The sequence below is a fragment of the Scomber scombrus genome, chromosome 23 (assembly GCF_963691925.1).
Source record: "Scomber scombrus chromosome 23, fScoSco1.1, whole genome shotgun sequence".
NCBI lineage: Eukaryota > Metazoa > Chordata > Actinopteri > Scombriformes > Scombridae > Scomber > Scomber scombrus.
The window spans coordinates 8292378-8436556 of NC_084992.1; the positions used below are offsets into that span (position 1 = coordinate 8292378).

At 38.7% G+C, this 144179-nt stretch overlaps 10 protein-coding genes across 15 annotated transcripts in view; 3 read left to right on the forward strand and 7 right to left on the reverse strand.

Annotated features, from left to right (window-relative positions):
- Nucleotides 1–16361, reverse strand: part of ndrg2 (NDRG family member 2) — a 35314-nt gene extending 18953 nt beyond the window's left edge. The window contains exon 1 of the mRNA XM_062444651.1: nucleotides 16206–16361. The gene's annotated coding sequence lies outside the window, so the exon portion shown is untranslated. The remainder of the gene's footprint in view (nucleotides 1–16205) is intronic.
- A 19176-nt stretch (nucleotides 16362–35537) lies between these two features.
- hnrnpc (heterogeneous nuclear ribonucleoprotein C) lies at nucleotides 35538–46416 on the reverse strand. 5 transcript variants are annotated; one of them, XM_062444595.1, is made up of 10 exons: nucleotides 46358–46416; nucleotides 44133–44166; nucleotides 40207–40285; nucleotides 39006–39280; nucleotides 38207–38279; nucleotides 37987–38034; nucleotides 37555–37718; nucleotides 37363–37476; nucleotides 36488–36645; nucleotides 35538–36381 (listed from the first exon to the last, which is right to left on the reverse strand). In XM_062444595.1, the coding sequence occupies exons 3-10, from the start codon at nucleotides 40209–40211 to the stop codon at nucleotides 36286–36288; spliced, it is 933 nt and encodes a 310-aa protein (XP_062300579.1). In that variant the 5' UTR covers nucleotides 40212–40285; nucleotides 44133–44166; nucleotides 46358–46416; the 3' UTR covers nucleotides 35538–36285. The 5 variants fall into 5 exon arrangements, with proteins under 5 accessions (XP_062300579.1, XP_062300574.1, XP_062300575.1 ...); XM_062444590.1 differs by having other exon boundaries at nucleotides 37363–37718; nucleotides 46312–46416; XM_062444591.1 differs by having other exon boundaries at nucleotides 37363–37718; nucleotides 40207–40256; nucleotides 44129–44166; nucleotides 46312–46410.
- Nucleotides 46417–67743: 21327 nt separating this feature from the next.
- Nucleotides 67744–71051, forward strand: LOC134005632 (kelch-like protein 33). The gene is made up of 4 exons (XM_062444565.1): nucleotides 67744–68400; nucleotides 68907–69846; nucleotides 69963–70130; nucleotides 70481–71051. Exons 1-4 carry the CDS (start codon nucleotides 67800–67802, stop codon nucleotides 71001–71003), a joined length of 2232 nt encoding a protein of 743 aa, XP_062300549.1. The 5' UTR covers nucleotides 67744–67799; the 3' UTR covers nucleotides 71004–71051.
- Nucleotides 71052–72822: 1771 nt separating this feature from the next.
- LOC134005494 (complement C1q-like protein 2) lies at nucleotides 72823–74363 on the reverse strand. Its single transcript, XM_062444419.1, has 5 exons — nucleotides 74333–74363; nucleotides 74034–74066; nucleotides 73877–73942; nucleotides 73487–73621; nucleotides 72823–73103 (listed from the first exon to the last, which is right to left on the reverse strand). The coding sequence occupies exons 1-5, from the start codon at nucleotides 74361–74363 to the stop codon at nucleotides 72823–72825; spliced, it is 546 nt and encodes a 181-aa protein (XP_062300403.1).
- A 5440-nt stretch (nucleotides 74364–79803) lies between these two features.
- On the forward strand, nucleotides 79804–81639 carry LOC134005495 (uncharacterized). The gene is made up of 5 exons (XM_062444420.1): nucleotides 79804–80188; nucleotides 80341–80499; nucleotides 80642–80728; nucleotides 80838–80978; nucleotides 81368–81639. Exons 1-5 carry the CDS (start codon nucleotides 79804–79806, stop codon nucleotides 81637–81639), a joined length of 1044 nt encoding a protein of 347 aa, XP_062300404.1.
- Nucleotides 81640–82948: 1309 nt separating this feature from the next.
- On the reverse strand, nucleotides 82949–85981 carry si:ch211-63p21.8 (kelch-like protein 33). The gene is made up of 4 exons (XM_062444563.1): nucleotides 85023–85981; nucleotides 83976–84924; nucleotides 83674–83844; nucleotides 82949–83499 (listed from the first exon to the last, which is right to left on the reverse strand). Exons 1-4 carry the CDS (start codon nucleotides 85858–85860, stop codon nucleotides 82980–82982), a joined length of 2478 nt encoding a protein of 825 aa, XP_062300547.1. The 5' UTR covers nucleotides 85861–85981; the 3' UTR covers nucleotides 82949–82979.
- A 3313-nt stretch (nucleotides 85982–89294) lies between these two features.
- LOC134005619 (protein mono-ADP-ribosyltransferase PARP14-like) lies at nucleotides 89295–99102 on the reverse strand. 2 transcript variants are annotated; one of them, XM_062444545.1, is made up of 15 exons: nucleotides 98854–99102; nucleotides 98090–98214; nucleotides 95551–97689; nucleotides 95170–95406; nucleotides 94829–95053; nucleotides 94425–94491; nucleotides 93877–94023; nucleotides 93713–93772; nucleotides 93022–93198; nucleotides 92370–92508; nucleotides 92188–92243; nucleotides 90857–91552; nucleotides 90570–90697; nucleotides 90308–90485; nucleotides 89295–90164 (listed from the first exon to the last, which is right to left on the reverse strand). In XM_062444545.1, exons 1-15 carry the CDS (start codon nucleotides 99023–99025, stop codon nucleotides 89878–89880), a joined length of 4833 nt encoding a protein of 1610 aa, XP_062300529.1. In that variant the 5' UTR covers nucleotides 99026–99102; the 3' UTR covers nucleotides 89295–89877. The 2 variants fall into 2 exon arrangements, with proteins under 2 accessions (XP_062300529.1, XP_062300528.1); XM_062444544.1 differs by having other exon boundaries at nucleotides 98084–98214.
- An 18073-nt stretch (nucleotides 99103–117175) lies between these two features.
- LOC134005629 (solute carrier family 12 member 3-like) lies at nucleotides 117176–129327 on the reverse strand. Its single transcript, XM_062444561.1, has 27 exons — nucleotides 129158–129327; nucleotides 128372–128528; nucleotides 127867–127992; nucleotides 127637–127712; nucleotides 127048–127143; nucleotides 126766–126905; nucleotides 126292–126402; nucleotides 126042–126153; nucleotides 125453–125580; nucleotides 125280–125364; nucleotides 124379–124536; nucleotides 124122–124229; nucleotides 123489–123612; nucleotides 123210–123311; nucleotides 122216–122371; nucleotides 121984–122083; nucleotides 121367–121478; nucleotides 121121–121255; nucleotides 120922–121028; nucleotides 120426–120508; nucleotides 120220–120288; nucleotides 119840–119944; nucleotides 119425–119536; nucleotides 118935–119021; nucleotides 118365–118500; nucleotides 118102–118169; nucleotides 117176–117314 (listed from the first exon to the last, which is right to left on the reverse strand). Exons 1-27 carry the CDS (start codon nucleotides 129325–129327, stop codon nucleotides 117176–117178), a joined length of 3102 nt encoding a protein of 1033 aa, XP_062300545.1.
- A 3206-nt stretch (nucleotides 129328–132533) lies between these two features.
- Nucleotides 132534–138363, forward strand: LOC134005496 (kelch-like protein 33). Its single transcript, XM_062444421.1, has 6 exons — nucleotides 132534–133344; nucleotides 134363–134805; nucleotides 135549–135791; nucleotides 135950–136200; nucleotides 137367–137537; nucleotides 137841–138363. The coding sequence occupies exons 1-6, from the start codon at nucleotides 132534–132536 to the stop codon at nucleotides 138361–138363; spliced, it is 2442 nt and encodes an 813-aa protein (XP_062300405.1).
- Nucleotides 138364–143306: 4943 nt separating this feature from the next.
- Nucleotides 143307–144179, reverse strand: part of LOC134005648 (leukotriene B4 receptor 1-like) — a 2483-nt gene continuing 1610 nt past the window's right edge. The window contains exon 3 of the mRNA XM_062444589.1: nucleotides 143307–143896. Within this exon, the coding sequence (XP_062300573.1) occupies nucleotides 143528–143896 (369 nt within the window). The 3' untranslated portion in view covers nucleotides 143307–143527. The remainder of the gene's footprint in view (nucleotides 143897–144179) is intronic.

Consider the following 144179-nt stretch of genomic DNA (forward strand, 5'->3'; position numbering starts at 1 on the left):
GTGACATTCTGTAAAGACTCAAGGCAGAGAACTACTGAACAAATGCACCGCTGCATGAGCTGAAGTTGTTATTCCTTAAAAAGTATATTTAGATGATGCTGACCATCTGCACAAGTTCCAACCAGGCTGCTACAGCAACTAAACCTGCAGAATTTCAGTTGCATGCACATTTATACCAGCTCAGCCAACATCACTGTATTTCTATAAAGAAAGCAACTGGCCATCCAAGAGGAAAAACTATCCTCAGCTCGTAAGGTTTGTGCCAGCAGACTCGCTTGCCAGGATAGCAGGAGATAGAGTATCAGAGCTTGTATTCCTGCCATCATGAAAAATCATTTGTTGCCATTTATTTTTGAACAATAGGAAAAATATCTTTCAGACTGGAAAATTGCAAGAAAATTTTCGAGATAGCCAGAAGTAAAAGGGTTTTAACCTCAAATTGCACCTGTATTTGTCTTTAAATTGACCACTAGATTGTTACATTAGCCCTGCGAACAACAAACTGCCGTCAAACAAGAAAACTCCCTCTCGCTCCGTCTCCATTTGCCCTCTCCCTCTTTTATTTTAATCTCTTTCTCACAACTCTGCACTCCTCTCTGTCTCTCTCTTTCCATCTTTTGTCACGCTGCTGACTTTCAATTCGCCTCTCTCAATTTCTCCCGGTCATCGCTCTTCGTTCTGTGTCTCACTGCAGGTCTTTGTCTAATTTCTGCCAGCCTCTTTCTGTATCTCCCTCTTTCATTTTCTCCACATAACAGCAAGTGAAAAGGAAAGGGCAAATAGTTCTGCTAGCAGACTCCAGTCTTTTTATTTGGTCTCTCTTTCTGCTGCCTCCAGTATTTGCAGCAGTGAACAAAAAGGCTTGCCCCAGACACACAGATAAACACACCCAGACGCATGCAAAAGTAGGGCACTGAGCATTAGGGTCACCCATATTGAGAATGTAGGCTGAAGGCTGAAATGCTGAAAGGTTAAACCAGTGGCATTCTGGGCATATGTATGTGATGATGTTGAGGTGTAATAGGAACAGCTTGAGAGAGTGGTGAGAAGTAATACGACCTACGAGGTGAAATACATAGTCTAGACTTGATATTTCATTATTATTCAGTTTTAAAGCCCCTTTAAAGCCCATGGGATCATTTACAAAAAGGCCTCAGTGGACTACTGTGTACAGTAAATGTCACAGGTTAAAACTTGACCCAATATACCTCCATTCGTAGAGTATCTTGATAACATTACACAGCATATTTGTGTCACAATTAGTGATTACTAGCAAAGTGTGATTAAAAATATACATAAAAATATATATAAATTTAGTTTTACATATGTGACCATACCAGCTAGCCCAACTGTTAACTGGTTTTCCCCCCGATTCAACCCTGCAATAATGTATTATGGCCACTTGGGGGCAGTGTAACAAGCTGCAAACAAGAAAACACGGTGAAGGTGTTAGCACGCTATTGCATGTTTTCTCATCTAGCAGATGTGGTGTGATATTATCATTCATTTGGAGTCATATATCTGGTCATCTGATGAATATTAAACATTTTACTCCAAAATTAGCACATGAAGGGTTTTTTTTTTTTTATGTGGGTAAACCAGCTAAAAATAAATGATTGACTCCCATTGCCAGCAGATGAGTTTGCCTTCTGTTATTTTCTCTGGCGTGGTCGACGTCCGACGTGACACACCAGAGGGTTAGGAAAGATTAGAAAGCAGTGACAATGCGAAACGAAAGCCAGTGACAATGCGTTGGTTACTTTTTTTTATCTTTTACTGCAGTCTTTTCAGTCTGGCTTTCAACCGCAATGTCAATTGAACAATTACAATTTTTTCATTGAACTACTTGAACGGAGGCGGATTACAGAGGTGACAAACCTTCATTGCCTCCATGATAGCTATTGTTGACAGTGGTCTAATATTTGTTCTCTTATTTGGAAATATCTAACAAAGAAAGTTGAACAGAGAAAGTCCGTTGTTTTTGCAATCCCAGAACAAAGTCTCTTGAGATTTCTGGTCTTTACTTGACAATAGCGAAATGTGCAAGCATGCATTTGCCTTCGAGACACAAATTCATAACCCTGTTGACACACAAACACGCACACACATTTACATAGGGACGGTGAGGAGACCCAGGTGTTGAGGACATAAACACTCTCAGGACCTTATCTATTCTCTGTCCTGAAGCAAATCATGTTTTTCTACAGTACTTCCTTGCTGTCACACCTGGGTACCACTATGTCAGTGTCATTGGAAGCAAAAGTAATGTGCAGCACTACATATAGACTGTCATATAGGCTGCATTTATTTTTGTAGATGCAGATATTTCTAGTGTTTTGCCTTCAGTACTTGTCTTAACAGTATATCCCCAAAATGTATAACTTTTGCTTTTGACTAGTGTCCGTCTTTATTAGTTGTATTGTCTTCATTAAACTTAAATCTTAAACTGTAAATTATGAAAAACACTGCAATGACTTTGTGTTGTTGTCTCTTATCTCAAAGTCATCCAAGGTTCTTGAGGTGCTGTGGAAAACAGGAATGTGCTATTTTGGATTTTAAGTTCCTGATTTAGTACCTAAGTTCAGCTCCCAGGACTCCTTTGTTCATGGGACAATTTGGTCAAAAGTGGCATTAACTTGCTTTCAGTTCTCAACATCCTGAGCTGTTTAACAATGTAGATGGTTAATTTGAGTGAAATTCACTGCAAAGTTGGAATCTGAAAAAGCTTCATAAGGTGCACGTAATGAAAGAGTTAAGAGGCCTCCACACATTAGTCCCTTGAGAAAAACACAACTCATAAAAATCTCATTAATCAAAAGCCGTATCCAGGAGTGCCAGACGGGTAAACAAAGATTAATCAGTGATAAAAACATTAGCATAAATCACACCTCTGCTCTGATTATCCTAACTATGCTTTTTCCCCCTTCTTCTGTAGTTTATTCTAAACAACAGTAAACTTTCACATATACAAAATGTCTAGAAAAACCTCTAGAATATGAGCTGAACAACAGCCATTTCTGTAATTAACAACTGTAAACAACCGTAATCTGTTCTACTTACGTGCTGTAGACTTTTTGTCTGCATGTTCATATGATTACTCATCCCACAATTAGTTTATATTCTGTTATTGATTCTATTGTCGCATGTAACTCCATTTCATACTTCATTTGTTTCTCATAAAAATCTCTGTAAGGCATCATTTCTACATGGAGGACAATCATCAGATCATCTTATGTATGGCAGAGTTGGTCAATAGATGCTACGGTGAGATGCAGTATAAATACCACAAGCTTTAAAAGGAAGAAGTATTTCACGAATATTAACTAGCTACAGTGTTTGGAAGTAAATTAGGTTTGTGGTTCATGTGGACAATAAACAGACCTCCCAAAATACTACAGCTTACAACTACTATTCTAAACACATCCACAGTCCTGCAGTCAGTGTGAAAATTAGGGTTTATTTGGGTGGGGGCCTGTTGCTAGGTCTGCTGGACAAAACAGAGTCAGAGAGCGGAAAATGAGAGAGAGAAATGAGCGACAAATGTCTGGTGACAAAGCGAGCAAAACAGCAGCCACCATGGAGACCCACAGAGGAGCCAAAGCTCCCCTTGTCTCTTCTCTGCGCCAAGCCTTTGCTCACCCCCACTCCCATCCCCTCAAATCTCCCATACTGCTTCCCACGCCGTTAGATGGGCATACACAGATCACCTTGGCTCTCCAAAAGACATACACAAATAAAAGAGCAGCTTAGTAAAGCCTTTTTTCTCTCTCCATCTCTCAGCAGATCATTTCAGCCTCTTGTCTCCTCAAATCCTCTGTCGTCCATCACTCAGCGGCTCAGCCTGCTCTTCTTTTCATTTTCAGCCCGGCTGTTATTTTCTCCATCATGACCTCACCTCCACTCAAACATCCAGTCTCTTTGTCCGTCTTGAAAGGTGAGACTTTGAAAGAGGCTATTCGCCAGAGGAGCAGATGATCCAAAGCATCCTCTGGGAGAAAATTTTTACTTTTGTCATTTAATCAATTGACAGAAAACAAACCTGCAGTAGTCTTTATAATCTACGAATTGTTCAAGTTATTTATTAGGAAAAAAACAGCCTTTTAAATTGGAAGTTTTGACAATATTCTCCTTTTAGTCCTTTAAACTTGAGTATATTTGAGACACACAGTTTGAAGACCTTACCGTTGGTTCTGGTGACTTCTAATGTGGATTTTTCATTATTTTTAAGCTTTAAAGACAGTGTCATAAAATAGTCAATGCCAGTAAAATTAGTAATTTTCTGTAATTATTTTCATTCATTAACCACTTTTCGCAAGATTGGCGGTTTGAGTGTGTCCTTGGCCAAGATACAGAGCCCAAAAATGCTCCTGAAGGCTGTGCCATCAGTGTATGACTGTGTGTGAATGATAACAAACTCCTGATGAACAGGTTGGCACCTTGCATAGCAGCCTCTGCCATCATGAAAGCATGTGAGAATGGGTGAATGTTGACATGTAGAGTAAAAGTGCTTCGAGTGGTCAGAAAACTAGAAAGGCGCTATGTAAATGCAGCCCATTAAGAATTCCATTTAATTGAATTTCTTATATGTTTTAAGTGGTAAAAACATGATCTTCCAGGAAGTCTAATGTACAGAACAAATGAAGAAATGGCTTGGATGATGATAAACAATCATCACAATCAGCATTTACGCCTCAATATCTAATGGCAGACCCACAGATAGGCTTTTAGTTTGTTCGCTCGATAGCTGTGAGAATGTGTCAAAGTAAAGCAGTAATTACCCTGGCTAATTATTTTGTTCAGGTCAGACCGGTGAGCTTTGTTCAGCCGCAGTAAAATAGGAAAAAAAAAAAAAGAAAGAGAGAGAGACTCAGACGGTTGAATCGATTGTTTCGATTCAGGTCATGGGCGAACAGACGAGCACATGATAACAAACACACAGGACGTCATGCAATTGTACACACACACACACACATATGCACTAATTGACCTTCAAGCCAGGGTAAATTGATATGTTGGAGCCATTGGCTTAGAGCTGATAGAGATAAATCGCCCATGATGACGCGCTATGCTGCTGTAGTCAAACAAAGAACAGCAACTCCCAAAACACACCAGTTCAATAATACACAGCAACCATGACATGCACATGGTTGAGTGCATTAAGGTGCATTATTTACCCAATAAAGGTTCCCTTGTTCGTATACTCTTATCAGCAGGCCGCCTGATCATTGCAGCTAGGGCTTTAGTGCCTTCTCTTAAGGGCTTCTTTAAGGGTATTCACTTGTTTTCTTGCCCTGTCTTGTTTTTTGTCATTTCATTTTTTTTACCTTTAAAATATCAAACAATTGTGAAAACCGCCCGTTACAAATAGCTTATTTTGTCCAACTAGTAGTCAAGATCCCAAATTTACTATAGGCTGCATGGTCAAAAGTATGTGAGCACACAAATGTTAAACCTATTTAGGACTGTTGGACATCTCATTCCAAAACCATGAATATTAGGGGATGACCTCACAATATTACAAATCTGTGTCCATATGAATATTAAACCTCTTGTTCATACTGACCATCAGAATATCTCCTCATAATGCACTTATAATGTAAGTGATGGGAGACGAATTAAGGTAAAGTAATCTGAATTGGCCAAATCAAGTGGATATCTTGCAAAGTTATTTTCTTTTTAGTATAAAATGACATCTTTGCATTTCCTCTGACAGTGTTTTCCTGAGCAGTAAGGGGAGGATTGGAACAAACAGAGAAAGTATTGCACTGAGAAAGCTCAAAGACTCATTTTGACAGCTGAAGCTTGGGTAATTAGTTTCAGAAATACTTTTACATACATTTTTGTATGGAAGGAGACTTGTGGATTTTGTGCAGTTTTTCCACACCAAACTGGGAGAAACCAATGCTTCATGGACCTCACACTGTTGCCATTAAGTTAGAAACACATGATTTGTCAACAACATCAAAATTGGAACCATGAGAAACAGCCGCAGACGAACAGTGCACAAACTAAAACCAGATCATTTGGGCACATTTTGCTTGATATATGACTTTAAACACCTAATCAATTGCCAACATAGTTAGCAATACTCATAGAAATCATGAAATTTGCAATACCTCATTCTTATGTGACATTTGGCCTTTAATATTCTAAAAGTTTATGTATCCGGGCTTTATCAGCCATCAATGAGTCACACTGCATTAAATGAGTCATATAAAGATAGCCGCCCGCTACCGCACCATTAAGGTGTCGATCCTGAAATGAAATGCGTTCTCTGTTTACAACATCTCTATAATAAAACTGATAATAGCTATGGGAGAAAAGGTCCTGCTGCTTCAGTGCTTCATAAAATCATCTTCAGAACAGTTACTCCATTATTGCAGTAGCTGTTGCTGAAACGTCACTAAATGCTGTCAAATATTTGATGTTAGGGACTCGGCTAATGAGGGGATTAGGATATCGGTGGCTGAATATGCAGATGATTAAATATGTATGAGTGAATACTAGACTGGAGGTCCAGAATCAAAGTCTAGAGAGACACTAAATATTTCCTCCTCACTAGTCTGACTGATCCTGAGCTCATGGGCAGATTAAAAAAAGAAGCGACATGGGGTGAATTATTATGAGCTATTATAGCTGGCTCCAATTACATTGATTACTGTTTTCTCTAAACAATCACTGATGACTAAACTTTCAAAGTGGAAAATTCACAAGCAAAAATAGTTAAATGTCTCTAGTTATTGAAATGCTAATCATTGAAGTTGTGTGTGATGTAGAAAACATGTTAGACCTATTTTTGCTTACTCTATTTGTTTAACCTGATGTGCATATGTCCTGATGTTTAGTTATAAAATCATTCATTTCTTTAGTCTTTAAGCAGTGTGGTGATACTGATGCTCACAATTTCAAAACATAATATAGACAAAAGGCCAAAACACTCACAAATCATACAGTTCCCATTCTTTTCCTGGCGACTCAGCAGGAAATAAGGACGACTGAGTGACATTCCTATCAATCATGTACTTGTACTTTTGTTGGTCTTTAGTTTGATGTCTTATGTGAGGCAGTGTGTGATATAGTTTTAGGAAAATGTTTAACAAATAAATATTTGGGCTGAGTATCGGTACTCTACACCTTCAAGGTATTGAGGGAAAGAACCCAGTACCAAGGAGCATCTAAACTTCTCCTGTCAAACGATACCTGCATTCGATCCTTTTTGTACCCAGATCTAGAAAAAAAACAATGTATGGTTTTGCTTGCAACCAATCACTGCAAGCTTTCTTTGATTCAATGCGACTTGTGATTAGTCCACAACTGCAGCAGCTACAACCCGTACAGTCTGTGATAGTGAAATTGAGCGCGGTGTATTTAAAGGAGTTGGCTGTTCAGCGTGCCGAGATGCCACAATTGAATGCTTCCGTTCATACGATGGGTATCAAATGAAGTACTTTATATTGGTATCTGTATCATTTTAGAGGAATTGTTACTGGTAACGATACACAGATCTATCATGATAGCTTTTATTCTTTTTAACATTGATTACAATATTGATAAGTATATCATTTGTCAGGAAAATCCTTCAAATTGGAGAAGCTAAAACCGGTGAATTTTTGGCCTTTTAAAAACCATGAATCAATTATCAGTAGCTTCCAATTAATTTTCTGTCAATCATCTAATCAAGTAATTTACTAATCATTGCAGCTCCAACGGATTAATGGTTGATAAAAAAAAAAAGATTTACAGATTATCAATACCAAACTGAACTCTACACCTGCACACTCTGTTTCAGGTAGCCGTCCCTTTTTCTATTTATCCAATACTGGCCCAAAACCAGTGGATTTCTCCAGTAGACATGGCACCAGTGCTTGTTGCTAGGAGATTAGTGAAACATAATTGCAGAAGATCTGTAAACCAGAAACAGCAGAGGATAGATGTTTTCTCTGCTAACAGGTTTCAAAAAAATGTCTTTTTATGGCATTTTTGCCTTTATTCAATAGTTCAATGTTGCCATTATGTGTCTTAACCAATAGTCTACCAGAGCACCGCTGCTAACATGTTTATGCTGTTTATTTTCTGCTCCGCTCAGCTCTTCCTCTGCCTGTGGATCTATTGACAAACATTCTTGATTATGTAACTGTGCACTGTGAAATGCTCACTTGGTGAACCACACACACTTACACCACACACACACTGTATATTATGAGCCACTGGCGTTGACAGCACCAGACTGGATGCGCATTTGGTCCCATTTAAGTCGCTTCTATTTCAAAGCACAGTGACAGAGTGTAAATTATCCCCTGCGCAGTACATCATTTCAGAAAATAGAGATGCATCCACGCACTTTACTCCGCACATCAAATCTGAGAAATATGAATGGAGTTTGGGCGGAGGATTTGTCTATAAATAGGGTGTTGTGAAGGGCTGTTTGGACTCGTGGGAACAGACAGGGCATTGTGCTGCTTGGCCTATCTGTATCTGGCCTTTAGCCATCAGGCAAAGGACTGAGCAGTCCCCCTGCATACACACACACACACGTCCACACACACACACACACACTGGCCTAGATGCTAGGCTATGAAGACTGCTATAATCTCATACACCTACACAGTATAAAATCCATACGCACTGACCCAGAGGATGGTACTGTTACGCTCACAAACGCCTACACAAAGTATATATAAAAAAATGAATCCATATTTCTACACAAACACTAGACTAATATCCACTAGACACTACCTCTGGCCAAGATCGTGATGATAAAAAATCAGATGAAAATAAAAACACACAAATACAACCAAAAACGTTACCCACATGGTCAGATTTTATTCAGACTAGACTGATCTCAAACACCTACGCAGTGAGTCTCAGTCATCAGCTAATGCGTTCTTCTTCACTGCACAGAAAGTGAAAATACTGAGCTCATGTTTCAAAAACCCATTCTAGTGTGCACTAATGCCAACTAGCAACAGCAGGAGCCATATCTAAATAAATGACCTATCTTCAGTAACACAGGCAGTGTTTAAACGCAGATGGTTTTTTTATACACCCCCCCGGCTGTGTTTAATTTTAAAATAAATCTGATCTAGAAGACATGAGCCGCAAACAAAACAATCGCTGTCCATGGTGCTGTAACATGCAAAAAATCGCCTTTCCACAGCCGAAGATGAAGGTCTGAGTGGGGGAAAAAAAGCATTTCAGCTGTTTTCAGTGTGCTTTGGTTCCCATCCAAACAATCAATTTTTAGTAGCCCGTGAGCATGAATTTCAAATGTTCGTTTTGCATTTTGATGGTTTTATATGTCATGTTGGCCAGGTTTTAACACTAAGCTTAATCTACTGTCAACAGAGAGAAAATCAATGTTTCTCCTGGTGCCAACAAGCAGAAGTGCAATGTTAGTTACAGTAGCTGCACTCGGAAGGGTGATAAAGGATACAACTGGAGCGTGTACATAAAGAGCCGGTCAATATTGTAACATATAGCCAACAGTACATTTTTAAGCTGTTTTCACTACAGATATGAATACCTTTTTTGGCAGTCTACAAAGAATAATGTACATCTGCTACAGCTGAATACTTTATTGGCTAATTTAATCACTAAATTTAAAGCTGCAGTGCGGGACCTTTGTCTCCCCCTTCTGGCATTGATAGTAAGTACAAAAACACTGTTGACACATCCTTACATCACAGGCTCCACCATAGTCTACTCTGTCACTAGTGTTGCAGCTGTAAATTGGTGGATAAATTGTTTTGAATGTCGCAAATCAGAATTTCATCTATTCAATCTGATATTTTATTGGAAAGTGGAAGTTAGCTGGATTGGTCAGTGCAAGTCTCTGGTACGCATGCTCTGCCCATAGAGCATGTACAGTATGCATTCATTCGGCCAGCTCAGGAAAGTCACCAACAACAGATTTAAAACTCTACATACTGTGAAATACAGAGAGACTTATCTGGCAGGTATAGACTTTAATCAGCCTTTGTGAACTTGTTTGATAAGGGCTTAAATATAACAGATGTCCATTTATAAGTAAACTGCAGGTTGAATTTAGTAATTTAATGTTTACTTTATATGTAAGATTTCTACAAAAACAAATAGTAAGAAAAACACTTGATGAAAACCTTGAGAAGCGGTTAAAAGCTCAGAAGGAAAAGGAAAAAAAAAGGTTTTGAAATGCCATTAAAATCTCTGGAAAAATAAGTGGACCTTGAGTGTGTGTAGCAGGCACAACCTTTTATTCTGACTTTCCTTGCATAGCATTTTAATCAGGTAAGGCTTAAAGTGCCATTTATTGATTATATGGCCATTTACAACCAGTGAAAGTCTTCTATTACTCTCCTTTTAGTTTTTTTTTTGTCTCTACCAGCTCCTGAGGGGAACATCTGGCTTTTTAGCAGCAAACTGCTCTAATATGTTCACGAGCTATATGCTAACTCTGTCTATCTGCCATTTGGTGTTGGGCAGGTAGCCTGCTGCTGCTGCTAATAAAAAAAGTTTGGATGAGAGTGGGGTTGCAAGTCATAAAACCAAAACAATGAGCTAAAAGATGCTAAAACGCTCTGTAGAGCTGATAAACTACAGAGTCAGGTAATCATCCTCTGTGGCGTCACATGTACACATTACATATAGTGACTTAAATCCATTGTTAATATAGAAATATTGATAAGTCCATGTTTGTTCCACTGGCAAACAAATTAAACTGTCCATCAGCTGTCCAACACTTAGCACCGCTGCTATAAATGAGCAGGGATCCTCAAACAGAGCAGCAAACAAAAGTCTGACTCTGAAGAGGCAATTACGCCCACAGACAACATGAACATCAGCTCCATGGAACCATCAACATAGAAACACCATCATCACCATAATGCAGTCCACTTAATAGAAAAATACTTCACATTTAATCAGTGGCTTGGTGTCACGGCTACACTGAGTCACAGCGCTCATGTTACAACACTGACAGGACTGTATACACCCAACAGAGGAGATCATTTCAGTGTCGCCAACACCTCGACATGAGGATGAAAACTATTTCCCAGCAGCAATTGGTTCTGTGATATTCTGGGACCTGAATTCAACTCTGAAGCAATACTTGTCCAATTATAGCTGTTTACTGGCCTCGTTTGCATCATCCATCTATCTTTCAACACTATTAAGAGTGTCTTCCATTTCATAGCAGCTATCAGCCCTCTCTGACAACCAATCGAAGTTCATCAAACTTTCAGAATATGTGACCAGAGTGTTTTATAAGTGGTGCCTTATAATTAGAAAAATAAAATCATAATATGCTTTAATTTTATATCAATAGGCGTCAGTTTCAGCTTGAAGGCTCCAGTTGTGAATCCAAAACATTGAAAGTCAGACATAAAAGTATGAATTTAATAACACCTCACTACTGCACAACCGTGACCGCTCTGAACAGGTCAAGCATATCGTCTTTCCCCACAGTCAACACTGATGGATTAGCAAACAATGTGGGAGTAAATGTTAATATTGGTAGAGTCAACAGGCAAGGTGACAGACTGAATACGCTTGAGTAAGTTCCCCTCCACACACCAATAGCCGTGGAAGTGCATTTGTACTTTGGCAAATGGAGCAAATAGGAAAAAATATCAAGAAAATGTGGAAATAGTGGTGAAGTCTTCAGATGTGTTTTTCTGTGCGACCAATAATCAAGAACCCAAAGATGCTCAGTTAACAATGATGTAAAACAGAGAAAAGCAGCAAACCTGAAAGTTGAAGATGAAAATGTTGATCACCCAGAAGGTTTGAAGTCAAGAAAGTGTGTCATCTTTGTTGTATTTTAAAGAATGGACAAAAGATGTTTTATTTGATGCTGCTGGGAGTGCAAAAAGTCAAACTCTCACTGACAATCCAAATGAACACAGGCAATGTCTCATGTTGTTACAACTGGCCTGTAATGAGGTCAGGTTGGTCAATAGCCACCATAGCAACAGATTCAGTGGTGCAGAGACAATGAAACATGGCCGCCTGGAAAATGGTCATCGTCTACTGCTTCTACAACTTCCTTTTATCAAAATAAGTCAAGTGTAGAATACAAATACAAGACCTTTGCCCTCATGTTATCACTTACAGATGTTTCCTCTCAAAAGGTTCGATGTCAGTGAGCTCAGAAAATGTCTCACAGCGAGCTTCAACAGAGGACTCAGCCAAACTGCTCCCATCAGTTTAACGATGTCAACATGTTGATCTGCTTGGATTATTAGTCTGGCCAGAGCACAAGCACTCGGGGATGTAGCATCGGACTAAAAGGGCAACTGTTCCAGCTGAACAGTGTATTTTCGGCCCTCACAGATGTGTATGACACGACTCCAGAAAAACTCCACAAATCACTGCTACAGTATCTGACACGTCAACAGCCCCGCTTATTTAAAAGTAGCGTTGTACACACCGCAACCGGAAGATAAACAGTTGCTCTGGCGGTCACCAAGATGGCATATAGTACAAAAAGTAATGCTAGTAACTGTTCAGATTTTCTGCTGAGCTTTAGCACCTGATATTCATAAGACAAAAAGTAAGAAATCTGGCAATAAAGTGAAGACATTTCATTTTTATCAGTGCCGTTTACATGGAAACTTTGGTAACACCATAACCCTAACCCTATTCCTAACAATATGCGTTACTTACTCCTATTATCGGCAGGGTTTTAGTTTTGCCTGAAAATAACAAATAGCTACAATTCATCTATGACTTATTTGATGATTATTCAATAAATAAGGGTATAAAATATCAATCAATGATGACAATATCCATCAGAATCCAAGGTGATGTCTTCAAATTGCTTATTTCATTGGACATATGTCACTTGGATATTAAAGACACCACTTGAAAATGAAGTGAGAAAATAAGATACATCTGATAGATTTCAATGATAAACTAATAACTGAATAACAGCTTCAAAACAACAGTGGACTCTCAGGATTTTACTCATTACTATTCTTCCATTTATGTAAAAAAGACATCTATATTAGGCTCTGCTGGGAACAAAAGATATTACACAAGATTAGCTCCGCAGCTCAGCGTCGTGTAACCTAATCAAATTAAAATAGAAAATGCACATCAGAACAATTTGTACTTGTGACCTCTATAAATACACCATGATTTGTAATTTCTTAATGCTGGAAGAGATTATAGGGACAAAAAGCCTTTGAAGTCGACAAACATGTCGTCCCACCAACATGATCGGCTCGCAAACACACAGTGAGCCGACAGTGTGAAGATGTACATGTTTGGCCACTTCGGGGACGTAGCTGAGCGTTAACAAATAGGGAGTAAACGTGGCAAAACCATGATGTGAAAATATCCAATTAAAAGTAATTGAGCTGTATGTTCAAAGTTGTACTCGAGAGCACATGTTTTAAAATGTACTCTGTTCAGTGTCAAAATGACTGATTTAATAATCCCTGAGTAGTTTACAATAGTTCATATTTTATGAGTCTATTGTTGAATGAAACAGAATACCTAATGCAGGCTTTAGATATACTGAGTGGAGTAAAATGTACAATATTTCTCTCTGAAATGTGCTGAGGTAAAAAATACAAATTAACAAAACACAGGAAGTGCCACTACCTCAAAAAGTGCAACATTTGAGTAAATGTGCTCTTTCGCTGTCCATGTTTAGGGTTTATCCACCTGAGCTAACCTAACACTTTATTAGCAAAATTCTGACTATTTCATTTTGACCCTGTGGTTTGAATTCATACTTTGCTCACCACTCATGGATAAACTGATCACTCGTGCAGGATGAAGAACTTTGTAGTGAAGGCCTTAAAGGAAAATTCAGGTATTTTTAAACAGTGTTTTGTTGGAGTTGTGTGTCTGAAATCTCTACAATGAAGCTGGTGAGTCCAACTTTAGCATGATCCATATAGTAGTTAGAGCGGCCACAATTATATGGTCAAAAAATACTAGAATTTCCCTTTAAGCCAAGCCTCATATAGCATTTAACTGTCAGCTCTCCTGAATGTCAAAAACACTATTTTTGTACTTGAAAAAACACATGAAATATCTGTTTATCTGTTGAGGTTTTCAGATATCTGACTCTGAGATTTCTACCTTTATGCCCCAAAACGATGGAGGTGAATGGAATTTTATTTGCGCTTGCCAGAGTTGTGAAAAGTGGCGTGGAACTGACAAGTTTACATATACTGTCTACTTCCTCTGAAGAAACAGCGCCAAAGATATCCATCAAACAGCGTTGCATTATCTACAGCTGTCTACAGTAACCGTGAGAGTCTCTAGAAATACATGTTGCTGTCAAGTTTTTTTAATAGATTTAATTCCAAATGATGAAGATGAAATTCTACTCCCCCTTCATTGTTTTGGGGATGGAGACATATCTCCAAACCAAATCTATGCATTATACTGAACTGAGATTTAAGTGAACTAACCCTTTAAAACCTCAACCACAGCTACAGTGCTTTACCACCACGATTCAAGTTAGTCGATATCTTATATCATGATCTGATATAACTGCTGCTGATATAAACTTCAGGAATATGGACAGGAACACCACACCCACCACCAATTCCAACCGTGACAGACAAACAATGCATTCAGTGTGTGTGTGGCTGCATTTCTACATACCCACAGTCTATAATATCTGGCAGGGCTCGCGGAGAGGCTGTGTGCGCGTGCGTGATGGCGCGTGTAGCAACATTTCAATGCACAATCCTGGTGTGTGCGTGTGCGTGTGCGTGCGTTATCAGCAGGGGCCCCACTTCACTCAAAGAGCGGTGTGAGGCCGCGAGTCTCCAAATGCGGTATGACTCACAAAATGTGCGCACGAGCTTGCTTGCAGCATAGTGCAAACCTGTCTGTGGAGCTGTGTCTGAGACTGTGTGTGTGTGTGTGTGTGTGTGTGTGTGTGTGTGTGTGTGTGTGTGTGTGTGTGTGTGTGTGTGTGTGTGTGTGTGTGTGTGTGTGTGTCTGAGACTGTGTGTGTGCGTGTGTGTGTCTGAGACTGTGTTTGTGTGTGTGTATGTGTGTGTGTGTGTCCTTGGTCTGGCACGACACACCGAAGCAAAACACCCCCCCCCCCCCTCGCGCACAATATAGGCTTTAAGATCCATAAGGAGATTCAAGAAGAACAAAATGCATTTTTTCGGGGAATCGCGTGTTGTTTTTTATTAAAATGTTATCCCACCCAGCAGAGGACCAGTGAAAGCGCACACAGGGGACACACCTCCATTTGACATTGACACACACTGGATACCCTCCTCTGGCGCGCCAAGAGCCACAACACTCTCATCGACCCCCCTTCCCCCCCTTGAGCAGCCCCAAAACCCAAACTAACCCCCCCTGCCTCCGTCTAATAGAAAAATAGCGACATCTCTATCACGAAAATAAAGATAAAGTGTTAAACATAAATTTGCCAATGCGGAGCTTATGTGTGTGCGTGGGGGGGCGGGACGGTCAACAGTTTTAAAGACCACAAAGGGAAGAGCAGTGATGCGCCTGTTGGCTGAAAGACAAGACATGGAAGGAGGAAGGAGGAGGAGGTGTGTGTGTGTTTGTGTAGGCGGTCAGGATCATGTATGATTCAAGTTCATACACATGGTAATGTCAATACTGGCCTATATTCTGCCTGCATGCCATTGAGCTGTCATGCATGGGTCGTTTTTTTATAGAGGGGGGAGGAGGGGAGGGAGAGAGGAACAAAGACCCGCTGGCGATGCCACATGTGCGCGTCAATAAACACGCACTCTATCAGACACACACACACACACACACACATACACACACAGACATAGACACACGCACACTTATCATGCCAAAAAATAAATCAGATTGTATTGTTTTTCTGTTGGTGCTTGCAAGCGGATATTTAAATATCAATTGCTTGCAGAGTTGGATGTTTTTTGTTTTTTTTTTGTTGATAGGCGCGCCGTGCAGCGTGTTTCTGGATTCAATCACAGAGGAAAACACGGCAGGGCACTGATTACTTTGACATCGGTTTGCATTATGCAGTATTAAACATTAGGGACTTTGCAATCCTGGATTTTCTCCCACCCCCCCCAAGACAAAGAGGTTTTCCTCTCGTTTTATTGCCTTGTTGCATCAATGTTGGATGAACAATGACAAATCTACACTGGCGAACCCCCCTGACAGCTAAAATACTATTAAAATGATAAATGAACCCACAGCTCGATCATGCAATTAGAGAGAGAAAAAAATCTGGATAAACTCACCTTTTAATCAGAAGATTTGACAGGGGGGGAAAAAAATCTTCACACAAAAGCAGGGAAAATAGTATATATTGCAACTCTTTTTCTCCACTTGTCTTCTTAATTGTTCTTTCCCAACCTGTCCCTCCAATCTTCCCGCTTATCTTCTTGTTATTTCACTTTTCCTCCACCCCCTTTTTTTATTTTTCTGCTGTGCCTTGTTCCTCACAGTTCCCCAGTGTTGTTTTTTTTCTTCTCCTAACTCCAGCAGGAGGAAAAAATCTGCACAGAAAAAAAAAGAAAAAAAATGGAGCGGTCAATCAAAAAGGCAAGACGGGTGGATGGAGTTTATAGGGGAGATAAGAGAAAGTTATCAAGGGATAAATCAATAAATAATGCAGGGAAAGCAGTTCAATTTAACTGAGGTGGATGAGAAAGTATGTTAAATGTACTAGATGGCAGCTCCGGTTTGGACTAGACTAAATGCTCGTGCAATATCACGCGAAAGTAGTGTGTTGTTGTTTTGGCTCCCCCTCTTCCAGGTTGCACAGTGGTACAGTCCAGCCTTGTTGAGCTTGTGGACCTGAGCCGAACGCGCCAGCACTGCCGCCTGGGTCTGATCCAGTAGGTAAATAAACACACCTGGAGCCAAAAGGCAGGTCAGGAAGAGGAAGAAGGAGGGGTACGTGTAGGAATGACATAGTCCAGCAATTAAACTTCCGTTCTGCAGCGTTGTGGTGCTCCAAACTTGGGCTCCAAGGGATCTGAGGGGGGTTTCAGTTCCCCTTTTCCCCTGAAGGAATAATAGTTTCATTTCACTTTCAAGTTTAATTCCTGTAAGACAAACAGTACATGTGGTTAGTCAGGTGGAAAATAATTAATAGAAAATGTCAGCATTAATAGTGTAAAAGCAAATAAAGCAAATAATTGTTTTCAACACATAGTACTGTAACAACAAGGAGTGAAAATAGATTTTAAGTCCAAAACATACATACATTTATCAAATATGACACATAATTTAAGGTTAAACTACCAAAAAACAATTAGACTTAGTTCCAGTACTTCCAATTACAACAATTTAAGTACTATATACATATTAATAATGATCCAGTAATATAATTTCATGATTGATAGACTGTTCTGCAGTATTTTCTTGGCTTTAGTAACCTTTTGAATGCAGGACTTTTATTCATAATTGATTATTTTTATATTACATTGTGACTGAATACATCTGATTGATGTTAGGAACAGTGCAGATTCAAACAGGCATTTATAGATATGAAATGGGACACCTGTGTTATTATTTTCATATATATATATATGAATAAATAAATGATCAACCGTGTTGTTACTGATTATTTTTGATCAGTTTTTAGGTGAATTTGACTGTGATTTAAATGTAATCGTACAGTAATCCATCCCGAGACATCTCCAAGTAAATGAACAAATGTCTCTCTGGTTACCATATGAGCTGTAGTGTTATTAGTAAATCAGAAATACTTTAAACACAAGAACAACCATTCAGTAAACTGAGATTGTGGATATACGTCGCTGTCTAGCTCAACGTCCCACTTTGGCAAAAGTTAAAAGTTTTTTGAGCTTGATTTATACATTTGTTATTTGCATGTCTGGAATGCTTACTTAAATGTCACTAACAGGTATGTAAAAACAATTTATGTGATGCAATGTTTATATACAATAAGTTAATAGTGTATAATGGGACATATTAGAGTGCCTCCACGTCTCTTCCATACATGCAGTAGAATTTATACTTCAAGGAAATACTCTCCAGTGATCCCAGGCTGTCATGACACCATATTCTTTTTCTTAAACCATGAAGTAGTGAACTCATATAATCCTGCGTGGAATACATAATGAGCTCTTTCATACAGAACCAGGGCGGAAAAAAGTAACACGACACATGTAATCCTGGCTAAAACTGTACTGCACTGTACTCCAAACCCAGAGCAGAGCCGCTGAGAACCAGAATATCACTCATCAGCGCCGAGGTTACGTAAGTCAGGTCATAGTTTCCCCGAGTGACTTGCACTTGTGTTGCTCTTGGATGACCAAACAGTTTCCTGTATGCACGAACCAGTTTAGAAAGGAGGAAGAAATGAAAAAAGTTATTCCTCTGAGGATTTATAATGAATCTTAATTATAGGGCCCTTATTTGGATTTTTTGTCATTTTTTGGTCTCTAAATGGAAAAAGATTTCTTTTAGTTGATACCTGATATTTTATCCAACTGAACACTAATAAGTGCTTTCTAAATGCAACAAAAATAACGACTTTCAGAATTTTCTGGCCAGCAAACTGCTTTTTGTGGAGAATTATCCAGTTTTTGCAGTGTTTGGATGCCTGATTTTGGCATGAAACTCACCTAATGTGCTTTCTGCATCTTACTTGGCAGTTTAAAATCTCTCTGCTGCACTGAATTTACAGCCTTACATAGAGATCCTCTAGCTCCAGTTTTGTTCTGGTGAGCCAAGTGTTGATTCTACCCGAGCACACCGACGCACATTGAAACAAGTTGCTTGCATTTTACAAATCGACTCACACAATGCAAACACCATTCACTGAATTAATGCTTAAACTTTCTGCATGCATTGGAGGAGAAGGAATGAGGTCAGCGGTTGAATAAAAATAACTCTTTCCGTTCAGCCGCCTCCAGTTAAAGTGATTTCTTCAAGTGTTTCTTTCATTAAAAGCAGACATGCAGTGTGCAGTGAACTGCCCACACACATGCATTGCATCGACTGCTGCAACAATAACAAATATCTGTGTGGTCATCGCTTATCTTGGCCCACCAGCTGTGCAGCCTGGCTGGATTAATGGGATTTCAGGTGACGTAACGCACCCTCTGGTGGCCATACCGGAGGTCCGACATAAACTTTTCCACGTTTGATTGCTGTTGTAGACAAGACGTGACTCAACATCGTCAACAGTTATGACTTTAGTGACGATTTTGACTGGAAACCAATCATTTCACTGAGCAGAAATCTGTTTTTTTTACCCAGTTTATTTATATTTTAAGCATATAACAATGTAGATAAATACAACAAATATATGATCAGAGTTTGACACTAGAGGCTGTTTTCATATTAATCTGCTGACGTGAGAAAGATATGCACTTACAAGAATGCTTTTGTGACAAAAAAAAATCCACAAAAAATCTTGTTTGCTTAAAAATCTACTTAACCTCTGTCTCCTCTAACCATCGCTGTCTCAACTCCTCACCTTGCTGCAGTGGTTTGAAGTGTACTTCAGGGTGTGTCAGCACACTGTGACATCACTGCTGGGTGGGGTTACAAGTGAAACAAACTTAAACTTCTAGCCAGAAAGGGCATGGGACACTCCTTTTCATACTGGTGTTAAAGGAAAACTGTGACGTTTTGAGAAATAATCTTAGTAAGGTAAAAAGACTGCGGCTCAGGAGGTAGAGCAGGTCATCTACTAATTGGAAAATTGGCGCTTTGATTCCTGGCTTCTCCAGTCCACATGTCGAAGTGTCCTTGGGCAAGATACTGAACCCCAAATTGCCCCAGATGGCTGCACCAGCACCCTGCCTGGTAGCATGCTGTGATCAGTGTGTGCATTCATCAATGAGGCTTGTGGTGTAAACGTACTGTGAGTGGTTGGAAAACTAGAAAGCCATATAAGTGAATTTCTTTTACCATTTATACCCCACACACATCTGTACGCTAATTATGAAGCCACCAACAGCAGCTTACAAATCTGTAGCACATAATTCATTGAGGAACCTCTAAATTAGCACACAGGTTTAAAACTTAACACCTCATGCTATATCGCAATATAAGATGTTACATTTTCTTTTACTCAAAGAAATAGTTAAATTTTTTGGAAATTATGCTTATTCAGTTTCTTGGCAATAGATAAACAAGGAGACACCATTCCCCTATCTGTTCAGTAAATATGAAGCAATAAAGCTAGAAGTCAGTTAGCTCACTAAGGGGAAACATCTAGTAAGGCTCTGTCTGAAGGTAAAAATATAAGACTCCCAGCACACCTCTAAAGTTCACCAATTAACACGTTATGTCTCAATTCTTTAATTTGTACAAAAAACCCTGGTGTGTTAATGTCGGTTTGCACTTTTACAGCCGACATTAATTTCCCGGAGTCTCTACTGGTTGCTTGGCAAATGCTCCCAGCCAGTAAATAGTCTGACACATAACCGCCTGTAAATGGCTGATGGCATCGAACTCTGCACAAGAACATCAGGAAGCGTATTTCCTGAATTACTGAATTTACATTGGAAACAAGGGATGTGTTGCTCATTCCTTTCAGCTGAATAAATACACTGTATAGTATACAAACACAGTGTTTTTCCCCCCTGCTTAGTATCTTCATGTATATACAGTTCCATCAACAGTCAGGTCCAGCCACATTTCTCAAAGGGCCTCCCTATCATCACCAAGGCAGCTGAGGCTCATTTGACAAGTTATGTGTGAGAGTTTACTACCATGTGTCCTGACCTGTATGTGACCTGAAACAACCTCAAACCTTAAATGAGTCCCGGGCCAAGGCTTCTGTGTAAGCAATCACTCTGACACCGCTGGGGACAGTGATAGAGCGCCTGTACTCAACCAAACAATAAGTCTGCCTGTGAGGTCATACCAGGTTGGACACTTGAAGAAAAGTTTATTTTGCCCTAACATCTGTTATATCTAAAGTAGCAGACCTGTGTGTGTATGTGGGGATTTTTGGCACGCTTCGAGTCAGTGGAACAAACAGACAAACACCTTCGAGGGTAAACATGTCGCACAGTCAAGCAGGGGACTTTGTTTTGTATTGTTGCCAATAAAAAGATTAGTGAAAGGAATAAATGAAGCCCTCAACTGAAATACCATACATAAACAAAATGTTTGACACACAATGGATCACGTGACACACTGAGAACAATCAATCTGGAAATGCTTCTGTTTGTTTTCTGATAAAATACTGGCTGTTGAGCTACACAGACGAGCCAACAGCTACAATTGGAGCAGGATGTAGCACTACAGAAGTCTTATTCAAACAAAATCAAGCAGTCAATATTATACTGTGGCACCTTGTACTCACCCAACCTTTAAAAAAAAAAATTCTGAGCAGGTTTTGCGTGTTGAAAATTGTTATCTCATTTGGACTGTTGTGCAGGATGCCGCCTCCACCCAGCCTTCCATTATAATCATCTTCACCCACTGTCGCAATCAAATAGGCCACCAGTCAGTGTGGTGTAATTCACTATAGTGCTATTAAAATGATGAGATTTGAGCTTAATCATAATTGAACCCTGGGGGAACGAACCATTGGAGGTTCAGGTAGCCAGTCATGTAATCAACCACAGGGCAGGAAAAAAGTATCCATCATATTTTAAGTATCGGCACAAATCCAGCAGTGGGTGTGTTGGATAATTTTGAAGTTTGAACAATTTTATCATCTCGTTTACTACTCAGTCAGACTCGTGATATTTTCATTTCCAGGGCTTTAACCGGGATTTTAGAAACACTCAGGTCTAGAGCAAGCCTAAGACACCAAAAAATAAATTTAATTCATCAATATAATTGTTTAATCCTTCATTAACTGATTATTTTAGCAACTTGAGAGCAGCAGACATAAGTTAATATGTTCTCAAACTCGAAATTCCAGCAGATACAGGGCAACACTAGCATGTATTTGGAGTTGTGTTTCTGGCCACCTGATGAATGTAAATACAATATTCACTCTCATTTTTGCTCTGCTTTTGGTCTCCACCTACCTCTAAATGCTCCACTGTGTTCACCAGATTGTCGCTAACTTAATTGTTAGCCATCTGGTGCTGGGCATGTTTTCTGAGTATAGCTGCCTGATGCTGCTGGAAATGACAATGATCATCACAGCAAAACTAAATGAAAATAATAAACCCATAATGAGCTGAAACATGTTAAAATGCACTGTAAAGTTGGAAATAATGATTATAGCAGATTTAAGAAGTGGCAGACAACATTGGTAAAAATGGAAACTGCACTATATAGAGGAAATTATTGATTATTAAATACACTGAATGGCTATAAATAGCATCAAAAATTGGGTTTGAAATACTGAAAATCTTAATTCTGTTCTGTCATTTTTTGTTTCCGTATAAAATGACCTAAATTCTGTTTCAACGCCTACTCCATACTGCCACATTGATGCAAAAGTCCAATTAAAAAACACAGGGAGGGGGAAAAAAAGAAGACTGAATCAGTTTTAAAATGTGTAATTTATATGATGTAATATCCTCCTCATAATTCCCAAAAACAATAACGAGGAATGAGCTGCTCAATATCCTCAGTAGTACGTCCTCATCTGCGTCTCTATGTTGGGTCCTGATTGTGCTTCCAAGCTTTCATCCAGGAGGAATAATCCAAGGATCTGAAGCAGCCATTTCCAAATACGTGTACGTGTTATCTGCAGCTCCTTATTTGAAAAGAACCCACAAATAGTTTAGCCCTAATTAAATTTTGTGCTGTGATCAAGAAATATATATATGGAGTAAATCCTTTTGATTAATGGACATCTCAGTTCTCTCACCTTTGCTGTACGGCTGGCTGTTGATTGACAGGATGAAGTTCGGGTCATTTTGGACCTTGGCTTGGCCATAGACAAAGTCCACAAAAAATGAAAAAGGAGGAAAAGTTGTCCTGTGCTGTTCCTTGTACTTCGAGTCAATGTTGAGCCATTTTTCCTGCAGGCCTGTAGGCAACTTCTCCACTATGGGCTTTACCCCGCGAGGAGTGTTGAGGTAGGCCAGACCAGGGAGTTATCCATCATTTTTGGCTGCTAGCAGAGCCATGAGAAGATCACTGAGCTCTCTTACTTTGTGTTGTCTCTAGTAGACAGACGGTAGATGGACTCAGTCACCACGTCGCTGTTGTGCGTGATGTACTCGACCATCTCGTTGAGTCCGGCTCTCTTCACATCTTTGTACTTGAGGTATAAACAATTTTGTTGCCTTCAAAAATAAAATTCCAGATCGCTGTACAACTATAACTGAGTGTGTGTGTGTGTGTGTGTGTGTGTGTGTGTGTGTGTGTGTGTGTGTGTGTGTGTGTGTGTGTGTGTGTGTGTGTTTTTTATGCAGAATTTCTTACCATAAATGTAATCTAATACATTCATTAAATCATTTCAAGAACCTTAAATCATGAAAATTATTCTGAGAGCAGAACAATCACTGCTAATTCAAAAATTGGTGAACTCTGTGTTCCTGCTCCACACCACAATCAGCAGGACCCCTAGGCCTGAGGGTCAACCTTCATAATCATCATCTCCTATATTTCTTTCAGACCAACAGGAAGAACAGTCAGGCATTACGCATGGAGGCCTTTGATCCTCTGGTTCAGTCCAATCAATATCTGTATTTTTCCCTGTTTTGTCCAAAAATATAGCTGGCTGTAAACCTTTGTCTCCTCCATCCTGGCTGGTATGAGGATTTTGAAGCAGCCCTATGCGGCCTGCAGTATAACGTCGCCTGTACCTCCTCCACTTCAGCTCCACTTCAGCATTTTTGTTGCTTTTGTCCTTCTTCTGGTTTTCTTCAACAAAAAAAAGGGGGGGGGAAAGCTCTTTGTGAATAAATGCTTTGATCTGCCCGCCTCTCTGTTCCTTCTCGCTCAATGATTTCAAGTCTGACTGGATAACTTGCTCCGACTCAGGTTTGTCACTGTTGCCCCTGGACGGCTAAACCAGGCTCCTTTTAATCACTGCTGTTGACCCCATGAACCCATCTGCCCTTTTTACACACGCAGACGCGCTCACATACACCCTCCCCTCTTTTTTTAACCCTCCACAGCCAACCTCCCGCTGGCTGCAGTCCACCAGGGTTAATGCTGATGGAAGGAGAAGGGGAAAAAAGAGTGGGAAATACGTCCATGCTAATGACCTAAAGCCTGTCTGGCTTTCGTTCTTTTTTTTTTCCAAAGAATGATTTAACTGAATGCTTATAACACCTTACATATTGCCATGACATGTATTGTGCATCACAGGGAATACTGAAATAGTGTAGACATCAAGGTATTCTTTTCTGTCTCAAAATGTTGAAGATTGAAGTTCATGTGGAAGTGCCTTAAAGGGCTACTAAATGCTCCAGTTGACTCCCATTCAAAAATCATAAAACATCTGTCTAGAAATCTTTTTTTTCATTTAATCTCAATCGATAAATTCAGTCCCAGTGTGTAAATTATTGCTCCATTAATAAGATTTGAAGGCTTATAATAGCTTTAATGTCTGCCATTGACTGATTTACAACAGTTTCATGTTACTTAAATGTGATAATTGATCTGTTAGCACAATCCAGCTAAAGTAGCTAATGTTAGCCCACGGCGTTCTGCTCGGTGTTCCCAGTAAGCTAACGCCTGCGATGTAGCAGGGCGTTTCCAGAGCGTGAATGCCACTCCTTTTTTTAACTTCTCATGATATCTGGCAATATATGCAACATTTAGCTACCAATGTCACCGTTGAGGTAATAATTTGGCCAAAAAGACACATTATTAGAAGTTTTTCAAGCAGCTTAACATCTTCAGAATGAGTTACAAAACATGCACACATTTAGAAAGTCTCTAACTAATTATTGTCTTAATCTATAATCCTTTTTGGATTAGTTTTACAGTATGACGGGGTTTTTTGCACATCCATCCCAAAATACTCTTTAGTTGCACATCAGTGTAACTCCATCATCCTCTCATACAGACACATTAGTCCACAATAACATTTGCTCTATCAGGCTGTTCAGATGACGCTCTTATCCAGAGCGATTAACAGCGTCCACATTTACAGGCCCATATTTAAGCGAGGCTGTAACCATACTGACACCATACTGTGATTATGTTGGTGAGATTATGCTCTTTTAGGGAGGGAGAGTGTTATTGCAGCAACATATTGTCGCTGTCTGGTGAAAACCTCGTATTTTTGAGCTTCAGCTTAAAAGGAACATTCAGTTATAGGACGAGAAACGCTTTGGCGCATGAAGTCTTCTCAAATCTCCATACAGTCAAGAAAGTTAATGCATTAAAGGAAATGGGAAAAAATAGAACAAGAATTACTCTGTTTTTAATGAATCAGTCTTTTATGCTCTGTTTCAAAGCCTTATACAATGGTAGATATTATATTAGAAAGAGCCTTGTAATTGGACTGGAAACAGACACAGAAGCAGCCAATGAGAAGGAAGCCAATCAGTGTCTTTCTCAAAGGCATTTGACTTGGTGTATGGACATCTTGTTCTGCCCTCTGATTGATCTTGTAACCTAACAGCAGTAAAATGAGAACACTGAGTACACTATCTTCAGATTTCTGTCACTCTTTTATTACTCCAGATTGTTGAACAAACCATCTGGTCTCCATTTATTGCTCAAATATCAGGTGGAAGTCTCTCCTCTCAACTTTATCTAATACAAATTAAATTCAACAAAAACTACAGATGCAGTAATTGTGCAGCTTAAAGGTATACTATGCAGGTTTTTCCTAAAAAGCAATTTGCAGACTCCTACAAAAATCCTTGCAAATGTCACTCATGATCCACTAGAAGTGTTCAGCAATATTTATCTTGAGCAGAGACCCAGCCCTCTGCCTGTATTTTCTCATTTTCTTATTATTTTGTTGTGTTTGAGAGGTTTCTGGGCGTCAGCCTTTGGGGAGTGGGTGTGTAGGCTCCAGCCATTAACAGCACTCATGGTGTGAGGGTGTGTCTCTGTCTCTCTTTTCCGCTCTCTGTCTGTGTGCGCTCTCTCTCTGGTATCGAAGGAGGAGCCACATTGACGTTTGTGTTTACGAACAACAACTGAGAAATCCTGCATAGTGTGCCTTTAAAAAGTACAAGAGGATTCCTGGTGTTAATAGAGGAACTACAAATGCTTTAACTGCATCCTTATGTAACAGCGTGAGTTCGCAGTGAATCACGCATGTGGCCTTAATATTGACTATGAGCTAATATGAGCTGTGTTGTTTTGTCCTTGTGATTTGCATGACTAATTTTGACTCATAAAAATGTGCACACATAGTAGCCTATATGTCCAGCCTTATTATACAGTCTGTATAATTGACGTTTTCTAGCACAGTAACCGAACCCACAAGTTGGAGCTGACTATTTGACCTTGTTCAACTTGCTGAAAACTTTATATGTTCAGATATCTATTTCAAATACCTACGGGGATAATACATTTGGATTTGGACTTGTTGACACTACATCACTACCTCTCTGCTGTCCCTGGTGCAGGCCAGTTGTTTTATCTTGTGTAATATTTCTTGCAAAGCAAATACACATTTTCGGATAGTATTAAACCATTAAGTAAAATGTTCTTGTGCAAGACTAAAGTACTGCAGGAACATGTCCTTTAGAGACTGGAAACAAGGTTTGTAGGAAATGTGGTTTTAAGAAGCACTGATACAAAGACAGAAATGATCAATCAATCAATGTCTCATATATATATATATATATGTCATATATATGACATATATATGTCATGGCACTGTATATACATATATATACATATACATATATATATATATGTATATACAGTGCCATGACAACTATGCTTTGATTAGTGCATATTCCAGTATCGTGTTAGGTCATAATTCTGATTAATTTGCAGTTCGAGCATATGAGGTAAATATGTGAACATACTTTCTCAACAAAAACAAATCAACTCAGCTAGAGCAATATTTAAGTTCACATTAAATGTCAGTGTCTCATTATTTCCTCTTTCATCATCTGAGACCAGACCGTTTTCCTGCTAATTCGATCCCTGTTGGAGTCATGTTGTTATCTTTTACCGCGTGTGAATCCGGTTGATAGCTGTCCAAATAGAAATTTATTTTTTCCCCATCTTTTCGCTCCTTGCACTGTTCCAAACTCATAAATTGGTATAAATATTAATAGAAATATAAATGTTGTGTAATGTTAACCTTTTACACAGATAAGTTTTCTCTACATGATTCTCATGTCAAAACCCCCTCGCCTCAACTTCGGGGGTCTGCACAAATCTGCCTGCCACTGCTCAGACTCACACACACACTCCTATACACAAATCCAGACTTGAATGCACCACTATCAAATCTTCATGAAGGACAAGCATATTTGTTTTGTGAGGGAAATTACACATTCTACACATATAATCAAGTTTGAAGATATTTGGTTAATGCACATGTAATCATGTTTAATTTCTACTATGTTGGATCATCTTGAATATTGCCATGTAACCTTTAACTGAGAGAACTTTAGCCTGATTTCATAGAGTACTATCAAGTTTCAGGGAATGTGCATGAACAAAGATATATTTGTCTCTGCAGAATTGAGTGTGAGTGTTTACAATTTCGAAAGTGGTTTATCAGAGGGTTGCAAGATTTCTACAGAACCTTATCTTCCAGATAATGAATTTTACTGGAAAAAGCAGCCTTGACAAGAGGGAAGAGATCCAAGGTATAAAAGGTGTAACAGTTTTTCACCTGTGTGCATACTACAAACTAACTTTGTGCCGTATACCATCATCTGATCCTTAATAAAATGTGACAATTCTGTAAGAGCTTTTTGCCTCGTTTCTTCTTTGTCAGAGTGGAATCGCAAAATTGCCACAACAGTTTGCTGCTACAAATCAAAAGAACATCAGAAATAGCTCCACTCTAGTGAGCGAGGCAGACATCCTCTTTAGCACCGTCTGAGAGAGTAAGAGGCTTTAGTGAGAGTTGACGTTTGTGAGGGGAGAGCAGGGGAGGGGGAGGGAAGAGGAGGGGGAAGAAGAAGAGAGGGGGAAAACAAGTAAAAGTTACTGCATCTCCTCAGGGGTAAGAGTACTGTTACTGAGTGTAACTGTTTATAGGAGCAGGAATGTACGCATGTGTTTGCGACAGGGTGTGTGCATGTGTGTGTGTGATTGAGACAGCTGCAGAAAAGGGGGGTAGGGGGCTTGGAACTAAAGAGTCGCAGTTTGTTTTCCTATGGTAGTTGGAAAAGGGGGTGTGTCCCTGCATGCGATTGGACCGGTGGGCCGCTTCCAATGTAAGTGACATCATAACTTCGTGCCTGACCTACTTAAAGTGCCCATGACGTCACAGCTGCCCCTATCATTATGTCTCATTTCCCTCCATCCCCTTCCTCGCTCTCTTATACAATTCCTTTCGTCCTGTCTCTTGCTGTCTTCTCTCCCCTTTTTTCCCCCAATCCCAATCCTTTTTTCTCTTTTTTTCCTGACTTTATCTTCTCCCTTTTTCCTCATCTTTTTTCTATCACACAGATGCAAACACACAGGGATAGAGTCAAATTGGAGAAAGAGGCAGAGAGAGAGAGGAAAGAGAGCAAAGAGGCAGAACCACCAACCATTGCCAATAACCCAATTTCTAAAGATTAAAGCTATATTGATGAATATTAATGTGTTGGAAAGCAGTGCTGGCCCTAATGACATGACAAAACGAAGAGGCAAGCTTCCACCATATGGACAGAAAGGCTCTGTGGGACTAAAATAACAGAGAGATTTAGTGCTGATCTCTCTGTGTTGGTGTGTTGTTTTTTTTCCCAGAGGTGACGTTCCACAAATAAGCAAAAAATATGGAACATGTTGCTGGTAGTAAAATGACCAAATAAAACACATTAGTCAGAATATGTGTATTGTTTGCAAATCCATGATATATTTTTGGAACTTTACTTGTATGCTGAGCTCATATAGTGAATGTATGTGGAACCTTTCATCATGCCATGAAAACATAAAGAAAATTGATATTATGGCCCTAGCGAGCACTTATATGGTGACTTACAGGTCAGTTGTATTTCAAGTTAGAAATGTTATTTGATAAAGTAGCTCTATTGAAAGCACATGGCACTAATAGAAATAATTACAAGGCTCATAAAAAACATCAGATAATAAACTCGAAGAGATATGAAGGAATGTCACTGGAGAGCTGTTTGCAGCCATTCATAATGAGCATGGTGGCTGAATCCAGTCCGGGATGCAAGTTATACTTTAAATGAGAGAAGAGACGTGAAGTATCTTTTAAGCTTTAACAGTCGAAGCTTTATAGATTATTAACTAATTAGATTATTTAACCAAGACATCTAAAGACTTCATTTTCTAAAAAATCAAACTCAGCCCAGCTTAAACGGCGAAGTCTAGACAAAGAAAGTATTTTGACCTGTTTTATCTACTAATCTTTTGCAACTATTGCTGTTGCCAATAAGTATTACATACATTTATGGAAACATAATTTATAGAATGGACTTTGGACTGTGCATGTAGACACACTTGTCCAGTGCAAAATCATATACATCAGTGTCATTAAGGGATGGAAAGTCTCTAAATGCATTTACTGAAGTGCTCGGTACAATTTTGGTGTATTTCCCCAGTATTTTATGCTTTTACTTCACTACATTTCATAAGGAAGTGTTCATACTCCACTGCAGCATTTAACAAAAAGCTACTTAGCAGATTGAGACTGTGCTGCTTTGTAAAATATGATGTTGCCATAAATGAAAACTACATATAAAGTACATAGAATTAGCCTTGTCTTGACCACCTACATTAAAAGCTCTGCTTACATGTAGTTATCAGTAACTTCATATTACAATGTATATAATTATACACAGCTCTGAAAGAGAGCTGGTACTTTGGTTGACTAAACTTTTCCTTAAGTACATTTTTGAATGCAGTTTAGAGTATTTTTCATATTGTGGTACCTTTAAGTAAGTGACATATGTGAATTGTTTGACCGCTGATGTCACTGTAGTATATCACACAGTGTTGTCAGCCACCACCAGCAGCAGCAGCATCAGCATCAGCATGGTGTATAAATGTATTACAGTGGAAAACAGATGTATTGGCAGATTTTTGTGTTTCGTGAACACAAGCAGATTATCTACGAGGAGCAGGGATGCTGAGGGCTGATAACAGCCGTGGGGTTGGATCTAATCTCAGACTACAGTGGGATCAGTCACCAATCGCTCTGGAAATGAGAGTGATGGAAGGAGGGAAAAGAAAGAGATAGTGTTTAATGGGTAAAGAAAGGATGGAGAGATATACAGGAGAGGAGTTCTGGAGCAAGAGAGATGGCTAGAGAGAAACGGAGGAAAGGGAGAGAGCAGAAAAATGTTTCAAATTTGCATAAATAGACTTAAGGACAATTGAAGTGAACTAAGTGAGATAGAAAGAGGAAGCAGGATGGAAAGAGGAGTGAATGTGATAAGAGATGGAGGGAGGTAGGGCAAGACAAAAGAAACAGATTAACATAGATAAAGGAAAAGAAAGAGAGAGAGAAAAAGGGAGAGAGAAAAGAGAGAGAGAGAGATTATCCAACTTTCCCTCTCCTTGCTGAACATGGCCGAAGGGAGAAAACGAGGCAGGGCGCAAAACTGCCTAAAGCAACAATTCCTCCTCTCGTCCTCCTCCTCTTCTTCTCCTCTTCTCCCCTTTGTGTGCAGTGGAAACCCTCTTTCTCTCTCATTTATATTCACACCAGCTATGGGGCTAGTCACAGGGCAACCACTGCACAATAATGTTCAAGACACACACACACACACACACACACACACACACACACACACACACACACACACACACACACACACACACACTGGTACAGTCGGGCTTTTCTTTGTAAGGCTGAATTAAATGCAGCCACAACAAGCTGACTCAAAACAGAGTAACTCTCCTTTCATTACAAACATATTTGTGTTAAATGCTTTGAAGTTATAATTTTTTTGTGTATTCAGCCGCCACAAACGGTATTGGCTCGTTGTTTGGTTCGATAAAACAAACAATTTAAAGGTGTCACCTCTGTAGTCTAAAAATGTGTGATTTTAATTTTCATATATAAATTAGTTGTTGATACTTCACACTTTGCAGTTAACATGACTTCCACAGCTGTGGCTGAGAAAATATACAAGCTTCAGCTGGAATACAGGTACGCACAGTTAAATATGAATAAAATATACAGAGGTGACGTCTTTATTTCAAATCACTGATGGATGCCGAATATGTTCAACTTTTGCCAATCAACATCTCTGGACTAACCAGTGTTTGTACTAGTTGCACATTGAAACAAGCACTAACAATATATATATAACAATACTGTACTATATCAGTTTGTTTTCAACATACATTCCATATTATTGTAAAGTAATAGTGTATTTAACCTATAATAGCTATGCTGCACATACAGCATATAACCTATTTACTTCAATATATCTCTATGTGTACTGTTGTTATTCATACTTTTATTGTGGACTGTACCTGCTGGGCACTATTTCTGCACACTGTACATATGTATTTGACCAAATATTGTACAGTCTAATGTATTGTAAGCTGTATGTAGTCAAAAAAACGGTCCAAAAGTAAGGTGACTGCCTGTAAGTGTTACATCAATGTGGAAAAATAAGTGAGTTACTGCATCCATGTTGGTATTTTTACTGTTAAAAATGAAAAACACTACATGCAAACAGCATAAGTATCCATAAAAATTATCATTTGTATACTAGAGAGAGAGAGAGAGAGAGAGAGAGAGAGAGAGAGAGAGAGAGAGAGAGAGAGAGGGAAGGAAGCAGGTCACTATGTGGCTGTGTTTTTCCCTTGTTTTAAATACCACAAATACATGCACCTCCAAACCAAAACAAAGTTTTTATTAGGATTTTATAGTGCAGACACTCCATGACGCAGTGTCAGAGTAGTTAGGGATTAATAGTTAGTGAACAGTGAGGTGTAAATTGACATAGAACAGGTATAAATTTCCTTCCTGCTATTGTTGCTTCTTTTACACACGTAGGCACACACACACACACACACACAACCACACACACACACACACACACACACACGCGCGCACACACACACACACACACACACACACACACACACACACACACATACACACAGTGCAGTTGGCTGTTGTGTTTAAAACAGAGATGAAACGCACCCTCGGGCAGAAAACATTTCTCCTCTTGATGTTTATCATATTTCATTCTGTGTTTTCCTAACTCTATCACTCTTTTCACACGTACACACACACACATAGACCCAGCTACTTTTACGGCTCTCTTTCATCGTGTTTTTCGTTTCATTCTCTCTCTCTCTCTCTCTCTCTCTCTCTCTCTCTCTCTCTCACACACACACACACACACACACACTCACACAAAGACCTCCCAGTGACACTGATAAATCACCCTGGAGGCTTACAGCTCCATCCCTCCATCTCTCCTCCTCACCTCTTCCCCCCTTTCTCCTCTCAACCTCTCTGTAGCCCTGTAAGACATGTCGCTTTCATCTCCCACCTCCTCTTCTCTTTCACACTCTTCTCATCCCTCGCTTTCTGTTCCTCACTCTCTATCTCGACCATGACCTCTCTGCGACTGAGATCATTGGGTGGCTTTTGCATCTTCACCTACCTGCAAGTCTTTATGATTACTGACAGTTAAAAACATTTTAACATCTAGACATTATTTCAAATGTAAAACATCAAATGAATACGTAGAATTAAAGTTTAGGCATGACAGACACACAAAGTTAGTTAGACTAGCTGGTGAACATAGTGGAGGAGGAGGAGTCCAAAACAGAGCTACAAGGAGAGTGAATATTGGACTTACATTCGTTGGCTGGTGTGAAGCATGCATCCAAATGAATAATAATGCTGCTCGGTATCTGCTGGATGTGTAAATAGTAAAGTGTTTGCTAAAGTTTAGGATATTAACTTTTTAATGTGATAATATGCGGACGATATACTGTCACAGCTTTTTTGGGATGTGTTTTAGCGAATTAAGGCTCATAACGAGAAATGTCTTCACAAATTAGGTACTGAACCCAAGATGTTAAGAGTTACCAGTAAACCTCAACACATTTACTTTCCACTGAGTTACTTTCATGTCAAATTACATCAACAAATGTTTCTCATGGGGAACATTTTGAATTGTCACAGCAGGGATAGATGTAACTATTAACACCTTTGCCATCCTATGATTAAAAACAGAGTCGGTAATGTTATTAGTTGCACAGGTGTGACTAACAACATGATTAATAGCTCGGATACATGTACTGTAGTTGTAGCAGCTGAGCCAGCATGCACACAGAGGGCTCAGCTGGCAAACCTAAATGGGAAGCAGCTCTTATTAATCCTTCCTGTTTTTAATATTTGGTCTACCTAGTGTACTTAAATAGGGGGAACCAAATATGAGAAACAGCTTTAAATATAATGCAGTCAATTAAAACACCACCACTGTTATGACTTCAGTAGTAAGCATAGTGAGTGGCCAGTGAGTGCATATGTGTATAAGTGTGTCAGCATGTGTGAGAAAGCCAGACATTGAGGGACAGTTCATGCATTTGGTCATAATGAAGCTCCTCTGTGCCACTGAACCATCGATCATGCAGCAAATGTTCCCCATCTAGCTGTGATCACCCCACTGTGACCCATTAACCTCCCTCTGTGACACTTTAATTTCATTAATGTTTATTTAGCCACAGTTGTACACACATTTGCACCATTTGGTATAACATATAAGATGTGATTGAATGCACTGATTTTATGCTTTAGATGTGATTTGATGCAAGTTTTCAGCAGCATGTTGCTTGACATATTACACAGGACTGCTTCATTTGAGCAGTTAGAAGTTAAGTATTAATTTTCTAAGTTAAGTATTAATTTTCTATATCATTCAATCCTATTATCTTCTGACTACAAGCTCCCCCATGGAGTCATGTGGCTTTCATTTTAAAACTTGTAATTGATTTGAAGAAGGGACATCATCACGCCTGTACATATAACATCTGTACATCGCACAGCCATGTGAACGAAGGGTTTCGAATAAAAAAAAAAAAATAAAAAAAAAAGAAGAATGCAAACAAGCAACTCATTGTCCCAGCTGCTTGCAGAGAGATTTACAGCTTCCTTGAAAACGCTGTCATTCATCACAAAGACAAAAAAAAAAGAGCTGCTGTGTATCAGGCTTGTTGTGGAATGTGACTCGGGTGGTATAGTTTGGTCATTTGATCGTGAGGATTTGATGTCGATAAAACAGATTTAAACAAAGATTCAAACAAATTCTACTGAATTTTTTGTGTTTTTTTAAGAAAAGACAATTGATAAAAATATCTTCTCTCCAAGGAGACAAAAGGCGCCACCAGTGTTCAGGCGAAGTTTTAACAAAAGGTACCGCTCTGCAATCACTCACATTAACTGTTACACTATTTCCACATTCTTTACCCCCCCCCCCCCCAGAGCAAAATCTTTTCCGCTCGTCCTGTCATCTCTCCATCTGTCAGCTACTCTTCCATCTGTCTCCACTCTTCTGTGGCCTGTTCATCCATCCATCCGCTCTCCTTCCACCATTTTCATCACACCCCCTGCCTGCCTGTCTGTCGCTCCCTCGTTAATCACAATTCACCATGCAACACTGGCTGCTTATTGATTAGTCATCCCTCTTTCCTTTTTGCATTCCTCTTCATTCCTGCCAGCTCTCTGTTCTTGTATTCATTACTGAGCTTCGGGGCTTCAGCAGACTCCCGGCAGGATAATGTACACTAATAAGGAAGCTGTTTATCGATGCTGTTTGGTCAATAATAATGAAGTTGTGGACAAACAAGCTTGGTTGCTGAAATATTTATTTTAATTCTGTCTTTCAATGTCTGGTCTGTAGACTGAATTGAAATAGTTCCTCTTACAAAGTTTATAAGTAAGAAAAATGTTTTAGTTCAACCAAATTATTTAAAAAAAGTTCCATATTGTATCACTTACTTCTAGTGGTATCTGGTAATGCAGATAGTTTTGGTTTTACTAGACAAATATCTCAGAACTTCAGCCAATTAAAAGCAAATCTATACCTGCATGGCTGGAATTGAAGATATGTGAGGAAATACCGACCCATCTTTTTTAATGAGGTAATAAAACACTTCAAGCTTGCTCCAGCCTCGACCTGCTCTGCACTTAAAACCTCCACCCACTCAACATATATTTTAATCACACTCTCGCTGTCTGGCACAACCCATCATTTTTCTGGGTTCTTTCACCTTCTATAAACCTCCACCTTCATGTCACACGAGCGACTCACGCTGAACATCGAACGTGTGGATTGCACCAAAAGCTCGTACAGGATCCAACTTGGAAAACATGTTTATTCACTTTCACCAGTGCAGATGAATTGACAAACAGAACGTCAACAAAAACAGACAAAACACTGCATTACACAAGTCAAGATCAGTTAAGGTTGCAACACCTCGGTAACAAACAAAACTATTTTCAGAACGATGAAGGTTTTTTTTTTTTTTTGTGTTTGCCCAACTTGGGATGAAGTTTTGCACACGTACGTTGTTATCTGACAAGCAGAAGGTGAAGATTTTCTGTGAACAACAGAAATAAATCCCTGTGAGCATCTGTGAACAACAGAAATAAATCCCTGTGAGCATCTGTGTGGCCATTTCACAGGATACACTGCCACCTGCTGGTTAAAAGGTAGAAGTGCAGCAGCTCAGTCATATTAAAAAAAAATATTCATCTTGAAATTCTTTAGGACTGGGATTGTGATACCATGTCTGGTATTATACGCTAGACTGACCTTAAATTCCAACCGTTGCACCTGAGCACACTTTCATTCCAGTTCTGTTTCGATGTCAGCCTCTGCCCAGTGATAATTACTTAATGCAGTAATTTAACAGAAAAAAGTAAGTTTGTTTTTTTGGCATCAAGTCAACACATTCATCGAAAGGAAAATGAGGGCTAAGAATACTTTCTTTCCATTTTTAGACTGGAGTGGCTCATAGCCCTTAGTTCAAATATACAATATGTAACATTTGTCCTTAACTTGTATTTTTTCTCACTGAATGTGACACATCAGAGTTTTGCTTTTAACCAATGTCAGTAAATAACTATAAAATGGTCAAATAAAATAAAATGAAAAAAATGAGTAAAATCAAATTGACAACATAAAAGAAAATCGGATAAAGTAACATATTTATACTTTTGAGAATGTGTGTGAGAGAATTATCTACAATACATTTTATAGAAACGTCCAGTCAGTTCAGCAGATAATGAGCATATGACCACTGTGTACAAGTCTGGTGTGGAGATACAATCACACACATCATTTTGTGCGTGTGTATGTGTGTGTCTTTCTGCCTGCGTAGTGTTTAGGACTCGTCTCCATTGGCGCTATCGCCGTCGTCCTCTCCTTCCTCCTGCTCGCCGTCCTCCTCCTCGTCCTCATCTCTCCCTCTGCTTTTCATCTGTGCGGAAGGAAAAGTGCACAAATATCGCTTTATTTATTGCATATTAGTTAAAATCCTCTTTTACAAAAAAAAGACTTACAAACCAATAGTGTCCAATGCTCACCTCGTCTTCATCCTCCAGGAGATCTCCTTCCTCCTCAGAGTCATTCAGCTCCTGGCTCTCCCTCTCTCTTTCTCGTTTCAGGCTGTCGTCCTTCTTGCTGGAGGTGGAGGAATGGAGGGGGGAAACCTCACCTGGCTCTGGTTTAGAGCTCTTCAGGTCTGAGTGGATGATGAAAGAGAAGGAGAGGTGGAGTTCAAAAGAGTAGAAAGGACCGAGGACTGCAGGACAGACACTCATCACCATCATTGACCTGTTCAATTACCCCAACTTATGGAGGATGTAAAAGAGGAGAAAGTTTGGTTTTATTCAGAGCATCACGCTACAGAGGAATATGGCAGTGGAGAAAAACCTAAACTGCTTCTAATGCTACTTAGCTTAACAAATAAGAAGGTTTTATATGACTGGATTAATTACATTTAAATATTCCCCCTCATGACTCACGCCAGTGCTGAATGAGTCACAGAGAACATTTCGTCATTCAGAGGACAAGAAAATGGTGAGATTTTCAAAAATAGGATCCTCCTAATCTATTTCAATATTTGGCATATGTAGTGATAGATTTGGTTTCCTTTGGTATTAAGCAATGACACACAAGAGAGGGAATGAATACGACTGTGTTCTGTACTTGTTTACTGAGGTCCTATTTAAGGCTTCCTAGCTCTAAAAAGTGAACTGTTAACTCAATCTGAATTCATAGAGCAAGCAAACCAAAAGTAACCATGAAGCTAAATTGGCAGCGATTTTGGCAGATTTTAACTCATTTCTGCACTGAACGAAACATCACAGTCTTACATTTAACACCAGATTTCAGTACTAATTTTCTCTCTTTCAGCCTGGTATAAACTTTGCGTTACAATCATTTCATTAGGGCTCACCGGACTTTTTGCCGTGGTCCTTCTCCATGCGCTCTAGGCTCTCCAACAGGTAGTCGACCTTGTGTTTGATCTGAGTAAGCTCTCTCTTGATGGTTTGCAGATCATCTACCTTCACTGTGGGAAGAGGAATAGAGGTATTCAGGACATTGAAAGAGCATTCAGTAAGTGTGATCGTGACCCCTTGGGACCTACTCGTACGGGAAGCCCTCTGGCTGCTCTTGGAGGAGGAGGAGAAGGTGGTTTTGGTCCGTCGGCTCCCTCCTCCGCTCAGACTGACCCTCGGACGCTTTGAAGGGATGACAGCGCGGGACAGGGGTGGAGGGGGAGGAGGCACCCGGGACTGGTAAGAATACATCCTGAGAGTACCAAAGTGAGAAAAGGGCCTCAGATAATGTGTATTATGATTGTTTATTTTAACATAAATGCTCATTCAAACCCTTAGTAGCCACTAACATAACTACTTATCTTTTCTCACTGCCAAATGCATATAGCGCTAAAACCAAATAGCCTTTTGCAGTTGTAAAAATTAAGAAAAGAATATACGTGAACCATACAAATCATGCATTCACTAAGGACTTCAGCAGTAACAGGCAAAAGATTTGAATGAATGAATGAACAGCTTACCTATCGTAGTAATCTCTTTGAAAGTCATAGTCCAAATCAAAAGAGGAACTGTGGACAGAGTGGGGGGAAGGTGGAGAAAGATTAACTACAGCAAAATGCACTCTACATCTAAATACATCTGATGTATAACTGTTATGTGACTATGTCTTTCCTTACTTGTCTGAATGCTGAATTATTAAAACAAACACACTGTTGCTGTGATCATGAGCAGTATGCACACCTGTACATGTCTCCTGCAGAGCGTTTCGCTGTCTTCGATCTGTGAGGCTTTGGCTCGCCCGCTAGGTTGATGTCTGAAAGTGGAAAAACAAAGTCGAGTAGTGAGAGTTTGGAGATGTCAGGAGTGCAGAGAACAGACCATGAAATTATGCTGTGGACAGAATGTGTGAGATTTCAACACTCCTTCCCCTTCACCTGACTGTATGCTATTGTGAAAGACAGGTTTTACCTTGACTATGGAGGAATTTTCCAATAATCACACATATTGATTGCTTGCAGCACAACACAGACCAAAACATTTTTATTTCAAAGTTGAGATGTGGGTGTAATTCTTTAAAAATATTAAAATCTCTCTCCCAAAGGTATGATTTAAGAGAAAAAGGACATTTTGTGTGGGACTGTTTCTTGACCTGGTGCAGTAATTTCCTAGTCCTATTATCACCATGAGGTTGCCAAGCAACCAACACCTTGCCAAGAAATATTGAACTTTTCCTTCGGTAAAGCATGTTAGAAATACTAATGTGACTCCAGATTTGTTCACATTTTCAGAAAGAACATTTTTTTCACTTTCTTGGCAAGTTTCAATTTATATTATTTTATAAACACAACATAACATAAAAAGTAAGTTTAACTAATTGTACTGACTGGACTTTCACATTTCAGAGTGATTGAAGAGGAGTTTTTCTTTTGTTCTCAGAAATGGAGTCCAGTACTGATTCTAACAACTAGTACTTGACTCCCTGACTCTTCAGTTCCTTCACTGCAGTTCTTCATTATCCATCAGCCTCCCTCCACCTCACCTAAAACCTGTCCTACGATCATGCGTCCGTCCTCGCTGGACACAGCCGTCCGGGCATTCCTCTCATTGGAGAACTGGACGAAGGCGTAGCCCTTGTGGACGGAGCAGCCCACGATTTTGCCGTACTTGGAGAAGATAGCCTCCACGTCGGCCTTGGTGACCAGCAGGGTGTTGAGGTTGCCGATGAAGACGCGGGAGTTGAGGGAGCGCGGGTCGGTCTTGTTGGTCACGTTGCTGGCCATCAGGCTGGAGGTGGTGGAGGACGACGACGACCAACTGGACAGGAGGGAGAGAGGTGGACATGGAGGAAGAGTACGGAACGGAAGAAGAAAAGAGGATAAAAAGATGAGGGACAATAGATGGAGAGGATATCTTGTGTGCTTTGAAACTTTCTCTGATTTGATCATTTCTGCAACATGGTCAACCTGATAACCTTGTTCAGTTGCCAAATATGTGGTTAAACTGATGCTCATATGAATATGAGTGTTCATACTGTATACTCATATACAGTTTTTAACCACACTATATTAAACTTTTAGCAACTTTTAGCAAAAAAGTAGGCAAGTCTGCAACGGGCTAAACTAATGATGTAGCTCTACCTTCATTTTTTTAAATGAATTGTCTAGTGTGTATAATGAATGCCAATGAATGCTGATCATAATTTTGAAGGGTCTAAGTCCTCAGATTGCTTGTTGTGTCAGAACAACAGTCCAAAACCCAAATATATTAAATGTACAATCATATAAAACATAGAAAAGCAGAAAATCCTCATATTTTAGAGGTTGGAACCAGCAAATGTTTGGTATTTCTTTACTTTAATAATTAATCAATGCATCAGTTTATTAACTAATCATTTCAGCACAAATGCACAGTATGAAAGCACATCTCTAACACATACTTTACTTACATTAATACAGACTACCATATGCACTTATCCTTACATTATAGAAATGCTGCTGTAATGATGGATACGCACATGAAATCTCAGTGAGACTTTCTACCTTTTAACAGTGAAGGTGGTAGTTGTGTATATTCTACACACACACATACACATAGACACACACACTTACACACACTGACTAACCGTGTGTCTGAACTTTCATCCACTATGAAAAGAAAAACAGGGGCATCTAAAAAGTACTGCAGGTATCAGAGAGCAGAATAGACAGTGTGATCGTGGTCATAAAGCAGCCAGCACTCACTCCATTGTGTCTGTACTCTGGTCGGTGGAGGCCTGCCTGTCTGTCTGAGTCTGTTGGAGAGAAGAGGGTCGTCGAGGAACTACGAGAGATGGAGGCAGTGACTTTGGGGACACTTCTACTACACCTCCACAAAGTTTTGTTCTTTTTTTTTTCTTAAATTAAGTGGAAAATCCAACAAGTTCTTAAAAATGGAGGGGGGGGGGGGGGGGGGTGTTCTGGTCAGGAGGTGGTAGAATAGGTACAATGTTTTTTTAAACATTAAAAAAGCAACAAAAAAAACCTGTGGGATAAATGTGTGTTATGACAAAACAAAATATTGCATTTAAGTGAGAAAACTGCCTTTAATAGACCCCATACTTTCTTAATCATCCACTTAGAAGCAACTGCAAAACCTCAATGTCACCTGAGAGGGTGAAGACAATTCAAAACACCTTCCAATATCCCCACAGTTAACATCATGAGGGCTGCAACTATAATGTTCATTAACGATCAATCTGTAGATTATCTTCTCAATTAATCAATTAGTTGTTTGATTCATAAAATGTTGGAAAATTGAGATAAATGTCCCGACCTACAGTTCACAACCCAAAGATTAACAGTTTACTATCATTGAGGACTAAAGAAAACAGAAAATATTAACATTTAAGTGGTTCGAACCAGACAATTTAGCATTTACAAAATACTTAAATCAATTGTCAAAATAGTTTGTAGGCAATACATTTTCTAATTGAACAAACATTGCAGCTTCAAACACCACGTTGCCAAAGCTCATAGGGTTTAGTTTTTAATGCAACTCTCAGTTTTAACAGAACTGTTGTTTTTGTGGCAAGTATTCTGCTAAATTTACCAGAAATGTATTTATAGCATTCATTTGTATCAGGTGCTGATGGAAGCTGAAATCATATGATGATGACATCAAAAGTAAATCCTGGCCCGATAGACGTGTATCAATATCTTTCAATAATTCATGAGCCGCCTGGTGTACGATGGTTTACTTTTGATGTTGACCCCGTTAGGTTTCTTTCAATCAGTGCTGGTGAGGGTGTACTGAAAAAAAAATGGGTGCAGACATACAAGAATCTTCTTTTCTGTCTTTATGACTGTGACTTGAATGTTTTTGATCAATTAGAACAGGTCTTTTTCAGGATCTTGTTTCTTTTAGTACAGTTTTGTGTTTCTCAAATGTAATCAAGACGACTTCTTCAGACTTCTCTCCTTGCTCTGCTAAATAAATGTACAACATTTGCGACTAAAGCGCCAACACTTCGAGCCTCACTTGTTATAATTTAACAATTACACAAGCTGGTCACATTAGCATGTAATACAATTAGCAGTGTGAAGTATCTGAGCCTTAATATACTGTAAGTACAAAGAGTCCAGATTGTCATTAGTCTCAGACACTGCACAATTATGTAACATTGCGGGTGGGTGGGGGTTGGTTGGTGTCAGCATGTGCTAAACATAGGGAAGCTGCACTATTAAAGAATAGCAGAAATAATCACAAGAAAACATCTTCACCAACACTGACTGGAAGACACTTTTTGGATATTTGTTTAATACAACTAAAAAGTAAGACATAGAAAAGCTGCACAGACTCAGAAAATAAAATAACTGCTCCAGGTTCATATTGTAAGGTGTTTCTTTTATTTTGTCCTCCCCCCTTAGATGAATACATTCATTACTTTTTTTACTTTCCTAATTTTGTGGGATTTTCTCTCATCATCATTACACATAAACCCTATTATGAGCAAACAATGGGCCTCTTTATTGACTTTTTGTGTGTCTGTCTTGTTTTTTTGCTAATTCCCTCTCAGTTCTGTGAGCCGTTCATCTTACAATCAACCCCTTTAGCCGATGCAAAGCCGTGTCTCACCTGCCAAAACAGAACAGTGCTGCCAGCCGGGCTAAGCCCAGCAGCAGCAGCAGTCTCTCTCTCTTTGGCTAGTAGCTACCAGCAGGGGATTACATGGTTTGCAGCAGGCTCTCCGGCCAAAGCTTAACGCTCTGCTCTCCACTACATGATTTGGCCGGGATGTTTCTACTGCTTGGCAAGCTGACAGGGCGTCTACAACACTGGGTGTGTTTTGGGGGGGGGGGGGGGGGGGGGGGGGGGGGACTATCAGACTAGCATTTAGCAAATGTTTTCATTCTTTGTGGCGTGTTGGGGTTCAAGTAGGAATATCCAGGGTTTATACACAAGCCCTCTGTGTGATTCTCATAACAAACTGAACTCAGCAGGCTCTGTTGTTGAATGACAGTAACAGAAAAAAGTCTTTATTTGAAGAGATGGGTAAATATTAGCACACAGGGTGGACGAAATAACAGGAACATCTTACAATATAATAGCACTGTAGAGAAAATTGTGAAGCCCATAAGTTTTTCTGAGGTGTTGATTCAACATGATGATCACTGTCCAGGAAATATTCAACTTCTTTTTTTGGACTGTTTGGCACATGCTGTGAAATTACTGAGACTACTTCTGATAGTCTATGACACATAATATATTTTGCTGTTAGTGTTGCCTTTAAATTACAATTAAAGGGAGCCAAAGAATACAGTTAAGTGTCCAGTTAGCAGTACACAGGTTTGATGTAGAGAAGTTGCATGTTCACTTTGAATCAGCTCTTAAACATATCAACAAAAACTGAATATGAGCTTCACAAACATAACACATATTACAGGACTAGTCAGTTTCATTGCATTATATTGTAAAGTCCTCCTGGTATTTTGCACTCTTTGGATTTTTGTTTTGTTTTATCAAGAATGTAACATTGTCACTTTAAGGGACACTATTACTGTGGCCACCCTTATCAAAAATGTCCACTTATGGTAGCTGATATTTCTTATCTTCTGCCTTATAGGGCCTTATTGTATGATGGCCAGCTGTTTCTGGTAAACATTCAGTCCCATTATGGCTTGTGGGTTCATCCAATTTTTTTTTTAGTTCATCGAGTGTGAGAGTGTTGGTTTAATGTTTGTGCTTCAACTGTGACACGGACACTGGAACTGCAGTTCTTAGGAATCATGCTTGAGAGACAAGCTAAAATGACAGGAAGAGCAGCTTTCCAGTGGGTGTGAATGTGCCACATTTATATGTAGTTGCATGTTTTTTTGTGGGTTTTCTTTATAGCAGAAATTAACTGGGGAGTTATAAGTAGGAGTATAACTGAAAACTGATCATTTACACATGACTGTGTGAAATATGTGATAAATCTGATAGATTTAGTCACAGTATACCAAAAAAATCATATCGCTTCTCATCAATTCATATGAGGGATTGTTGAATAAGTTAGTAATGAATGAGTATTTAGTGCTGGCATGCATATTTCATGGGCAAAAACTATTCAAAGGGGGTAATAATGGTGACATTAGTGTTATTGTTAAGAGCAACGCCTCTAAAGAGAAGGTAACTTTGTGTTTGTGTGGGTAACGAATCAGATTTACTCCATCAAATGACATGCACACTCACACAAAGGAAAAAAACAAAACATAGCAAAGCAAAGGCAGAAAAAATCTGAACTTATTTTGCCTTTGTCAGTGTCAGTCCTTCATCCGAGGACTGACTGCAGGAGGGAGTTGAGGGAGTGTTACTCAGCTGTTATTATCTACCGGCCTCTCATAAACTGGGATAGTGTGGGAGGATCATTTAAAGAGGCCGGCAAAATCAATCAGTTTGAGAATCAAGCATTTAATTTTCTAACACGGCACAATAAAAAAAATCAACAAAAAAAACCAAAACACTACATGCTATTGTTCTAGGAAATCCAAAAGGGGAGGAAGAAGAGGAGGGGGGTGGGGATAAGCTAAATCACATGAGGGAGAAAACAAAACTGGAATATTTTTAAAAAGAAAAAAGAACAAGAAAAAAAGAAAAATGCAAAAGTTGAGGTGAAAAATAAACCAAAAAAAGGTTGAGACCAACTTACGATTTGCTGCCGTTCAAAAAAGTGGCTTCAAAAACTAAAACAGGGGAAACAAAAAGGTCATATTAGAGAAGAAGCCCTCTGAAAAATGAACCAGAACTGTTATTACAACAAACAGGTGGATGGGGGGTGGGAGGGTGGGGGTGGGGGGGTGGGAGAGCAAAGCTGAAACAAAACAAAAACAAACCAAACTCTGTTGGGCTCTACTTCCTGTGTGACTTCAGTCTTTATTCAATTTACAAATACAATCTCTACAGTCAAACTTTCCTCCTCAGCCATTGTGAGACTGAAACTTTTTTACTTTATCGACAGAACTATTCGTTTTCAAAGAACTATTTATTCATAGTAAAGCAAAAAAAAAGAAGAAATGTATGGCTTCTGGCTTTTTTCCATTTGTCCCCAGCACTGCATTACAGTAATAAAACCTCCCTAGAATATGTTGATATTATTTTACGGTGGAGCAGTTCTTTTCATATTTTGTTTACATTAAAACATATTTGCAGACTTGGCTGGTAGGTCAAAGCAGCAGCAAATGTCACTGCACCTGAGCACCCACACATATACCCTAACTATTTAGTCAATGCTTGATTTATGTTAATCATACTATTCTTGCACTGCTTTCATTTCACTTTAATGCTACAATTTGTCCACACCGTAAGGATAAAGGTAAGCACGTGGAGGTACTAACTCGTAGATCTGGTTCCCTTGTTTGCCAGTTTAGCTGACACTATAGGGTTATCAAAGCAGTATAATTAAGTGATAAACACCAAGTAATTATCTATTAAATAAATATGGTAAAGGCACAGGTGGTTGGCTACACCCACATTTGACTTGACTTGTTAGAACAGTGGAACAGAGTGGAACTGTCTTTTTTTAGAAAGTTTAATTACTGTCTGCAAAGCTAATCCTCCTTATTTGATTTTTACATTTATGCAAACTAACTCAGCCCAAAGAATGCAGGATCACATCTGAGCATCACTGGTCAGAGGGAATTCATGACCCCTGTCCCCCCCCTCCACCCCCCCGAATCCTGCCTGCTCCCTGCGCAGAGGCCAGGACAAAGGGTCGACTGCAGAACAGCACCCCCGAAGCCTGGAGGGTTTCCTGTTCAAGGACACACTTGGGGCCAAAGTGGGTGGGGTACGGTCAGGGGGGGTAAAACCATGAACTTGTAGTTTCTGGGGCCATCTTCAACTCTACCCAAGTCTACCCTGCCTATCCACTACATTCAAGGAAGACTGGATTTTTTTCTTCACATATATATCAACTGATTAGTCATGAAGCTACAAGAAAATGAAAATGAAAAAGAAAAAGAAAAGCAGAGCAATTAAGAGATCTAAGTCTGGTCATACAGCTCATTGCAGGCCCCCGCTGTACACTTTCCTCCCGGGTCTAAGCAGCTCCACAGCTCAGAGTAAACTGAGACCGAATGAATGAGGTTCTCAATCTGCAAACGAACTTTAATGTTTTTATCACAATTACCACATGCACAAATGATGTGACACCACTGCCACCGAAATCCCTTGACTGCATAATACATCAAGACAACTGTTGAGAGCTGTTCCTTAAAAAAAAACAAAAAACATCCCCACTTCTCATTGGGGGAAAAAAAAACAAATTGCCTGAAAAATTACATCATTCTTGAGAGATCTGCTGCAGGAAATATACTGTCTCGAAACTGCCAAAAGGAAACAGGAAAAAAAACACCGTCTTATGAGTCAAGATCAACCACTGCAAATCAAGTTACAGGTGGATGTGAAACAAAGGACGAGGATAAAAAAAAACCTTTTAAAAACATATTTCCAGAAAAAGGGCGAACCGTTTTGAACACTGTCCATAAAAGACTGGACCAATCTTCCATATTTCTCTCCTCGAAAATATGACCACACTCAGATAAGCAATAAGATAACACAGCAGCCCTGAAAAATACAGAGGTTTTAAAATGTCGTATTCGAAAAACAAAAGCAAAAATCTTGTTGTGGAAGCTAATCAAAACTATTTTCTGCGCAGCTCATATTGCCATCACAAAATGTACGCCACTAAAAGCCAACACAGTCTCAGGAATACCAGCCAGGAAAAATGCATTAAAAATAAAAACAAAAAAAAGTCCCAAAGACGACTCAGAGTCAGGAAAAAATAAAAAAAAATAGGGGGAAAAAATCTCTTGGTTAAAAATACTCACCACGAGCTTAACACTAAAAATGAGTAAAATTCAACGCTGTTTTTACTTGAGTAGGTGAATATCCGCTTACGGCTCTGCAGGATGATTGTATCACCTTGAAACCAGTGGACACGAAATGGCGTCGACTCATACACACAGCAGAAGCGTCACGCCCATTACCCCATCCCAGTTTTTGATTGGATGTTTAAACCGCCCTGGTGTGGATATGCTCTTCACTGATTTGCAGATACGGTTGCCAGTCCGGCTCGTGAGTGACTACACCGGAATACTGAACTGAATTGATTTTTTGAATTGTCACAACACTTATCAATACGTCAAGGCAAACACTGACAATACACCGAGAGCAACACCCATACGTTGAAGCTGTAATTCTGTAAATATAACACGAGACGGACGCTGTAGTTGGGCAGCTGTTTGAGAGCAAGACGTCAGCGCACTGCGCATGCGTCGCAGTTTGGCACGAACAACAGCTGAGCAGGAGGAGAAGTGGGAGTGACGTCACAAAGTGTCCTTTGCAGCATCACTTAGCATTCTAGAATACAGGCTAAAATAGAACACAATGTGACAGAAGAGTTCTGAATAGAATGTAACGTGATACAATGTATCAGTAATAAAAAAGGAGAAAGAGGAAGACAGTTTTCAGGTTTTCACATCAGATTTTGGTGAAATTCTTATGTTTATTTTTATACTTTTTAATATGTTAAGACATTTTTTTTAATTGTTATTAATGCGATCATGTGTTTTATAAGAGCAAACAGAGAAATGCAAATCTTTCACATATTTTATTAAACAATTTTTAATTAATCTTCACTTTTACACTCAGACATTGAAAAGAAAATACTGCATGGCATGTGAAATTTACACCTGTCCATATCATTACTGCCAACAACATCATGCTGCAAAAAGTTGACTGTAACAACAAATGTCATAAATAACAGTGTAACCATCACAGACCGTTTTTTTTTACAAATACACCAGTGACAGCTATTGACAAAATATATCAGCAGGCTCACCACTTCAGTTTCTTCATGGATAGACCTGAGAAGTAAACAATAACAGGTTTAGTTTGACATGTTTTAAAGATTGTAAACAAAGAGAAGCAGATTGAGTTTGATCTAAGGCATGTGTGTATCACCTTGGATGTTTGTTATCCTCCGGCGGTTTCGAGGCATAGTGGCGTCTGGCTTTGAGTTGGACTCAGGTGTTCTTAAAAACTCCTCCAGCCTGTAGTTCTCGTCACTTTCCTGGTGAATCAACAGATTAACATATTAACAAAATCTGAGTGATGATAAAATACTAGTTTTACATATTTTTTTCCAGAATTGAGGATCTTCATTTACCTGCGTTGGAGTTTGCTGATGTTTTCTTCTTGCTGCAGGAGTGTTAGGGGCTGGGCTTTCACTTCCACTCTTCCGGCTTTCCCGTTCTCTCTGCTGGAGGATAGCCTGACGTGTGGCCCTGTACTCCAGAGAAAAGTTACTTATGGTTTTACAGAAGTCTTCGGCTTTTGTATTTCTCACCATGGTTCGGGAGTAGCCTAAGAATAGGAGGAAAGAGTGGAATCTGGAGAAGAAGAAAAAATATGAGAAAAACACAAGTTTACATTTTTACTGTTAATTAGAGTGACAGTAAGAGAGAAACATACTTATTTAACAGACATATTCACATAGTGTTTGACATTATTACATAGCTGGCAGCATAAACACAGGTTTGTTTGAAATACTTGGCAGCTCAAAAGACAAAAAGACAATAAAATCTATATAAAATAAAGTTTCATTAACACAAAATGTCAAGGAAAAGGGTATGACTAAACCTAATTTGAAAACACTAGCACACCTGTTGATAACCCGACGATGAACAGCTCTCAGGACCTTCAGCCTCTCCTCGTACTCTTTCAGGATCTTTGGCAGCCTATGACGAAGTGCACCATCCAAGCCTGAGGCCTCATTTTCCCCTCCTCCTCCTCCTCCTCCTCCTCTTCTCTTCTCCCCCTTTCCTCCTTTCTTCTTATCCTCAGCCTTGTCCAAAATCTTCAGGTGCTCCCACGATGATTTGCACAAGGCCTCTAACTGGGCAAGGTTTGTTTGAACTAAGGAGTACTCACACTGTAAAGATTTTTTTTAAATAATTTTAGGGAATTTGCTTTTTGACAAAAATATATTAGTAACATTATATAATTAATTGGATCTTGGAAGTAGAGAAGATACAAGTAAATATACAGTGGTTTGATGCTTACTGATTATTCTTGAATAAAGATTACATTTTAATGAATTAAAATACTGTTTTTAAATAGGATTATATTTAGTTCAAGTTTTGACCTGGTCTGGACTTAAAATGAGCTGAAATCTGTGGTGACCTTTATTTCACCCTCTTTATCCATATCCCAATAATCCTATTTCAGACTCAGATGCAGAATATCAAATACACTCAGAAGTCAAACACACATACACACACACACTCCCAAATTAGACACAAGTACGCACCTTGCCAGCTTTAGTAACAGCAGTGATGTCAGAGTAGAGGTCAGAGGATTGTGGGTAGAGCTGCAGCAGTAGCACGCAGACGTGATGCAGTAGTGGCTGCCGAGAGTGTGTATCCCTCACCTGGGATAGCTTCCCCAGGTAACTCAGCTCAAAACCACGGGCCTTGGCATATTTACAGGTGATATAAGTATTTTAGGGGAAAGACAAAAAGACTCACTAACATTCAAGTGAATTAAAAGATCAATAACATCAAGATACACAACACACTCACCTTACATCCATTAAGAAAGTTACCGATTGCCAGAACTGTAGCCAGAATACACCTGAAGGTCTGGCTGGCTGCTAGCTGCTCCATGGCTAATTTCAGATGGAAGAGAGGTTCAGCAATTTCCTGTAAAGTGGGGCAACCATTAGAGAGCATCGTGATGATTCATATAGACTAAACAAGCCACCAGTGTTTTATATTTAGGTTGGTGACATAATTGGTGATCATTTTAAAAAGTAATTGTTGTCCTGTTTCTGCAATGAAACAATGTAAGTTGCACTGTGGGATTTTCAATTATGTTGTGTCTATAGGTGGTACCATGATGGCCACAGTCAATGCTAAAAAGCTAGACCACCAGTATTTTTAATGTTTTTATTCCAATTGCAATTATACAATTCAGTCATAAAGAGTCTAGACTGAGTCACTTCTGCGTCACTTTAGCTGGAATAAAAAAAAATAAGTTTCTATTTTATTCCATCTCATTTTCACCTCCACTTTCACTCACCCTTTCTAAGGAGTCATAGTCCAGAGCGAAGGCCCAGAGCTGAAGCCTGATGTTCAGGTGAGGGATTTCCCCCAAAGTGAGGAGGCAGAGTTCAGCCGGCCCCAGAGGGGAATGGGGGTTCTGGGACTTGGCCTCCTTAATCAGACCAAGTTCCTCCTCTGTTGGGGTTAGTTCTTGGATTCGCTGTTTTAGAGGGAATGTGGGAAGACATTAACTCATCACTCGGTGCAGGATTATTCAGGACTCAAAAGTAGGACGTTCAGCTGTTTCTCTCCTATAACGCATCCTGCTCAGGTTTCATTTTGCATTGATAAAGAAATGGTAAGGATATCAAATTGCGGGCAAAAGCAAACTTTGGAGGTTAATCAAATGCTGAAGTTTAAAAATTCTGGAGGATGTGACCTTTACTGTACCTGAATGTCCTCTCTGTCTAGCACAGTGCTGTCCATGCTGTATATAGCACGGGGGAGGAGGCGGGGAGGCGGCAGGCTGCTCAGGGCAATGGTTATGATGTTACTCCGCTTCATCCCCAACACTGAGACTGATGGCTGCTTCTGGATAAGGATAAGGAAATGGGACAGAACGTTAGCATAAAGGAATAGTTTACATGCTTATCTGATTTCTTGCTTAGAATTAGATGAGAAAATGAATACCATCTTCATATTGTTCTAAATACTAAACTACTCTCAGGAAGCAGTTAGCTTAGCATGGCACAGACTCACAGATTATTCTCTAAACACTTTGCTCATAGAGACTGAGGACAATCTCCCAGGTTTTTTTTTGTTAAGACTGAGCGGAAACTATTACAGAGTTTAAAAGAAAATCTGCATTGCAGAACCAATCCAAAATCAGGGCAACCCTTCACATTGGGTTGGTGACACCCAGTTCAATACAGACGAGATTGGGAGGTAGATGAATTTCCGGTAAGGCGTGACCACATTTAAGGGGCGTAGGTTTGTTAGCGATCGTTCTAAGTGATGTTCAACCAACTACCGTGCATTTAGAAATCCCCAGACTTCGGTAGGCGGAGATCGCTGATGGTCTGGTATCGCAAGACTAAACACTGGAAACAGCTAGCTGATCTTTGTCGAAAAGTAACAACATCTGCATACGAGCGCTTTTAACGCTCACTAATTAATGTGTTACAGGACAGCTCTTTGTCAAATTCTGCTATTGGGGGATTTGGTCCTCCTTCCACAAAGCCCACATGATGTGAAGTCATTAGGCAACTATCGAGTCACCTTAAACAGCCATTTTATTTAATGTTTACATAAAGACTTAAAGAAAGGGGAAACCTAATTTAGAAAATAGACACCATCCTGTCTCATAGTACTTACCTTCTGTCCACAAACCAGATTAAAGCAGGTGCTATTGCCCTTAGATTCAAACAAGTACTCCAGTTGGTTTGTATCCACATTGACTGGCTCAAGCCTGGCCCAAATAGTCTGAGTCCCAAAGCGGGTCATCCTGGGAAGGGGAGCCAAACTGTGCAGTTCCCTCCAATGGAGCTTCAAGGTCCGACATTTATTGATTGTACCTTTGGGGGAGGCCAAGAACAAGGGTGGCGCACCAGGAGGAGGAGGAGGGGGAAGAGGAGGGGGTGCTGGAGGCCCTTGGGCACTCTGTGATGTTTCAGTGGTTGAATTAGTCCCCTCATCTTCTGTGCTGTCTGTTCCCAGGTCTTCCTCATCCCAGAGGTCTGAGAAATCCAAGGTATTGAGACAAAGACGTGCAGCAGGTTTTAGGAATGAACTCCAGGACTGGTCAAAATCCCAGGCCAGGGGGCTATCCTTGGTTTGATCCGACTCCTTCATTGGTCTTTCACAGTTGTCCTTGACTGAAATTCAGTAGCATTTACTTGACACAATTTTTCCTAATCTTGTCAAAAGATGAAAACAAACTTGCTATCTGATAATACTTTTTGGATTAGATCGGATTAAATGCATTCTCAGTTTAGTGTCTGTTATGTTTGACACAGCAGTTAAACTTGATTCGTTCCTTATCTCTTCTTCTCACTGTGCACTCTGCAACCAAACTCACGGATACCACTTCTGCATCTGAATGTCTGTGGATGCTCTACCTCACTTTTTGGTCACAGAAGTGCATAACTCACACAACCAAATCACAATCTTTGCACCACTTCTGGGTGTACTCTCAGCGCTGTAACCTGCAATTGCCTTGGGTGCAGTGTTTGTCCTTTGCCGGGTTTGATGCTCTGATCCAAAAGTTGACGGTTGTCCTGCGTGTGCGCCAGAAACCTGTTGCCTCAGTCAAGAAGAAAGAATTTCATAAGAGTTTGGATGGGCTATGTTTAGTCCTCTGTCCAATATTGGTCAGAAAATCCAAAGAACGCGTCTCTGCAGCAGTTCCAGATTACCCAAATGACGTGCTTCTGCAGCTATCCCCTGACTTCCATCTCTCTTGCTCTCTCTCTCTCTCTCTCTTGCTCTCTCTCTTTCTCTTTCTTTTAATGACAGTGAGTCAGAGCGAGTGCAAAAGAGAGCGAGAGCGAGACGTGCATTGGTCCGTTGGTGCATCAGTCTTGGTTTATTTGAGTTGCACCCTTTCCCTTAATTTCCTTATCAAGTCTACATCTCCTGTTTGTATTGCTTCTTGTATATACACAAACCTCTCTATCTGCCTCTGAAGATCTGTTATTTCCCTCCTCTTCTACCCCCCTTCTCCCTTGTGAACACATAAATGAGCACGAAGGACCAAACTTTGTCCTGCATCACTTTCATATTACATTCAACTCAGTGGACAACATGTCAGCATAACCGCAGTATTGTTTCATTGCATATGTGAAACATTTCCCTAAAACACGAATTTTTCTGCAGAGAAAATTATTATGGACAGTTGTGCATAAGAACCAGTGTGTATATCATCTTTAAATGGATTAAATATTTTTAATTAAACATTATGAAGTGGAGAGCAACACTTGCAAAAACATTGCAGCCTAATTTGGTGAAACTAATGGGAATCACACAATATTGTGAAGAAATATCTTTCAATACTGAAGGGTCTATAAAGTCTGCAGGAAAGCTCCAAAGCATACAGTATATGGTTGTGTTCACAGGGGTCATTTGCATGGTTGACATGCAGCCATAATGAGGATCCCTCCCTCTGCCATTAGGTTTCCCCTAATTACACTTTATCTCGTTCAGTGGCCCTGCTGTCTAGAGGGCGGCAGTGGGGCTCATGGGACATTTAGGCCAAAATGACCTCTATTTTTAACATTGATTTATCAAAAGTAGGTTTCCAAGCATTAAGCAATAGAGGATTTAGAAGGTGTTTCCTTTTCAGCATTATTGTTTGGATATTTTGTAATCCATCAACAAATGCCAATGAGAGTTTGTTGAAATACATGCAAACGAAGATTAATCAAAATGTTACTAAGATGTTTGTAGCTATATAGCAGACATAATCCTCACTAACAGGACTTTGCAGTAGTGATGAAATGGTGCATTTACTGAAAGAGACCGATTTCCCCATGGGAACAGACGTTTCCGGGTGATTTCCTTTGATGAAACTGGTCTGGGACTTCCAAGTTCTATGTCTGTGTGTGTGTGTGTGTGTGTGTGTGTGTGTGTGTGTGTGTGTGTGTGTGTGTGTGTGTGTGTGTGTGTGTGTGTGTGTGTGTGTGTGTGTGTGTGTGTGTGTGTGTGTGTGTGTGTGTGTGTGTGTATGCATGTTTTTGGCTTTATATATTAATGTGTGCACCTCTTTTCATCTCTTTTTCAGTTTGTCCCGCCACCACAACTACTGAAAGTAGTTCAACGGTTCTGGCCACAAGATAAACATCAGGACAAAAATTAAATGATGTGTGTATGTGTACACTCCCAGTTTGCTTTGAAATTATTAACAGTTTCAGGTTGTTAGGGTCATAAACCAGAGTTTGAATTTCACCCTTTAAATATAATTTTGGAACTGGAAAACTGATACATCAGTGCAATTAAATAAATTGGAGAGTTTTCAGTCTGGCCAAAGGCAGTTTTGTGAGATTCAGGTGGACTGATGTATAGGCTTAATAATGAGAAGGCTTTTTGTTGTTCCTTTTATGTGCTAATATGGTCAAAGTCCACTTTATTGCAGAAGATAAGATGAGTTGTGTGTTAAGCTTTTCATGAGTCACTCCAAAACAATTGAATTGAAACCAGTCAACACACACCTTTGAATGTGCATCATTTATCTTTTAGCCACTAAACATCTAATTTTCCTGAAAGACAATAACATACCGGTGCACCACTGCTATGCACCGACCACACAGTCATTGCAACAATGCAGTGGCAGTTGTGACCGGCGATGGTATGAACGTAGGCTGCCTCCTTTGGACCTGATGATTGGGGGTTTCACAAAACCACTTTCAGTTCATGATCCAGAGGTCAGAACCGAGTCACAGGGACTACATAATGTAAAGGCTGGATTTCCAATGTATTTGTGAATATGTGCCACTAAAGCACAATTTCAACCAACATTATAAAGTCCTTAAGGTGGTTCCTTCTGTATTAGCAGATTTTGATGTGTTAATTCCTACTTTTAAAGGACCAGTGTCGAACATTTATTGGCATCTAGGTTGTAGATTGCAACCAAATGTTTCAAATGTACAGCTATGATAGTGATCCTCCCTGTGTTCATATTTGTTGCTTAGTATGTTTGACCTCCAGTTTATAAGCAACCTGCATAGTTAGCACTATAATATAAATACATATGAAAAACAGTTTGGAGAGTACAAATATAGTCTTGGACTTGATTTCAAACATGTGAAAGAGACACATGTAATGCAAGTATGGTATATGTGTCATTGTGCTCAAACTTTATTTATTTATTTTTTAATTTATTGACAACATTCAATTCAACTTTGATGTTTGTATTTTGGTGTTAAAGCGCCCAAAATACAACTGTATGAATAAAAGCATACATACCTGCACGCACAGACTAAAAAACAGTTTATTTCCATGGGCCATCCGAAGTCTCAACTGCATAAACAAACACACTTAAGAAATGATGTCAGTCTCTTATTCCCGTTTTTCATTTACCTTAAATTATTATACTGAAGAACATCAAGTGCAATTTTAATTGTGACACTTTAATGACAGATGGAATGTGTATCGTTGTTTTTGTGGTATTTTGTATTTGTTTATTTATTCATTGAGTCAGTGTATTGAATGTGATGTTATGCTTGCACTGAACTGGAGTAGCTCTCCAAATCTCGTTGTATTGCAATGTACAATGACAATAAAGGTTTTGTATTCTATTCTAAACAGTAGGCCTACACAGACAACCATTACAACTTTTTATGAATTATTTACCATGCCCCCAAATCAACTTCATGCTTTATAGCTTTATAGTTATCATTGTTTATTATTTTTAATTTATGATACATTGTTATCTTATTTATTTATTTTTCATTTACTTGACATATAATTACGTTTAGATGAATACACATTTTCTGAGTGTCTGTATGTTCATTATGTTCAACAAAAAGAGGAAGCTCAACTTTCACTTTCTTCGATACTCCTTTTATTTTGACAGTGCTGAGCGGAAGTCTCCTGTCCTGTCGCTTCTGCGCGCTCCCGCGATGCTTTGGGAACGCACGCGGCTCGTGCGCCTCCCGGACTGTAGCCGCCTGTCATCGCTCGAGCTGACATCACACACTGGATTTGCTACAATGTCAAACATCCACAAGCAGCGCGAGCTCATGGCTTCCCCGCGCCACAATGAGAAGCATCGCCGCGTGCTCCTGCTCATCCTCTAAACACCAAACTCCATTCACCTTTTATGGGCTTTTTTACGGGATGAAGGTAAGATGGGTTACTCTGCTCTTTTTTTTATTATTATTAATTTTTAATTATAACTATGTTTAGACTTATTTTTGTTTTTCAGTTAATATCTAATTGATGATACTTCCGTGTGTTTAAATAATCATCAGTTAATATTACATTTTAATGTTGTGACAGCATCTTTTCGCTTCCCGTCTTTATGGGAAAAGTTGTCCGGCTCTCACATTGACTGTCGTGGGCTATTACGTAACGGGAGTGCGGACAGACACTGCCGAGCAGATGTGCCGTGATGACAAATCTCTGGTATTAATACGACCCCGCTTCTTGCGATGAATCACTCTCATCCGCAACACCAAGTTATTTCTTCGCAAGGAGCAAGAAGAAAACTTGACATTATTAGTGTACAATCATCCACATTTTAGATTAAAACACGTTTATGTGGGAACTGAAGAATTAATGCGCCTATGACGTCAATGTAAAAAAAAAAGAAAAGAAGATACTTTACTATGAGTCCAAAGCCCTCATTAACTTTACAATATATTCTAATAAAAAAAAATCTACTGTATGTTATCACTCTTTCTTTGTGGTCCAGTTTATTATTCCACAGCACTAAGTAGTGTATTTAAAACCCTTATTAATTTATGTTCAATAAATCAGTTGACATATAGCTCACAGTTAAAGCTGCAATGATTAGTCTGTTAATCAGTCGATGACAGAAAGCAAACTATTCTGATAACTGCTTAAACATGAGTCATTTTTTAAGAAATTCTCAAATTCCAGCTTCTCAAATGTGAATATTTTCTGGGTTTTTTTTCGTCGTCTTTGACAGTAAATTGAGTATTTATGGGTTGTAGATTGTTGGTCTGAACAAAAGAAGACCACTGAGGATGTCACCTTAGGCTTTGGGAAACCACATTATCAACATTTTTTTTCCATCTTCAGACATCTCATAGGTCAAATGACTAATCAAGTAATTAAGACAATAGTTGGCAGGTTACCGAATAATGGAAGTGGAAAAATCGTTAGTTACTGTTATTATGATCAATTATGAATAGTTACCTTGTGAGCTTCATACGATCATTGTGAATCCAAATTGGCTTCAAGTTATGTGCTTGTGGTTTGGACCAATCAGCATCCCATGAGGAACTACTGGCAGGTAAGGGGCTTTGTTAAGATGTGATAAAAGCAAGGAGTTAGACAGTGATTGACAGATGGCTCGTCCAATCACCTGCCAAATATTTTTTGAAAGTGCCTGCCCTTTTCATTTTCCACTTTCCACTTTCTGAGGACGACTTCTCAGATGGTTCTGTGTAACCAACCTTCTGGCACGTCAGGTGATGTGTTTGAAATCGCAATCATATGACAATATTAATAATATTAATAATATATTAATTAATAAAAAGCTTAGTAAAGGAACACAAGCTAAAAAGATTTTACATGGCAAACCAAAACCCAATCTTACTAATATATAGCAATCAATAAAGCACTACTATTACTAAATGTGTTAATCAGTTGTTAAGCCAAAGCTAATTAACATACTGAACATATATCTGATATAGACATAGTTAGTGGATTTATGCAAAATGACATGAACAATGATGAGACTGAGGTGTAAAACGAATCCTTACATAACTAACCTTTTAATTTCTTTTGGACAGCTTTCTTAGAGTCATTCATTTGGATGACAGAATATTATCATATAAACCATGAAACGATACAACTGACCGACAATAAGTGATAATTTTTCATTTTCAGAGACCGGCACTCACATTGTAGAACAATAAACAAGCCTCCTCAATCCTCAGTGTCAAGTCATGACAACATATGTGTGTTGTTTATGTGCCCGACAGGTCTATGTGAGTGTGTGAGCCAGGTCAGAGGTCATGCTGCGGAGGGAATCTGACTCCCACGGCCTCTTTTCCTCCGGAGAGACGTCTGACAATGACTGTGAGGTGAGCTCGTTTTATATTTGTAACTGCATACCTCAGGAATGTGACATAAAAATTGACTTTAATTACATTTTCTAACATCTGGTGAGCAGGTAATAGAAGTCTTTAATTATTAAGTCTGATGTTATTCACTTCTTTGACTGAATCACATGCATTTTTTAGCCTCTGTAACGCAAATGTCTGGCCAGTGCCAGTCAACCATTCTCTCCTGTTGAGCAGCTAAAATGTGAGTGGGTGGGAAAAAGGTTAAAAAGCCAGAAATCTCATCACTGAGCCACCGACAGGGATTCATGATATGAAACCTTTTGCTCATGGTATTTGACAACCTATCATATCCATGTTCATTCTACATGATACTGTTTCATTGCAACTGTTATTATACTGTTTTTGTGATTTCTGATGGACATGCAGACGTCTCAAAGTGCTGGTTGTTCTTTAGGGAAGTTTGCACTGTAATAAATGCCCACAAAAACTTACTTTGTCAGAAATAGAGCTGCAAAGATTAGTTGTCAACCATTTTGCTAATTTATTAAGTCACTCAGTCATTTTTCAAGTGAAGATGCCTAACACTTGATGATTCCTATGTAAGGATTTGTTGTTTTTCCTCTTCATATATGACAGTTAATTGAATATCTTAACATTTTAGACATCTGAGATGACTAAAGGATTAGTCAACTAATCGGAAAGAGATGTGGATGGATAAGACTGTGGGCAGATCAGCTAAGAAGTGCAGTGTCAAACTGATTTGAGATGGGAGAGGTGTTCTCCAAACTAAGTGAAGGAGGGAGGATTGAGGGGGTAGCAAACAAGGATTAGAGTATGTGATGTAGGTTGGGGAGAGAAACAGGTGAGAAAAACAGATAACGATGGGTTAACCGGGTATAACTCCAGCTATTCATGCTGTAAATGCGGTGTGTAATGCACAGCGTCACTCTTTGTCCTTTACTTACTTTGTTAATGCGCCGCTGGCTGAAGATAAAAGGGCTGTGCAGCTTCGAATAAGTCAATAGATCACATCTTTTCATCCTCTCCCTCACTGTTTTTCTGTCTCAGGTGGGGGCGAGTTGTGGAGAGATAGATGTCGTGTGTCTGTGCGAGGCCGGTCCCTGTACACTTTATTCAGAAGCACACACGCCTACGCCGGTGAGTACCCAGGCTTTCCACTTAAGTGTCTGTGGCCATCGCTCAACCCGCTCAGATCAGAGTGTTTCTTCATGCTGATCCCTCCATCTCCCTGTCACCATTTTCCGTTCTTTACTGTATATTCTACTGTACAGTCCACCGTACTGTGAAATTGTCTTTTTGTAGCTTTTTTTAATGTGGAATAAATCAGTCTCTGCTTTCTTCGTCTCCTTCTCCCCACTTCCTGCTCTCAGGACACACTGCTGTGTGAACACTGTGGAAAAAACAGAGTAATGATAACCAGGTACTCTGAGGGATACGGCACAGAGGTAATGTCCGACTGCATGTTTGTGTTTCTTTATGTCTTGACAAGCTGCTTACTTCTGACAGTTGTAGATTGTTTTATCTGGAGGTGGACCAGAAACGATTTATTCATTGAATTTACAGAAAATGTGCTATTTTGGTAATATTGCACAACCCTATGTGCGATATGCATGACTAATGCCAGGATTCATTACATGTACTGTAGATTTCTGCTTCCAAACACCTCAAACTAGGATTTTTTAAAACTTTATTATGGGATAAAGGAGCCATTGTGGGGTCAAAATATTGTACTTAAATTTTTTATTAAGGAACAAATTGGAAAGGGAGTATTGTAAAGTGCTGTGAGTCCTTGGGAAGCAGAAATCACCTTACAATTTTGGGACTGTGCATGTGTTTTGATCACGGATTGCTGCAGGCAACAGTTTTTGAAAAGATTATCATGTAGAGTATTGTGCGGCCAAAATCCTTGAAGGTTTTTCCCTAGAATTGTCAAGGGCGAAAGGCTTTTCAAAGAGCGATTTCAACATGGGAGAATAATGTAATTCTTTAATGACCTGGTCACAAACAAACCTCAGAGAATGATAGTGACGTGATGAGACATTAGTTTGGGAGTGGATTTTTAATGCATCTAAAATCCCCATTGTGCACAGATTTATTTACTTTCCACTCTTTGATTTAAAGGAATAGTTCCAATATTGTTTTACAGGAAGTTGTGTGCCAGACTACTTCATGCCCAGGTGTAGTGACCAGAGTCTAACTGTGATGTCAAGACTCCAGGATGTCACTTCATATTTAGTGTACAAGCATGATAGTGGTATTGATCGCCTCATCAAACTCTCTGCCTAAAAGTGAAGAAGTGCAGTTCTCAAAATATTAAGCTTTTTCTATAAGTCACTAGAGTGATTCTAAGAGTAAAATGTATGCTCAATATAAAGCCCCCAAATGTTCCCAGTATGGAATGAAAAATATAGCATTCATAGTCCTTTATATCAAAAAATCCATAATGCAATGTTCTGTCTATTTGAAGTATACAGTATTATTGACAATAAATGATACAGAGTTTTAGTAAATTATACTTTTTTCAAAACCTTACCTTGAAGAGACAAGAAAACAAGAAAATTAAAATTGAAATGCCTTTATTATGATGACACGGTCATATTAGACTTAAAACAAAACTCAGACACATTTTGGAATCAAGGCTTAAGCAGGGAGTCAAACAGATCTCATCTAACACCTGGCCCTTTTCTAGTGGTATTCCACCAATAGGAACCTCAACTTGGACATGGTGTTGTGGCCAAGACAGAGTGTAGACATATACAAATTCCAGCGGGTGGCGTTGTTTTGACCCACAATATTCATCAAAGAAAGAAAGAGCAATATAGTGAAAACTATTAATTTCTTTCACCATGTTGCTCTTTAATTAAGCATTAATTAATATTGCGGTTCAAAACAATGCCCCCTGCTGGAGTTTGTATATGTCTACACCCTGTCTATTTTTGTGTCTACATTTATCACTATACCAACATATTACTTATTTTGAGTCCAGGAAGCACTCCTACCCCTCCTTCCCCCTTGGTCCTGAGTGGTGGAGACAGGAGGTTGGAGTGTGGTGGTGGAGCTGGACAGTGAGATAGGAGGAGGGCCTGGTTATGGAGGGCTTTCTGAGTGAGAAGAAGGACTTTGAATTGGATGTGTTATGGACAGGGAGCCAATGGAGCTTATGGAGGATCCGGGTGATGTGATTGCAGAAGTGGATGAGCAGGCGAACAGCTTACTGGAGTTTATTTAGCACATTGGATGATGTACCCTAAAGAATCCTTTTGCAGTAATCAACTCCTGATGTGATGAAAGCATGGATCAGAGTTTTGACACCAGAAAAGGAGAGTGATGGGCAGAGAAGAGCTATGTTTTGTAGGTGGTAAAAGGCAGTACTGGTGCCTGGAAGGAACGGTTGTTGTTGAAAAGGCCTTCAGGGTTGCGGATGTGTGGGGAGGGAGACAGCGTGGAGTTATTGATGGTGAGGCAGAAGTTGTGAGTGGTTTTGGTGAGGGATTTGGGGCTGGTGATTATTAGGAAGTTGGCCTGCATCCATGATTTAATGTCAGTGAGCTAGCTGGTCAGGGTGGAGTGAGTTTCAGTGGTGATAGATTTAGTTAAGATCTAGAGCTGGGCGTCATTGGTGTAGCAGTAGAAGTCGAGACCAGGACTACAGATAAGATTATTACTAATTATTATGTAAAGAACTGTGATTTTGGACACAACCCATGGATCTACACAGTGCTTATCATTTAATGGTAGTCTGTGCATGCAGCACAGAGCTAAAAGAATTCAGGCAATAGGAAGAAACCACCATATTAATAGTCACTGAGCTCATTAGTCATGTATAGAGGTGTCAGCTGATTCATGCTGAATAACAGTGATGATAATAAAAAGTGACGCATAGGCAAAGTCACGCAGACAAATGTCATCACCAAGTGTTGATGTAGGTTTACAAATAGTGGTGGTAGGTGATGAATCACTGGCGCTGGTTAGTGATTCACCCGCAGAACTTCAAATTTGTGACGATAAAAGGCATTCGAATATTCCTGTGTACTGACTATTTACTGGGTTTATACATATATGATTTGTATTTGATTGTTTATGTAATTTGTCTTGTGTCACATGTTTTTTACATCTGCAGGAGGACTGCGTATTGTCTGACCCTCAGGGGGAGAGTGATGCAGATGCTGATATAGAGGATACAGATTGCAGGTGCTCACACTCACACACACGTGCTTATTCACATATATCTCTTTACTCGTAGCTTTTCCTGACCTTCTTCTTTATAACTATTTGCTTCAGACTCCAGGAGCCCGGTTCTCTCCAGCGAATCAGCTCACGAAGACGTAAGCGTCCACGGGTGGCGCGGCAAGACACCACCGAGAGCGAAGACGATGGTGGGCGGAGTCACAGATCCCATCGCTGGAACCTCAGGCTCAGTCCTGACAGAGCACACAGCAGGACCATACTGGAGGTAGATAATGCAGTGAAGCAAATTATTCGTTCTGTACATCTGCCCACTAAGGTATCATTTCTCATTGTTATAACTGCACTAGACTAGATTGTTATGTAAACACACAGATGTAGTGCAGTATATCACTCTGAAGCAGCACTGCAGAAGAGATGATTATCTGTTCCTTTCTAATTAAGATCCCATACATGTCCTCAATTTAACCAAATGAAATTCTGACCTTTGATATGGATGCACGAGAGAAACAGAAACCTAGGACTGAAATAGAGTGCTTTCTTAACACTAATTGACAATTAACGAGAGACATCTTTTGCCTCTTGGGCCTTGGTTTCTTACAGTATGGAGCAGCAGTTCTTAACCTGAACAGAAGACAGACATATGTTTCACACTTTTCACCTACTGTATAGATGGTTATGGAGTAACCAAATAATCTCGGTATTAAATGGAGTTCATCCATCGAGTGTATGGATGTAACGAGGTATGATGTCAACCATTGGTTTGCATTGGAACTGTTAATCGCAGCTGTCAATCAACGTTCACAAAGCAGACATCAACGCTACTAAAAGTCTTAAGATATTATTAATGAAGCAATAATTTCCAAAATGATGACCAGCAGGGCCTGAATGGAGCAATTGAGACCATAAAACTCTTGTAATATGATTGACTTTGAGTATTCATAGCGGGAAGTGGAGGCCTTTTTCAAATGGGAGTCAATTGGAGCCAGCATCTAGTGGCCATTTGTGGTATTGCACTTAAAGGCACTTCCACATTTGCAACAATCACCTGATAAATGTTAAAATAGTCCATAGAGCTAATGGGAACTGCAGTGTTGGTGATAGTTACCTGTGGGTTCATCAGTACAGGAGACCTGTTTCTCAAACAGTCAAAGTCACTTGTTCCATTGTGGACATAAAAGTATTGATTACAGCATCTTTAAGTTCTACATGTTTTGTTATCTCATATCTTTACTATTTTGTCCCTCAGGAGAGCATATCGCAGGTCAGGCCACTGGTCATCTGCCGGCCGAATGTCGAGAGGCAGAGAAGTCCACTCGAAATGTCCCGAGGCACCAAACGTCTGATGTCTCTGTGGCCGTCGTCGCTCTCTCTTCCTCTGATCCTCCTCCTCTTGCTCCCTCTCTCACTCTCCCTTGTCATTGTTATCATGTCCTTCTTCCTACCATGGACCAGCGCTTGACTCGTCTTTTCTGTTTTTAAGTGAAGCGTTTCATTCCAAAAATAAGAAAATGTTCCACCCACTCTTAGAAAAGTAGAGGATTGCACAAATGGAAACAATTTATGGTGCTTAATAAAGGACAGTAAACTTACTTAAAGATGTTGTAATAGATGTGAGCCTCCATATTGTACAGATACTGGGCCTCATGCAAGAACATTTTCATATTTCGTATTTTCGTAAGTCATTTGTGAGATTTTATCATCATTATAAACGCTGTGAACATTGCCATATAAGTCTACCTTTTCTGCTCTTTTTGTGCACAAGTTTCATTCACAGAAATGTTACCAAAGAGTAAAAAAGAGGAATTTCACACCGTGGAGCTTCATGACAAATTCAGTAGTTCCAGCAGTGGTATTAGAAAATATGAAACATTTAGGAAAAATATGAATATAGCTGTGTCAACTGTAGAAAAAAAGAGGATGTGACTGGAAAAATGTTAGATACTTAAACTCAAAATTCAAGACTTTAGCTCTTAACTAATTCACTTCTGTTCGTAGTGGTTCTTGGATGAGGCCCATTGGATTTTGAGATTCTTTTGCATCCCAAAATATATTAAATCACATTTTGGAAGGATTTTAAAGATCTTAGTATTTAGGGGCAGTTTGCCTTTTGCCTCCATGAACACCAGAAAACCACAGGTTTAAATATTAACTTCTTCATACAGCATCTGTTAAAACAACTCTGTAAACGTTGTTGACGATGAAAATCAACTATACTGTATCTCACCCTCTCGTTTCACTTTCTTAGCTTGTTTGTAAAAATAGACCTCTGGTCTCGCTCCTTATACAAACGAGCCACAGGGGCGACTTGTGGGGAAAGGTTTCAGGGCTGTGCAGGTACACTCAAACAGGAAAATAACAGGCTCATGGAAAATATTGAAACAATGATGCCACTTGAACTATGCAATTCCTCTGTTCCTACTGTGGCATAGTGACTGCTGTTTAAGACTGTCTCTTATGTCCTTGGCATTGTCGTCACCTTCTTGGCCCCTTCCCTTTTCCCTCTGAGGAATATACTTTATGAATGCAGGGACTTAATGTTCAAAAATAGAGCATGACCCAGTTTAAAAAGCAATAGCAGGAGAGATCGGATATAGCTCCCATCTTGTATGATGTACAATCTGTTGGTTTAATGACTGGATTACATGTATTATTTTAGACTGATTTAAAAAACAGGTGGATCCTGTTAACTGGTTAATCCTCTTCCTGGCTGCACTTAGCGTGTGTTTCTAGTAAAATAAGCCGACCTCAAATAAAATGAGCTTTATTGTAACTTAATTATGTTAAAGCAATGTAAACACTATTTCACAGTCTTAATAATGAAATGTGTTATTATTACCATGTTTAAGAATTTTTATGTCTATGTTTGTGAAGTATTATTTAACAAAGAGGAGCTTGACAATCAGTCATGCTACTTATTCCGAGCTAAAATAAGTGGAAAAAGCCATTTTGCCATGGCTCTCTGTACTGTATGTTTAATGTTATGTTGTTTTTGTATGTTTTGATTTGTTTTCACGCCACATTGAAATTGCTTGCATCCTTTTAGAGAAATGTAGATTCTAAAGTAAGATCAGGTTGTAGTTGATGACATATTTTGATTCATGTTTAGGACCTCTTTCTCCTCCAGCCTGTTTGCCATCTTGACGTTTATTTGTGTGTATGTTCACCTCTGTGCTTCATGGGGCCATAGCAATTCAATAAAACTAGATTGTATTTTGACTAAAAGTTTCCTTTATGCTATGTGATGTATAGTTTGTATGCATCTGCATTTTTCCATTAAAACAAAGTTTTCATACAGCTTTACAGAAGGTAATGGTAATGATGGTAATGATGATGCATCCTCTACTTCAGTTAGCCTACTAGGAGAAGAAGAAAGAGGCCTTATTAATTCAGTCCGTGCATTGCTTGCTGCTCTTGAGGAAAAGGGCCTGAGGGGGAGGGTCCCATAACGAGGTTATAGCACTCTTCACTCCCCCTCTCGCTGTGTGCATCGTCATGGTAACAATCAGGACTGCAGCAGACTTTTCATAAGTAGATTGTGAGCTGCCTAGAGCAAAACACTCTTGTAGGTGTTAATGTGAGTACAGGAACATCTGCAAATCTGCTGTGTTAAAAACTCAGGACTTTGACCATGACAGTCAAGAAACATTACATAACATTATATAATTTATGAATTAAAATCTGCTCTGCTCTAGATCAACCTATGTTTTGTAATGTAGTATTTATGGAATAGTGTAATTTGTTTTCTGTCTCTCACAAACAATGTCTAGTGAAGCTGTGTTTGCACAGGTCAGTACATGTAACTGCATGTTAAAGAGCACATGTGTTCTTAGAAGTCAATTTAAGGGATTAAAGGGTAAATTTAGGGTGTAAATCCATCTTGCAGACAGGTGGACGCTTACAAACACACACATTGTTACGATGAAAACAGAATGATTAAACATTTTGAATTCTTACATTGTGAGCTCAAGTTTTCTTCTAATTTAAATGCCTCCAACTTGTCTGTTTGCGTAGGTTTGAATAATAACCTGACTCACATGTCTGCTTATTTAAACCTCAGCGTGTGTGTGTGTGTGTGTGTGTGTGTGTGTGTGTGTGTGTGTGTGTGTGTGTGTGTGTGTGTGTGTGTGTGTGTGTGTGTGTGTGTGTGTGTGTGTGTGTGTGTGATTCCTCACACATGAGCAGCTGTGAAAACAGCAATCATTGTCCTCAGGTAGGAGTGTGTTTTAAAGTGATGCTGTTGCCCACCAGTTTCCTGTCCAGCACACCCACTCACAGTGCTACATTAAGGCTTTTAAAATAAAATCTCACTGTGTGTTGAAGATTAAGGTGTTGTTCCAGGAATCTTGTCGTGTATTTATTAGGCAAGATTACAACGAAGCTTAAAGAGATCAGATTCTCAACAAGAGGACTTTGGTTTGGACTTGGGGGAAAAGAAAGTGGCTGCCAGACCCTCGACCAATTGGTTCTGCAGACGCTTGGCCTTTTGACCTCTGAAAGCATCACATTACAATCTTTGATATCATCAAGAAATAACATTGGAGGAGAGCCACATAAAAATGTTGAGTCTTCAACCTCTATTTAAAAAGAATCTTACTTTTTTCCAAGTGTTTTGGTCCAGATTGAAGTTTCATCTATTAACTAAGCAAATCCAGGATAATTGTCAGGGTAACCTCTTGTCTCTACTGTAAGGATTCTCCTTTCTGACCCAGGTCAATATTTAACTGCTGAAGAGCATGGGACACTTAGTTTTAAGATTATGACTTTTTTGTTATTACCAAAGCTGTTTACAAAAGACATCAGCTGACATTGGTAACAATGTGGTAACACAAGGAACATATTTGTAAGGGCCATTGTCAGCTGCTGGTGAACCCGAGCTGGCTATTATTCACATGAAGGTGACCCAGCTGTTTGTTTTCACTGACAGCAAAAAAGGCAACAGGTGTAAATGTTTTTTCATTCCCTCTCGGCCTCCTTCTTACACTTACATCTCTCGATCCTTGACCCAGATTCCACAGTGTTTGGTTGTGGAGGACCAATGTGCCCCCACTTGTGACCTTCTAGGCATTTAATACTAAATACCTAGAGGGTCACAAGGATACTAATCCCCAAGTCATATGGCTCAGAATAAAAATCCTTGCCAAGGCCCCAAGCATCTTGGTTCAGTCTCAGACAGGCAGAGATCCAGCTGCCTGGGGGTCTAGATCACTCACTTGTTTACTACTTGGTTTACAGTATGAATTTAAGAGTTGTTGAACAAGTAACTGGGAAAAAAAAGAATAAACTGCATGGCCTGTAAAATATATTATGATAAATGATAAAAGAGAAAATGCTAAATTAGGCGTCAAATTGGGAAATAAAGAAGAAAAACAATATAACACTTGAACAACACATTAAATTAAAGTGCATTTAGTGCATCAACCCCTCACAAACCTTTGCTTAGCATAGGTTGACCCCCAAAACAGTGTTGAATTTCAATTACATAGTGATATATAATAATCTGAATATAGCCACTTGTTTGGTTATATGAGGAATCATGGGTGCTCATGCCCCTCTCTAATATTCATGTGCAGGAGGAGGGAGAGAGAGAGGCTGGGGAGGATCAAAACAGACAACACAGCTGGTGTCTGCAGACGGGATAAGAGGTAGAGCTGCTTGCAACAATTATAACTACATCCCAACAGTGGATTACTGCTGGACCTACACAATTTTCTCTCTGCATCTTTTCTCATAAACTGTGCATAAAGTAAGTGACCAACCAATCTTTTGGCACCCTAGACGTGCTGATGTTTAGAGGGATTAGAGGGATTAGTAGAAATTGTAGGTATACTGGGCAACATGGCACTAGCTAATTTACACCCCCAGAAGTGGGATGAATGGAAGAGGGAGATGGAGGAAGAGGAGAGGATGAGATGGGGGGAAAGGGCGAGCTGTTGGGTTAACGTGGAGGTGAGCGAAGAGGATGAAAGTGAGGAGGGCGATGATGGGGAGGGATTGGTAGAGGAAGAAGTGGAATCCAATGACGAAGATACTATTTTGACAGGATTTGAGGAAACAGAAAAAAGTGCAAATGAATGTTGCAACTTTGAAGGAATGAAGGATGAAGAGAGAGTTGCTGAGAAACAATATCAGGATCATGAGAAACTGCTAGATCCTCATGAAGCGTTGTGGAGGAATGAAAATAGCACCCCAGGATCTTGGGCTTCTCAGGAAGGAAAAGACTCAATAAATCATGAAGAAGAGTTTCAAAAGCCTCAGGACACACTTCAAGAAAAAGAGGAAGCATCTACAGATGACGATGAAGCAGGAAATTCAATGGATGAAGATACAGAGAGTGATTATGAAAATGTGGCACTGATATACTGCCAAGATGATTACCCCACTCATATATTCCACACCTTGACAGAGTTCAGGGAATCCTCCCTTCTCACTGACCTTATTTTGAGCACAGATGATGGAAATAATTTCCTCATACACTCCATTGTCCTGGCTGCTGTCAGCTCCCTCATAATGAAAAGTCTGAGTAGAAGGGATGCTGAAAATGATAAAGCTGATGAAATAAATGACAATGACAAAAGTGCTGGAGTGCAGAGGTGGTCAATGTCTTTGGGTCCAGAGGTGGAACATGTTGGATTGGAGGCAGTTGTGGAGTTTGCCTACACTGGACTCATATCATGTTTAAATAGGGACACTGTGGACCAGATAAAGGCTGCTGCTAAAACACTGGGCGCCCCAAGGGTGTTGGATCTCTGCACCAAGGAAAAGGAGAAGTCAACAAAAACTGGAGGACAGAAGAAAGAAGAAGGGATTTCTGCTGCCAGACAAATGATGATCAGTCTTCAGTCCATCAAACAGCTATGGATGGACAGAGTGGGCTGTGATGTTGTTCTAATAGCTCGTGGGGCATCACTTCATGGTGAGTAGGCCAGCAAAGAGTTGTAAAACTGCAGTACTTTGAGTTCAGACAGAACACAGACCATCTATGGAAAGCTTAACATTGAACTAAATTTGATATCTAAGATTTTATTACAGGATTTCTATATATGTGTATTTCTGTCAAATATGTTGTTGGTCATGTTCACCTGTCTGTTTGTATGTTAGTTAGCAGGACATCTAAAAAGCTCCTGAACAGTGAGGTGTTGAAGCAAAATCCTGCTTCTTCACCAAATTAAGAAAAAGAAAATATATATTTATATTTATGTACAGTTTGTGTTTTGTTTTTTGACATAACAATCAGTGTAGATAAGATAATGATTTTAAAATATATTAATTGTAGCTGATGTTCAGGTCATTACTTACTTCTCTGGTTCAGGTTAAGGGGATGGATAACTTATTTGATTAAAAAACAGAATTACGTTTGAGTCCCTCACATGTTGGGATTACAGTGGATTTACAGTGTACTTATAACCATCTGCCCTTCAGTCCACAGAGTCATCCTGGCTGCAAGTAGTGACTACTTTCGAGGTATGTTCACCTTGGGGATGAGGGAGTCCCTTCAGCCTTGTGTCGCCCTCCCCTTCCTTTTGGCTTCAGAGTTGGAAGTTCTGACTGGCTGCTCCTACAGTGGGGCACTCCCCCTCAGCTGGAGTTGTGTCTTTGAGATCACTTGCACCTCCCTTCAGCTCCAGTACCAACCTGCCCTCTCCTTGTGCCTGAGATTCCTCCAACAAGAAATAAATCCCCACTCCTGCCTGGATGTGGCAGCGTTTGCTGAGGCCTATGACATGATGCCACTTCTTGAAATTGCTGATGATTTCGTCTTGCGGCAATTCCAAAAAGTGTCTTGCACCTCAAAGTTCAAGGACCTGCCAGCCAAACAACTCCTGAAGTACCTGAACAGCTACTCACTGTGTGTTCCATCTGAGCTTGTTGTATTCAAAGCAGTGGCAGCCTGGATCCAAGCTAAGCCCAAGAGAAGGCTGAAACTTGCCCAAGAACTAATGAAAACCATCCACTTTCCCCTAATGACTTTTAAGGAATTCAAAGAGGTTCAGTCTCTAAACATGTGGTCTGATCACAGCTTAGCAGAGCTCTACGAAGCAGTTTTTGAAGATTTCTGCTCCAATGATACAGCACCACACAGTCGGTGTCGCATCTATCTGCCGAAAGAGAGTCTAGTCTTGATTGGAGGTGACCAGATCTGCGAGGACATGGCTAGCCGCAGCATCAGCAGAGAACTCTGGTTTGGGAATTCTCTGGTGAACCATACAGGAATTAAAAAGGCCATGGAGTGGAGAAGGTTGGGAGAGATGCCAGAGCCAGCAAGGTTTAGACATGAGGTTGCTGTCCTCGACGGACAACTGTACATGTTTGGGGGCAAGTGTTATTATGGCATTGATGACACCCTGGAATCTGTTTATAGGTGAGAAATGGTAATCTTGGATCCCATCAAATAATGTCCAGTTTTTACCATTTACAGTTTTAAATACTTGTTTTACTGTCTCTGACTTTACATTTGTCTCCTTTAACCACAACTAGGTATGACCCTCTTCAAAACAGCTGGGAGAAACTGGCTGAAATGCAAGAAAAGAGATGTGCATTCTCTGCGTTTGTACTGGACGGAAACATATATGCCACTGGCGGACATTGTAACCCTTATTATATAGAGAGTGTGGAACGATACAGCCCCATCACAAACTCTTGGGGGTATGTTGGAAGGAATATTTAGTTTTCCAAGTATGCCATATCTTTTAAGAATATTTCAAACAATTTTCAAGGAACCATTTACCACCTGGTAGTGGGTACCTATTCGATGCTGCCAGCTAGCATCTGTTTGCTATGTAGACAATGATGACTTGCTGACCAAAAAGATCTGGTACAAAATAAGAGCAGTCATGGTTGTATCTGTGTGATATCAATGTGTTGATGTTGACCCTTTTCATGGAGGACATGTCACAGTAGTAATCGCATGCGTAAATGCATTTGGTGAAAATAACTTTTAGCCTTCAAAGTTTTCAGCTTTCAAACTAAATAATCAAATATTTTCTCTGTTTCAGCTTTACCAAGCCATTGGATCTGCCTCTGAGTGGACATGTTGCAAAGGTTTTACAAGGGCGGATCTTCATCTCAGGAGGGCTGAACAGCGAGTACCAGTGTCTGGCATCCATGTTTCTGTATCACCCAGAGACAGGAAGCACCTATCTGGCAAACATGACTAAACCACGCGCTCACCACTGCATGGAGACCCTAGGTGACAATCTCTATGTAGCAGGTGGAATCACGCTAGATGCTAACATGATTATCTTAGACCACCTAGCTTGTGAGGTGTACAATCCAGCGGCTGACTCCTGGACTGCCTTTTCATCCTTACCAGTGCCACATGTCGGAGCAGGAAGTGCTGTTTTGGAGGGGAAGTTTTATGTGCTTGGCGGGTACAGCCATGAAGACTTCAGTGACACTACAATGGTCCATCGTTATGATCCTACTATATACAGATGGGAGAACATGGGCAAGATGCCTGGACCAAACAATGACATACGAGCATCTTTGCTGTGTTTGCCATCACATGTGCGATTGTAAAAAGTGATGAAAATGTCAGATGTCAAGGTTTAATGGTGCTGAATTTCAACTTAGATATTGCATGATAATAACAGTGGCATTTTTTGTTTAAATTGAAATGTTTTATATATATACTATATATATAGTTGTGTTGCAACACATTATAAAGCATATTTTAATGTGGACAACTTATGTATCAGCCTGAGAGCAGTACAGCAGTATTTCCTTATCAAGTTTCAAGTTTTGTAAATGTGCCTCACCTTTCTAACCAATGTAGGTAAAGGGCTTGGTAGAGTGCAACAGAGAAGAGAGAGGGGGTGAGGAGGGAGCAGGGTAGTTCACTTTTGAGTCTCATTCTAGTGCTAGCTTGGTTTTCAGAACTTGCATATTGTAGCTTTAAAAAGCATTTCGCAGCATTACTGCATCTTTGTGGCTTTTCAGAGATGATATGTAGAGAAAATTAGTGTTCCTTTGCAAGAACTGACAATGAGTCAGTGGCAGCTCCTTTTATTTTTGACAGGGCAGTCCAAATCTGACAATGCAATGCAGGAAGAACATTCTCACACAAAACAAACAACCAGGAAACAACAGAACCAGGAAATATCTTTTTTCTATTTTTCTGTCATGTGTCAACTCATGTTGTTGTTTTTTGGCCATACATGACACAGTCACAACAATGTCCTAAATGTCTTGGGGTTTTTTTTATTGTTTGAACCATCCATGTATTAAAATAGGTATGTGTAAGTCTACACTGTTGGTTATAGTCAAAGTGTTATTTTAAAGCAACAACACAATGGGATATGTCCCAAATTTGGTCATGTATTAGGTCAAACATTTCAGTTGACAGAAAACAAAAGTCATGTGGATTTAGGACTTTAGTGACTTCATTTGGATGCATCTTAAAAGTACTTTACATGAAGTATATTTGAACTGTTGCTTTAAGTTTACGATTAATGTTTCATTATATCTGCTGTTTGTATCCTCTGTTGCTGTCAAATCAAGCACAATATTTCTGGAAGTTTTACTATCAAGAATTTCTGTAGCTGTTTGCTCTTAGCTGAAGTATATTGCCTTGATGGCAGATCGAAAATATGTAAGTGTCAGAGTTAGGAATGAGGAACGTGGGTGTTTGCTCTTGGAATGAGGATGTAGACAAGAAAAATGCTGAGCTGCGAGATCAGGTTCAATCTTAAGATAAGGAAGCAAACCTTCTTCCATGTAAGGATGTTCATGACTTGTGCAATACTGTGATTCATGATCATGATGAATTTATATAGATACATCTTTTATCATGCCCAGTTTAACCTAATATATAGACTACAGTATGTTATGCAGTGATTTTGTTGTACTGTGTATTCAGATTAAATGTTCTGTGGTTAAGTTTGGGATGCTACAGCTGAAGATTAATGAAAAAATATGTTTACATCCATAACTGCCTTAACCTAAGACCTTAAATTATGCAGTTTTTAGTTACCAAAGATAGGAAGAGAGACAATGTAAAACGTTTTTCTTTTTTTGTTTTGCATTTATTGTTCACAAAGCAGAGTGAAAAAAACTTTCATTAAAAGTTACATGCAAATTAAGTGTAGTGTTCTTGATAGTTCAAGTTCCCATATAATATAGCATCATATCAAACAAAAGCCATTGAAAGTGATTTAAGGAGTGATAGAACAACAGGCAGACATGTTTATATTATTTAAGCCAAGATGATTATATTGTTAAATTTTCATATCAGCACATGGCTAAAGACAGTGCCACAATCTCCCTGATTTTACAAACATTATTGTTTCATAAATGTCTCAGGATATAACCACAATGCACATGTGTGATGTCTGATCATCTACATAGAGAAGAGGAGAAAACCACTGAAGGTTGTGTATCCATTCCGGTTATCAAACACTCTGCTGTTCGCCGATAGTTGAACGTGCACCTTATCGCCAGCGTCCAGTGGCAGAGCAGCAGCATTACTGCTACTGTCTGTGCTGTCAGTTGAACGGTGATCATTGGTTGAAACCTGATGGGCACCATTCTTCATTAACATGGCCCTGATGTCATAACTCTTGCAGCCTACAGTGGTGAAGGTAAAGTAGTAGAGACCCTTTACTGATGCTGTGAAGATTCCTGCAACACAGCAAAAATAAGTAGATTCAAGAATTATTTAAGAGGTAGGTACAAACCTTAGTATGTGGAGCCAAATAATTATGTCTTTCAGAGCTATAGTAAACCAAAAATCATAATATATAACCAATTAATTGACTAACCAAAACAGTTGAGAGAATATAAGCTACATTGTGTGTTAATTAATTCCTATCCTAATCGTAACCTTAACATAACCCTGAACTTACCTCAAAAACAGCCTTCACCCTAAAATTTATGATTTTGAACACACACACACACACACACACACACACACACACACACACACACACACACACACACACACACACACACACACACACACACACACACACACACACACACACACACACACACACACACAGTACCTGTATCTGGATTGTAACCATTGCCAATGTTCGAGATCACCCTCTTGAAAACCAGCTTGAGATTGACATTGCTGGGTCCTCCGTAAATAAAACCAGAATTCGACAACGAGGTGGAGAATGCGATCTTAGGAGCAGCTGTGGAGAAGCAGTTACATGGAGGAATTTTAAACATAAAAACATTAACAAAAAAGAACACACGCAGGTTGTAAATTTCACAAGTCTTCAAACTTTTATCGTTATAAACAATATAATAATATACATAACGTCTTCTGTTTTAGGTATCTCTCCCACATTAGTAATTTGTCTTGTGAAATTTCAAAGATCTTTTTCAACATGGATTTACAATATTAAACATTGGTAATATTTGTACTTTAAGTTTGATCAACCTACCATTACCAGCACTCTTTTTCCCCTTGTCAGTCTCCTCGTTTGTGGCATTCAGTCTCATTTGCAAGTCTGTAAAATACATTTAAGTTAATTCATGAAATAAATAAACACATTACTCATAATTTGGGCAGAAATATGTGTGATATTTGTATCGGTGTACCTTCATTCTCTTTCTTCAGGCTGTTCACGTCAGCTGTCAGAGAAAGAATAAATGCAAGTTTTCTAGTAAAATTTTAAAATAATTGAATCAGCTTCAGTTATTGTTGGTTGCACAGAAAATGTCATACTTATAACATTTTTAACTGTTTTCTTCATCATCTTCCAGACATTTGTTAAATTTAGAGTGTATTGCACATCTGAATACTTTTTATACACGTTAAATGAACAAATTACAGAAAATAGATATAGATATTTCCCTTGACTTTTTTAACACAGTCTCAAGATTTTGTCGGATCTTACCTTCCAGACCATCAGTCCTTTTTTGCAGCATCTTCAGTTGGTCATAGATGAAAACAGTGTTTTTGTAATTTGAACACCGAGTTGGTGTATCTCTCGGTTGTACTCGGTCACAGCTTCGTTCGTATGGGAGTTCGGCACATGCAAGTCCAAATAAAGCGAGAAGCAAAATCATCTTTGTGGCCATTTTCAGAGACAAGATGTCGAGAAAAATTTGTGTTCCTGTGCAAGAACTGGCAATGAGTTGGTGGCAGCTCCTTTTATCTTCGACAGGACAGCCCAAATCTGACAAGGTAGATTAAGGTGAAGGAAGAACTTTTCACCCAAATTTCATTAGAGGGAACATCCCTCGCCACTCAAAACAAACAACCAGGAAATAAAAGAGCCAGGAAATATCTTTTTCTGTCATGTGTAAAAGTCTTGGTGTTTTCTTTTGTTTTTATCATTTGAGTCATCTGTGTGTTGACATGGGTAGCCTATGTGTGAGACTATTACACTGTTAGTTATATTCAAATTGTTATTTTAAAGCAACAACACAATGGGATATGTCCTTTTTCACAAAAACTGTTGAAATGTGTTCACGTCTCAGGACAAACATTTCAGTTGACGGTAAACATAAAAATGTCAGAGTTGTAAATAAAGAACCTGATATGGGTGTTTGATCTTGGAATGAGGATGTAGACAAGAAAAATGCTGAGCTGTGAGATCAAGTTCATTCTTAAGATAAGGAAGAGAATGGCTGACCTGACAATGACTTCACTCAGACACCACTGAAGTGACTTTCAAATCACGACGTGTCCAAAGTTACAGTTTAAAATTTTATTGCAAAAATGATGGCTTGGCAGGGTGTATAATACATCTATCTCTGTGTAGTGGGGTGCATTTATCTTAATAACACTTTTTCCTTTTTCTAGGGTGATCTTTAGAGCTGGGACACAAGAAGAATCATCCCTGCTGTTATCCTATAGGATTCAACACATCTGATTCACATCTCCCAAATGGAAATTTCAGAGGGGGGTCAAAAAAGTGGTGCTGGCCTTTTTTTACATTTGATGTCTCATGTTTAATATACTTCTTAAAATCAAATTAAACAACTACAAGAAAATCAGGATTGACACCGTCAGACACATTTGGTAAAGAAAAAAAGAAATCTGAAGCAAGCCTTTATCAGGGTTATATATGAGAGCATCACATACACACCTTTTATACTGTACAGATCGCCTCATTAACACATACACATGTTTCTCTACACTGCCCCCTGCTGCTAAACAGATGTATTGAACAAAGTATGATGCAAGTTGCATTATTTTAATCTTTCTGTCAGCCTATTGTTGCATGACACCTCTCCTAAGCATATAACCACAATGCAAATGTATGATCATCTACACAGTGAAGAGGAGAAAACCACTGAAGGTTGTGTGTCCATTAAGGTTATCAAACACTCTGCTATTCTCCCACAGCTGCATGCACACCGTATCACCAGCGACCAGCTTCAGAACAGCAGCATTACTGCTACTGTCTGAGCCGTCGGTTGAAACGTTGTCATAGGTGGAAATCTGACGGGCACCGTTCTTCATTAAAAGAGCCCCGATGACATGAGTGTTGTAGCCGTAGGTGTTGAAGTTGAAATAGTAGAGACCGTTCACTGGTGCTGTGAAGATTCCTGCAACAGAGCAAGAACAAGCAGATGAGAAGCAGATTTCTGAGAGCCAGGTGCAAACCTTAGTGTGTGGATCAAAATAATTATGTTTTTTCAGAACCAGGGTTACCTAACAGGAGTCATAATATTCTCCAATTAATTTATGATCAAGAATAGTCAATAATATATAAGCTATGAAGTCCTTCCTGTTTCTTTTTTTTAACATAATATTACTTAAGGTTAGTTGGCCCAAACTATTCATTCAATTATGACTCAATTAATTAAACTGTTCATAATGCAACTTAATGCATTATTAATTTAGTCTAATATTCACTCTGCTTTTATCTCTATTTTGATTTTTTCTAACAAATATCTGTATCTTCAGCTGTTAGATGCTTAACTATGTTCCCAACAACTTTGTCTGCCTGCCATTTGATGCTGTGCAGGTGGAGTACAATCAGTTTATCAGAGCCTTTTTCTGCCTGTCTGATTTATAAGATTCATAAGAGCAACTTTTCAGGCCAGAAAACCAAGACAATGATCCAAAATAGATCAGTCACATAACTGAGAAGAACAAAAGAGTTGGGTGATAATTCTCCGCGGGTTGGTCAGTAAAACCGACAACTTTTACTTTGCAGTTTGTCATTTTCCACATTGATATAAAAATATTGATTAGTGCAGCTTTAAACTCCAGTCAGCACCGCAAAAAGCACAAGAGCGCAGTAAAGGTCTGAGTCAAATAGCATTAGCAAATTCTTGTTTGATCTTGTTTCAAATACCAGAACTACTTTTATAGCCTTAGGACATTTACTGTTAGTCTTACACTTCTGAGGTACACACACAAATACAAACACACACACACACACACACACACACACACACACACACACACACACACACACACACACACACACACACACACACACACACACACAAACACGGTATCTACAGTACCTGTATCTTGATTGTAACCATCGCCAGTGTTCGAGAAGACCCGTTTGAAAATCAGTGTCTTCTCTGTGCTGGGTCCTTTGTAAATCTCACCAGAATTTGACAAAGAGGCAGAGAACGCAATCTTAGGAGCAGCTGTGGAGAAGCAGTAACATGGAGAAAGTATAAACATAAAAACAATCACAGACAAGAACATATTCAGGTGGTTTTATCATCATAAACAATATAATCATATACACATATCTCTTTTGCTCTAGGGACAGGGAGTATTTATTTCAACATGATCACAGAAAAAAAAAAAATCTAAGTAGTTTGGATGTATAATATTGAACATTGGTAACATTTGTCCTTTGTTTGATCGACTTACCATTACGAGCACTCTGTTTCAGCTTGTCAATCTCCTCCTCTGTGGCATTCAGTCTTGTTTGCATGTCTGTGAAGTACAATTAAGTTAGTTAACGACAAAGAATAAATACATTACTCATAATTTGGGCAGAAATATGTGTGATATTTATATGAGTGTACCTTCATTCTCTTTCTTCAGTCTGGTCACTTCAGCTTTCTGTTCTGTCAGCTCCTCTACAGTCCCATTAAGCCTGGCCTCCAGTGCTTCAATGTCATTCTGATATTTTTCAACATATTTCAGTTTGTCCCCTATGTTCATTATTGTCTCCATTTGAGTTTTCAGCCAATCATTCATAGCCAGGTCAGCTATCTCTCCAAAGCCTGGCTCCACAATCAAGAACCCCATAAGGGTCAGCAGAAGCAAAGACCTGAACTCCATTTCTTCAATTGTTATTGTGTGTTCTCTCGGATAGTTTCCTTGCAGACTGTGGAGCGTTATGTACCTGCTCTCTTCACTTAGAAGGGTACTTAAATGTCAGTGAGTAATCAGTGTTGAAATGTTAGTTCAAGTCGTGTCTCGGCAGGCCTTATGGGAGGATGATGGGAGGTGAGTGTGTGTCGGTAAAGTATCTATTCGAATCAATTACATTTCTGGGTTGATCTATTTTCACACACACTGTATATGCTTTCAATCAGCTTTGCTCAATCATCAATTTATAGGAAAATATCAGGTGTGAAGGATTTTGCCTATGCAGACAAAATGATGGTAGTGTTAAATTTCTGGGAGTCAAGGAATCAGACTGTAAAAGACAAAAGAAAAGTATAAAAATATCTGTGCAGTTTCAGATATTTTGTGATGCTCTATACATATTTCATAGTCATAACACACAAGCCTATGTGTGCTGAGAGCCTTTTGTCTTTTTTTTTCTTTTTTCTTCTTCTTTAGGAATGTTTACTATCAGCTTAGATTTGACTGACGCCAAGTGGTACAGCTGGTTTCATACTTTCATATTTTTAATGGCTTAGCTTTGAGTTGCAAGAACCAACTAATGAAACAAGAGCAGACAGAGAGATGAACAATCCAACTTATTTCATATTGTGTTTTATATACAATATGCAGAGTAGTTGAGGGTGGCACTGTTCAAAAATAGAGAAATGTGTGCATGTGTTATCTGCTTGTGCTTGGTCATTATGATCAGCATGCTTCTTTGTCATGTGTATGGGTTTAACCCTTACATACTATTTAGGGTCAAATTTGACCCATTTCTACATTTTAGAGTAGCAAAAACACCCTATAAAATAGATACAATAAATAGAAATAAAATCCACCATTTTTTTTATTTTTGTGAAGCTGATCCATATGTATACATGTACAAGTTTGAGTTGTGTTTATTAGAAGAAGAAAAAAAAATCAAAAATCAGCATTCAAACACACCATTTTATTCATCATATTCTTTAAAATGTTCTCCAGGACTATAAAATAATGATTGTGAATGTCTTTTTTCAATAAGATCACTAAACAAACATTAATTAATGACTGATGGGGAATTTATGAATGTGAACTGATGTAAAGACTATTTATGAGTCAGAATATAAACAGTATGTGATGGTTAAAATGAGCAGAAAATGCATCTCATACACATTATGTATAGAACATGGCACTAAATATATGTGAATTAATTGTTTGGCTCCGGATTGGCTTAGATCACCACAGTGTGGCATTTCTCAGCCGAGTAAATCTGTGGTTGCCTCCATTTTAGAGCAGTATTACAGCATCCTGGGCTTAATGCCACTCAAAACATTTGTGATTGGTTTCAAGAAATACAAACAAGCCAGAACATTTCTTTTCCTATAGCTGAACAGATAGTGGGTGCAGCCAGACCTTTCTCTATCTTTGGCACAGCAATGTGGAGATAGGCCTGTCTATTCAAGACTAGGAAATGTAGAGAAATCTGAAATCTGAATCTGGATGGTTCAAATAAATAAAAAACATTAAGAAATGTATTAAGACACTGTGGTGATTGTGTCGTGCATGGCCAAAAAACACAGTTAGAGAGCACGGCACAAGACAGAAAATTCAAGATATTTCCTGGTTCTCGTTTCCTCGTTGTTTGACCTGATTGGCGAGGGACATTCCCAAAATATTTGCGTGAGAATGTTCTTCCTTAACCCTCATTGTCAGCTTTGGGCTGTTCCCTTGAACATAAAAGGAGCTGACACAGACTTATTTCCACTTCTTGCACAGGAACAATTTTTCAGACAACTGTTAAGTAGAGAACCTATTTTATCTCTGAAAATGGCCATGAAGATGCTTTTATTTCTTACTTTATTTGGACTTGCATCTTCAGAACTCAAATACTTACGGAGGTGTGACCAAGTACACAACAGCATACAGGCAAGAAGTAATAAACCAACTGTGTGCTCAAACTACAAAAACACTGAACAACTTGATAAAACCATGAAAAACCTGGAAAAAAAGATGAATAATCTGAAAGGTGAAATTGATCAAAAATTTTCCAGTGTACAAGAGGAGCTTAAAATGATGAAGTTAAAAATATCGACGGAATTCAATGACACAAGGGAACAGCTGCAAAAACACGGCGTTGATGTTTCCATCCTGAAGAGAGAGATTCAAGAACTGGTCGAACACAAGGAAAGACTAGGAGGAAACATCACTGGGATTGAAGAGAGACTCAATATAACCGAGAGACAGTTAAGGGGAAAAAAAGCCCAGCTTGAAGATTTGGAGACAGAGACCAAGGATGCGTTCACTGAAACACAAAAACTCCTGAAACTATATAAAGATGGGCTGTTCCATCTTAAATCAACAACCCAGGACCTTGAAGATAAAGTTGAAACCCGACTAAATGCCACAAAGACAGACTTTGGAGCTAAACTAAAGGAAGTACAAGACAACAGTGAAGGTAACTTTTAAAACTTTTAATATTTATATGCAAACTTGTACCAAATTATATGTGAGTAGAGCAGACACCATTAAAATAGTTGTCATGAATTGAATGAGAAAATGTCCTGAACAAAATGTAGTCCAATGAAATTTTTTATTTATTGTTCTAAGCTTTCACTGCAAAACTCAAAGAACAAAAAGCTGAAGTTGTTAAATTTATGGAAGAAACTGGGAGCAAATTTAGTCATGTTGATGAACAGCTGAGGATCCAAAACACTTCAGTCGACCAGCAGATTTCTGACATCGACTCTCTCAAGAACAAAAATACAGGTAGGTGTAAAAACTTTTAAACACTCCTAATCCTAAACCCTCCATTTTTGAAAGTCATTTGTTTCTCTTAATCACAACTGTGGAATGGTTTGGAAAAAGGCAAAATCACCTTTTTAAAATAATGACTTATTTCTGTTGAAAGGAATAACAAACAGACTGGGGTCAGTTGAGAAAAGAGTTGGGGAACAAAGTAAACTCAAACCAGAGGTGGACCAACTGAAAGCAAGAGGTAAGGGCAGAAAAGAAAAATTGAGACTGGACATGTAATTGGTAATAAAGGTAAAATATTTAAAGATGAATAGCTCTGAACTAAACATTGGTTACTCTCCATTCTTCAGTCAATGCAAAGGTGGCGTTTTCTGCAACTATAATCGAATCCAAAGATGTGTTCACTGGACCCAGAACTGCTGGCACTAGCAAAATTCTGATTTTCAACAAAGTCTTCACAAATATTGGCAATGCTTACAACTGTAAAACAGGTTTGTTCTATATACTTAACCTTCGGAAAATGACAGACCAATATTTAAATAAATAGTAACCTCAATTGCTGTATACAGAGTAAACAAGATGACTAAAACATTTATTTTTAATAGATCTTTTGTCTTTTAATTATTTTCTGATATTTTATGTTTGGTTTTTCTTTTGTTTGTCTTGTAGCACTTCGAGTTTTAATACTAGTACTACTACTACTACTACTACTACTAATAATAATAATAAATTTAATATCAGTGCACCTTAGAGGGCTAATGTTAACTGTTGTCAGTTTTTATGTCTACCAATACAGACTAAGGTCAGTTAAGTGGGGGAAAGATCCTCTCAAGCAAGGATGGAAATGCAGTTCTCTAACATTAGATTTCATCCTTTACAGGTCTCTTCACTGCTCCACAGAAAGGTGTTTACCACTTTTCCTTCATGACTTTTGGCTACAGCACCTACTACACCTCAGGAGCCATCTTGGTGAAAAACGGGAAGTACCAAGTGAGCACCTGGGAATTCAAAGGGCCGGATTCCAGTGACACCACCAGCAACACAGTCATTCTTGAGCTGAATCACAGAGATACTGTCAACATCATCCTGTGGCAAGGTGGAAAAATAAATACAAGTGTCTTCAGTGGATTCCTTGTATTCCCAACAAAGTAAATGTAAAGGTTAAGAATGTGAACAAGATGCTTTCTTTGTTTTTCTGATTCCTTTAAGTTCAATTATCCTGAGATTGATTTCTTCACATTTTTATTATGATTTATTGAGATGCCTTCCTAAAATCCAAAAAATAAGAATGTATTATTTATATGATCAAACATGGGTTAAATCAAGTGTAACTTAAATTTAAACATAATTAATTTAAGGATCATATACCTTTCCCTTAGAGAGAGGATAGTACTGTATATACTGTATATATAGTACTTTATCTAAAATCTAAACATAATTTAGCACCTTAACCTGTTTTAGAAATTCAACTTTTTTGTGGCCCTGTTGATTTTGAAATATCTACTGTGTTACATTCTTTTTGACAAATGTTTAACCACTACAGCTTGGTACTTGCATGAGACAAATACTACTATTAGGTGTTTAAAATATATTTTTTAACTGAGGTGAATATATAAACATTTGCTGCAAAGCGTAATCAAAGCCCTGAAAAAAGCTAAATTGACTTTATGTTACAATTCTCTGTAAGATATTGTGTGAAGTGTAGCTTTATCTCCTTTGTGACTGTTTTTATGTTTTTGAAGTTAAACACATACAAAATAATCATCTGTCTGTTTAATAAAACATCACAGGGTTAGGGTTAACTGACTGTTGTTGTTTTATTTATTTTTAAAAATATGATAATAGTTATGTATATATTAACATCCTGTAGGATCCTCTGGGGAAAAACATTGTGTTGTTGGGTCCCCATTGATCTCCATCATACATGGTACCACTTGATGATTAATCAATGCTCATTGAATTCTCCTATGATTGAGTAATACCACCTTGGTTCAGGTTTTTGGTGCACAGTTTGATGAAACATTACTTTACAACAAATTAACAAAACTAGACAAATTCAGGTTTTATAACACGATTTTGGCCCAAGGCCTCTCTTGAAGAAAAGGGCCACAAGATGGAATATTTTTCATAGTTGATATTATTAATTATAGTACTTAAGTTGTACACATTTCTAACTTATTCGAAATCAATCAAATTATGAAGACTGATAGGTAGTAAACCTGGGCTTTTGGGGTCCCTGGATGTTTGGTAGTGTTTATTTCTACTTCCTCAGAAAGGACCTGGCATTTACAGCAGTCAATGGATTAATTCCACTAATTTATGTTATATTTTGACAATGAAAAAAGCACAACTAATAGTGTAATTTATTTAGGTTTACTAGAATATCACACCAAAAAGTCTGTCAATTTCTAACAATTGCTATAATTTTCATATTTTTGCCACATTTTGATTATTGTGTGTAACTGGATTTCACTGTCAAGTTGTCCAGCCTGTTACTTTCTTACATGCTGGGGCAATCGCATCAGACAGGCTCGAATGTCAGCAACAGCCCCAGGCAGTTTACCCACGTTCTCCCATCGCTGTGTGCTGGGACCAAACCGATGGACCAGTCCAGACTCACTATAGTCATCCTGGCTGTAACCTCCCAGTATATAAATCTTCTCCTCCAGGACGACTGATGCTGCACTCACATGGGGCACAGGTAATGTTGCAAAAGCAGTCCAGGAATCAGTTGAAGGATCATACATCTCACAGACTTGTTGGTCAGTGTAAAACTTCCGCAGGTTGCACACACCGCCGGCAACATAAAGGTGGCCTCGCAGGGCCTCCATGCAATGCTGGGCCCGGTCATGGATCATGTCTGCCAAGTAGGTGGTTCCGGTCTCCGGGTGGTACAGAAACATGGAAACCAGACACACATACTCACAGTTGAAACCTCCGGAGATGAAGATTCCTTCATCTATGACAGTGACAGCATAGCCACTCAGAGCCTGGTCCAGGGGCTGGACATAGCTGAAAAGAGCAAAACAGGAGGGATCAGACAGGAATAAATTGCAGTGGTAAAACAAATCAATCTCCAGAAGTTTACAGTCACATTGTTAGGATGAAAGCAAAACATTTTTTAACATGACAAAAATGGCGTGTGGTAAAAGTAGCATTAGGTACTGTTTTAAGCATTAATCTTACCTCCAAGAGTCAGTGTCAGTGTTGTACATCTCCACACTGTCTACGTTGGTGTTGATCTCTTTATCTCCACCAATGGCATAAAGTCGCTCCTCGTGTACCACAACTGAGAAGTTACTTCTAAACTCCTGCAAGTCAGCCAACCTCTTCCAGCTGTCCTGCACAGGGTCATAACTAGCATGTGTGAAATAAATGTAAGTAAGTAAAGATGGGGAGGGTTAGACCACAGTTGTGCATCTGTGTGACAATCTGGGTTAGTGAAAGTGAGAAGATAATATTTGTGCACTGACTCTGTCTCTGTTTACCTGTAGCTGGATTTCATGATGTCATCCTTGGTATAGAAGTAACATCCTCCAACCACATACAGCCTTCCATCCATTACTGCAACTCCATGCCTGAACTTTGGCTTTTCTGGCATCTCACCCAGCCTTTTCCACTCTATCTCCTTCACCAACCCTGTGCCACTGCGTAGAGAGTTTGCGAACCACAGCTCCCTGCTAGGCATTCGTAGACCCACATCTGGGTTCAACTGGTCTCCCCCGACCAGAACCAGAGCATCTTTAGGTTGCCTGACTCTGCATTGGTTCTGGGTTTCTGGAAAGTTGAAACCAAATTCTTTGAGTGCAGGGCAATATAGGTCCACCTCCTGGCTTCCAAAGGACTCCATACGCAGATTAATGGCCCTGACTTCCCTGAACTCTCGAAAGGTCATGAGTGGGAAGCGAACTCCCTTCATCAGTAAGCTAGCCTGACCCAATCTCTCCCCAGGATCAGCCTCCAACCAGGAGATTACGGCTCGAAATACAGCCAACTCTGAGGGCGCACATAGACCATCACAGTGGAGAAAATTTAGAAGCTTATCCGCTTGTAGGTCAAGAAACTTTGGAGTGGCTGACACCTCCCAGAAGTTCCTCAGTACAAAGTCATTGGCTTCCTCAAGGAGCTCTGACATCCCATAAGCCTCAGCAAAAGATGCCACATCCAGGCAGGACCTAGCTTCTATTTCCTGTCGTATGAAGTCAAGGCAAAGTGAGATGGCAGGCTGGAACTGAAGCTGGAGAGCTGTGCAGGTGATCTCAAAAACACAGTCCCAGCTGAGTGGAAGGGTCCCACTGTAGGAGCAGCTAATTAGAGCCTGTAACTCAGAAGCTAACAGGAAGGGAAGGGCAACACAGGTTTGATTGGATTCCCTCATCCCGCAAGTGAACATGCCACGAAAATAGTCACTGCTAGCTGCCAGGATAACTCTGTGAACTAGAGGAGGACAAAATAAGTTTTCATACTTTGACCATTATCAAATTTTGTAAAATATACAGCACAATTACAGTAGGAATGATATAAAGTGTACCAACCTTGGAATAAGGCTCCATCTACATCCAAAATTACATCACAGCCCACTCTGCCTGCCCAGAGCTTTTCAATGGACTGAAGAGTAATCTTCAACTGTTCTGTAACAGGGATATTTTTCTTTTCTTTGTCAGGATTTTCATCTTTCTTTGTAATTTCCTCTTCGATGCAAAGATCTAGCACTCTAGGAACCCCCAGTGCTTGAGCTGCTGCCTTAATCTGTGCCATGGTATCTTTGTTTAAAGATAATACAACCCCAGTGTAGGCAAACTCCAAAACTGCCTGTAACCCAACATGATCAACCTCTGGACCCAGAGACAGGTACCACTTATGGACTCCTACATTCTTATCTTTGTCTGATTGCACTCTGCTTTCTTCCCTCAGTTGTTGCTCAATTAAAAGACTGACAGCAGCCACAATAGGGGAATGTACATTGAAGCTGTTCCCATTCTCAGTCGTCAGTGTCAGGTCTGTAAGAAGTGATGAATCCTGGAATTCTTTCAGTGCAATGAAGGCCTGTTTAGGATAGGTTTTGCTGTGGTATGTGCGGATGGTATCACCAAATCCTTCATCTCTGAGCACTTTCTCACTCATATGCTCTCCAATACCCTCTTGACTGCAACCACTGCCGTACCTGACCCTGACGTCTGTCCCCTCTTTTTCACACCTACCGCTCATCAGCCCCATTCTGGAGTCATTGTAGGCCACAATCCTTCTCAATTCACGCTTGTCCTGTTCTATCCCTTCTTCTCCACGTTCTTCAATCACTCTTTTCCTCCTCTCCTTCTCTTTCCTCCATCGCTCTTCCCATTCCATTGGCAGGTAACGCCTGGTAAACTCCATGGCAGTATTATTTTTCTCCTCTACTAGTGGTTATTAGGATTACATCTAGCAAAACTGAGCATGAATCTACTGCTCCTTCTCATAATTACTCAAGTCTCAAATCTTTCTGTCAAGATTAAATCCTCTCCCTGTCCCAGACTCAACTTTGACATGCACTGGACATAAACAAGCAGCTATTTATGGCTACTGGGTCAAACAGATTAAGTTTCAGCAGAATCCCAGCATGCACGTCATTGTAACCTTCATCAAGGCTACATTTGTTCCACCATGGCCTGTGCTTGACCTTTTGGGTTAGACACTCATTATTTATTTATTTTTATTTCATTTTATTATGTTTTTTTACAATTTTCACTTAATATCCCTAAAGTAAAAGCAGTATGGGATTCAGTCTGTACTGTTCTGTCAGTGACTATGAGGGGTTTTTGGGGTCAACGTTTAGTAAAGTTTTGGTAAAGCTGGGAAAAAAAACAAGGTAGAAAAATAATATTTTGGTATTTTAAAACATTTAGCAGTATATAAAAGTCGCATATCTCAGATGACAAAAGAAAACATTATTTTTGTATTTAAAAATACATAAAATATAGTTTATTTTTATCTATTGACATGTTGAGTTACCTGTATCTGAAATGTCTACCTACATACCAAAACAATGGAGGCGAATGGAATTTTAGCTGTGAAAAGTGACATTGTGAAACTCACATGTTCACATATACTGTCTACTTCCTCTGAAAAAAACAGCGTCAAAGATAACCGTCACAGAGAGTTGCATTATCTACAGCTATCTACAGTAACCGTGACAGTTTCTGGAAATACACAGTCGAGTTTTTAAGCAGCACAAATGAAATTCCATTCTCCTCCATTGTTTTGGGGTTGGAGACACACATCTCAGAGACAGATATCTCAAAACCACATCAGATAAAACCAAAACTATCTGCACACCTGACCTGAGATTGGAGTGAACTAACACTTTAAAACATCACCCGCAGCAACAGTACTGAGTGTGAGGAGGAAGTTTGTCAAAATGTTATATTATTCTGATATGATGCTGTCATAAAGTGTAAAAATACGTAACACCACACCTTCCTGCAATTTCAACCAAGAAAGACTGACAATACACTTAGTGTGTGGCTGCATTCATATAAATCCTTGTGGAGAGGCTGTGTTCACATGCATGGTCAAGCATCTAACTACAGTTCACTGCTCAATCCTGGAACAATATCCTCTTCAGAAGAGGCCATTGGTGTGCGCACCTGTGTGTGCGTGTGCCCTTGGTCTTGCATGTCACATCAAAACAAAACATTCCCCTCTTGTGTACCATAGGCTATGAGATATTTCATAAGGAAGACTCTTACGAAACACATGTTTGCAGGGAATTGTTGCATGTTTTTTTAAAATTTGATCCAAGCCACCAAAGAACTAGTGAAGGCACACACAGGGGACACACCTTCATTTCTCAATGACGCACACTTGAACCATAAATGATAATAATTAACCTGGACATATATATATATATGTGTGTGTTTCTTAACACGACTCCCACAAATCCAAATACCTTCAATCTGGAGAATGGCAACAATATCAGTGATCATACTGGTGTGCTTGCTTGCTGGTCTATCTAATGGCCAAGCTGAAAGCAACAAGAGCGAGACACTCACTGAGCTGACACAAAAAGGCCTGGCAGATAATAATGACAACCAGAATTCCAACCAAAGGCAAGACACATCGGCTATTTTGACATCAAACACAACAACAACCCAGGAAAGCTTTGAGCCACCCATCTACATGTTGTGGAAGGAGCTGGGGGCGTTGGGAGAGAGGATGGATGCCACTGTGAGAGCCCTGGATGAAACAAAGAAAAAGCTGGAGGCCAGTGAGAAGCAGCTGGCTGCGTTTACCGGAACTGTGACTAAACTGGGCACAATGGTTCGAGGTAATAACATATGCTATTTTTAACAATGGTTGTATGGGACAGTTTTATTTGTCCTCACTCTAACAACAACTCAATACGCAAAGTAATGTTTGATACCAGAGCAGCTCTGGCTTCATTAAACTGAAAAATGTATTATACTGATATGTATGATTGTATCTCCCAGGACAGCCTCGGGTGGCCTTTTCTGCTACTTTACCAGTGAATGGTACCATTGGTCCTATGACTTCTGTTTATCCTTTGGTGTACCACAATGTTGTGTCAAACATCGGGAATGCATACAGTCCAGTCACAGGTCAGTATTCAGTGTGCAGAATTAAAATCAATCATATGTTACCTTCTTTTACTTTGTTTTCTTTCCATTCATAAACCACCCATGAAAGTGTATTCTGGTCTGATGAGACAAACAGAAGTTATGGTCTTATAAAAGTACTTCAGTGATCCTCTTTGAAATATGCAGTGTATGTTTTTTTTTTAAAATTATAATTATACTAAATTGTTGTTTGATACAGGTTATTTCACTGCACCAGTGCCAGGAGCCTATTATTTCAGCTTCACGTCTTACTGGTGGGGAGGGAATGGATCTACTGGTGGCAGTTTGTTCCGAAATGGATATCAAGTGGTGTCATGGTATCGTGATCAACCACACAACACTTCTGGATCTAACAGTGCCATACTGCTGCTACAAGTGGGGGACAAGGTCAATGTTCGTCTTTGGGAGGGTCAGAAGATTAGTGATAATGGAAATAACTACTCATCATTCAGTGGATTTTTGATTTTTCCTGTGTGGAGCGTATGAACATATTATGATTTAAAATTGATCAATCTTTTGATAGTGAGGGAAAGATTATAAAATGTGATGTAACCTTTGCCGCTGTAAACACTTCAATGTTCTGTCTTTGTTAAAAATGGGAATGCAGCTCTTTTTTCAGGGAGGGCAATAATGACACTTGTATATTTGTATAATTTAATTGATTTAAGGACTTTTTCAAAACTTGCATGCATAGTTTCTTGTTTCTTTTATATGTCATGTTGAAATAAGTGTCTATTCTGTATTTCTCATGAACATGTGAATTAAGTTTAGACTGTATTATTCTCCATTTTTAATAATCTAGTATAGTTTGACTATATACCAGGAGTGTGTATACTACATTTATTTGATTGTAACCATTTTATGCCACCATATATATTATAATCTCATTTGCCTTGTTGAGAAAGGTTTGCTACTGTACTATTAAATTTTCAATAAAGGTGTATCAATTATGTTCATAATGTGACAATGATTGTTGTTTAGTGTGCTTTTTCAAATCATATATAACACTGTTACTAAAACACAGACACTTTGGATTCCACAGACACAATAATCATTGCAGATTCAAAGAAATGAAAATTATTTTTGTTTATTTCTTATTGTTAAAGAAGGATTATAGATAAAAAAACTGTCACATACAGACAAGCAATGCAACAGTTGGTTGTACAACATTTTGAAACTAGGTAATTGGATGAATAATGTCAACAAAACCCCTAAGATATAAGATGTAACAAATATTAGAATCTGTTGAGAATCAAAATATTGAAACAATAATGAAATCACCCTTCTCAATACACAGAATTTAAAAAAAATTAAAAATATTCCTTCATCTCTGACAAGATCACTGTTGCTGTCCATTACAGGGGTAACTTGCCTAAAAATATATCATTTTAATGTACTATAATAAGTCTTTTGTAAATTATGAAAAAAATTGCAAGGAGTGTTTCAGTGGCAACAGTATTGTCCTTCAATACAAGGCTGTTCAATACAGGTGGTGAATGTAATAATTAACTACATGCTTTGTTCAAAATCTGTCCACTCTATAGTGCTGTGGTTGATCAGCTGACCTACCACATCTCACATGTCACCACATCTAGCTGTTTTTTGTTATACTATAAAGTGCTTTTGTGTTTCTGAGGTATGATCACTGCTTTAAAATCAAATCAGGGAAAAAAAATATAGCATTAACTGTAAGTAGGAATTTAAGGCATTCTTAGCTGATTACTATTTTTAAACAGGTGATTGTGAAAAAGCAGTACAGTACTGTATCATAACCTTCTCACAGTTTGCGGAAGGTAACAAGGTATTCTGGGTAGGCCTGGTCATCGTGGAAGATCACGAACATAGAGGGCGACTGTTGGTTGTTCACCAAACTGTCGAAGCAGTCAGTGGGGTCAGACGCACGAGGAGGGGGGCGCCTCATAGAGGAATTACCAACTGTGTAACGGCCGGTCAGGACACGAGCAACATACACCCTCTTCATGCCTGCTGCATCTGGTGCGGAATATCCTCCTGCCGAATAGTCTGCGTCGACTGCGAAGTAAACTCCCTGTCCATATGCAACAGCTATGACAGAAAACATAATAAAATAATCATATCAAGTTAGGTTTTTTTGTTTAGTCATGTGTCTATACTGTTAAATAAAAATATTTAGGATTTGAATCTAACTTTTAAGGGGCTTAAATATAGCATATGATACAATTTCTTACCGTGTTTTCCTGCGAAATTCCTGTCGAATCTATCCCTTTCAATGCAGTTGCATGACTCTGCTGATGATCCATGGTAGAGAGTCTTCTCCCCAAGGTCGTTTGGACCGTTCTTGGAAAGTATACGCTCCCTACACACAGTATAGGCATGCCATAGGTAGATGTTTTGCACACGTTCAATCTGAAATCACAAAGCACACAATTAATGACATGTTACTGTAAGTTTGTAATGCTTATACATTGTTTTTGTGTTGGCATTACTCACTTTGCAGATGTTGTATTTAGTTTTTTTGCAGAAACCCTTGACTACGTTCTGGTACTCTGATGAGTTAGGTTGCAGCTCAACCTTTTTAAAGCCTTCTCTGTCCATAGGTTCCCAGTTTGATGGCAAGTCTAAAGTACAAATCAAAGAAATGAATGTTATTATTATAACAAAGTAATTAAGCCTTTTTGACAAATTCAAAGATGTAGACTGTTTTTTGTTCAAAAAGAAAATACAGAACGAGTGGCTAAATCAGAAGTAAAAAGTGGAAACTACAAAATGTGTCATACTTGCTTCAGTCTCGCTCCTTTTCACTCTGTAGGTGATGCCCGTTAACTGATCTGTGGCTTCTCGTTTCTTCAGGTTTACTTTCGCCATGCTGTCGTTTGGTGCCTTCACATCTACAGACACTTCTCCTGTTATGTGAGCCGTCTCCAGCACAGTGTTGTCACGCAGGCTCAGCTCCTGCCATTCTCCTTGCACATCCTGCATTGACCACTGGACAGTAAGAGCCAACATCGCTTCATCTTTATCCTGGAGGTCTTCACAAAGGGCTTTTTGGATTGCTTTGTTTACTAGGTCAGTGACACTCAAAACATCCTCTTTTAGGCCCTTCAGCACATAGACATCTACTGAGGCTGACCTATCTCTAGCTCCAGCTCTAGCTCTGTTGCCATTGACACTTTGACGCCTCCTGTGCTCCAGGCTTATTCCTAGGCATTTGACTTTTGCATGCACTGCCTCCATCTCCATGGCATCAAGCTTGGAAAAATGATGGACATCCACCTCTCTTTCTATCAGCTGCTGCTGCAGGAGCCTCTCCAGATCTGTTTTGATGGTCCTGCTGATGCCTGTACCACAACCAATCACTCGTATGTCAGCTGGTTGGGGCTTTGAGGAGATGAAGGTTTCGCCTTCTGGTGATGAAGACGTGAATGTTTTGGAACACTTTTCTTGACACTTCTTGAGTATTTGTTTAGCTCTTTCTACAAAAAAAGAGCAGAAGAAAGACAAAAATGAGGATGTGACACCTCATCATTTCAATTATTCGAGTCGCGCAAATTTGCATTTTTTTCATGTGCCAAACTGACAATTTGATTTGATTTATTTGTACATAAAAAGTTCTAACTAATTAAAGATTATTTAACCATTAATTAAACCTTTACACCACTTACAATGAAAAACGTTGTTGTTTTGTATTGGGGAACATTTCTTTGGCTGTCCTCTAGCTTGATTTATCCTTTTACCCAGCTCTTTAATTCTGCATTTGTTGGTAAGTCAAATATTGTTGTCATGGATAATACAGCAGCACCCTTCATTCATGGTGCAAAGGTTAACAGCACAATTTGACAAGAAATGTTGGGATATTTGATTCCATTCACTTGACAAAAAACAGTTTATATGTACAATTATTTTGTAAAATTACAATTTATCTTGTGGACTGACTGCTTCAGGCATGGCAAAGGCAAAAAGTCAGTCTGTCAAGCTATGATTTGGGTACAGATTGAAATATCTCAACAACTATTGAATGGATAGCAATGAAATGTTGCACAAAATGCATTATTCCTTGAGGAGGAAGCCTACAGAGGCTTTGGTAATCATCTAATCAATAAATACATACCTTTCAGGCCAAGGCGGCAAGTGGCAATTTGTCCAAAGCGCTTCTCCAGCTCTGATCTACAAAATCACATTAAAAGTTAGGTCATTTTAACCAAATGATAAGACCAGTTAATGAATGCAAACTGTATTAAAACTGTTTTTTGTCATCTGTTTGTTGCTGGATGAACAAGATGAATTTCTGACCTAAAAGTCTGGAAGACCTGTTGTTGCAAGATGACAATGCGAATAAGTGACACGGAAGTTGGTTTCAAGTCCCTAATAGCAGAGGCTATGCCATCCAGCATGGCTTCACAAGCTTTAACGGAGTCCATACCTGCTGCACCTGATGGGATAGAAAGACAATGGTTGGGAATTCAGATGGGGATGCCACTGATGATTCCATTTACATTGTTGCTGTGACTTCTCATAACCTTTCTACTTTATTTTGAAAGTGTATTTGTGACCAAAAGTAGTCTGTTGGCCTATAGTAGTAGGCCACAATTTTTTTCTTCTTTGAATAGTGTTGCAAAAGCTTGTAAATGGTAAATCAGAAATCAACTATTTCAATACTAAAATAACTCAAAATAAACTGTAGACTTAAAAACAATTAACAAATTACAGTTGAAACAATATAAATAATATAATAATACTTTATTTAGAAAATGAAAAACATTGGCGGCTAATACTATAGTCCAAAAGACAGTCCATTAGTTTTTGATGTATAATATAACTTCTTAGATGCAGTCCTGCTATTTTTAAGATTAAGAAACAAACAAAGTTGGTGTTGACAGAATACATAAGTACACATGACTATGCACACAACCACTCAAAACACACACATGCACATAGTACAAACCAGTATTGATTGCTGGGAAGGCTGCTGAGTGATAGCCTTTGGTCTCACACTGCTTCAGAATCTTTTTGCAGTTCTTGCGAATCATCTGAGTGTCACACATAAAGCTAGCATGAATAATTTCTCTGCAGCCAAGCAACCCGGATCCTGTGGTGCACATATAGTCAGCTGGAATCCCCACTGTCCAAAAAAAAATATCATGATCAAAAACATAATTTTTGGATTTCTTTTCTCTATAAGATTTTGGGCTTGTGACACTAAGTTGAAGAAGAGAACGTGACTGTGGTTAAAGTAACAATCTCTGAGATCTGTGTTTCATGCTCTCTCACAGCACCTATGGTGATAGGAAGTAATGCAGGTGTGTTTGTGTACCTCACTTCCCAGAGATCAAAACAGTGTTGATCATGTGACTACATCAGTACGTCACACCACAGTGAGTTGAATAGCAAGTGTGTTGCATTAGCCCTGCATACCCTCCCAGCACCCTCCCTACTGGGTGATGGAAAACTCTTTACTAACTGTGCACTGCTTGTGACTGTTTCCACGAATGTCATCACTGACACTGAGTTTGTAATGCTCTATAATGTAATAAATGCATTATCAGTGGGCCATAGGCTCAGTCAGCATGGTGTTAGATCATTAAACCCTTAAAAGGTATTTTGACAGTATTTTTTAGTCCATTATTAAGGCTTACCTTGTGCTAACTCTGCTTGGACAGTGGGCCCTGCTGCAATCAGAATGGCTTTGGAGACGCCTGTTGAGTTTGTAAATACAGAGTTAGGATCCAACATAGGGTCATACTGTGAGGTACTTTGTTTCTGTGTATTGTATATTTCAATAAAGACATTTAGATTGTACCAGATGGGTTGTTAGAGAAGTCCGTTGTGTTGACAATGACATCAGTGCGTTCATTTATGATGTCACCTTGGACCATTTGAAGCTTGACTCCACCCAGCAAGGCTGTGACCTCATCATTATTTACAGAGACATGGCGATAAAAGGAAGCTACAATCATAGAAATAAGACAGAAAGAAAGGTTTTTTACTAAATTAAATCTGCATATATGTTTGATATTAACATTGAAGCAACTGACAGACTGACAACACACGCCTCTTTTAACTTATTGTTAAAATTTACCAATAGACGAAGAAGGCATTTTATCAGAGTTCAGAGCCGAGTAGTTATGTCAGAATTTGTGAAATCTAAAACAGTTTTCTGCTGGATGTTTAAGTAGCTACTGTAATGGTTGACAGTAACTTTTATACAGTACATTAATAGCTGTGTGAGTCTGTGATATTTTTCTGCCCCCTTGTGGTCTTAAAATTAAAGTTTGGAATTTGAAAACAAGTAATTGACTTGAAAAGGCTTGCTCAACATAAAACTGAAAAGAAATTATTCATACCAACCTTGATCAGGGTTAGCATCATTTGTGAATCCTCTGAGATGCAAAGTTTTCTGAGCAGACTGGAAGGCCTGTAAAGACACAGTGAGGGGTTTTTATTCCAGTTCCACATACAAAACAAAAAACAAAAAACAAAATGGCATCTAGTTGTTGTTCCACAAGTGATTATGCTAATGAACTCTAACATTAATGAACCGTGAAATTCACTTTTTGCAGACAGAATGCTGGAATACTGATAATCTGATTGTGGACTAAATTATTCACATTAAAGTGAAAAACAAAATAAATATCAAAAGTTCCTTGAAAGTATGAAATTAGTGTCTTCTTGCCTGAATATGATCAATAACATGCTGTTAATTTTATTACAATCCTTCTTTTGTTGAAGAGTAACTAAAGCATCTCTTTTACCTTGCTAGATTCTTTGTCATTGGGGTGAATGACAATATGAACGTTGAAAGATGCTCTGCTGGCTCGGCTCTGTTCAAATCCATTAATCTCCTCCAGGAGAACCTTGGATGCCAAACTGTGAGGAAAACGCAGGACAGCACCAGTCCCAAGCATAGGGAAGGCAACTGAACAAAAGCCTCTGTTTTCACAGCGAGCCAGGATTTTGTTGATCCCCTGTCTCAGAGCCTGAAGATTAAAGATAGTTTTTAAAAAGGTAGGGAAAACAAAACACACAACAAGCCCTGGTTTCACAAAACCTACAAAAACATGTTCACTCGACACTATACTGAATACTATTTCACCTGAACTGCAGTTCCATGTTGGTTATTATCCCAAGAGACAAGATTGAGAAAGATCACTGCTTTAGATCGAAGTGCAGGCAAGCCCTCCACCAGGACTGTGTCACCAGGCAGTGTTGCTCCTCCTGCTTCTGTATGAAACTTTGCAGTCAGCTGTGGTCCAACCATGTTGGACAAAATATTTCCAACACGGGTAGACAGAGGATCATGGCTTGCCATTGGAGATACAAGGACATCCACCTAAGAGAATACAACAATCTAATTGTATCTTTGTTGAAGCATAAAAGTTCCTGACAGCCATGGCAAATTAGCATCTGACACATATTGAATTGAGTGGAAACAAATGTACTAATGCAGCATCAACACCTCAGAAATGTTTCTCACCTGCTGGGTCTCCAAAGTTCCCTGAATAATCTGCACAAGGACACAACCTCCAGTATTTCCAGCAGTGGCTCCTCTGGTAGTGTCTTGAGCAGCAGCATCCATCGGGAACCCAAAATCTCTTGGAGCTCTGTTTCCTGTACTTATTGGTTGGAGAAGCCTGTCACATGCTTCTTGCATGGCCCTCACCACCTCTCCTCTGTTATCAATAAGAATGATTTTGCTCAGACTTCTCCCTCCCTGACTACCAAACTTCTTAACAGCTGTAACAATAGCCTCTGAGCACACTCTGACAGGAACACCAAATATACCAGAGCTGATACAGGGCATAGCTATGGACTTGAACTCCATCTGTTCTGCTAAGTCCAGAGCAGACTCTGCAGTTTTTTCCAGTAAGACCCTTTCTCTGCTACCTGATTGTCCACCAACAGGCCCAACAGCATGCAGCAGTTTCTTGCAGTTTAGGTTCCCCCCTGTCGTCACTACCACATCACCTGTAGGAATTTTCCCCACCTGCTTTACTATTGCACTACTCTCCTTCTGTACTTCAGGGCCACCTGCTTTACTCAGTGCAGCTGCAACCCCTCCACAGTGGTCCAGATCCTCATTTGCAGCATTCACCAGGGCATCAGCATCCTGTTTGGTGATGTCACCCTGACATACCAGGACCTGGAGCCCATCATGAAGGCAGTAGCTGGCAAGTGTTGTGCCTTCTTTATTAAGTTCAGATGCCAAATTCTGTCTAGCAGAGTGAGGTTGTTCATGAAGCTTTATTATACACTTCTGAGAATGACTAACATTTAAAAGGTTGTCTCTTCCAGAGTGACTTAGGAAATACCTTACTGCCCCTGGCAGATCAATGGATACTCTGTCCTCAACAAGAGAGTCCAGAAACGGACCAAGTCTGTTCCTGACCTCAGTCACTTTTCTCGATGGTCCTTCCAACATCATCATGGGCCTAGAGGAAGATGTTAAAGGGTGGAAGGTAACACCTGAATAGTCAAAACCATGCAGGTGCAGCAATTCTGGTAAGAGCTGTACTAAATCTGGGAAAGGGAGTATAACTTTGCCTTCAATGCTTGCCTGATCCAAAATAAACTGTATGACAGCTTCATTCAGTTCTTCAACCTCTTTGGTGTGGCCCAGTAAGCACACTGTTTTGTCTGCACTAAACATAAACCGGACTCTACATTTTCCTTGGTTCATCTCATTTGCTTTGGTCTCAAGCGTTTTACGAAGTTCAGATGGCATAGAGCAGTTAGGAAGATCAATATTTAGTTCCTTGAACCGGCTGTGCAGTGCCTTTTCTGTGTCATCCAGATTACCAGTGAAGAGAGAGAAGAGGCGTAGCTCTGTGTCTCGTAACTCTATTTCCAACTTGTCACCAACCCCTAAAAAGTCCCCTAGGGGCCCTGGACCTCCATATGCTTTCCTCAGGAAGGCCAGAAGATGTGGGCTCATATTAGCAACAGATCTCTCGAACACTAATTTCTCCTTCTCACTGATCCAATCTCCAGCTTTAAGGATCTCCTCCACAGAACCTTCCAGGACTAACTGTCCTGCATCTCCCTGTGTCACCTTGACTCCTGCAAAATCTCTTTGCAAACCATGCTCAATCTCTTTCCAGAGAAGGCCGAGCTTGGCCTTGCCTAGTCGACGAGTGCTGGTTTGCCTCTCACTTAAACGTGACCCTCGAACTTTAACGTACAAGTCCTCTATATCCATCAACCTGGAATTCACCTGAGATTGTTCCCCAACCACAACAGCCATCCCAGCCTCATTGTACACTTTCACCTCATCTGTGATTTGTTGAGACTTGCAGGACTGAAGCAAAGCTTTGACTTTGTGAGAGTCCGTCTCATAGTGGCAGAGGTACTGTTTTTTAACACTTTCAAATAGTTTGTCCACCTCAGCTTCCCACTTTTTAACTCCAGCACCAGGCTGAGCTAAATTCTTGACTAAAACCTTCCCCTCATCTGGGTAAAGCTGAGCAGAGCAGGCTGCAGAGGCAAGTTTGCTCTCAAATTCTTTCCCAGCCTTGGGACTTTCCTTTAGGTAACAAAGGAGGTAAGTATCAAGTTGTAGTTCATATTCTTCACCACTTGGTGGCAGGCTTGAATCAAGAATGGCCTGCTGACTCTGCTGTTGAAAAGAATGAGTATTAGTTATTATTTCTAATGATTGAGACGTCTACCTTCTAACCCTAACCCTAACTATAACTATAACTACCATTGTATGGTTTGTGTTGCCACCTCTGAGATTATACTGACTAACTGTAAACATTCAATATCCCTAACTCTGGTCCATATAAGTTATCTTTACATTGTTAATTGATATTGGTATTGATTTTAACCTGAGATTGGATCCTTTAACCTTAGGACATTTCTTTCCAACCAGTGCCTATGATGACTTATAATGCTAATAATTATACAAAATGTATTTTGTAACTGACTAGAGTTATTGGACATTCACACTTATCTTTGTGTCTACATTTACTGCGAGATGAAACACTACTTTAGAATATTTTTATACAAACCCTTACTGGCTGGCCTGGAGTGGAGGTAGTGTTGGGAGAGGAGTTGTCTTGATTGTCTCGCACAGTCAGGACCAGTTGATGGCCTGCAATCTCCAACACATGCGCAGATTTCTGCAGGACTCTCTGCTGAGCTGTGATAGAAAAAAGGTATATTATTACATTTTTAAAAAAGTACATGAATCAATACACGTTGAAATAAAAAGACAAAAAACAAACAAACAAAAAAACAGAAAACATTGTTTGTTTTGTTGTTGTTTTTCTAGGAATTTCTCAACACAACAGAAATTAGACTAATGACCCATCACACATAATTTTACATCATGTGACTTATGACATTGGCCTACTTTCCACTTTAGAGCAACAGCACGGATAGTATTTGAATGATACCATTTAGGATTTGCAGAACTATTTACCTAATTTTAAGAGATCATAACAGAGACATCATATCAATATATCAGTCTTAGATTTTTCTCATAGAGCAGCCTGTACTCAAAGTGAAAGTGAAAGAGAACTGATATGTTTTTACATTTAAACAATGTGACAACTGATAAATCTGACGAAGTTGAACATATGCAGTCAGAAAGTTTGTATGTCTGGTCTGCAAACTGTAAAATCGTCTGTTTCATTAAACAAATATAAACATTTGAGTGCACGATTTCGCTTAGTCACGGGCAGAAATACTTTCGCTTTCACCGGCATAACGAGTTACGACATAATTTGAGAAATCGACGACAAAAACAACTTAATAGACAAACAATCGTATGTCTTACCCTCTCTGTCCCTAAAAGCGATGCTGTAAACGTTATCCTTTATTTGTTTTACCGAGCTGCAGTCGCCACCTCCTGATTTGCGCTGAATGTTGAAATATGTTTCTATTTTCTTCCTTTTTCCTTCATCCAGATCGGGACTCTCGAAGAAAATGAAATATGTGTAAACAGCCATCTTCTCTTAACAGATTTAATAATCAAATAAAAGTCTGAACATGTTAAAGGGAAGCGCTGCTGGCACCTGCAGCTGGCTGCCAAAGTCCTAACACCAGCTCGACTTCGCCCTCAATGGCATTTCATAAAGAAGACAAGGCGTCACCTAAAAAACTTATGTAACTCACGGTAACTAAATACTAAAACAACAACAAAATAAAGAAAACAGTATTTATACAGACTTCTACTACTACTTCTACAGATTTACTATAGCAAACTTCCTCTATATACCACCAGCCTGATAGGATGGAAAAATGTAGCCCCAGAAGATGAATAAAAAGCCCACACTTCAAAAGAAAATTATAACAAAATCCTCATGTATAAACAATGTAATTATATGTCATGCAGCATAGTTCAGATCTTCCTGAATCAGGACAGGGAGACAGAAAAATAGTAATTCATGTTAATAATTGTCAAAGCAGCAACTGAACTTTAAACATTTAATTTATAATTTTACATTTCATTTCACAACTTAAAGTAGAGCCCAGTATAAATTAGACTTCTCATTATCGCACTGACTGAACCACTTATATTGTCCTCCTCCCTTCACTTATCACTGACCCAGAACCAGCAATCCAAAGTGCAGGTGTAACACAGTCCCAACCAAGGCCGTAGCCAGGATTTTTCAAATACCGAGGTCAAAAAGAAAACCACATCTTATTTAATAGTAAGAAGTAATCCATGATGTATTTATACCACTTTCTTGCTGTGCATTTCTCAGTCATGGTCACTCTTGTGGTCCAGTTCTTTCTTATCACTTCCAATTTTGCAACTTAAATCAACTCCTATTTCAGTATTCTACAACTTCTATGGTTGTATCTTTAAAAAGTATAACTGCAATATATTATTTTCTTTGTTTGTTCTTAAAATGTGGAATAAAGCACGGCCTGCTGGGAAAGGGAGAAAAGGGCTGGTCCAATGAATGAACACTTTGCAAAATCGGGTCATGTCCAATTCACAAATGTAGACATAAACATATTTCTGGCTATTTTCAAGTCGCAGTTCACTACTACATCTACTGCAGCGAATATTTTTTCTGAAAGTGAGCACTTAAAAATCTCCAGTAGCCTAATATGCTGTGTATATTTGTGAATTTGTGACGAATCTGCTGACGGAAGCACAACACAGCTGGAGCTGTTCTGTAAGGAAACCAGTTAAATTGGAAACCAGTTGGGACATACTGGGGGCCAGTGAAAAAATTCCCGGTGGATTTCAAGGAATCACTCCGCCGCTGGTTATAGCCGACTACTTTTGTTTTGACATGGTAGCAGTATCTGCAAGTACGTGTCGCGTGACGGTCCGTTGATGCAAGGATAATTGTCTCATCGGCTATTTTCACTTCACAACAAAACGAAACTCCAAGAAAAAAATACCGAGGACATGACCTCGGTGTCCTCAATGGTAGCTACGGCCATGGTCCCAACCAGACTTCATTTGATCAGGATCACTTTATCTGCCATTGAGAACAAACACAGGATCATACCAGCAGCTTTGTTCTGCTCACTGTTGAGGATGCCAGGCTCCAATAAGTTTTTAAAAAGTTAATAACAGAAAAGTTGGTTGTTGTCGCTGATATTATGTTTGGTGACAAAGTTAAACATCTATTATAGGCTTAGCAACATGTCTGATGAACATAAGGCCTCCAATGTAAACAAGACTTAACAAAATGAAAGCTGCACAGTTTAAGAAACCAATTACTGGAAAAAAGAAAAGAAAAAAAACATACTTAGCTTATGCAAACACGACTTAACAAAATGTAAGGTGTACAATTTAAGACACACTGTTAAAAAAAAAGTCACGTGCATGACAATCAGTGCTGTCACCATTGCTCCTCCCCATCACGGTTTGTGAACTGCCATCTAGGTTCCAACAGGAAAAATAGCAGCTTGGTTGAATTGAGCACTTTAGTCCCCCTACTGGCGAAAAGTATCAACCCTTGATTTCAATGGTGGAGAACCAGTCACCTGGCCTAACCTGTTTTAGTAAACTCACAAACTCACAAGCAGATGATGCACAACTTCAGAGTGTGGAGATCCAAAATGGGTTTGAAACAAACTCCACAACTGCCTGTAACCCAACATGATCAACCTCTGTGCCCAGAGACAGGTATGGTCTCCTACATTCTTATCTTTGTCTGATTGCACTCTGCTTTCTTCCTTCAGTTGTTCCTCAGTTAAAAGGCTGACAGCCACCAGTATAAGGTAGTGTACGCTGAAGCTGTTCCCATTTTCAGTGATCAGTGTCAGGTCTGTTGTCAGAGCCATGACAACCTGTTTAGGATAGGTTTTGCAGCGATATATGTGGATGTAATCACCAAATCATTCATCCCAGAACATGTCTTAACTCATATGCTCCCCAATTCCCTCCCACTGACTGCTGTACTGCAACTGGACCTCTGACCCCTCTTTTTCCCACCCCTTCCACTCATCAGCCTCATTGTAGGACGCAATCCTTCTCAGTTTAGGGTTGTTCTGTCCAATCCATTCTTCTCCATATTCATCAATTTTCTTTTCCCCCACTCCTTCTCTTTCATCCATCACTCTATTCATTCCATTGGCAAGTATATGCAATATTGTGGCAAGCTCAGGTGGAAGAATACAAAGTGAGACAGACTTCTGATTTCTACGACTCCTACGTCCCTTACACCGCAAGACAGTAGGGGGTGCTATTTATTTAACATCAGAAGTAACAACAACTGTACAAGAATATTGGCCAGATGTAATCAAACACACCAGGACACTCAGTCGCGGTGGCTACACTGCTAATTAAAGTTAACATCAAACTTAACTCTATTTATGGCCATATAACCTGGAAACCCACATAACACAATTAAACATGCACACAACATCACTAAACCATGACTGTCATCTCGAACATTAACAGTCCCATGAGCCTTTGTGCTAACCAGCTCAAATTGACTCAATCAGAGTGACCGCTCCCCCCTCTGGTCGCTACAGTATTTTTTTATTTTTTTTTATTTTTACATTTGTCTGTCAGTGGTTATTATAGTTACATCCAACAAAACATTCTCATATTTACTTTTTTCCATCCTCTCAAATGCAAATCCTCCCTCTTTCCTAACGTGCAGCTATTCATGGCTACTGCATCAGATAGATTACGTTTCAGCAGAATGCATGTTATTGTAACATCTACCAAAGAGGAAATAGAGATGAGTTTCAACTATATTTGTGCCTATATTAGCACTGTGATAGACCTTTAGCTTTAGATACTGATAAAAATGTAACAATTTTCAATCAAAGACCCAAAAGTAAAGAGTAGAAAACAATATGGGTTTTCCTCTGGGCACTAGGTTTTATTAGTGACTATGTCAAAAACAACCAGTGATTGTACCAATAAAGTGTTTCTTCTATTTCCTGAAGCAATACAAAGTAATAATTTATAATGATGACAGTAACTTTGGACTCTACTAAAATAACATAGTTGTCCTGTAACTAGTTGTCCTGCCAGGGTATAATATTGGTCAACTTTTACTCACTATGTGCATATCTTGTACCATATAACATCACTGGCTCTTTTCTTAGTCTGGCCAATGCAAACAAATAGTCTCATCAAACACATGTATGTTTTAAATGTCCATAAATAAACTTTAAGCTATTTTGAAGAACACAGAAGAGAATGTTGTCTACTGTGCTTATAAAAACAAATTGAAGTTGTTAAATGTTACTACATGTATTTCTTATCAGTGTCAAGGTCGGTTTTATTGTCTCCTTTTTGGGAAATGTGTCTTGGACAAAGGGGATTGCTGCAACAACATCATTTATATACCCAGCTAGATAACACCTATTTTCATAGCCCACGTGGAACAGACAACAAAAATAAAAACAAATTGATTGAAGTCAGTGTTGCTTTCTTTTATCAGAGGCAATAAATTCTTCACTCACCAAACGTACCATGGTCTTCTTTATCCGACAGATAGAAGTGGTATCAGCTTCCAACCATAAACTGCAGTTTAGACAAAAACAAAATTAAAACGTGAATCAGCTGCACCTTGACTGATTGAACCTATTGTGGAGGAAATGGCATTCATTAACTTCTTTATTGTTGAACCTAGTAATAATTATCTTTGACAACAAGTCCAACAACAACAAATGGTGCCCTATGTGAGTTCCCCCAAACACTATCTTTGTTGTAATATTTATACATAATAATCCAAAATAACCTTGAATTATTACATTTTTGGAAATTCTGATTTTTCTTGTGACTTGCTAAGCTTATATGCAGTTGTGGTTCGTGAATTGCTTTCATTGTGTACTACTAGTCAATTAAGTAAGTAACTTTATGGTGGTTTTATTCCAAAGTTGCATAGCTGTTAGGGCTTGGACACGCAGGATGTGTCAGCAGTGCATGTGCATCGCAGAACCTCTTGTTTTATATTTAGGCACCCATGTTAACAGATTATAGTAGTCACACAGCTCAGGTTGTTGCAATACGTCTCCTAAAGAGTTCGGGTCTATTTTTTCCGTGTGACATACGCAGTTCTCAGCAAAACTAGACAGTGAAAATTATGTGTTGATAATCATGTTGACAAAATACCTGCAATATTACACGTTTCACCATAGTTTCAATGTTTATACCTGTACAATATGTCACAGACATGAAGTGACATCACCGCGGGTCAGCATGCACTCATGCAGTCATGGCAGGGAAAGTCAGTTACTTTACAGTTCTTTTTGCATTATGGCAACTTCTTACTTGATAAACTTCAACAAACTATTAGACCCAGTGTATTGTGAAGGACAATCTCAGCCTTATGAGATTTGTACCTCTGTACTCCTCCCCAGCCTGCATTTCGTCCCATACAAATCCTTCTTCAGCCTCATCGGCCTTGCCCTACTCCTAGTGTTTCCCCGCAGTCAGCTCTTTGGATATTCTCCTGTTTAGTCACTTGTTCCCTATTCCATCATTAGTTCAGTTTGTATTTAAGTCCTGTTGTTGAGTTCAGTCTTTGCTGGATATTTAGTTCTGTTCTGTTTCTATTTTCCTGCACCCCTGAGTTCTGTTCCTGAGTTTAGTAAATACTGATTCATCAGTTTTGCTGCATTTACTGCAGCAGGCATACCACATTTGGGTCTGCCTGTGGCAATTTGGGTGGCCGAATAAGAGACAAGCGTCAACTTTATTTGCCCCACCATGTACTAAGATTGACCTTTTGGTTTAGACGCTGATAAAACATTTTCACCACTTCTCTTTATATGGGCATTGCAAACCAACAGTCTGCTTTTCATACATTAAACATCTCTGATCCAACATTATCTTGATGTGTATAACACAAACAATGCCACTTTGAAGAACACAGTAGAGAATACTGCCTTGAAGGTTCTTAACTGTTGAATACCCTTAGTCCTTATCAAGGGTAAGGTCATGTTTGTTGTCTTGGCCGAATGGGATTGCTGCAACAACAACATCATTTATATACCTAGCTAGATAACAGACTTACTTTTATGACCTATGTGATAACAAAATGATGAAAAGAAATTACAGATAAAAAAATGTTTCCGTGTACAGAAATAAATCTTTTTCCCCCTGTCAAAAAAACATTGTTCAATCTACCGTGTGTGCACTTGATGCTGACATAGAAGTAGCTGACATTTGAATATGACATTAAATATATGGATGCCTCTTCTTCCACTTTAAAGCCTCTCAGAAGTGACTGAATCACAGTGCACTGCCCATATCAGAGGCAATAAAGTCCCCACTCACCATTGTAACTTGTATGAAAATGTGCTGTGGTAATCATTAGCAAACAGACGGAAGTTTCACTCTACAATATTTATCTGCAAAGCACTAAGTATTGGCTCTCTGATCACATCTACTGTAATGATGTCAGTTCACAAGATAATTTCACTTTAGTTGTCAGATAAATGAATAAAACATGTTAAGACCTACTCTAAACACTCTACTTGGAATAATGATTTGGGTCTGGTATCATTTTTCTACTAGAATGGTCAATTAGAGGGTTTGTTAAGGTTTTTCCATGCGCTGTTTGCATTATCTATTCACATATTTTGGATCCAACATGTACAGATGTATTTGAGAAGATGACATTTTGAGTAAAGAATGAGAAATTATCACTACTATCGTTTGTTGGATGGTTTGTTGATGTAGTCTCATGCAACAACAAATACAATCAACATCAGATTTATTAGTAGTTTTGCACATACAAAGAATATGCGTTGGTGTTGTAGAGCACAACAAAATGAACTATTTCTAAAAAACTACTAATGACCACTAATGAGTGAACACAAAATCCAGTCAATATGCAATACAAGATTATTTAAAAAACATCTAGTTTGAACCACACCTGTAGTTTGGCCCACTACCAAGTTATGGTTTGTTTTTTATGATAAGGCTAAAATGTAATATAGTTCAATGTTGTATTCTGTTAAAGGAATGAACTTTTTTCCCCAAGTAAATACAACCATAAATGTTAATAATTAACCTGGGCTTGCTTATAAATATGTTTATTCTCACAGTCGACCACTTGTCAAGGAAGCCAAATCCAAAACCTCCTAAACTTCAGAATGGCGAAACTATCAGTGATCATACTGGTGTGCCTGCTTGCTGGTCTATCTGACGGCCAGGCTGAAAGCAACAAGGATGAGGCAATCACTGATCAGACTGATGAAGGGCTGGCAGAGATTGATGACAACCAGAATTTCAAGCAGAGGCAAGAAACAGCTATTTTGACATCGAACACAACAGCAACCCAGGAAAGCTGTGAGTCACGCATCTACATGATGTGGAAGGAGCTGGGGGCTTTGACAGAGAGGCTGGAGGCCACTATGAGAGCCCTGGATGAAACAAACAGAAAGCTGGAGGCCAGTGAGAACCAGCTGGCTCAACTTAGCAACACTGTGACTGAAATGAGTACAGTGGATCGAGGTAATAAAATATTCTAAACAGTGGTTTTATTCATCCTCACTCTAACAATCAAACCTCAATGAGAAGTTATTTTTGAGACAAGAGCAGCTTTGCCTGCAAGAATGTATTGCACACTGCAGCATCATAGATAATGTTTAGAAGAAACTGTTGTGTTAAACAAAGTGTCATTTTGATAATTAAACTCTGATGTGCACTTGTATTACATTTTAAAACTGAAAAATTAACCAAATAGATATGTATAATTTATATCCTCCTAGGACAGCCTCGGGTGGCATTTTCTGCTGCCTTACCACTGGATGGTACCATTGGTCCTACTAGTGCTCTTTACCCCTTGGTGTACCAGCATATTGTGTCAAACATCGGGAATGCCTACAGTACAATCACAGGTCAGTATTCAGTGTGCTGAATCAATCCCATGTTACCTTCTTTTACCTCGTCTCCTCCCGGAGAGTGTCTTCTGGTCTGATGAGTCAAAGACAACTGAATGAATGGTGTTATAAAAGTGCTTCAATAATCCCCTTTGAAATATAAAAAATAAGCTTGTCAAATGTTTTGCTCTCCTAAACAAAGCCAAAGAATTTTTGCTATGTAGATAATTTGAAATTATGAATGTTTTCATATAAATAATCTTATTATTGTTGTTGTTGTTGTTGTTGTTGTTGTTGTTGTTTGATGCAGGTTATTTCACTGCACCAGTGCCAGGAGTCTATTATTTCAGCTTCACGTCTTTCTGGTGGGGAGGAAGGGGATCATCTTTTGGCAGTTTGTACCGAAATGGACATCAAGTCGTGTCATGGTATGGTAATAGTGACACACACTCCACCTCTGGATCCAACAGTGCCATACTGCAGCTGCAAGCTGGGGACAAGATCAATGTTCGTCTTTCGAGTGACCGGGTCATCAGTGATAATGGAAATAAATACTCAACATTCAGTGGATTTTTGCTTTTTCCAACCTTTTAATAATGATTGAAAGATTACAAAATGTGATGTGACTTTTTGCAGCTGTAAACACTTCATGTGGTGTCTTAGTTAGAAACAGGAATGCAGCAGAGATTTATATTGGAGCTGGTACTGTAGACAGGTCATGTTGAAATAAGTGTCTGTTCTGTACTTCTCATAACCGAATGAGTGAAGTTCACATTTTATTGCTCTCGATTTTTAATAATTCAACATACTTTAATTATGCACCAGTGCTTATATTGCATTTATTAGTCATATAATTGCAACCATTTTTGATACAGCTAAATCATCTGCAATGTTAAAAAAGGTTTTCTACTACTAAAATTGTCAATAAAGGGGTCAATTATGTTAAAATTGTGACAATGATTGTTTTGTAATGTGTTTTCTTTCCTTTCAAATATACATACACACTACAAACTGGCTCCAATGCAAACCACTGGGTGATGCCACACCTCGCTATGACCATCATGTTATAAGAACTACATCCAGGACAGCAAAGTCAAATATTTTAGCATGCAGAGAACCAAACACAATGATTTTAATAGCTTCTCTCAGATTGAGGAAATACACAAGAATTATTTGCATTGAAAATAATGATAATTTAAACTGCACCATTCCCTCCACCAGTCAAACTGCTTTAAATCGGCTCCAATGCAAACCAAACAGGTTGATTTTAAAATTGTTGTAAATCCCTTTTTGCAAATTTAATAATGAAATGTTTCATTGTTGCTTTATTTTGTGACTGTTGTGGTCTTCCTTAGTTATCAAATAATTATTAATTAATTGATTACTAATAATAATTGAAAATCATTTATAAGGTCAAAATCTTCAATGAGTTCAATGTTCTATGTATTTTATCAGTATATTGAATTCAATCTCAAGATTATGTAAAATCATAAATGTTAATAATTAACCTGGACTTGCTTATAAATATGTTTCTGCCCACGGTCGACCACTTGTCCAGAAAGCCAAATCCGAATACCTTCAAACTTGAGAATGGCGAAACTATCAGTGATCATACTGGTGTGCCTGCTTGCTGGTCTATCTGACGGCCAGGCTGAAAGCAACAAGAATGAGACACTGGCTGAGCAGATAGAAGAAGAGCAGGCAGAGAATGATGAAAACCAGAATTTCAAGCAAGTGCAAGAAGAGTTTGCTATTTCGACATTAAACACAACAAGAACCCAGGAAATCTCTGAATCACCCATCAACATATTAAGGACAGAGGTGGAGGCTTTAAGAGAGAGGCTGGAGGCCACTGAGAAGCAGCTGGCTGAACTTAACAGCCTCAGAATGATGGATCGAGGTAATAAAATACACTATTTTAAATATGTTGTTTTCGTCCTCACAATAATAAAACCTTAATGTGCAAAATTATGAGACAAATGCAGATCAGCCTGACCAGCATAGGCATGCTTTAATATAAATTACAGTATTGATATTGTTTTGTCTCATTTTCACCCAGTGATTATTCATGAAACTCTGATATTACATTTGGAAACTGAAAAATGAATAATACTGTTATATAATCAAAACTCCCAGCACAGACTCCGGTGGCATTTTCTGTTACCAATCCCGTGGTAGATGGTACCATGAATGCTGGAAATAGTCTTCACTCTATGGTGTACCATAATGTTGTGTCAAACATTGGAAACGCCTACAGTTCAATGACAGGTCAGTGTTCAATCTTCAATCCCATGTTTCCTGTTTTACCTCGTCTCCTCCTGAACAAACCACCCATGAGAGTGTCTTCTGGTCTGATGAGTTAAAGAGAACTGAATGAATGGTGTTATAAAATATTTTTTGCCATGTAGATAATTTGAAATTATGAATGTTTTAATATAATTAAACTAAATTGTTGTTGTTGTTTAATGCAGGTTATTTCACTGCACCAGTGCCAGGAGTCTATTATTTCAGCTTTACGTCTTTCTGGTGGAAAGGGAGTGGAGCTACTGGTGGCAGTTTGTACCGAAATGGACATCAAGTGGTGTCATGGTATGGTCATAGTGACTCACACCCCACCTCAGGATCTAACAGTGCCATACTGCAGCTGCAAGCTGGGGAAATGATCAATGTTCGTCTTTGGGATGGTCGAAAAATCAGTGATAATGGAAGTAAATACTCAACATTCAGTGGATTTTTGCTTTTTCCGATGTGAGGCATATGAAAACATGATTTCAAATAGATCAAACTTTTAATAATGAATAGAAGACTACAAAAATGTGATGTGACCTTCTGCATCTGTAAACACTTCATGTTCTTACTTAGTTAAAATAAATAGGAATGCAGTAGAAATTTATACTGTAGTACATTTAGAGCAATAATAAGACTTTAAAAAATATTTTTATTGTTTAAAAAACTTGCATAATTCATATTGTTGTTTTGTTTGTGAATGGTAGGCATGTCATGTTGAAATAAGTGTATATTCTGTACTTTCATAACCAATTACATGTTTATTATTTTCAATTTTGAATAATCCAGAATATGTCGCATTTATTAGTCATATAATTGCAACCATTTTTTGATACCCCTACATCATCTGCAGTGTTAAGAAAGGTTTTCTATTACAAAAATTCTTAATAAACATGTCAATTATTGTCAGTTATGTTATGTTTTTTTCTAATCATACACAAATATTTCTAATGTTACACAAATATTATAAATCCACACTTCAAACCAGCTCCAGTGCAAACCAATGGACAATGCCACACCTCACTATGACCATCATATCCTATGTAGCAGCGTATAGCAGCATATCCAGCCAGGCCATGTACAGAGCACTAGGGCAGTCACTGTGCGGCACTGGAAGGCTCCTGGAGAAACCACCACATTTACATGAAAATACCAACACTGAAAAACTGGAGCAAACCCTGCTTGTACTTAAAATATGACAAAAGTATTACACAAATCAAATTGGTTCATGCTAAAATCTTGTACTCTCCTCATTTATTTATAGTAGGCTAATTTATTTCTGAGTATTTGCATACTCGGAAAGAAATGAGATATTGGACTGCCTGTACTGACGAGACTCACAGCTTTTATTATCAAGACCATGAGCCACTGAACGATGAGGGACTTCAAGGGGAGACTAATTTGTATTGTTTTGCACAGATTTAACAATGTGAGGCCCAGAGTATCACAGAAAATGGAAATGGAATGGCTAAATGGAGAAGCTAAATGACTCATCAAATCAGTTAGCGAATAGGATATGGAAAATATTTTGTGTATATATATATATATATATATATATATATATATATATATACATATATACACATATATACCCAACCCTAACCCATATACAGGCATATATAATTTAAATGCCTGATTAAAAGCAGTATTCTTATTTCAGTTTGTGAATTTAGCCCCTTATGTCTGTTTTTAAAACTGCATTTTAAATTTATTTGAAATTCAGTTGTTAATTTCGGAAGTCAAAGTCATTTTTAAATTATGTTTTTATTGAATATTCTAAAGTTGGTTTCGTAAACCCCTTTTTGTAATTCCTCTTTTTAATGGCACATTTAGTTATCAAATAATGAAATGCTTTATTACAGCTTTATTTTGTGACATTTGTGGTCCTCCATAGTTAACAAGTAATTAATGGCAATCATTTATAAGGTCAAAATGTTCAGTGAGTTCTATGATGTATTTTATCAGTATATTGAATTCAATCTCAAGATTATGTAAAATCATAAATGTTAATAATTAACCTGGACTTGCTTATAAATATGTTTCTGCCCACGGTCGACCACTTGTCCAGAAAGCCAAATCCAAATACCTTCAAACTTGAGAATGGCGAAACTATCAGTGATCATACTGATGTGCCTGCTTGCTGGTCTATCTGACGGCCAGGCTGAAAGCAACAAGAATGAGACACTGGCTGAGCAGATAGAAGAAGAGCAGGCAGAGAATGATGACAACCAGAATTTCAAGCAAGTGCAAGAAGTGTTAGCTATTTCGACATTGAACACAACAACAACCCAGGAAATCTCTGAATCACCCATCAACATATTAAGGACAGAGGTGGAGGCTTTAAGAGAGAGGCTGGAGGCCACTGAGAAGCAGCTGGCTGAACTTAACAGCCTCAGAACGATGGATCGAGGTAATAAAATACACTATTTTAAATAATGTTTGTACGTTACAAGTTATTTTCATCCTCACAATAATAAAAACTTAATGTGCAAAATTGTTATAAGAGTAGATCAGCCTGAGCAGAATAGGCATGGTTTAACGTGAATAACAGTATTGATGCTGTTTTGTCTCATTTTAACCCAGTGTAATTTTGATCATGAAACTCTGATATTACATTTGGAAACTGAAAAATGAATAATACTGTTATATATAATCATACCTCCCAGCACAGACTCCGGTGGCATTTTCTGTTACCAATCCCGTGGTAGATGGAACAATTAATGCTGGAAATAATCTTCACTCTTTGGTGTACCACAATGTTGTGTCAAACATTGGAAACGCCTACAGCTCAATCACAGGTCGGTATTCAATCTTCAATCCCATGTTTTCTGTTTTACCTCATCTCCTCTTGAACAAACCACCCATGAAATTGTCTTCTGGTCTGACTAGTTAAAGACAACTGAATGAATGGTGTTATAAAAGTGCTTCGATAATCCCCTGTGAAATATACAAAATATGGTTTTCAATGTTTTTGCTCTCCTAAACACTACCAAATATTTTTTGCCATGTAGATAATTTGAAATTATGAATGTTTTAATATAATTAAACTAACTTGTTGTTGTTTGATGCAGGTTATTTCACTGCACCAGTGCCAGGAGTCTATTATTTCAGCTTTACGTGTTCCTGGAGGGGAGGGGATGGAGCTACTGGTGGCAGTTTGTTCCGAAATAGACATCAAGTGGTGTCATGGCATGGTTATAGTAGATCACACTCCATCTCTGGATCTAACAGTGCCATACTACAGCTGCAAGGTGGGGACAAGATCAATGTTCGTCTTTGGGATGGTAATAGCATCACTGATAATGGAAATAAATACTCAACATTCAGTGGATTTTTGCTTTTTCCGATGTGAGGCATATGAAAATATGATTTCAAAAAGATCGAACTTACGATGATTGAAAGACTGCAAAAATGTGATGTGACCTTCTGCAACTGTAAAAACTTCATGTTATTTCTTAGTTAAAATAAATAGGAATACAGCAGAAATGTTTACTGGAGTGCATTCAGAGCAATAATAAGACTTGTTTATTGTTATAATTAAAAAAAAACCCTGTTGTTTCTTTTATGAATGTTATATTCCATGTTGAAATTATGTACTACTCATAACCAAATACATGTTAAGAATGTATTATTGTCAATTTTGAATAATTCAGCAGTTTAATAATGCAACATGAGTGCTTATATTGCATTAATAGTCATATAATTTGCAACCAGTTTTGATACCCCTACATCATCTGCAGTTTTAAGAAAGGTTTTCTACTACTACAATTGTTAATAAAGCTGTAAATTATTGTCAGTTATGTTCATAATGTAATTGTTGTGTAATGAGTTTTTTTTATAATCATATAAAAATATTTCTAATCTTACACAAATATACATCCACACTTCAAACCAATTCAAACCAATGGGTGATGTCACATCTCGCTACGCCCATCATGTTATAAAAACTAAATCCAGGACTCAAAGAAGGTGCAGCTCATTCCTTTGATAGACTTTTTTTCCTTCAACTTTATTAACAGCAAAGTAATATTACAAGACAAACAATGGTACGAGTAGTATTAGAGGAAAAATAAAAAAAACTGATCATAAAAACAAAATTTATATCATCACCACCCAGATCATAATTACACCATTTTTTCAGTATTAATCCACTGTACTCTTCAAACTCTGCATTTACCTTTCTACAAAATGATGTACTTAACCATCAGAATGAGCAGAAATAGACTCGGCTGCATCTTTGCTCTGTTAAACTTATATTTTAGCATGCAGTGAACCAAATACAATGATTTTATTAGCGTGTCTCAAATTGAGGAAATACACAAGAATTGACTGTATTAAATGGTAAAAATGTTTTTTTTTAAACTGCACGATTCCTTCCAACAGTGTTAATGCTTTAAATAGGCTCCAATGCGAACCAAAGGGTGACGTCACTCCTTGCTACAACCATTTGCATATACAGCCTGATCTGCAGTGTGATCTGAGGATTGTGAGTCAAAGTGCAGTAAAGGTTAACTAACATATCTAAAACAAAGAAAATGGCACTAGTTTGATGTCATCACCAAGTTTGTGGGACTATGTTTAAATTCATTACATATATACATCTACACACTCACATCTGTTTTCAGACAAATCAGACTCCAACATCAGGAAATGTGTTTGGGGAAAAATATGTTCATCCCTCTAGTGGAGACCTAGAGAACATGTGCCAAGGACCACTGCAGCTGTACCCACTTATTGGCTGTTGCGAAGGTTTGTGCAAACTTAATAAAGGCCTTATCTGAAAGGGAGGTCTTTATCCATTTAAAAAAAAACAACAAAAACAAACAAACACTTATTTCACTTATTGAGTTTGTGTGAGGGGTTTCCTCTTATTTTTCTTCCCTAGGTTATTGTGTTAACTTGAGAGAATTCACTGGCAGTAGAAAGTCAGGACATTGTGCTGATTTCCTCGTATGAGCACCGCAGGGCAGTGAAGGCCACACGTCAGCGTATCCAGCCAGGCCATGTACAGAGCACTTGAGCAGTCACTGCGTGGCACTGGAAGGCTCCTGGAAAAAACACAACATTTATATGAATATACTAACACTGCAAAACTAGAGCTAACCCTGCTTGTACTTGAAATATGATAGAAGTATTACACAAATCAAATTAGTTCATGTTAAAATCTTGTACTCTTCCCATTTGTGTGACAACTACAAACAACAAATAGATCTAATCTCTCCCATATTTTTCTGTTATCTGAATTATGCTGCCATGGAAATAGGCAGTGTGGTTTGCATATAATTTTGCACCCATGTGGACAATAACCAATGTTTTGTTTTTTTTATCTTCCGATACTATGTTACATTACGATACAGTTTGAACCACACCTGTAGTTTGGCCCACTACCAAGTTCTGGGTTGTTATGAAGTATTTTATGATAAGGCTAAAATGTAATATAGTTCAATGTTGTATTCTGTTAAAGGAATGAACTCTTTTCCCCCAAGTAAATACAACCATAAATGTTAATAATTAACCTGAACTTGCTTATAAATATGTTTCTTCTCACAGTCGACCACTTGTCAAGGAAGCCAAATCCAAAACTTGAGAATGGCGAAACTATCAGTGATCATACTGGTGTGCCTGCTTGCTGGTCTATCTGACGGCCAGGCTGTAAGCAACAAGAATGAGACACTGGCTGAGCAGATAGAAGAAGAGCAGGCAGAAAATGATGACAACCAGAATTTCAAGCAAGTGCAAGAAGAGTTTGCTATTTCGACATTGAACACAACAACAACCCAGGAAATCTCTGAATCACCCATCAACATATTACGGACAGAGGTGGAGGCTTTAAGAGAGAGGCTGGAGGCCACTGAGAAGCAGCTGGCTGAACTTAACAGCCTCAGAACGATGGATCGAGGTAATAAAATACACTATTTTAAATAATGGTTGTAAAATACAAGTTTTTTTCATCCTCACAATAATAAAAACTTAATGTGCAAAATTATGAGACAAGCGACGATCAGCTTGAGAAGCATAGGCATGCTTTAATATAAATTACAGTATTGATATTGTGTCATTTTCACCCAGTGATTATTCATGAAACTCTGATATTACATTTGGAAACTGAAAAATGAATAATACTGTTATATATAATCACACCTCCCAGCACAGACTCCGGTGGCATTTTCTGTTACCAATCCCGTGGTAGATGGTACCATGAATGCTGGAAATAGTCTTCACTCTATGGTGTACCACAATGTTGTGTCAAACATTGGAAACGCCTACAGCTCAATCACAGGTCAGTATTCAATCTTCAATCCCATGTTTCCTGTTTTACCTCGTCTCCTCCTGAACAAACCACCCATGAGAGTGTCTTCTGGTCTGACTAGTTAAAGACAACTGAATGAATGGTGTTATAAAAGTGCTTCAATAATCCTCTTTAAAATATACAAAATATGGTTTTCAATTTTTTTGCTCTCCTAAACACTACCAAATATTTTTTGCCATGTAGATTATTTGAAATTATGAATGTTTTAATATAATTAAACTAAATTGTTGTTGTTGTTTGATGCAGGTTATTTCACTGCACCAGTGCCAGGAGTCTATTATTTCAGCTTTACGTGTTTCTGGTGGGGAGGGGATGGAACTAGTGGTGGCAGTTTGTACCGAAATGGACATCAAGGGGTGTCATGGTATGGTCATAGTAGATCACACCCCACCTCAGGATCTAACAGTGCAATACTGCAGCTGGAAGCTGGGGAAAAGATCAATGTTCGTCTTTGGAATGGTCGAAGCATCAGTGATAATGGAAGTAAATACTCAACATTCAGTGGATTTTTGCTTTTTCCGATGTGAGGCATATGAACATATGATTTCAAAAAGATCGAACTTACGATGATTGAAAGACTACAAAAATGTGATGTGACCTTCTGCAACTGTAAAAACTTCATGTTATTTCTTAGTTAAAATAAATAGGAATACAGCAGAAATGTATACTGCAGTACATTTAGAGCAATAATAAGGCTTGTTTATTGTTATAATTAAAAAAAAAAACCCTGTTGTTTCTTTTATGAATGTTATATTCCATGTTGAAATTATGTACTACTCATAACCAAATACATGTTAAGAATGTATTATTGTCAATTTTGAATAATTCAGCAGTTTAATTATGCAACATGAGTGCTTATATTGCATTAATAGTCATATCATTTGCAACCAGTTTTGATACCCCTACATCATCTGCAGTTTTAAGAAAGGTTTTCTACTACTACAATTGTTAATAAAGCTGTAAATTATTGTCAGTTATGTTCATAATGTAATTGTTGTGTAATGAGTTTTTTTTATAATCATATAAAAATATTTCTAATCTTACACAAATATACATCCACACTTCAAACCAATGCAAACCAATGGGTGATGTCACATCTTGCTACGACCATCATATTATAAAAACTAAATCCAGGACTCAAAGAAGGTGCTGCTCATTCCTTTGACAGACTTTTTTACTTCAACTTTATTAACAGCAAAGTAATATTACAAGACAAACAATGGTATGAGTAGTATTAGAGGAAATATAAAAAAAACTGATCATAAAAACAAAATTTATATCATCACCACCCAGATCATAATTACACCATTTTTTCAGTATTAATCCACTGTACACTTCAAACTCTGCATTTACCTTTCTACAAAATGATGTACTTAACCATCAGAATGAGCAGAAATAGACTCGGCTGCATCTTTGCTCTGTTAAACTTATATTTTAGCATGCAGTGAACCAAATACAATGATTTTATTAGCGTGTCTCAGATTGAGGAAATACATAAGAATTTACTAAATTAAATGTTATAAATGTTTTTTGTTTTTTTTAAACTGCACCATTCCTTCCAACAGCCAAAATGCTTTAAATAGGCTCCAATGCGAACCAAAGGGTGACGTCACACCTTGCTACAAAGATTTGCATATACAGCCTGATCTGCAGTGTGATCTGAGGATTGTAAGTCAAAGTGCAGTAAAGGCTAACTAACATATCTAAAACAAAGAAAATGGCACTAGTTTGGTGTCATCACCAAGTTTGTGGGAATATGTTTAAATTCATTACATATATACATATACACACTCACATCTGTTCTCAGCCAAATCAGACTCCAACATCAGGAAATGTGTTTGGAAAAAAAATATGTTCATCCCTCTAGTGGAGACCTAGAGAACATGCGCCAAGGACCACTGCAGCTGTACCCACTTATTGGCTGTTGTGAGGGTTGAACCTGTGAATGACCACCGTACATCTCTGACTACCTTAACAACTGAATTAAACTCAATATTTTAGCTCGTGGGTGTTTCACTTTCTGTTGCAGGGTGCAGGTCCAGCTGAGCAGCTTTGCCAAGGTCCTCAAACTTTCTTCCTTTCCCATCGCGTGGACTGCTAATGAGGCCTGATCTGAAAGGGAGGTCTTTATCCATTTTAAAAAAACTAAACAAACAAAAAATAACACTTATTTCACTTATTGAGTTTGTGTGAGGGGTTTCCTCTTATTTTTCTTCCCTAGGTTATTGTGTTAACTTGAGAGAATTCACTGGCAGTAGAAAGTCAGGACGTTGTGCTGATTTCCTCGTATGAGCACCGCAGGGCAGTGAAGGCCACACGTCAGCGTATCCAGCCAGGCCATGTACAGAGCACTGGGGCAGTCACTGCGTGGCACTGGAAGGCTCCTGGAAAAACCACCACATTTACATGAATATACTAACACTGCAAAACTAGAGCTAACCCTGCTTGTACTTGAAATATGATAGAAGTATTACACAAATCAAATTAGTTCATGTTAAAATCTTGTACTCTTCCCATTTGTGTGACAACTACAAACAACAAATAGATCTAATCTCTCCCATATTTTTCTGTTATCTGAATCATGCTGCCATGGAAATAGGCAGTGTGGTTTGCATATAATTTTGCACCCATGTGGACATTAACCAATGTTTTGTTTTTTTTATCTTCCGAAATTCTATACATGTTGTAGGCTACTTATAGTATATCTTGGACAGACCGAGACTAGACTAGAAGTGTACAAGGATGCCTGAGAAAAATAATATTTTTTCTTTGTGATTTGGGTACTCTGAATGACTCAAATTCATCATTATAATACAAGGTTTGCTCCCTTAGTTGCAATTGTACTACAGCATACAGAACATGGTCATTTAGACAATAGTATGGTTCTAACTTTGTGGGAACAGTTTAGGAAGACCCATTTCGGTTTAAATGTGACAAAGCCCCCGTGCACAAAATAAGGCGTGTTTAAAAGAAAAGAAAAAAGTTTCCACAAGTTTGATGTAAACATTTTGAGAGAGAAGGCGAAAGAGAGGACATGATGGTGTTACTTATCAACATTTAAGAAAGTCAAAAGAAAATTCTTAATTTGCCGTAATTCTGATTAAGGTTGCTTTAATACTTTCACCTACTTTTCATGTTTTAAACTGAATTGATAACATAAACAGTACTCACACAAGCACAAGAGCAGCGTTCTGTGAATTTCTCCGGATGATTTCATTCAGTCTCACTTTTCTCTCAGACTGTAAAGACATAAAAGAAAAAACTGACTTAAAAGTCACAATTTGCTGGCATAAAGGGAATGGACATGCATACATAGTTATACCGAGAGACATCTAGTGGACGTGTACTGTTTACACACACACACACACACACACACACACACACACACACACACACACACACACGCACACACACACACACACACACACACACACCTTAGGTTTAAAGGCCTCAAACTCTTTGTCACTTATTTTCCATGGGGTTTTTTGTTTCAGTTCTTGAACCGAGACGCCTTCCTGTTGTTCATCATATAGTCTGAAGGGGGCAACACTGTCCACAAACCTGCTTAGACTGAGAGGCAGCAAAAGCACAAAGAACAGAAGTGAGTGAGCTGAGGAGGAAAGACACAAACAAATATCAAATCTACAGAAATTACAAACACTAAGAGTAAGCATTTATAAAATAATAGTTTCATTTAAAATGTCTTAAAAAAATTAATTTCATTGAAACTCCAGTGGCTGTCTGTGGAAGGTCATAAAAAAGTCAACATGTTTAGATTTATTTATGTGACTATAAAATCTTTTATCATTCTGATAATGGGATTTTTTGTGTAGAAACGTTTTGTTCAATGTGTTTGTTCAGAATTAAAGCATTTAAAATTAGGGTTTGTGTAAGGCAGTGAAAATGACCATACTGATATATTTATCTAGACTGAATTCTTCCAGCCTTATTCTTCAATATTCAGTGTAACTTTGAATGTGAAAACTAAGTTTTCCTGGACGTACTTTTTGGGCTGTGGATGCTTCTCACTGTCCGTCATGACTACAACATCATTAAAGTCCAGACGGAACCTCCTCAGTAGACCCATCATCCTAAAACAAACAACAATCAACATCTCAGGACATTAGTTTCCATATTTATATACTTAAAGACGATTAGAGTGAACTGACAATGCATCCTGTTATACAACGTAAGTATTTTTTCCCACTTAATAATCCATAATATATACATAAATGTTACTATACAATTCATGTGCATGACAGAATAAGACAAAACTATATAGACAAACAAAGATTATGGTTAAAAGAAGACAATTCCAAAGGAATTAGTTATTATTTTTTGTATGACAGGAGAAGACACTTTAAAAAAAAAGAAAAGAAAGGGAGATCAAATTATATAAAAGTTCAAATAAATGAATAATTTATATATATGAATAATTAATTTGGAAATTCTAATGTTGACAATACAACACAAACATTTCGAGTGGAAACATACTCATTGCGTCGTTCCTCCATGTTGTGTTCGTCACCTACAATGAAGACCCTGACCTTACTGCGATGCCAATGTTTCCTCCTGGTGAGCAGGTAAGGCACCAGCAGTGTCAGACCTGTAATGAGAAGAACAGAAACACTGCAGCTGAAAATGAGGAGTGTTTGTATCTCAGGTCGGGATGGGTGAAGACTTTCCTCTCTTCATGCAAAAGAGGACATGGCTGACAGTAGAAAGTGAGAAAACCCTCCCGAGCAGGAGTTGAGGGAATGATAACACCACCTTACCAAATCCCTCTTGTGTCAGTTGGCCATTATTGTAATAAATGGCATCAATTAAAATGATAAAGCTCTTTTTTTTAATCATCATAAATTAGTGTATTGTACTGATTTTGTCAGATCAGACCTGTCATTGTACTCACCTCCATCATCAGCTATCCAGTAGACATCAATAGTCTTCTTTATCTGGTCGTTCTGAAACACTGTGTTGATCTGATCAATGCTGCCTTTATCAAATGTGCCATCACCTGTAACAGAAACAGTTGGGGCAAGTAACTTGTTTAAGTAAGTGAGCAGGTGGTAAATAATGTTTTTATTAAGGGAAGAAGTGTTAATGTACTATTCAGTGTTCAAGTATAAGAAAATAATGGACATAAGACGTAAAAAGTTATACATGTGTCCTGTCTTCGCACTATGCGCTCATCATGGATCTGGTTTATGGGTTTAAGTCGATATAGGGTCCTGAGAAACCTGTTAATGAAATGTATGTGTGAGTATGTAAGTTTATACAGTAAGTGCTCACCTGATTCCCTCTCAGAAGACTGCTGGTCGCTATTTTCCACAGATTCATCAGGCTCAAAGCCCTGGTTCACTGGAGGACACACATTACATTCTTTACCAAACATATTTTATTATTGTCATCATTTATATGCTTTTGAATAGTTATTTGTTATAATATATATTGTCATGTTTAATGATTGTATAAATCAAAACATATGGACCTCTAACCTTCAAAATCAAACTGATCAGAGATATCTAGCCCGTCCATCATCCTCAAGATGCACAAACAGTGGTTGGAGTCAAAAGTGTCACTACAGAGAAGAACAGCAACAGAATAATGATCATCTCTTTCAGCCTTATTATTACCTTTTTTGCCACATTTATAAAAACTTTTTCACTGGGGAAGCATTATGTAACATTGTGTCACAGTGCTGTGCCACTTTAAGATCTAACCATCCATCTAACCCACCACCTCCAAATATTTTAATTTGTCACAGAGACTGACAGAGTATCCTCTACTAGATCAGCGAGTCTGTTGCACGCTTTGGTGTGATACTGGGCTGTACACTTACAGTACGCAAATATAATGTTATTTTTTGATTGGAAACAGCTTACATTCACAATTTTGCTAAATGTATCCTTTTGTGAGCAATCTTTCAACCAACATTTTCTGCAGTGACACTCTACTGTCCCCTTAAAATGAACGTGCTATGACTGCACTTACTAAATGGTGTTGATGTAATCTTCGATACTCTCAGGCGAACTTTCCCTCCAGTTTGTCTTGAAGCCCAGGACCAGGGTGTTGGGCTTCAGTTTGCCAAGACCAGACGCCTTGAATAAAATATATATATTTTTTGTTTTTAGCTTTGTATTATTAATGTTGTGGGTTTTTTTAATTATTTCTCAACTAAAGGATGTTTTACCTGCAACAAGTGTCGAGCTCCAACTCTGAGGCTATCTGCTGTGAAAGGAGTATAAAACGAGCGCACCTTCCTTTTGTTCATCCACTTCACTAACCGATTGGTGGCATCTGGCATCCGACTTTGGCTGTCCTGCTCCTGGAGGAGGCAGAAATTCAAAGTTATATAGTTTTATTAACACAAGGAAAAATCTCTCATTTTAAAAAGTTAAAATCTAAATTTTCAGTCTGTTAACACTGAATGACTGACCATGATTATGTCTCCACAAATCATGAGGCTTATATGCTTGGTGAAGGAGCCAACAAAGTCCACCAGGGCTGGTCGCTGATTTGGAGGCCCAGTCAGGACAAGACACTGGGGTCTGGTAAGAAGACATGACAGATGATTTATCAGGGAACACACAAATCCTAGCCATCCTAAAAGAAAATATGTAAATGTGTTTAGTTATCAAAAGTGAGTGATGTCATCCTCAAAGCGTTCAAATGAGAACATGAAGCAATACTGAGAATGTCAGCAGTCTGGGGTTGTTGACACACACATACACACACAAATCCCGAAAAGCAAAATGACATTGCAATAAAAGCACCTGCTTATCTGGTAATTTTCACCTAAAAAGTTCAACATACTAACCACTGTTGTTACAGTAAGTGCTGAGGCTACAGTTCCCAAACAAACATTGGCTGCTGTAAAGGAAAAGGCTATATACTAATATTTTGTTGATTTAATACAGCATTAATGCAAAAAACATTCATTAGTATTTGGACTCATAAGGATAACAAACTTAACAAAAATTCTCGCACAAAAATACTGTACAGTAATTTGATGTCTTTTAACGCAACACATTGTGGGGATATTTGGTCTCTCACCTAAAGTTCTTGACATGATCCTCCACACCAGAGAGAGAGACAGAGTATGACAAAGCCATGTTGTATGTACCAGCTTGTACTGATGATCCCCAATTTACCTCTGTGGATTTCACACAAACACACACAAACACACACACACACAAAAAAAAAAATCATGACATTTTGACTTATTCTATTCTTACATCTAGCCTAATCAGAACACAGCTGTTGGGGGAGAAAAAAATGAACTCACTCGGTTTGTTGTAGTTGACATATCCAAACAGGAAGAAGATGATACAAAAGGTGGCGAGAGAGGCCTCCCAGCTAAACAGGAACATCAGCACCACAGAGATCACTGCTGTGAACAACGCTATCCATTTATTGTAATAGTGAAACGATGGCCTCCAACCTAATGGGCGCAGCAGTTAGCAGAGAGTTAGATTTAACAACAAACTAGTGCACTCAGTATAGTGTTGATCTCCAAGTATGTTCAATCAAGTTAACGGTGAACATATGGAAAACAGGGTTCTATTTCATCTTGTATCGTGCCTATCTTTAGTGAATCATGACATATCAGGTATGGAATTCATCTGCAGATGCTCCACTTTTTAGACTTTTTTCTATGGATGTCAGTTCTTTATTCCATGAAAAAGGCCAAAATGTGGCCTGCAACAGACAAGGTAAGCTTTGTTTTTAGCCTTGCTGATTGCCATAAATGCTTTTTGCTAGTCATATTGAATATCGTAAAATGGCAAAGACTGCAAGACAAAAGTATAAGCTTTACGACAGGTTCAGGAGGAGTCGTATCAATTTTTTTTTAAATTCACAACACAACCCGCTCTCAATGTAACATAATTTGGCATGTTTGACCTATGTCCGTAGCGGAAACAAGATTCCAAACTGAAGCAGCTGCTGCCCACTTGTGGCCCCTACTGACCAGTTAAGATGAGCAAGGAGTCAGCAGTCAATGGTGGTATAAGACAGAGCAATCAATAGTATGATAAAATAAGTTTTTCAAAAATTGTTAATTACTGCAACCATGAGAGGTCCTTGACCATACAATCATAAATGTGCACAAAAGATATGAAGCTGATGGGTCCAGTAGTCGCCTATGTGAGATTAACTATAGACAGATACACACAAGGACACATGCACACACGCAAATCCAAAAACATGATAATTAAATATTTTAGATTTTTTGTTTTGGGGGACTTGTGTGTAGTGTATTGTGTCAGCAAGTAACTTGCCAGGTGAGTTGGTGAGGGAAGCATAAAAGCAGCTGAAGTTGATGAGGCTATAAGAGCACAGGAAGAAGTTGGAGATCAAGATAGCGATGGTGTTCAGCGTACCTGTAATGATACAGAAGACAAAAGGAAAACACATCGCACATCCACAGATGAAAAAAATATGTTAATCATTATAACAAAAATTAAAAACACCATATTGTGAAGACATTATCTTATAAAAACAAATATGCATCCATAAATGCATATTCTAATAGTAAAACAGGGTCATACCACACTCACCAATCAGAATGAAGGCAATTGAAATGATGTAGCAGAGAAGATAGGCCCGGAGTGGCTCATCATTTTTCCCATAACCCTTGGCAAAGAATCCAATGTATGGGTATAGGTTGTCTCTGCACAGACACTGACAGATAAGGCAGAACATATCCGTTTTTAAAACATATATGCCTTATTCTATTTCAACACACTTTATTTGATTAAATGCTTCATATTGTCCTGTCTCTTTACTTTAGTGAGGTTTTGTTTTTCAATGTTTTTCAATTTCTGCCATTTTGAGTGGTGACTCAAACTACAGAAAAAAAATGGCAGAGCTGTTGTAGATGGTTTTGTTTGTTTGTTTAAATCAACTGTCAAGTCCTGTTGTAAAATGTAATATAAGCCTTGACAAGAGTCCAGCTGAAACCTTAAAATCTCTGTTATGTCTTTATTCATCACAAGTGTCTAATGATCAAAAGTAGCTTGTCCAATTGGATTCTGGAGCCAGTACATTTCCAGGCTTTGTTGCTCTCAACTCTCTTATCAGCAGTTTGATTTGTTGCTTTTTCTTACAGAATTGTACATTTTTGTTAATGAAAGACCAATTTAGACAAATTTATCAAGCATCTTAATTGGGGTGTGGCTTTGGTTTCTCACCTGAAAGACTTTAGGGGCGGACACGAGGAAACCAAGAGCAGATGACAAGCTGGCTGCAAAGACACCAGCAGTGATGATGTAGTAGAAACCTGAAACTTGGCCGAGTACCTGGTTGGAAAAGCCATCATTAGGAATGTTATAATTCATATAAAGATTATGAACATAGGCTTATGAACTCTGGGGGGCAAATGGTTCATTGTACTAACCCAGCGTAAGGTTTTCTTTCGACTAAACAAGGAGGCTGGTTTGAAAAGTACCTGTTTATCATTGGCCAGACCATAATTGCATGTCTGTGACTGGATGCACTCTGTGAAGTTCCAGCCCAGGTTACATCCCAGACCCACACAGCCCTCAGTAATGTTCCCAGTCAGAATGTCAGTGATGTTACCAGAGGCATCACGCACTACACATGACCCTGGAGGAGAACGAAGATGCAAATATTATAGTCATGATGATATTTCAGACTGCTAGTTCAGCAAAGAACACAGCTTCTTAAATATTTGTAATTGATTGACAGTATGAGTCTAACAGAGGTCTAATAAGACTAAGCTCTGAGATTTAAAGGTGCAATATGTAGAGTTTAGTAGCATCTAGTGGGACAGTCATGGCAGAAATGGAATATATTGTTCATATTTATGCCTTAATTAGTGTATAATCCCATGCAAATAATAATTGTTATTTTTTGATTACCTTTGAATGAGACCTTTATATCTACATAGGTAGCGGCTCCTTTTCCATAGAGCCTGCCATGTTGTATAATCATGTTTCTACAGTAGTTTTACAGCCAATGATAGGTTCTTATACATGTTTTGAAAGAGAGGGTGAGGGGAGCGGAATTCATTTGGTTGCCATCTGCATCCTCACCACTAGATGCCACTAAATCTTACACACACTGATCCTTTACGGGGTCCTGTGTTAAGTTATGAAATGTTGATATCACCAAGTCTGCCTCATTTCTTCTTCTGCGTATTTCAAGCCCACGAAGCGTCTAACACTCATACAATACGCTGATGACACTACCCTTTATATGAATGACAAATCCTCAGGCCACCTACGTTCCATCTCTCTTCTCACAGTACATTTAACTTATACACTCCCTTTAGCTCAGATAATTAAAGTAACCAAATCAAAAGCGAATTCATTTAAAAAGTAGCTTACCGATAGTTACAGCAATAACTAGATAGCTGACTGCAGTCCAGAAAATGGCCACGAGGGTGCCTTTGGGGATGGCAGTAGCAGGGTCCTGCAAAATTAAATGACATACATCAAGTCAACATCTATGTAATTCCCAGCTGTGAAAGGACCTTCTCTTGCCTTCTTTCTTGTCATACTTTGAGATCTCCAGAGATGTTGGCTCCAGACAAGATGCCGATGGCAGAGGGGAAGAAAATGGCAAACATCCTGGAAAAGTTTTCTCCATCTCTCCAGTCTGGTTTCAAGTTTGCTATGAAGATCTCACCTGATGATGGACAACAACAAACTTCTGTCTATCCTCTGAAACATTTAAAATATACTAATGATAATACCTGTAGAAAGTATTTTCGTTGTCAAAAATCTTTGATTGCAAAAAATATTTGATTGCAAAAAATATTTGCTTAAATGATCATCTCTTTCAGCCTCATTATTACCTTTTTTGCCACTTTTATAACAACTTAAACAACAAAAATATTCACTTTTTGTTTGTACAACTTTAAGATGTATCTTTCAAATGAGACCAGGGTTATGTCTTGGGCACAAAATGAGGGTATTTGGCAAATGGTTACATGCCTTAGATGGTAATCTGATCATTTAAAAAAACAGATTGTCCACACATTTTTATGTTTTAAATATTCCAAATAAATGATGATGAACTATTTCTGTAATTACACAACTATTGTAGCCTATCAATGGCAGTTTTTGTCCTGAGAAGCTTAAACTCACTGTGGTATCCAAAGATGCCTATGGCCTGTTTTTTTGGACTGGGAGGGATCACTGTACCCACCAAGTAGTTGGCAAATGTGACTAAAAGAACCAAAAAGAACAAAACCTGGACCTAAGAGACAGAGACAAATTGAGAGAGGTGACAAAATGGGAAAACAAAGTATGAAGAGTAAAAGTTAGCGAGAGATAAAGAGGTTGTTCTTTTTGGCCGTTAGAGCACATGAAGTGAAATGTTTTGACATGTGCTCACCTTGGACTCCCACTCCATCCCAGCCAGTGAAATGAGCAGAAGTATAGTCACTGTGATCACACCCACAATACGGAGGTCGTTGATGTCATCAACCATGCTTAAGCCAAACTCCTGCATTAATCAAATATACAGGAAATCAAACATAGTGCTTAACTGCATGAAATACTGATAAGGCTGAAAAAGTCCCTTGGTTTTTAAAGCACTGGCAAAATGTATATTTAACAGTTATATTAATATATGCCTTTACACTGCTAGACAAGGATTTATGTTTTCATTTACAATGAAAGATATTTACAAAATCTGCAATTTAAAAACAAACTTCATGATCTTGAATGAAACATCTTTACAAAACAAAACCTTGGTAAATAGTTTAAATAATTAACTGAAAACATAACAAACAGATTATCAGGACTTATAGCCTTGTCGTGCATCTGTTAGCAAATATTTATTTTAATATTAAAGCTCAATAATTACCTTAAGTAGATCACGGACAACCTCTGCAAAGCCAGCAGTGTTGAGGGCACAGGCCAATGCATTGGCGAAGGAGAATACCATCCCAATTGGCCCACCAATCTCAGGACCCAGTGAGCGGGAGATCATGAAATAGGCCCCACCTGAAGATTATTAGACACAGAAAAAACCAGTGAATTACAAAATAACAACTTTTGGATTATGAAATTCCAGGATTTCCTTTATCTTCTTTACATTTTCATACCACTTAAAAGCAATACATCAATGTAGCCATCCATGACTGACCTGAGGTCACCCTCCCATTGGTGGCGATGGCAGAGATGGAGAGCGCAGTCATTGAGGTCACTGTCACAGATATCAGGATAATTGCCCAGGTCAACACTTAGAGGAGACAATAAGTTTTTCGTTATTTATGTATTTGGCTATGCTTGACTCAGAATGGATTCACTCATCTGGTACATTTAGATTGGTGGGTGCTCTTTTACTTCCCCAATAAGGCACTGGCACAGACTTATCTTAAATAATAAACTAAAGTCATTTTTGGCTACAGTTGCCTTATCTATTTATGTAAACGTATGCATCAAACATTTGTAAAAAGCTGTGCCTTTAATCCCCAGGACTCATTTTTACAACTCATTCTTTGGTTCTTCAAGGTACCATTCAGGTAATTTTTAGGATGCTTTGATATGTCTTTAATATGTTTTTTGATTTCAACCTACTATATTTTTCAAAGAATGATCTTTTTCTTTTCCTTTTCTCAGCACCTAAAAATAAAATAAAGCTCTAAATCTGGAGCAAGGGAGTTTTAAAGCTAATTAAACAGAGGGAAGGAAGGAACTGAATGAATGGAAGGATGAATAAAGTGATAACTCACAGATGCCTGCTTGAGAGGTAATCCAAGAAAGGCGGAGAAACAGGATGACTCCCCAAATATTTAGCATGCATCGAACCTATGACAAAAAAACCCCAAAACAAATAGAAAAACAGCTCATTGACTGATGTTTGTTGTGACGTTTGGAAGATTGTTTTATACGTATATCATAAAATAAGCAGTGTATGCTATTGTCTTCATGTTGCACTTGTACACACACAACCTTCACTCACCATGACTCCAATCACCCAGCCGAATCTCACAGGATCTTTCTTATTCGGTGCAGTTTGTGATTCTTCATTTCCGGTGTCTGTGACTGGTAGACCATTAACTTCTGAGTCTGTAGTGGTGTTTACTACCTCCATACCAGCTTCCACCTCCTGAGGAAAAAAACATTTTTACAAAAAGGGAAACATAAACATTATCGCTTTTATAGTAACCTTTTAACAACTTTTTACCGTTCATATTCACGCCGTTTTAAGAAATTTAGAGTTTAATTTAAATGTTTCTGAAGTACCTATATTTTACAGTGATTTATATAATATATTAATATTTTAATTATAATATAGGTAAGTTTGATAATGCAAGGTTTTTTGATATGGTTGTAGCTGGAGATATGATTTGCAAAACTCTTACAAGATTAACTTTGACTTTCTAACCTTAACCTTAACCCCTAACCGCCTGCTCCAACCCAGCATTTACCCTTTGAGATGTGGATCCCATACATGAGAAACTTACGTCAAATGCCCTACGGAGGGCCACCAGAGAAGGTCGGCTTTTCGCCAGCCTGTCAGGCAGTTTACTATCATAGTGCTCCAGCTGTGGCACAAGGTCTAACGTGCTGTAGAAGGAAGATCTCCGCAGTTCCATCCGTGAGCCCTGACACTCTGATGCACTGTTAGAAAGGAAGCCCAAGCACAAGGGTTATTTAAAATAAAAAGAACAAAATAAGCACAAATAATGCGTAAAAATCTACCAACTTGTCGTGACAGAAAACAACTTTTCTCTTGATCTACAGTGCTGCCTCATCAAATTCAACATGGCATTTCTGTCAGGGTTAAAGGTGCAACACGTAAGTATCAGAAATTCCTCATTAATGACACTGGTGGCCATTAAGTGAGTTGCAGGCAGCATCCTGCTGCTCAAGCTCGCATTGCATTTCATCAGTGTGAATGGGCAGTGGAACTAACAATAACGAGCGAAAACCACAATATAGTTCACATGCTTTCCTGGCAAAACCATCCCAAGTCCTTTATCAGTCCACAGGCTGTTATAGGCCAATGAGAAAGTTGGGGAAGGTCTAATTTTATTATTTCTTCAGATTTTGTTGATTATTTTAGTTTTTAACATTGTCTGCTAAAATCCTTACATAATTCTTACATATTGCACCTTTAAGGGGGACTGTAAAATAACCTAAAGGTTTGATTGATTCCTAAAGATTTTTAAATTGGGAAAGTAGACCATATTTGGAAGATTAAAGTCTGTAAAAATCTGTTTAAGAAAGGGAAAATAGACAATGCAAACCTTGAATCCATGTCCGAGACAACAATGGTTGGAGGAATTTGGAGGTTACCATCTTGTTGTGGGCTGCTGCCATCAAGATGGTGTGAAGTATACCTGGTAGGTCCTTCCTCATTGTTGGAGAAGTGGACACCAGGGGCCAAATCAGTACGCTTGGATGAAAGCTGCCCCATGGCAAGTTTTATTGATTCCTGTATAACAATGTGGAAAAATTAGGGTTTGCTTACATTAACAATGTTTTTTCTCTCAGACAATAATAGTAATCTTATCTGATATGTAAATCTGATATGTAAATGATTGTCAGTAGTTCCTAGAAATAATCAATTAATTTAAGAGATAGTGATGATTTATTCATCAACTGATAAGGCTACAGCTGCTACTCAGTAGACTCTCTTGGACACCAAAGTGGTTTCAATTAAGCCCTGACCTGGCTGGTCACTGGACTCAGAAGTGACCCTCAGTCCCTTGACATAACACAAGTGAAATGTTTTGGTCAAATTTCTTTAGTTCTACCCAAACCGTATACGTAATGCTGAATTATTTTTGTATTTTGCTGTCCACCAACTCCTGAATAAAGTGTTGTGCGGGTATGTTAGAGTAAGTTTATCAGAGGTCTTTTTTTTCACCTGGAAAAAGCTGCCTGCCAAGGCTAGAAACAAGGCTGATGAGAGCAGTTAGACTGAACCAAACATGTGAGTTGGAAAAGCAAAACAGATAGTTAATGGAGTCTAAAACGCTCCAGCTGCAAAGTCAGGTGATAATTGTCTGTGGGTTTGTACCAACAACCCTTCTCACATCACACATAGTAATTTGATTGATTGATAATTTAAAAAGAAAAGATCAGTACAGCTTTAAATATACTGTAAATGTCTCATTTGACTTACTGATTCAACACTGATAAATGATAAGCACTGTTAGTTATAAGTTTTAACAGTGATAAACTTCAAAAACCTCAAATTAATCAACCATTAATCACATAATAAACATTCTAATTATTCCTACATATAAAATGTTTTAATTTTAATATCTAGGTATTTTAAAGCAGAAAAAGTCTTAAGTACTTACACAATTGCTTTCCAGATGAATAATTATCAACAGATGAAAAATGTCTCTTCTTTCATTTCACAGTGTGACTCTTGTTGTAATTTATACCTTCAATGAGGTAGGTGAAATCCCCTCCCATTTTTCTCATATCCATTCCCACCTCCCCCTCATTCACACACATACATGCACACACACACACACACACACACACACACACACACACACACACACACACACACACACACACACACACACACACACACACACACACACACACACACACACACACACACCTTATCTACACTGAGAAAAAATGACACATAATTTGCCATTGTAGTTCTTCCAGAAATTCTGCAAATAGTACTGATAATAATGTTGAAATAAAGAAGATCATTCAATCATGATGATATCTTTTGTTCTCGAAACAAACCTTGAAACATCTTTGCATTGGTACTAACTGAAACCATCTTTATATGATCATCATTTTCATATCTATTACAAATATGAAATCGTAAACCATAACTATATTTTGTCAATATTTTCTCCAACTTATACCAGATGACTTTTATATTCTGTTCATCTGATTTCTGGTAGCTGTGTTTCTCTGTAGAATAAAAAAAAAATCACACAGCACAGGATGTGATATGTTTCAGCAGAGTTTGGAGTAAACAGAAGAACAAGCAGGTATTTTAACTATAAACACGTACAGTATATAACTGTAACCTGCAAGTACTACATACACTGCCCTTGATTTTTTTCTATGATTCTCAGAAGGCGGCAAAATTCCTCAGTATTAAAATTTAACACAAAAAATGTTTCCAAGACAAAACCTTTCCAACAAAATATTTCCCTCTTTAAGTCTTCAACTCTTGTAGTAAATGTCATATGAAGATAACCATTTCTGAAATGTTTTTGGGTCTTTACTCATTATTTATGCAAGGATATATTATTTATTCTGGCATTACAAAATTCCTTGTAAAATATTATTGTGCCTTCAAAAGAACACAAAAAATAGTGTAAGGCCCACTCTTCTACTGTGTTTTATTTCTTACCTTTGCCAACTCCAAAGAGATGGAACAATGTCAATCAATGTCTATTCAAAAATTAGCTAATAATTATGTTTTTTTAAACACGATGGAATGTACCCAACAGATAGTGAGGGCACAATAGAAGTAAAATTTGGCTTCTCATATTCATATTTGTACACTCATTTACACAGACACACACACCTTTTACACCTTTAAATACATGACAGAAAATATTGTACAGTATGTTACCACATATAGCTAAATATGCTTGTACTGTGTCTAGAAAGCTTGTGTCATTGTTGATGTTTACACTCACACACTATAAAAAAATATGAATTTGAATGAAGGATGTAATCTATTTTTATGCCTTTAAATTATAAAAAATTATGTCCATAAATAAGAAAAGCATCGGCCAGTCTGGTGGGTGAAATTTAACTTGCTTAAGTACTTTTTGAAAACAGAATACCTTAAATTCAAGCTGAACACACCTTTAATAACAACATGTAATCTCTTTAATTTTAAATTTGCTTTGAAAAAATCCAACAGTTACGAATGATCCCTCTTGGTTTATGAAAACAGACTTTTTAGTTTCCATACTGCCTGATACTTCTTACAGTGTATTCCTAATAGTGCCAGCACCCAGCTATAATTAAACCTGCTCCATTGCCTCCTGCACCCCACATACTCACAATGCCATTGTGTCCTGGTCAAAGTCGCTTGTTACACCCACACTGATAGAGCAAACGACAAGGTAGGTGTCAAAGCAGTGTCTTGTTCTAAAATGAGATATTAACCATTTATAATAAAGTGAAGACTCCTCTTACAATAGCTAGCTTAAAAGGTTGTGTTCTGCTGCTGATGATATAGTGGGTGCTTCAGGGATTCCTATTTTAAAAATTAGTAATAGCTTTTATTATATATATTGACCTCTGTGGAGTACAGGGTGATGCACACAAACAGGATTGCACATGAGAGCGATATTTAGGTATTGACACAGTCAACTCTCTCAGCATTGCTAAACAGTGACTGACATGTTTGTAATTCTGTGAATTTGGGAGTGTCGCTCATGACATTGTTTTCAGTACATTTTGTGGGTGAGGTCAAGTTTAGAAAACATAAGATACACAATGGTCACGAGGGAAATCAATGTGTGTCTGAAAGTAAATACGTGCAATGACTACAGTGTGTGACATTTCCAAAAACATAGTATTCACATTGTTCCTCCCTACTGTCCCTGTGCTTTCCTTATCTTACTCATCGCTCCTACTCTGTTCCTCGGTTCTTGGTACAATGCACCTTGACAGGAAATGTCTGGACATCCGCATCAGGACAAGCAGGTGGGCCAGGGGAGAGGTGTTTCTGTCCACAACAGGAGGATTCAGAGCCCTGAGACAGTAGGCAAAGCAACAAAGACTGGAGACAAACAACAGGAAAGAGAAGGAGTTTCAGGAATTAGGAGAGAAAGAGGGGTAGACAGAGGGGGTAGAAGTGAAGAAGGAAGGTTTGGAAAAAGAAAAGATTCAGGTCCTGGTGGAAAAGGAAGACCAGGGGCTCTCTTCCTAAACCAAAAATGTGATAAAGACACAGAACTGAGGCATCATCGCCACTTCTCTCTCCAAAAGGAGGACCCAGATCTCCTCTCTTACACACTCCCCTCACACTCCGAGTCTCTCTTCGCTTGCCTACAGAGCCTTTGGAAGGAAGGACTGCTCATAGATTGCACTTTTCCTTTCCAAACCAACTCCTTCCAAGCTCACAGACTTGTGCTGGCATCTGCCAGTCATAACCCAGAGGCATTTTTTCGCTTAAAACAAAAACCTGTGTTTGAAGTGGACGAAAAAGCCCATTGTTTGACCCCAGTAGGGTTAAGGGCTGTTCTGGACTTTGCATACTGCGGAGATGTGGCCATGGACTTGGGTAAAGGCGAGATAATGGAGGAAGTGTTGAATGCTTGCAAATGCCTAGAGATGGAGCGCCTGAGGTGGAAATGGATGTCAAAGGTTGTGACCTCTGCAGCCACAGAAATAGAGAATAGTCTGGCTGTCATCAGGGACTTGTGGGAAAGAGGAGTAGGATGTGATGTCACTATACAAGCAGAGAGTGGAGAGAAATACCCAGGTAAGGCAACAGTGTATGATGTCACAACCTACGTCCTTTTGGGAGGGTCATTTTGGGAGGCAATGAGAACATTATTTGTTGGTCCAGTGTTTTGTTTTTTGTTTTTCCTACAGCCATTTATCCTATTTTAATTTTTCCAAAATAATACCTCAAACAATGGTCATTAAGTTGCATTAAGTTTACCTGTACTGACACCTGTAACTTCTGAATATCAACTGACTTCTGAATATCAACTGAACTGAAGAGCAAAAAATGAGTGTGAAAAGCATAAACCCTGTCTAGGACCCCTCTCCAAAGTAATGCTTCAGTAAATCATAAAGTCTATAATCTCACAACAACAAAAATCTGTCTACTTAAAGACAAACGTCTCCTTCAGATGTTCATCACTAACCCATGTTGCTGAATGCACTCCATGTTGAGTTATTGGACAAGCTAGCATCAAATTAAAAATAAAAAAATAAAAAATTTGATGTAACAACACCACCTAAACCTCTCATGTACTTCCACCTAAGTTAGAGACTCTGTACATTTCCACGTAACCATTTCTCCGAAGAGGTCAAAAAGGTGTTGCTGTCAGCCGTTAGTCATGCAGGTAGGAGGTGAAAGTAACAGCAAGTTATGAACAGAGAGTCACTCCTTTAGTCAAAGTTATACTACATTTTTTTAAAGACAGGCTGAATGTACTATTCTTACCCTATGACACATGCTGACTCATGGTATGCAGATGCAAGTGCAGAAAACATCCAATTATGCAGCAGTATGGCGTAAGCAGGGAAGAGACTGTGTCAGAAGTAGATCACAGAAAGGTGTTATTGCATCTGCAGATTGAGATATGCTGATGATTAAATTGTAAATGCATTTTTCAGAGGGCTGTCATAATCTGTGGTGTAGACATTTTAGATCATCATTCATTCTTGAGGAGGTTTGGTGAGGAAGTCTTGTATCCGCTTGCTTGTACCTCTACTTTTCTCAAATTTTCTTGTATATCCCTCCTTTATTCTCCCTCCATTTTTCTCAGCACACCGTGTGGTGCTAGCAGCAGGTGGGGACTATTTTCGGGCACTGCTCTGTGGAGGGCTACGAGAATCCAGTGAGGATGTTGTTTGCCTGCGGGGTGTGGCATCCTGGGTCATCGAATCCATACTGAGCTTCATCTACACAGGTCAGCTCAGACTTGGCTGGAGGCAGATTTGGGACCTCACAGATGCACTGCTGCAGTTCCAGCTGCAGGGGGCACTCTCTCTGTGCCTCGACTTCCTGCGGAGCAGAATGGATGAAAGCACTTGTTTGGACGTGCTGGTCCTGGCTGAGACCTATGGGCTGGTCCAGTTGGGCCAGGCTGCAGAGGAGTACATCCTAGCCCACTTTCAGTGCATCTCTGCTGGGGAGAAATTCAAGGATGTCCCAAGTCCCCTTCTGGACCGGCTGCTTGAGAAGGACTCACTGTGTGTAGAGAGTGAGGTAAATACTGTTTATTGATTGTTTTTATTTTACTGATGATGGGCAAAAAACAGGACCTCATAACCATAAAGACTCAATGTTTTAAGGAAAAGAAAACATATTAAATAAGCCCATCATGTCACAAGTATGTGGTCTTATAGGCCGCAATTTATGCATATATTTTCCGTAGTTTTGCATATTTACAAAAGAAAAAAACAATTAACCAACTTTCAATGGCAAGTCACATAGTGAGTATGTACTTAGTCACATAGTGAGTTTGTACAGTGAGCTGTACTTATGACCAGTACAGCTTCTCCGATGGAATTTGCCTGCCTCCTTTTTCCAATTCATATCATTGCATACTGAAGGTTTTCAGACAAAATAATGTTGAAATGTTGAAAGATTATTATTATTATTATTATTATTATTATTATTATTATTATTATTATTATTATTATTATTATTATTATTATTTTATTTTTTAACATATTACAGACTTTTTGTGGCATTAATCACTTTAGTCAGGGCCTTGGAAATTAAATTGTCATAAACTTGTAGATGTAACAGAAAAGGGATTTTGAACTTATTTTTGCAAAAATAAATCAACAAGATTGTCAATTGATGACCAGGTTTGACCAGTACCATGTCTTATCCTGCCAATTTTGAAACCTTAAATTTCAACAAAGAAGATGACAATTCTGCTCTGTGAACCTTTGTAAATTAACACAAATTTCTGTTCTTCTCCTTCTTCCCTTCATTCTTAGATTGTGGTGTTCAATGCAGTAATGAGCTGGGTAGAGGACAACCCAAAAGAAAGACTACCAGTTCTTCCAGGCTTACTCCTCCGTGTTCGCCTTCCTCTTCTCAGCAACTCTGAGCTCCAGAAGGCACTGAGCTCTCGCCTCCTCTGCAGAAGCCCTGGGGCCAAAGAAGCAGTAGACGTTATTCGAAGCCTCCTAAAGGGGGATTACAGAGGGCCTCTTTGCCGACCTCGCGCTCCAAACCATGTACTAATAATCATAACCTTAAAATTTTAAATTTTCCAGTTTCATTGTATTATTGTATTTTCTAGGGTGATAAAAAACATTAAAATACAGTCAAATTGGAAATAGAAATATATACAGTAGAGTAAATACAACCTGTCCCTGCTTCTGCCCTGTTAAAGGTTCTGGTTCTGGTCGGTGGCGACACTGTTGATGAGGAATTCATGAGGAGGGTTCCCAACCAGACATTGTGGTACGCTCACCGGCTCCACCGGGGACCCGGTCTAATTAGAAGCATAGAGTGGAAGCCATTGGCCAAACTCCCTGAACCGGCTCGATTCAGACACTCAGTGTGCCTCCTCAAGAACAAACTGTATGTCCTGGGAGGACGCAAGTACTATGGAGCACTGGACATCCTCAAATCTGCTTTAAGGTAGGGTTGGGAGCAATTCATAAAAGCCAGGAATTTACCTATGCTAGTGGTTGATATTCTGTGCAAATGTTTATTGTATGTCACATTTCTTGCAGGAATGTGTTTTTATTGGGTCAGAAAATTCTCTAGAACAGCATTGAGACCATAATAGGACAATACAATTCTATTTGATGACTTTATGTTTATTAATATACTAACTGATCAGTGATTTGATATACACAACTTAAAAGAAAAAGAATAAAAATCCATCACAATTAACCAGAGCTCAAGGTACCATTTTCAGCAACAAACAGCAAACAGACATAGCCAGATATTTACCTTGGGGGTCAGTAGAGAGCCAAAACATATCTGGGAGACAGTGAATATTAAACTTACACTCAACAGGTGGACAAAAACACAATTCCCAATAAATGTTGATATTGCTTTATAACTGCTCTATGTGTAAATAAGCAACAGTCTGCTGTTGACTCGTTTCTGCTGCCCCCTATTGGTCAAAAATATCTGTTATTTCGGGTTCAATGCAGGCAATGCTTTTCCTGCTGTGTCATGTCTCACATGAAAAAGACCTATTCAGCCTTTCGGGTTGTCTCAATGTGACACCTCCCAGTGTTGCTATTTTGGTGTTCCCCAGGTGTTTTGAGTCAGTAGCTAACTATGCCCGCATGTGCGACAGCATTAGTACTGAAACCGCAGTCTCTTCATGGTGTATATCCAAAAATAGCCTCGCAGGTCTGTTGATGTTTTGAAAGAACAGTTGACAGTTGAAATATTTGACATTTGGGGGCACTGTTGGACTCCATAACAAATACATAGATAAATCATATAACTGCCTCCAACTGCCTCCCTATCCACAGTTACACTAAAACAGACTGGGAAAGGTACAATGAAAGTTGACATTTTAAACATGCCTTTTTTTCCTGATATTTGATATTCTTACCCATCAATTATATATTAACTAATACGTAATTTGTTCTAAATTTATAAAAGTATAACTGGTCTATAAGTATAACAAGGCAGCTTGTTTAGCCAACAACAAAGGCACCTCTGTGTAAAACATGCTATACAATGTTGTGATAAAGTTTTAGGTATTATTATTAGTAGTATTAGGAGTTATCCAACATAAACTAATCAAAAACAAATAAATAATAATACATCCCTTTCTTTAGGTTTGATCTTACCCAGAGTAAATGGGAACGCCTGCCTGACATGCTGTGTCAAAGGGACTATTTTTCCGCTGTGTGTCTGGAAGGAAAGGTGTTTGCGCTGGGTGGCAACCGTGACGACAGGCAATATCTGGATGCCGTGGAGTACTACAGTCCTGAGGAAAATACTTGGAGGTATAGTGTTACTTTCACAACAAAATGGTCAGACACAAGTTACTTGATTTTAACGTCAGGCTAAATAATTGAAGCTGAATTCCATGGAAGCATGATGAGAAAATGGGCAAGAATTTTCCATTTGACATAAAAAACATGGGTTTAAAACCATGAAAAAAGTTCTACCTCACTTTACAGTCACTTAAAGAGAATTTAGAGGGTAACGTAAGTCATAAGATGTTTTGAAGGTAATACAAACTTAACACTAAGGTGTAATTTTTCACTTTTTTCTGACCCAACTGGTAACTTTCCTCTCCCCTGTAGGCGGGCTCCCTCTCTGGACACACCTGTTTGTGGCCACGCTGCAGCTGTACTGGATGGGCAGATCTACATTTCAGGGGGCTGCGACCCCCATCAGGGCTGCCTCCCCTCTATGTGGCACTACCACCCTTCCCATGGCTGTTCTCCTAGAGCGCCCATGACTGCGGGTGCAGGACGTGCAGGTCATGTCATGTTAGCCTTGGGGAAGGGGTTGCTGGTAGCTGGAGGGCTGCAGCCCCTCTGGATGGGCTTTGGAGACCAACTCCACTGTGAACTGTATGATCCCAAACACGACTCCTGGTCCTCCATCCCCGCCCTGCCTCGGCCTCATCTGTCACCAGGGGCAACTGTACTTGATGGACAGTTGTATGTTGTAGGAGGGTCTTCAGTAGACACAGCAAGGGATACCAAGTGGGTGCATCGCTATGACCCTAAGGAGAAGTGCTGGGAAAAGCTTGGAGCTATGCCACATCCATATACAGATCTAGCGGCTTGTTCCCTGCCACATCTTCACCTAACTGATTAAAGTCTAAAGCAAATTAACTGTGCCACATAACATTACTGGGTCTCGTCTTTGAATACCATTTTAGTTGAACACGATGAATGTAATTTCCCGGAAAGGACTCTAAAATACACTTTCAAAGATGGACAAATATTTGAAGGCATTTTTTTTCTTTTTTTTTTGGAAGGTGTGATAATACTACAGTGAAACTTCAAACACTCAGATGCAGTCCTTTGTCCTTTCCTTAACCAATGACAAGGAAAAGTTCATTTTATTGAGGTGTTCAAATTGCCAAAATGTTGCATTATTTGCTAAAATCATGATCACAACTAAAAAATATGATCTTGTCCAATCGTATTAGAAACGTATTTTTCTTGCACAATGTCTAAAGCTAACTAGTGTCATAGTATAATATTTTTTAACACATTTGTGCATGAAAATACACATCTATAATGATGATGCATGGCGCTTAAATGGCAAAAAATGGAAAATAAGTATTGCCAGTACTTGTGAGTGGAGGTATAATACATGTGGTATTAAAGAAAATAATTTTGTGGTTCTCTAGGTGACTAATATACATACATCTCTAGTGTGTGTGGACAGTTTATTGCTTAAGGTCGTATAGTCAAAAATAACTACTGCTGGAAAGTTGGAAATCTAAAATCTAAAACATCGTTATTACAGCTTTGAGCTCTATGTGGAGTAGAGGACCCTTCTTATTAAAATAATCAGGTTCTCTGTGGAGAATAGATTCAAAGAATTTTGAATATTTTGTCTCCCTTCATCATTCATCTTTGTTAAGTCCAAAACAATTAATGATAAATCTCACTCTTGAGTGTCCTGTTGACCTAGGGGTTTATGTCCCAGTGAGCTTTGTTAACATGTTTTTCTCACCTCGCTCTTTAAAATTGTATATAATGCCTCTAATGTCAGCTACAACAAAGAAAATCTCATTCTCACTGTGGCAGACAGCTCTGAAAGGGAAACTCCACTGACTTTACACATCATGGGAAGTATCACTCACTAACCGCTATCACTAAACCTAACCCTACCCAGCATAACGTCTTCTGAGGGTGTTCTTAAATCTGGTGATCTCCTTGTGATGTCATTAGGGGTATTCTGGCTAATTCTTCAACCTTCAAAATAGTACTAGAAAACATAATTTAAAAAAATTATTCCTCTCCTGCTTCAATTTTTAGCTTTATTTATTACGTTAGTTATGTTTTCTGATTGAGTGTATTATGTCTTGTACAGGGAGAAGCTCAGAAAGAAATTGTTGTATATTTTGAACAACTTGTTGAAAGTCAACTGACAGTTTGAGCAAAACCTCAAGAATTCACAAGGAAATCATTTCTCATTATTTGACTCAACTACTTAAAATCCAGATCGGTGGTAAACGAGGTCACAAAACCCACAATGATGCAAGTCTTGCTTCGCCCAACAGTTTTGTCCTATTTATTCAATGCACAGCCTTCACAAACCACTTCCTGTATGCAGTGATAGACATCTAATACAAAATGAATATGTGCTGCATAGTCGTTTATCGAGATAATACAGTACGAAAAAAATAAGACTTTATTGATCCGCACCAGGGGAAATTTGCACGCTACAGCAGTGCAGAAACCAGATAAGAATAATTAAAAGAATTGTTCATACTTATTCGTATCTGGTTCTACTTATTTGAATTTATTCTCACCCCTTCTCTTCATTAAAGGCTTTCTCTTCTGGTTGCTTATCGTGTCTTTTTCTGTTTGCATGCTCTCTTGGACAATACTCTACAGTCAGTGAACTACATGGAAGCTTTTTGACCCAGGTGCCTACAAATTTCAATATTTTATTTAATGACTGAGTGCTCTCTTTCTGGGACTGAAGGACATGTTCCTGTTGTACAAACCCCAGCTTTACATTTAAGCACATTTCATTCTGTTTTTGTTTCTTTTTTAATGTGAGTAAAAATGACCTTACTTAAACCTTAAACCAAAAAAATCAATTAATACAATCTTACCAATTCAGTGTGACACTTGTCCCTGCCGTTCTTTGCTGAGCTGCATGATCTCTGGGTTGTGTTCAGAGTCTTTCACTTGGACACACGTCTCTGAATGAGCTGCAGGGATTCAGCTGTATGTGGAACTCAAAATTGACTTTATATATGGGAATATCTATTTGCACCTATATGTGCTGAAATCAATGCAAAGGCCCCGTTTTTTCAGACAGTCAAACTTCTTTGGCAAGCTATTCCAACAGGCTAAAATGAAGGCCCTTGATTAATGTCGGCAGTTTCCACTGTTTTACGCAGCTGTGTGAATTCAGATGCCCACAGTGAGGATGTGTTGACTTCTATCTGTGCATATTAAATTCCTTAATCCCCATGTACTGAAACAGGGACATGCTGTTCTCCTTCAATTGTACTGGGCTTATAAGAAATAAATCAATCAATCATTGGGCTGTGTTGCTGGAAGTCCTGGAAATCTGGCACATAATTCTGACTTCAGCTCTTGCATGTACATGTTGATTTCATCACAGTTGATAGTTTGACGCCCTGACATCTCCCACAGGTATTTGAAGTAACAAAAGGTTTTACTTTGAATCTCCCTTGAGTAGACTCTGATCTTCACCAGAAATGCTGTTCCTGCACCAAACAGCTAGTGTCTGGCCTGTGCATTGCAGCTGTAGGCTGAACTTGCTGTATAATAGACTGCATCAGTTATTGTGCAATCACTTGCTGTCAAAAATGTATTTTGAGAATAATTAATTATTATCAGATCATCTTTATTTTAAAAAGTACATTAAAAATATATGTTTCTTACTGAACTGCTTTGTGTGCCTGTGTTAATGGCCTTCCATGCCAAGTCAAAACGAAGATACTTGGAAGATTAAGTGGCCTAGGAACTGGGAATATGGTCAAACTTCATCTATAAGCCTGTAGATACTACATGAGACTACGGATAGTGTGTGTTAAACTTGAATAGATGATTAATGGTTTTTAACATTCTTACTAAACATCTGCGGCTCTCACCGCATCAGACCTCTCAGCTGCTGTAGTTACTTGGGAGTTTACACTGATTGATGGGGAAATCTCAGCTGCACTTTGTCATCATTCTGTACAGTTGTGTCCCCAGGTTTCCGTCAAGATTTCTTTATGTCCATGTACTGAAAGATGTGTAACTCATGTTTCCCATGACATTGCTCCCTTCTTCTCAGAATATCTGATGTCAGATTTTAACCTCAACAGAGAATTAACCACATGAAATCATGCAACTTGGCCATGTTAATCAGGCGTTATGAAATAGAGCACAGAGTGATGTACAAAACAGTGAATGAAAGGACGCCATGTTGAAATGTTGATTATGAAATGTTCTGTGCTGCTGAAAATTGCAGAAGTGACATCATTTAGATGTTTGTGAAGTCCATGACTACAAGATTTTATAGCCAGTGTGACTTGCTCGTAATGGGATTTCCAGTGTTTGCAATTTATTACTAATATCCACATCAACCTTACAAAGCATGGTTGCAAATTTACTATCATACATGAACAAAATAGAGAACACATGAAACCAAAGTGTGGTCTTCAAAAAGAAGAACAGGACCATAATAATGTGCATTTACAGCATGTGCGTCACTCCAAGAACACAAGGCGCTGTCCCATGATGTCACTTGTCTCATATCTAAGCAACACAGTATGTCTTAAAGACACATTTCACAATTTCAATACACCAGTTAAAGAGTGAGACAGAGTTTATAAAATAATTTCAATGTTGTAAGGTAGGTATTAAAACAATTACAAATTCCATACATCAAAAACAGATGTAATAATATACATACATTCTAATCTTTTCACTTTTCCTAATCTCTTTTTCTTAAAATGTCTTGCCACGTGCCCACTAGTGGCGCTTTTACACTACACAGTTCCAGCACGACTCGCCTCGACTAGCCTCGGTTCTTTTTGCGTTTCCACTAGGGAAAGTACCTGGTACCTGGTCCTTTTTTAGTACCTGCTCTGGTGAGGTTCCAAGCGAGCCAAGCCGGTACTAAAATGTGACGTCGACACACTGCTGGCCGCTGATTGGTAGTTGTCACTGGAAGAGTCATGAGCCGTCCCACACAAGAATCAAACCCGGCATTTTTAAATACCAGCAACAGCGTTACAACCATAGTTACAGCTAATCGGCTCAATTTTCTTGCTTAATGTGTGACAAAAAGCCACAAACAGCAGCAAGTACACCACTGCCTCCATGTCCTCCATTGTTTATGTGTTTTGTGTCGCATATAAAACGAAGTCACAGCAGTTTCGCGGAGCCGTGGTATGACGACCCCGTCCACGTTGAGTAGGTACTTTTTTGTAATGGAAAAGGTCTGTCCTGGAACCGTACCGAGGCGAGGCGAACTGTGTAGTGGAAAAGCGCCATAGTTGTCTAATCTGATTTGTATACTGAGGTTTAACTGCTGATTTTTGATGATAACGTTCTAGAGTAGTGACAGGGAGGTGAAGTATTGATAATGAAATGTTCTGTGGTGCTGAACATTGCGCTAGAAACATGATTTAAATTACCATGAAACAGAAAAAAATGTCAAGCCAGTATTTCATGTACTTGTGTATCCAAAATAAATTATGAAAAATAGTTTTATTAAGTTAACAAACAGCTTCTGGCCGCAAGACTTTACGGCTATTGCATTTAAATACAAGTTGTAAGTAAGGCATTAAAACAGTTCCATACATCTAAAAAAGATGTGATCATTTACATAGATAAAATGATAATGCATACATCATTTCTGGGCCAACAATACTTTCAAGAGCAAGTCAATATAAGTACAGTAAGAGTCATTTTCCTTAGCAACATACACACTTAAAGTCATAATCCTTTTTTTTCTCTTTTCATCAGACAAACCCTGTTTTTTGCTGTTGTTGCTGCCAGGCCAGATAAAGAAAAAAAAGTATCATTTGGCATGTACTTGGACCTCGTGCCAATGACCATAACATTTAGCCATCGTTTTGTTGAGTTAGTACTCGTGTTTTTGTGTTGAAAAATGTTCAGGATATAAACAATATCGACAGTCGACAAATGAAAATATAAAATAATAATATAATATAATAAAGCACATGGAAATTAAAGTTAAAAATCACAAAATTATGATTTAACACAGTTCAAATAATTTATTGTGAAACGTAGTAAAATGGTGTGAGTTGGACCTATTCGATCTGCTCAGCACTTTCTAGAGTCTTGAATACAGACTCGTCCAGCTCTTTCCCTGCCATGTTGATGCTCCTCTCCTTGTCCTTGCCTTTGAAAGCCTTCCCCAGTTTGACTGACATCGTGTGTAGAACAGATGTATCACGGCCGCTGCGGGTGGAGGTAGACGCGCTCCTGCTGTCTGAGTTGGTGGCTTCAAACAGTTTTGCCATGAAGCTTACGCCAGCCTGACGAATGTGGGAGCTGCCGGCGAACACGTAGAGGATGGGGTTGACAGCGCTGCTGAAATAAGCGAAGGCTGTGACATTTGGACGGGCTGTACGCGCAGCTTTGAGCACTGAATCACTGCCAGTCAACAGGCCAACCACCTGGAGGAGAGGAAACAGGAATACAGCAGATAATAGATGAGGAGATGTCCAGTAGCGACAAAAAAGTGTGCTTTTTTGAATAGCTGCACTAAATATTAATTCCAGAAATGAGAACATGATAAGGTAGTATCGATACGTGATCTGTCTTTAAGAATGGAGACACATCAGTATAATAATTTTATATTATACTGAAATGTCAGTGGTGAAATTTCCTTAACTGTGACATTTTTGTGTTTGGTGTCTTATGAAATCAGTAATAGTTTGACGTCCATGAAAGTCAAAC

What these genes read in the sequence shown, in the direction of transcription:
- hnrnpc (XM_062444590.1), bottom strand. An exon ending in GATCGTAGGACAGGTTTTAG is followed by an intron (nt 38,280 to 39,005) that starts GTGAGGTGGAGG and finishes TTCCACTTTCAG; the next exon opens with ACATCAACCTAGCGGGCGAG. An exon ending in TCCTGGAGGATGAAGACGAG is followed by an intron (nt 36,382 to 36,487) that starts GTGAGCATTGGA and finishes CCTTCCGCACAG; the next exon opens with ATGAAAAGCAGAGGGAGAGA.
- LOC134005632 (XM_062444565.1), top strand. Translation starts at nt 67,800, where the DNA reads ATGGATGAAGATACAGAGAGTGATTATGAAAATGTGGCACTGATATAC. An exon ending in TCGTGGGGCATCACTTCATG is followed by an intron (nt 68,401 to 68,906) that starts GTGAGTAGGCCA and finishes TCTGCCCTTCAG; the next exon opens with TCCACAGAGTCATCCTGGCT. An exon ending in ACCCTGGAATCTGTTTATAG is followed by an intron (nt 69,847 to 69,962) that starts GTGAGAAATGGT and finishes AACCACAACTAG; the next exon opens with GTATGACCCTCTTCAAAACA.
- LOC134005494 (XM_062444419.1), bottom strand. Translation starts at nt 74,363, where the DNA reads ATGCTGCAAAAAAGGACTGATGGTCTGGAAG. An exon ending in GAAAAAGAGTGCTGGTAATG is followed by an intron (nt 73,622 to 73,876) that starts GTAGGTTGATCA and finishes GCTTCTCCACAG; the next exon opens with CTGCTCCTAAGATCGCATTC. An exon ending in TGGTTACAATCCAGATACAG is followed by an intron (nt 73,104 to 73,486) that starts GTACTGTGTGTG and finishes GCTGTGTTGCAG; the next exon opens with GAATCTTCACAGCATCAGTA.
- LOC134005495 (XM_062444420.1), top strand. Translation starts at nt 79,804, where the DNA reads ATGATGAAGTTAAAAATATCGACGGAATTCAATGACACAAGGGAACAG. An exon ending in GGACCAACTGAAAGCAAGAG is followed by an intron (nt 80,729 to 80,837) that starts GTAAGGGCAGAA and finishes TCCATTCTTCAG; the next exon opens with TCAATGCAAAGGTGGCGTTT. An exon ending in TGCTTACAACTGTAAAACAG is followed by an intron (nt 80,979 to 81,367) that starts GTTTGTTCTATA and finishes CATCCTTTACAG; the next exon opens with GTCTCTTCACTGCTCCACAG.
- si:ch211-63p21.8 (XM_062444563.1), bottom strand. Translation starts at nt 85,860, where the DNA reads ATGGAGTTTACCAGGCGTTACCTGCCAATGGAATGGGAAGAGCGATGG. An exon ending in AGATGGAGCCTTATTCCAAG is followed by an intron (nt 84,925 to 85,022) that starts GTTGGTACACTT and finishes GTCCTCCTCTAG; the next exon opens with TTCACAGAGTTATCCTGGCA. An exon ending in ACTGACACTGACTCTTGGAG is followed by an intron (nt 83,500 to 83,673) that starts GTAAGATTAATG and finishes TGCTCTTTTCAG; the next exon opens with CTATGTCCAGCCCCTGGACC.
- LOC134005619 (XM_062444544.1), bottom strand. Translation starts at nt 99,025, where the DNA reads ATGGCTGTTTACACATATTTCATTTTCTTCGAGAGTCCCGATCTGGAT. An exon ending in ATGACAAAGAATCTAGCAAG is followed by an intron (nt 94,492 to 94,828) that starts GTAAAAGAGATG and finishes GTGTCTTTACAG; the next exon opens with GCCTTCCAGTCTGCTCAGAA. An exon ending in AAGGAGCGAGACTGAAGCAA is followed by an intron (nt 90,698 to 90,856) that starts GTATGACACATT and finishes TTTGTACTTTAG; the next exon opens with ACTTGCCATCAAACTGGGAA.
- LOC134005629 (XM_062444561.1), bottom strand. Translation starts at nt 129,327, where the DNA reads ATGGGGCAGCTTTCATCCAAGCGTACTGATTTGGCCCCTGGTGTCCAC. An exon ending in TACCTCTCAAGCAGGCATCT is followed by an intron (nt 127,144 to 127,636) that starts GTGAGTTATCAC and finishes GTCTCCTCTAAG; the next exon opens with TGTTGACCTGGGCAATTATC. An exon ending in ATGGAGGAACGACGCAATGA is followed by an intron (nt 119,022 to 119,424) that starts GTATGTTTCCAC and finishes TGTTTGTTTTAG; the next exon opens with GATGATGGGTCTACTGAGGA.
- LOC134005496 (XM_062444421.1), top strand. Translation starts at nt 132,534, where the DNA reads ATGTCTGGACATCCGCATCAGGACAAGCAGGTGGGCCAGGGGAGAGGT. An exon ending in GAGTGGAGAGAAATACCCAG is followed by an intron (nt 133,345 to 134,362) that starts GTAAGGCAACAG and finishes CATTTTTCTCAG; the next exon opens with CACACCGTGTGGTGCTAGCA. An exon ending in ATCCTCAAATCTGCTTTAAG is followed by an intron (nt 136,201 to 137,366) that starts GTAGGGTTGGGA and finishes CCCTTTCTTTAG; the next exon opens with GTTTGATCTTACCCAGAGTA.